Source organism: Argopecten irradians, chromosome 6, assembly GCF_041381155.1.
Source record: "Argopecten irradians isolate NY chromosome 6, Ai_NY, whole genome shotgun sequence".
NCBI lineage: Eukaryota > Metazoa > Mollusca > Bivalvia > Pectinida > Pectinidae > Argopecten > Argopecten irradians.
Genome location: NC_091139.1, coordinates 24,841,557 through 24,985,735, shown reverse-complemented (window position 1 = coordinate 24,985,735; position 144,179 = coordinate 24,841,557). Strand labels below are relative to the sequence as shown.

Here is a 144,179-nt window from a genome sequence, read left to right as displayed (position 1 = left end):
CTGCTGTCACACACAGAGCCTTCAGTTTGCCATGGCATAGTCCAGGGGTGGATATAACGACAGTAACCACTGGAGTATCAAGGATTTGGTGTCATCTACTCAGCAACAAGTATGGCAGTTACAGTATTGGAAATATAACAGAACGATTACTATATTAATGCTAAGCTAATGGGAAAAAAAGATAAAACACATGGAGCTATAGATTTGCTAGATATACATTGTTGTTTTAAAATCAATCCTCTCTGTAAAAGAAAACATCTTGTATAATGTATAGACGTGTATTTAGTGAACATGAATAAATTCCAAACATTTTGCTTAAGATTTTGTCTTTTATTTACTGATAGTTTTCATAGAATGTGAATAAAAAGAACCACAATCTAAAAAATTGTCAGATGTCAGATCAATCAAATTTTCTAATGAAGAGAGGTGTCGGCTTGACAGCGAAATTAGTGGTATGTAAAATCGGTTGGTCACAAGATCACAATTTGATACAAGGAAATGGACACAGAACTAAAACAACGAATAATTTAAGTCCACTCAAGTTGTTTTATAAATCATAAATCATTGCAGTCATATATTTATTTTTGTTATCAACGATTGCCAAGGAAAAGTTAAAATTCGTCATTGTATTGGTTTAGTTAAAACAAGAGACCCATGGGCCTTAACGGTCATCTGACTATTGGCACAATATAACACCTCAAAGAATATAGTAGTGGCAATACAAAAGAACTTTTTCATTATAATTAGAAGTTCAGGTTCTGATATATTTTATGAATTAGACCATGAATGACGGTCCCTCCACCGTGCTACAAATTAAATATCAAGTCCATAGGCCTCTTGGTTATTTACAGGAAGTCGTTTAAAGATTTTAGCCTATTTGACCCTTGTGACCTTGAATGAAGGTCAATGTAATTCATTTGAACAAACTTGGTAGCCATCCAAGCATGTCACAGGCCCAATATCCGGTCTCTAGGCCTCTTAGCTATTCATAAGAAGTCGTTTAAAGATTTTAGCCTGTTTGACTCCGCGACTTGAATAAATGTCATGGTCATTCATTTGAACAAATTTGGTAGCCTTTCATCCAAGCATGTTACAGGCCTAATATCATGTCTGTAGGCCTCTCAGTTATTCATAAAAGTCGTTTAAAGTATTTGGCCCTGTGACCTTAAATGAAGGTCAAGGTCATTCACTTGAACAAACTTTTTAGTCATTCATCCCAGTATGTCACAGGCCCAATATCAGTACCCTGGGCCTTCTGATTCTTGAGAAGAAGTCGTTTAAAGATTTTAGCCTATTTGACCTCTGTGACCTTGAATGAATTTCAAGGTCATTCATTTGAACAAATTTGGTAGCCATTCATCCCAACATGTTACATATGCAATATCAGTACCCTGGTCTTCTGGTTCTTGAGGAGAAGTCGTTTAAGCCTATTTGACCCCTGTGACCTTGAATGAAAATTAAGGTCATTCATTTGAACAAACATGATAGCCCTTTATCCCAGCATGCCACAGGCCCAATATCAGGTCTCTAGGCCTCTTAGTTATTCACAAGAAGTATTTTAAAGGATTTAAGCCTATTTGACCCATGTGACCTTGAATGAGATCAAGGTCATTCAATTGAACAAACTTGGTAGGACTTCATTCCAGCATGCTACAGGCCAAAAATCAGTATCCTGGTTCTTGTGAAGAGTCGTTTTTAATATTTTAGCCTTTCTGACCCCTGTTACATTGAATGAAGGTCAAGGTCATTCATTTGAACAAACTTGGTAGCCCTTCATCATGGCATGCTACAGGCCAAATATCAGTACCCTGGGCCTTTCGGTTATTGAGAAGAAGTCGTCTAAATGAAAAGTTTACGCACGACGACGAACGATGCATGATGACAATAGATCATCCTGACCGATCAAAATTGTCTGCATATGATCCAACACTCTAAATGAAATATAAGTTCATCCGCGTGTTTCGTATTGTTATTGTCAATTTGGTTATTCATCGCATCCATCTGTTGAGGCATTAAAATTGTATACATTTTCAGTGTCTGATAATCCAGATAGCCTAATGACAGTCGCTTGTCAAAAATGCATAACAATTTATTATTAGGTATCATTGTATTAAAACCCAGCTAGTAAAGTTTCCTTTGTTGTATATGACCATTATATTACAGAACGGACACCTAGGAGTCCATTATGTAACTCTCTGTCCATTATTATAGGGCCACTGTCCATTATTCCCCACAATAATGGACAGTCTATTTTGAACAAAGGGAAAAAACCGCTGCTGTAAGGAAACCAAACATGTTTATTTGACTATCCAAAATTTTACATTTATGTTCACTCCTCCATCGAAATTATTGCTTCCCCTTCCTAGCTGTTACTGTTCTGAAAAAAAAAAAAAAAAAAACATAATTAGTCTTGCATTATTATTTGTTACACATTTTTAAAACTTTTTGTTTTATTGTAATTGACGAGGAATAGGAATTCTAGATTCTTGACTGATTGTGCGAATAAATAGGTCACTTCAAACAGGCATCACAGCTGCGTACATCCCTACATGTAAATGATGGCCGGGTAAGGAAAATATCACTATCCGAGATGTTCAAAAACACTGTTGTACCTCCAAAGGTGTAAAACTAAATGATTGTGCATGCATCTCAACATTGTTAGTCCATTATTTGTCACAGGTGAGCGAACACCTGTGCAATTCCTGAAATGGGATGTCCCATTTCTCAAACAGGGTAAGCAAGGTAGTGAGTAGTGGTATGATGGGTTTTAAGTAGGATAAATTCCTCAAACTGTCCATTATTAGAGAGAATGGATTGTACCTCGCCCTGCGGGCTCGGTACTATTTATTATTAAGTATCATTGTAATAATATACAAAGTTCAGAGTCTTAATCAAATTACAGTGTACACAATTACATATTTACATGCCCCCTTTTAGCTTGCCTCTCGAAGAGAGGGGGGCTTATGGAATCACGTTGGTGTTGGAAATCCAAGGTTAAGCTTTGTTGCAAGCGTTGTAAAACTGTAGTCTGTCACAAGTGACATCGGTTTCTGCAATAATTTTGCTATGGATGTGGAGAATCATTTAAAGGAGCCAAATGCTGGATCTTGAGAATAGCAAGGTTAAGGTTTTGGCGAAGTCTTTGAATACTATTATCCGTCACAATTGACATTGATATCTGCGATCATTTGAGATTATAATGGTTGCTATGGGTGTGGACAATCATTTAAATGAGCCATATGCAGGATTTTGAAAACTTCAAGAATCTCAATGAGCCATACAGCCAGTTTAAGGTTTTGATCTTTCACAACTGACGTTGAATTATGCAATTGAAGTATAATTGTAATTAAGGACAGTCATTTAAAAGGGGAAAATGCTGAATTTTGAGAATTTCAAGAAGCCCAATGGACTGAAAAGTTATGCTATGTAGCGACATTGCTATATTTATAATACGGGTAAATTACAAAGAAGCTATAGTATATGCAATTCAACAAAATTCCAGAGGCGAACTTTGCTAACCCCCACCCAGCTTCGCTTGCCAAGGGTATTCAGTTTCAGGAATAGTGTCGCACGGAATATCCCTGGCTGGCAAAATTGACCCACCCAATCGGGGATTCAAAATAGTACATATGAAAATACAATTTTACTTCTTTGAAACAAAGTATTGTATAGCTTTCGTATTGCATTGGTAGCATCCTTTTGCGTATAGACAAATGGTGGGACTGAACCCAGTAGATTTGGCTAATTCCATATCTTCTTATATGAAACTAAGAATCGCACATATAGCATTCGTGTTTCATAAGCAGCATCCTTGTAGGTTGAGGCGCGAGGCCAAAAGGGGTCACTGCCCGTCTTTCCCGAATTGTTTCTTGTATAACGTATTTGAAAAGTCTTATAATAATCGGACAAAAGTTCCTATTTATTTCTCGATTTTAAATAGAAAGAAAAAATACTGTACGCCAGGTTCAGAAATAGATGACGTATTCTAAATAATGACAGCCTCGATAGTCCAGGGGTTCCGATCACTTATGATCTCTACACCCCTGGCTTATCTCATAGTAAAATTGGATGCAGGTCAGCGGAATACAGCTGAACCAATCACAGGCCATCCTCGATACTCCAGTGGTTCCGATCACTTACGATTTATACACCCCTGTATGGAAACGTATTTGGCCCTGCATTTGTTGTGATAAAACATAGTCTAAACGACTTAAAAAACACGACACGGCGAGCCACTTGGCACTTTCGCGATATAGATTGTGCGACATATCCCTTGTGATTGACGTCATGTCGACATTTACTTTGTCGACTTGTACAAATACAAATCGATAGGCGACTTAGGAAAGTCGTTTGTATCAAAGATTTTAGACCATGTCGACTTAATTATTTCGACTTGTCATTCAAATAAAAAGAAGTCGATTTCACGAATATCGACTTGGTGCTCAGTGAAGGAAGCTGCTGGAATAATAACAGGGTAATCATTATTTTTCGAAACAGGTCTAGTAAATCTTTCGGAAAAGGCGAAAAAGTAGAAAATGAAGTCTAGTGTACAAAATGAAAACAAATACTGGTATATCCCCTGAGCTATCTCGTAGTAAAACTGTAGGCAACAGAACAGAACAGAACAGGTAATTTAGCCCTTTGATACACATCAAAAGAGCCGTATAACGGTACACTGTGGTTGACTGTGTGGCTTAGAAGTTGGGCGTCGCTCTCTATGTAGTCTTCAAAGGAAATGTTTGCCTTTTATGATTGGTTTAGATTTTTTTCCTCTGAGTTGCCTTCAGTTTACTATGAGATAGTCTAGGGGCTGTAGAGATCGTAGGTTATCAGAACCCCTGTAGTATCGACACTGGTAAACCCAAAACTCGTAATCGCGAGGATGAAATAATGACTAAATATTTCTCTCAATATATTACCGGTAATATCAATGTAGTCATCCTCATTGGGATGCTTACCACATTTTCCCTTGTGTAAAGTACGTTGGCCAGAGTCAGTTTTATTTTGAAATTTACAAGTAAAATAAAACGGAGACTTTTGGTTGACTTAGGGTGTGTCCGGGGATACGTTCGTGTAGCACTGATCTGTTTTCTAAATTGGCAAATACCGAAAACAATCATTTGTCGTGAAGATTCCACAGGCTTGAAATAAACACGAAAAATTATCTTCTGCTTGAAAAAATAATCACAAAACGCTCACTAAAGTATTTCCGATTCAATTTAAAATGGACAAATTGCATATTAACTGCAAAGAGTTTTAAAGGTTTGCACGGAAAGTCGACCGTTACAACCAGCTGCTTGGCTGTGTAGATGCTAATGCCGAGATTTATTGAATAATTCTACTCCGGGGTTGTCAATAATTATGTGGCGTTTGGAAGTTTTGGGCAATTTCTTTTGTAATTGAACAGCTGTCGAATAGCCTTACTTTTCCGAAATGAATTGGGGGTTAAGAAGCTGTCAGAAGTAGTGATTTAATAACTCTTAAGATAAGCAGCACTTGTGACTAGTAACGGCAGCGGTCGTCTGCTGAGAACGTTTGTCACTGAAAGGCGCGAATTGTTTACCAGTATGATTGCGTCTAGCAGAACTAAGGGAACTTCATCGGTTATTTGAAAAAAATGTGATCTATAAATCAATTTTTTCCTTGAAAATTGATTCTCTTAGTTTTGTAGTGTTGGACATATTTTATTCTATTAAACCATGCTTTATACTTGCGTTAACTTATTCAATAAAGAAGGACAGAAAATTGGTTAATATTCCGGCAACAATGAGCAGGGCTACCTAAATACAAAATAGCCAGTCAGAGGAGCCATACACACTTTCTGATAAACAAATTGTTTATATATCGCAATCTGAATAGGGATGGATGTTCAATATAGAATATATCCTGCCTCGGCTTGGATATGTGAAATTTCGCTCAAAACTGCCTTACTAAAAGTATCGCTTTCCCCACGTACATATATATACAAATAGTACAAATTATGTGTCAAAATAATGTGTACACATGCCCATTGCACATAACTATGGACTTCAGAAAATAGTTTTAAATCTTGCATTTAAAACAGGAAGAACTTATGGAATCATCCCCTTAATTGTTATCAGTTGTTGCAATAATGTACTGAAAGAATAGGAGGCTGACCATCAAAATATAAAAAATAAACAATCGGCGATATAGCGAGTATACATCAATGAAAGAAAGCTTTCCTCAAAGTAACCGATTTTTTTTAGTTAGAACTAACTTCGGTCCAAAGCCCGAATGAAGAGGGATAGATGTGATAAATGAAGAGTTTCTTTAATATCCTTCTTTGGTTTGCGAATATTTGGATTTGTATTTTCGAAATTCGCGTACGCATCGGTGTCGCGTTCGAAACCCGAAATACACATATAACGTGCAACGCGCACAAGGAACTACTTGCATATGGACCGGCGAGCTTGTTTTCGTATTTCTAAAAGTTCCCATATTCCTCGATTGACATTTCATTTGCTTATCCACGCGAAGGGGACTTTTCAAGCTTTCTTTATCATACATAGTTTTCCTATGTTCTAACAAAAACATTCTCGGCTTTAGGGGATGCATAAAAAGATTTGATGTCAGTGCAAAGTGAGAGTACTTCAAATGCATATTAAATCATTTTTAGGATTAACACAAATCATACCTATTACTGAAAAATACTAATAATAGTTATTTTACATATATAATTAGAAGATATTACCTATAGCGATGAATAACATGCATATCAAATTTGTTGTCAGCTGTTCGCGGTGTCCCTACAGCTGTTCACAACAAAGATGAATGTCCTACATTTTTCTTTTGCATCGAACAAACTACCGACCTGTCTTGAAACTATTCTTCATAAGATATGGATAACGAAACATTACGTAACATGTAACAAATGCTTTGAATTAAACTTTATTTAGTTTACATCGATTGCGAAACAACTTCAAACAAGTCATACAGTCTCGACGGCTCGGATGTAAGCGCATGAAGTGTGTGGCCGGAGAAAACTCAAGTGATCTAGCAGGTAACCTCTCACCTTTTCACGTCCGCACCGATCAAACCCCGACCGGCTAGTTGAAAGGCGAGCGGCTTAAAGATGCTCCACCGCCGACAGAGCATAAATGATATTCATTATTTGAACAATAATTGGTGTTTAATCATGTATATATATGTCAAATAAACACACAAAATTATACAAAAAAATATATTTTGCCTTTGGTGCATGGGCAATCAGTACTTCATTCCATATAGAATATAATGTCACAGAATTTTTTCGGGATGCAATTAATTATTTTTTGTAATTTTAACTTGAAATAAAATTAGAAGCTCAAATTTTTCAATGGTGGTAATGGTTTAAAGTTAGTAACTTTTGTAACTGAAGAAAAATACTAAATCGTCTGCTACTGTTTTTGATAGTGAAAAAATACCATTTGTCAGCGGTGGAGCATCTTTAACCACTATACCACCCGATCACATTTTTTGTGGGGTATTCTGACCTGACCTTTCCCATGCTAAATCATCAATCCTGGTTCAGCTTAGTTCCTTTGCAAATTTTACAGAGAGGTTTTGGCATAAAAGCCAAAACATCAAAAGAATTATTTCGTAAAAATCACATGAGAATGACATTTAGATTATTGGAAACTACCAAAAGTTGTGATATCAGCAGAATTATCACTATATGTATGTAATTCTAAGTTTTTTCTTTGACCAAATTCTACAGTTTCATGTCTTTGAACCAAACAATGAAAATGGCAATGATTTTTATTTTCGTAAATATGCATAATGTACAAATAAAAGTATATAAAATATAAACAGGACATATACATGTAAACAACATTAACAATGAAATAGTGCAGTGCATACATCGCAAGATGCTGTTCCGCGGGGGCGTGTCACAAAAATAGCTGGCCATACCCACATTGCCTGACGCCTGGCGGTCGGTGACAATTGATACTGAACGCGATCGGTGAGACACGAGCTCTACTGTCTCATTCTAATGGAATAGATTCGAACCAGTCACTATCTAAGTAGGAAGTAAGTATATCATTATATCATATTATTGTATGATAGCATTTTCTCTTGTTACAGTATAAAGTATCTAAACGGTGACTTATAATGTTATGAAGTATTTTCTCCAGGAACATTTATAAGCGATTGCCTGTAAGCGCAATAACACATCTGCAAAATCTATTGACGTATTTCATTTTTCTCTACCGTAAAAAGACATTTCCATTACCTTGATATGAAACAAAATCAGTAAAGTTTTGGCTTTTGATTTTGTTAAAATGGTGTATATCAAACTTGACAACATGATGCCATTGATGATTTCACCGAAATGTTAATAATCATGGATGAATATTATTTTTCATTTCGTAAACACTGTTACAAAAATACACTAGACAATATTAGCAAATTGTTGTTTTTACTTCTTCGCTTATAACAGAGTTCTTAGTCTTTTCCCTGTGTCCAGCATTTGGGATACATTGAAATGCATTTGTTCATGCAGTGCTTATTGAGTACACCAAAAGGTCATTTTATAATTTTTAGAAATTTTTTTTTCTTATACCGTTGGTTTTCTATTCTCGTCTAAATGGTGCATCTGTTCACTTGTGAAGTTTTTTGTTTCTGATATTTTCGGATAGTATTATTTATTTCTTGCACTTACTTATAGAATCGCTTGATAATGTGTTGTAATGACATCATCCAGTGGAAGAATGCAGGATAAAACATTTACTTCATTACTTATATTGACTACAAATGGTTCTTTTTTTTACTTCTATAATTGGAATTTATTAGGTTGCGATAACATTTATATAAGTGCAAATCGTTATATATACTGTATATCATTTACAGAAATCAGCCACCATGCCTATTTCTGTGTCCGCCATCTTTCGATGGGCGCGATCTTTCTTTCCGCAATTCAACGCTACAAAAGAAGAAAAGCTTCACTTCGTGAAGTACTCGACGTCGGAAAATGACATGGAATTATGTGAACTCACAAATGGAAAGTTCCCTCACTCGGAGTCAGATGACATTGGTAACAATTCAAAGGATCAGATAAATGAATGGCAGGCAGCTTGGAACATCACAAATGCTATACAGGTAAAGGTAACAAAAATGTAGAGACGATAGAAACATTCTTAGAACGTAAAAGCTACGGATGTATAAATGTAAGAACGGATACGAATTGAGGAATTTCGGAACACCAAAAATATGACAGAGCCACTCCATTGTTCGCACGATCTTTTATGATTAACAAATATGATTAAATAATAGGACAATATGCAAATCGCCGAGACTGGTGTAGTGAATAGGCTTAATAGAGTTACTAGTCTCTAGCACCATATTTAGACAACTTGAGAGATGCATGCCTATTTCAAAGTCTAACTGGTAGATTTCGGTAGACTTGGACAATTTGAGAGATAGATATCTTAGTCTCTTTGTAATATTCCACAATCCAGTGCAAATATGTTTGAAAATTATAACTCTATATCAGCTTACAAGTTTGCTATCGCTGTTATATGGAATTTTTGTGTGTGTCAAAATGTGATGTTAGTGTCAAACGTACTCGCGATTTACAAATGTTTACTCAAGAAATATACTTATGTTGCACTTTTGTAAAAAGTTGTATATATGTGATCGCCTTTATTTCATAACATTAAAATCAATAAGAAAATGTATAATGCCAAATTTTCCAGAACAATTATTCATTATTTCTGATAAGGCAATGAGAACAACAGTTAAATATATTTCGTTCGGCATACTTGTAAGGAAGATCAATATTTTCTAAATGTCGTTAGTGATACAGTTAAAACATTACCACCGATTGACGATCAGATAATATCAACTGATATTGAATTCAGGAAGTCAAATTATCAATAAATGTCCTAATGATCAAAATTTGAATAAAAAATAATTCGAACGAAAAGTAAAGTAGAACAACCAATGAAGTTATATTAGTACCTACAGAAAAAAGAAGCTAATTAAAAAAAATCATTTCAAAAAGCAAATGGATTTGGCATCAGACGAAGCCAATTTTAGTCATCTACAAAAGGTCGTTTATATGGAATTATGTTTGGGAAATAATAGCAAATAATCAGCTTATTTTTTAAGTGAAGTTAAATAGAGGGTTTCTCGGTTTAATTAACTGCAAACATGTCTAATTATCGAGGAGTTGTCTTGTAGTACTCTGTGACAGGGGATTGGATGTAAATATAATTACTGTTGATGCCATCTTCAACGAGTTTCCATCGATCCTGTTCAGAAGGCGCCGCATTGATTGTATCTTTCAAAGCATTTAAACTGCAATACGAAAATGATTGATAGCTAAGCAGGGATTCTTTATATGATATCCTAAATTACTTGTTTGTTGGCCATTACAGTACTACGAACACAGCTCCTCGTCGACATTGTCAGATGCATTGTAGTTCAAAAGATGCAGAAGTGAGCAGTACTTTTGATTAACACTGCGGTCGGTTTAATCCTCTGGGCTAATCGTAACCCGATTCTCAGACGATGGATTCAGTTTATCTGTAGAGTTCAGATTACGTATTTAAACGTAAGATACGACTATCCATCTAAGTATCAGTTCAGAATACCTATCTACACGAATTTTCTCCTAAAAAGGAAATCGAAATGGCGTCGGCGTTTTTTTTTTTTTTTAAATTTCAAATAGGACCAAGCAAAATATGAAATTGTTAAAAAATATCAATGTTTTTATTTATGAAAAACTCAAAATTAATTTTCAATTCAATTTCATGCCTTTTCATTATGTATAGGATTTATATCAAAATACAAATAAATTTGCTAGTTATAATAGAATTCTTTCGGATCTCCTTGGTCATTGCGTTATTTGAACTCCAAAATAAAAAAAATTGATGATTATTAGATAGGGAAAAAGTGGTAAAACGAACTATTGACAGAAAGGATGTTTTGACACTGTTTTAGTCGTAATAAATTAATTGTTTAACCTCTCGAATTCCTCTTTTGACTATATGTAACTATAATTTGGCTTATTTTAGCGGAAAATGAATTTTACATTTCTATGCAAAAAGCATAAATATCTTGTAAATGAATTTTCATAACATAACATCACTTGAAAATTGATTATTCATAGAATTTGTTGGTAAACACTGCATTTTACATCGTCGAATTTAAGAGAAAAAATCAATGTTTTTGATTTTATATCATTACAGGGGATGGTGATTGTCAGTCTTCCGTACGTGGTGCTGAAGAGTGGTTACTGGGCCGTGGTGGCAAATGTACTTGTTGCTGGTATTTGTTGTCACACGGGGAAAATCCTGGTCGACTGTCTGTACGAGGAAAACGAGTTCGGGGTCAAGGTCAGAGTGCGGAAGAGCTACGTTGAGGTTGCCGACTTAGCTTTTGGGTCTGTTATTGGAGGAAGGATTGTAAACTTTGCTCAGATCATTGAACTCTTGATGACTTGTATCCTATACATGGTCCTCAGCGGGGATCTGATCGTCGGCAGCTTCCCCAACATCCCTGTCGACCTTTCTTCGTGGATCATGATAAGCACAGCGTTTCTGATTCCTTGTGCGTTCTTGCAATCCCTACGAAGTGTGTCGTGGTCAAGCTTCTGGTGCACAGTTGCACATCTTATCATAAACGCCATTGTTCTTATTTTTTGTGTCACCAAGGCGGCAAAGTGGAAAGTTCAAGAAGTTAAAGTTCACCTTGATATATGGTCGTTCCCAATAGGTCTTGGAATCATCGTGTTTAGTTACACATCTCAGATATTCGTACCAACACTGGAAGGAAACATGACTGACAAGACCAAATTCTCGTGCATGATGAACTGGACCCATTTATCTGCTGCAGCGTTTAAGTCTCTGTTTGGGTACATCGGTTTTCTTACATGGGGAAGCGCCACGCAAGAAGTGATCACAAACAACATATCGTCAGAAATATTCAAAATAATCATAAACATGTTTCTAGTCATCAAAGCGTTGTTTTCTTACCCTCTTCCTTATTATGCTGCGGTGGAACTCATTGATACCGCCCTGTTTAGTACTGCAACTAAGGCAACATTCCCGTCGTGTGTTGATGACAAAAAGGCCCTGAAGGTGTGGGCTGTCGCACTTCGTCTGGGTCTTGTGCTAGCTACAATGTTGATGGCCATATTTGTGCCGTTCTTTGCCCTTCTGATGGGACTTATTGGAAGCTTCACAGGAACAATGCTTTCCTTGGTCTGGCCATCCTACTTTCACTTGTACATAAAATGGAGGACACTACGTTGGTATTCCAAAGCTTTTGATATCGCAGTGATGATTCTAGGATTTGTATGCTGTTTTGTAGGGATGTACTACAGCGGGCTGGCATTATTCCAAGCCATAAAGGGACTTCCGGCCACCCATGGCCATGAGTCACACGTGCCATTCCATAAAGGCGTATAACTTTCTATATACACGTTTATAACATTCCTTATCTGAAATCATTTCTCATTATTGTTGCCAATGAATTGATGATTCACTGCTGTATTGAAAGATACTTTTTAATTTTGTACAGAAAATTACATTTCCTAAGGAAAGGGGAAAACGATGGACAAATCTGTCATTACACAAATAAACACGTTTTGAATAAAATGAGTAGGTAGCATTTACAATGTTTTAGACTTTAATATCACGTTCCAATTTCCATAGGAAAGGTTAATTTCGTGTAATGATCTATTCCTCAATATTCGTTTCAATATTGTTTTCGTTTTTGAAATCTTATAAAATTTTAATGTACCGAAACAACTTTAATCTATATATCATATATTAATGCTTTTATGTCACGTCAACAATTCTATTATTACCAAACGTAAATTGTCTTACATCGCTGATGTCTTACATTTATTACATTTTAAAGGATTAATCGGTAAAAGAACTATCATTCTCTCATACTTGACAGGGTTGCTAGGGAAAAGATAACTTTCCCTATCCCGGTAAAAGACAGCTCACATGCACTAGACAATGACGTGAGGTCATCAAAACATGCGGCGTCTATTGTCGATGACGTCATTAATTTTGACGCACTGCGACGCTCCTATAATGGTAGCGCTTTCGCAATGTTTTTATAAAACTGCATTTTCATAATGTTTCGTTGCAGGTTCTAAGGTTTTTCTGGTTTTTTTTTTATCTTTCCATGGACAAGTATTTTACATGACTTGTATTTCCTGGATTCGTAGCCTATTTTCTCTCATAAGTAATATGTTATTGTTAACTTTACATGTCTTTAAAATACAACTGCATGTTTTTAACAAAATTACTACGTCATACTGACACAATTATTGCACAGTGCGCATGGAATTAAAAGGTTTATTTCTAAAGCGAACCCCGGTCAATCTGCAAGTATGGGTTATTTGGAATTTATTTTACAAAATCACAGTAAATGCTTGTATTTGCTTCTCAATGACTATACCCCGGTACAGATTAAAATACAGGAAATTATAGAAAGTATCAATTGATTTACAAATGTTATGTAACTTACGAGTAACCCGATATGTTTTCTCTCTTTTTTGTGTGTAATTCGTTTTTCGACATGGCACTGGCGATAAATTTGAATGTAACTGGAAATTCATTATCCTGTTATCCTCTGTCAGAAATAAACAGGGGAAGTGCCTGTGTTTTCTACAGAGTTCGAGTCTGAATCATTACTGCTATCTATGCAAGGTAGTTTGTCTGATTTGCACTTTCCGGATGTATCGGATGTATGTTGATTCGAAGAAACATCTAATACACTGTCTAGATCTCTTGATTCCTTAGGTGTAGTGAACTTCTCAGAATCAGATTCACTAGATGAGCTTTCCGACGATTCAGAACTTGATGAGCTGCTACTATCGCGAGTAGATAGTGTGGGGCTTTCGGTGATTACACGCTTACATCGCAACCTGATCTTCTCGACAGGTCTGCGCTTGGTTGGTGATCCGTTCGACTCGTCTTTACCTCCTTTGTCTTCCGATGCGTTCGCATCTTTATTATCCTGTTTACAAGGTATAGTTGACATATCGATATAATCTTGTGTAAAACTTGATGCTGAAGGCTGGTCATGTGATTCGGATATACTGGGATTATTCTTATGTTTAACACTTGAAGTTGTGACTTGGGCATGTTTTTCGGGAATCGTTGCCGTTTCAACAGGGTATCTAAGTTTGTCGGGCACTGTAGACGTTTTGTCGTTTTTCTCTTTCTCGGGTAATGGACACATTTCAATACAGACTTTAACAGGAATTATTGGTTCTATCGCCTCATCCGGTTTTCCAGATAATAAAGACATCTCCACGTAGTCCTCTTCAGAAGATTTATCTGTCTTGACATTCGTGTCTATCATTGGACGCCTCTTCTCTTGTTCCGTTGGTGTATCTTGGTTATTGTCCTCAGAAGGTTCTTTCTGATCTCTGTCACCTTCTCCAACATTGTTACTACTGCTCTTGAAAGATTCAGATGAATCACTTTCATGATCAAATGTTGCATCGTATGCCAATGTGGCATCAAGAGCGGCTAAAGCTTCAACGGATGCCGAAAAAAAGTCGTGTAAAGCAAAGTCGTCATTAGTGCACATGGCTAGCTTATAGCTTGACCTTTTAAATGGGGATTTCTTGCTCTCTGATGATCCAAAACTGTCGTCTGCTGGATCAGTACCAGAACCCTGGTGAACATGGTCAGTCATTACAGTATCAGGCGTGTTCTCTTGTGATTTCAATAAAACTGATGAGGAACTTGAATTTTCATTTTCTTCCAAACAATTCTCCATGGTTATCAAGTGGGATTGAGGTTTCGAATAAAAACAAAAAAAAAAAAAAAAATCAAGTGGGATTGAGGTTTCGAATGAAATGGTAGTCCTGTATTGTCTAATTCAGATTCATTTGTACGCGGTATAACTTCTAATGAAACAGACTTCTTGCTATCAACGTTTGAAGGTTTGGGATAGATTGTCGCCATCGAAATATCTGCTTCACTATAACAAAGATTGTGTCGTGAACTCCTACCGAAGTTTGAAGGTGTCCCTTTCAGCCAGTTCTGGAAGTCGTTCACGTCGAAGTCGTCCTCACTTTTCGCTTGCTCGTGGGAATAATTACTTACATGCCCATCTTCTTGTGTAAGTTTTAATTGATTGTCGTATGCTATCATTTTGTCAGAGATCGAATTACTATCACAGTCGATGTTCTTTATATTGTTTGGATTCATGTGTATAACAAAAGACTCATTTCTCTCTGCCAGTATGACTTGGTTGTTTGAAGTTTCTAGGTATGAATTCTGGGATACGTTTGTGTTCTTCATGTTGTCACTTCCGTTTGAGGTACTTGTGACGTGACTTACTCCACCTTGCTTTGATTTGCTGGTGTCTGTAAGAGTATAATCATGAAAACAATAAATTTTCAAGACAACTGTCTTGAAAAGATAGTTGGTAAAATGTCATCTACTTCGGTCGCTGTGTACATGCTCATTCAATTGTATTGATATTCTTTTATTCTCTCCATTGATAGAAGTGGAAGTTTATTTGTGTATAGAAGATATTGAAAATGTGGCTATTGATGTCACTTTACATAGCAAGAAAATAGGCCTATTGGTAAAAATGTGTTAAACAAAATCCTACCGAACACTTCATATATTACAGAAATGTGGACATATACTCTAGTTGATTTTAAGAGCAGAAACTACTATTGATTAACTTATATATACTACTACGTTATCAAGCAAAGAGCTGATGCGTAAGCAAGAAAGACAGATTTAAAGATATTTTCGCTATACTTTAAGTATTTAAAGTTAAAGTTATGGTAGGTGAGGGTGATTTTCGATGAAAAAATATTTTTGCCCTTTGTCAAAAATGGCATCTTTATACTCACGATTGTTTTTGTTGCAGAAAGATTCCTCCGTCTCCCTTTCCGGCTGTAAATATTGCCATATTTTAAATTTCGTTTTTGTTTATCTTAATTTTATTATCCATCATAGACTGGCAGTAATATGTGGTAACTTATCTTAAAGCACGCACATGTATAAATCGAATAATAACGTTAAATGGAAGTAAAGTAACAGCTAACGAATATCATTAGCATCATTTTAAATATCCTTTTAGATTTGTATAATTTCTATTAAATCATATGGATGTCTTACTAAATAAACAACTGTTTTCAATAAATCCAATTATTTAAATATTACAAAGACAGAAATATTCATATATACAGACGGTACTCGTAGAATCTAAATGCGATTGCTTTACAAGTGTATAGCGCTAAATACTTCAGCAAAATGATAGTATATCTGAAAACTTTTCAAAAACATTCATTGGTAATATTTTCTTGGGTATATATCAAAATGGATACGTGCATTGTATTCTTAAGATATCAAGCCGCTCTATCTTGCTGCAATATCCAGTTATTTGGAAAACAAGTAAAAAACCCAATATCTGAACTTTATTTATTAATTTGGATAAACTCGTGTTATGATTATATTTTGCAAATGTATAGATTATATTTTGCAAATGTATAGATTTAGTCATATTTTGATATTGATTTAAATTTCTTGAATTTCGTAAAGAATAAGTTGTTTGTTATATTGCACCAGTGTTGTCCAATCTCCGAAATAATGGATTTTACAGTAAAACCTGTCTATTAAGACCACCTTAGAGGCAGAAGAAAATTGTCTTTATAACCAGGTGGTCTTTATTTACAGGTTGACTTTTCTTGAAATGGGTAATTTGATATCCTAGAAAAGAGGTCTCATTAAGCAGATGGTGGTTTTTGTACAGAGGTGGTCACTAAGGTAGGTTTTTACTGTATGTGAGAATAAAAAAATATTCATTTTTATTGCACTTTGTTTGTCTATGCCATTCTTCCATTTTCTTTTTCTTAGTCATATTGTATACAAAACATTAATTATTTTCTGTTTTCCGTCTTGTTGATAAACTGTAAACCACGTTTTCGCCGGATTCAAATTGTCGTACCATTTCGGAAGATGACTCGAAAGCGAATGGAAATGTTACGCGAATAATTACATAAAACGTATTATGCATTTGCATATTACAGATTTATCTGCCCTTGTGGGTAAGTATTGATTGTGACGTCTTGTGTTTGCGAGCGTAACGTCATACTTTTCGGAGAAAATGACGTGAATTACGTCCACGAAATGATGACGTAGCAATGGATACCTACCGGCAAGGGAGCTAACTCTAATAACTGTAATATGTAATATAAGACGGAATATATACATGAATGTTCGATTGTCAGTATTCCCTTGATCTGGAAAGTTGAATATTGAATATTGAGAATATGTTGAAAATAGCGAAAACGATATTTATTATATATGCGACAATAACGCGGTTAACAGTGATTACAACGTGTTGAAGTCAATTGAACAATTTTATAACTGATAACTATTGAATAGAGTGATAGTTTTGATACTATAAATATAAGAAAATAAAACAAACATAAAATTCAACGCCATGCAAACATATTGATACCTGGCATTCACAAATAACATGTACTTTTTATTCATAAAATTCTTAAACAAAAACAGTAATGATAACGCGATTAAATGAAAACTAGACATGCAGCTGAAGAAGACGCAGTGGAAATAGACGTGGATGCAGACATGCAAAACAAGTGATTGACAGTTCGTGTAGTGTAGAAAATCTTTCTCATGCCGATATCGGTCATCTCCACTGTCCATCATAGTCCTTTATTATTTGGCAGGTACGTGATACACGAATTTCTGAGGAAAAAGAGGCGTCTTATACTGTCACTGGCCCACCATAGAATATAATGGAACGGAGAAATTTCTACAAATCAAGAGATGGCTGTGCGTGAAAAAATTTCATGCATGTGATTTAAGAGTGCTATAAGGTGCATCGCCCTTAATCGTTAAATACTTGTTTCCGTCTGTTAAAATACATTTTTAATTTCAAATGCAAAAAATATATCTAATGATGAATTCTGTATCATGTGCGTTGAAATCAGTATAATCTTTGATTTTATATATTGTTTACCATCATATATATCTTCAATTTACTTTCTTCATATATGCTTTTACTTCGTTTATCCACCATATAAAATATAAAATCTACTTAAAAAGACAGCGGATAAAGATGTGAATTATTTCAAATTCAGATTAAAATATTAAACTTACAGAGACGTTTAATACAAAAGCTGTTTGTTGTTCCATTGTACAGATTTACGGATGGTTTTTGTTGGATCATGCCCATAGAATGAATTTTCCAACTCACGCCGACTGGGCAGGCTGTGAGAGGAAGTACTGTAATGCCCATGCGTAGTGCTTGTTATGCTGTTACCATAGTTATCATGCCCGTCATTATCTATCACTTGATCTCTATACATGCGGTGAGCAGCAGAAGCAGCCAGTTGGCTGTCGTGGTCATACGGTTTACGAACCTGTCTTCGCTTTCGAACAAAGAAGATGATAATTCCTATTAAGATAAAAAGGACGACAGCTCCCATCACTCCTGCAGCAATATAGGGGGCGCTGTCAGGACTTCCGGCGGACGCTATCGCCTGCTGCCCAGTACTCCCTTTCAGAAACAAAATCCATAATATCATTGTAAATAAACGGAAAATGATACTATGTAATTCATTGAACGAAGCTTCTGTGGGGTTATGTCCCATTTCTTAATTATTTTTTTTCAAAAAGCTGAAATTTTCGATACAGTGAATTTCAGTGACTTTTTAATATTATGTAAAAGCTGAATTCTAAAACAATGCTATTTAAATCATGCTGCAGAATATTGGTAACAATAACTCACCTTTAGACGTTTGAGCGGCAATTTCAGAGGAGCAACTTAGAAGGTCTGGGTACAGATCCGATGTTGCGCATATTTTGAAAGAATAACGAGTCCCAGCCTTTAGGTGTGAGACCAAAAACTTTGGTGTGGTGTCATTTAAAGAGTTTTCGTACTGACCACCGCTCTCTGACTGTTGAAGGACAAACAGCTGACCGGACCCACCATCAAATCCAGGACTACATTGAACCCGGATCTCAGCGTCATTCATTGAACTCCATGAACAGTTTATTGGTACTTCCGGTGGACCTACAGAAAATATGTTCATTAATTGATAAAAAGGAAAGAATAATAATTAAATAACAAACACAATGAGAACTTTTTAAGCATTTTTCTGCACGTACATTATTACAATTATAAAGACCACGTATACCTCACCAATCTTCTATGAAAAGAAAGATAAGTAATCGATAAAGCCTATTGAAAGTTTCGTACTGAAATATGATGATATATCAATGATAAGAAAAGATATTACTTTAGTATATCAAGGATTGCTCCAACAGCATGGTTAACATAAAAACGAAATCCAATCCCTATATTTACACTCACACGACTTTTTATTTATATTTTATGCAATAAAATCGTCATTTGAAAGTGACGTAATTATTCAATAAAAGTCGGTCAAAAGTGGGAGGAGCTTACTCAATTGAACAGCGAATGATGACGCTTCACGTAAGGTAGAATTATTAATCCGCGACGACAAAAAAAATCAATATTTTAGTGTAAAATAAACATGACAAACAAAGCAAATTTCAGAGATAATTTTATTTAATCAGATCAGAACTTTAAATATATATTCAATTTTGCTAAAAGTTAATATATAGCGTAATAACATAAAGAATTTGTACACGGCCACATGTGTGAACTCGGTGACCGTTATTGTGCAGCGAGGCGAAGCTGACGCACGCTTACACACTTTAGTTTGCCGAAGTTGTGGAACACCGATTTTCAAGTAGCTCAATGTGTTTGAATTGTCGTCTGACTTGACGGTATTACATCCTTGGGAGCCATGTGATTATATAATCTACGCTTAGATCCATATTGCCATCGATAGATAAAACAAATTCACTTGTGTTCGATGGATACAATGTATTTGTGGTGACGCGGAACTGTCAACACGTGGATTATTAGCGGTGCATGTTTTATAATACACATGATTAAATACTCAAAGAACAAAGACAAGAGGATATGTTTATAACTGACCTCTATCACAGGGTCTCACACCCGTCTACCCCAAAGACTCGATCGAAGGACGAACATAGGCACAGAGGTAATGTTTACATTTGACACCCATCATTTTTAACAAAAATGAAAGCACGTCGCCCCGGTCGGGATATTTTTCCGTTTCTTTATACAATTGTTAATTTAAAAATTGTTTGAATCATATATTAATATAGTGACCAAGCCTAGCAAGTGTAAATATAGATGTATTGACAATAAAGTAGAAGGAGAGTCAAAAGACCTACCTGGCCTCACTATGCGGTAAATACATGGGGACCGCGACACACCGATAGCGTTCGTCCCAACACATTCAACGTCTGTGTACTGCCATTCATTCCTGGTAATTTAAACAACACTTTGTAATATATATTAATTCTTTTTTATTTCGACATAGCTTATTATACCTTGGTGGTGCACATACACGAAACGCTCATAATTTTTAGTTCAGTATGAAAGTAATTCTATCTCCTTATTTAATTCGCACTAAAACGTTTATCATAAGTTCTGTATATAAACCCTTTACTATATATAGGATCTTACATGAGTGTTCCTTTCATAATAAATCTTATGGAACGAGTGAAAGAAGTTTTTATTTTTGCGAGCCTTGGCGAGCAAAAATCAAAACTTCGAGACGAATCTCATTTGAAACATTCCAAATTTTAAAGACATCAGCTTCATTCCTGCATTTGGCTGGACATACGTCTTTTGTTTACTTGTATCTGATATATTGCCATAGAGATAACTTGTTAATGCTAGAATAGTCTATTTAAAATGCTACAGAAATTGTGATTGGTTACAACTGGCTTAAACATACGGCCATTGGTGTAAGTTGAATGCATTTGTGTGGTGGAAAAGCTTACTTTACAGAGATCACTGCAGTCGAAGATGTCTCCCTGGGCCTTCCGTACACTGTCCGAGTTGACCCAGTGGGATTTATCGTGATGCCTGTCCCCTTGTAACGCCATTTAATGGTGGAATTCCCAGGGTTCCCATCAACTGTACATGTGACCGTCACAGATCCACCTAGTTTTACAGCATGTTTAACGATGTCACTTTGTGTGCAAAATGGACGATCTGAAAATGACGAAAAGTCATGAAAAACCTATATATATTTTTTCCAGATACTAAAAACTATCTAGATATAAAATGAAACCATTGAACATGGAGAAAACATAACAAACACATCGGTTACGGCGTACTTCTTTAATGCTCAGATTTGATCATTTGCGAAATCTTTGTCTTAGCTGATTTGAAATAGATACGGGGATAAATTGAGACCACCCTCTTTTGACATTTTTGCAGCAACTTTAAGTTAGTTTACTTACATGATACATCGATGTATACTTTCTGTCCACTTCCCACACCGATAGTGTTAAGTGCCTGACACACGTAGTCCCCAGCATCCTCTCTGTAGGAGAGAGTAGGATCAAGAATAGTAGAAAGATGAAAAAAATCTATACATGAAGATTGTCTAACAAACAGGGAATTTGACAAAAAATTTAAAGGAGTTTTGACATCAAAATTACCAGGCAAAAAGATGGTCTTTTGGCATTAGATTGACGTTGATATTCAGGAACTACATACCAAGAGGTAATAACTTATTCACCTTTTTACCGACGAAATGTGAAGATCTGCTATTCTACTGGTTGTATAATTGAATCTACTTCCGGTTCCGGTCGATATTATGTTATTGTTATGGCGCCAGAATATATTTTGTGGGATTGGCATTGGTCTTGCGTCGACCAGACAGGTGAGGACAATATCCGAGTCTTCTGTTACCTCCCGCGTTCCGTTCTCTGATGTGATTTCGGGAGGATCTACAAAAATTTGAAAAATATTAATAACATCTCTACTTTGCGTAATAAATGAAATAACCTCGAAAGAAAGCTAGTAATAGTGTGTAACAATTTAGCTCTCAAAATATAGTCGATCCTTTCGTTGAATACCAAACAATGGATTAAGAAAAAACCGGACTTTACATCTTTATACAGGCTGAGGTAAAATGGTATTGAAGCTGAAGTTATTTATGGCCCAATAAAAGTAGTATTGTTAAGCAGGTGGTCTTTATATAAATATGGTCGCTAATTCATGATTTTGATAGGATGAAAAGTATCCATAATCATTTTCTTATCATCACCGAACACGATTTCTTCCGAACTATTAACATTATGATATAGCAATATCGCTACAATAGTTTTACTCACAAAAACCTCAGTACCCTTTCCATACTTACATGTAACCAACAGTGTGAGCGATCTGTTCACTTCGCCGATGCCATTGTTTTGGATCACGGAGTTGGAGGCCGCGCACCTCATTCTATGTCCACTCATGCTCTTATCAAAAGTTACAGTAACTAGCCCAGTGACGAAGAATGTCCCGTCAGACCGTGGGAGGACTTCATGAACAGTGTTACTGAGCTTGGCACCATCTACATACCAGTTTATGGTAGCTGCGGGTCTGCTTCCTGCCGAAGTACATGTTATCGTCTTAGTTTCCCCGTTGTTGAATAAGCCAGTGAAATAGCTGATGCTTGGAACTAAAGGAGCAACTGAAAAGCCAAAGGCGACAACTTCATGGTTATCAAACAGCTCGAAGAACAAAATGCAAGCAATTCCATACAGGATGGGAAGGACAAGAGAAAAAGGTTTTGATTTGTAACGCTTTTCAAGTAAGAATCGGAGATTAAAAAAATATTTTTTTTAATAACATGGAACGAAAAAAGGAAATCTTCGAATAGATCTACGTTTAATTCTTCTGAACCACCCATCATCAAGATGTTCTAAAATTTGCTTAGATCTATCACAATCTTTATAAAAAATTCTTAAGATGTACAAAATACACCACTGTCATATATAATTTATATTTAGTCGATGTATTGTCTTCAAAGCAGCTGACAACACTACTTACGATTGACATCAAGTTGTGTCTGGAAGCTTTCGTTGTAGAATGGGATAGGGCCAGTGTTGACTAGACATACTAACGAGCCACGATACATCAGTCTAGTTACTGTAAAGGTAAGACTACTTCTCTTGTACCAGGTGCCGTTCGGGTACTGCTTTGTGTCCTCCGTACCAAGTAACCTTGTTCTGTTCACTTCAGGCCCTGCACAAGCAATATTTCTACGTTTAATAAAGTTGTGACAAACATTTCAACTCGGTCCATCTAGAGGGCCAATTCAAGGTAACACGTCCTATAGCACAAGCAACGTTTGCATATTTTATAACGTTATTACAAACCCAAGAGATATAGGCAATCTAAAGGACCAATTTTTATCAGCACGTTCAATTATTTATGTGAATGCCGCGGTGTGTCAAGCTAGCACATCGACACACCTTTAAACTTTGTCGTTTATTTCATTTTTTTAAACTTTTTTATCAGATAAGTGACACGTATCAAGTTAATTGATGATTAGTTTGTTACAATATGTTATATTCAAGCTCACCTAAGAGGTACCATTCTATGCTCGGGGAGGGTTTCCCGCCGTCCGCTACACACGTGACTGTCTCTTGAGTCCCCTCGTCGATCTGACCAGTCAATGAGGACACTCCAATATCGTTAGGACGTACTGCAACCAGACAAAAAATGTTTTTGATGCATGAATGGGCGTATAATTCTCATACTTCAATTGCATCAAAAGTGATAATGCAAAACCGTAGTCTCAAAAATGTAGAAAAATATGATGAAATAATTAGAATGAAATCGGAAACTATACATGTTGAAAATTATCTATATGGAGGTAAAACCAAAATCACTTTTCTACAGATATACATAGTTTTTGAACTATGGTACATATATGTGTTACATTGGATATATTTTCTGATAATGATAGTACAGTGTAAATGTAATTTTCTTATTAAAAGAGGTGTGAAGGAACCAGTCATGTGATGCTGTACTTTACAACGGGTGGACTAATCCCCGTGTGCCTGAGGGGTGCCATGACAGGAGCGATTTGGTTATATTGCTATAAACGACTATGAAAGTTATACATTTTTATTGCTATTTTTTGTATGTTTGTTTGTTTGATTATTTTAACGTCCTTTTAACAGCCATGGTCATGTAAGGATGGCCTCCCGTGTATGCAGTGCGTATATCGTGTGTGTGAAGTGCGAGGTGCGTGTTTTGGGAGACTGCGCTATGTTCGTGTATTTATATTTATATTTTGTATGTATTCTTATACGGAAGGGAACTTAAAATTTCCCATGTGGTTATTGGAATACATGACACTGTTGGGCCTAATTATAAGTCAGATAAATGTTATCGGAAACTATACGGAAAAGGTCTCTAAAATGTTCAATAAGTGATAAGGAAGTCGTATGAATTCAACAAATGTGTGTTATATCTGGGCGCAACTTGTAAGAATTCCTACATAAACCGCCGTTTTACCATTATATCACAATACGTATGTATACTAAATATTTGATGGAAAAACATTACCCAGAATGGTGACGTCAAATCTGTCCACCGTTAGTAAATCTATGACGTCATAGCACCGATATTGGCCATCTTCCATAAGACCCATTGATTTAAGTTCCAACGACGTGGTGTTGTCGGCTCGTAAAAGCACAGACACTTTGGAGGAGTTTTGAAACCCCGATTGTAATTTTTCATTGATGGCTATCACAATCTTAGTCGGGCTTGTTTTCTCCCAGATCATAAATGAGTCGGGTGACGGGGAGACGGTACAATCCAGTGTGACAGAACTTCCTAGTACGGCGGGTATCATCCGAGGGGCTGTCGTCTGCGAGGATATCAGCAGCGGAACCCAACACAGAAGGATAAACGTGCAGCGGATGAACATGGTGCTGCGAAAAAAGAAGTTTTATCATTTTAAACATGTTCAGTAGTGTGCATTACAACAGTTCAATAAACGTCATATTTTCGAATACTGCTTTTGCAAACGATATAATTCGCGTGACTAGTAATAGCGTATATAAAATGGTCAAATACTAGTATTTGTTTGGCGTGATTGACCAAGTTTTCAAGAAATCCATCCTGATTGTGTTTAATAGAACAAATGATAAACCATCAAGTAAAAATGTTTACAGAAGTAACATATTATTCTAATCAATTTAGAATTTAATGTTACTTAGTCATCTAAAGATGCTCCATCGCCGACGAATGCTATATTTTCCGTATTAAAACTGGAGCAGACTTAAATTACAATAGTAACTTACTTTACACGATAACCATCATTAAAAAATTTGAGCTTCTTATTTTAATTCAAAACATAAATATCAAAACTAATAAGTTGCGTCCCGAAAAACTTCCATGGCACTATGCTCTATATGGAATCAAATACTAATTGCGCATGCACCAACAGCAAAATCAATCATTTTATATGCATTTTTGTGTTAGTTAGACATGTGGCTCATCTTTAAACGTATAAGGCTGGTACATTATAAAATAAATGCAGAAATCTGTAGAATTATATATAATTGTTCGTAGTTTTCTTATTTCTTAAAAAAAATGCTCAACCGAACCGCTGACAAATCGTAATTTTCTCTATCAAAAACAGGATCAGATGGTTTAGTATTTTTTCAGTTGCAAAAATTACTTACTTACACCATTACCACAATTGAAAAGTTTGAGCTTCTAATTGTACTCCAAGATAAAAATATTAAAAATAATTAATCGCACCCCGAAAAAATTCCACGGCGCTATGTCCTATATGGAATGCAGTACTGATTGCACATGCACCGAAAGCAAAATATTTTTTTGTGTTAATTAGACATATATATATACAATGTACACGATTTAACACCACTTATTGTTTAAATGATGGGTATCTTTTATGCTCCGTCGGCGATGTAGCATCTTTAAACTGCAGTGTGGTTTTATATCTTGTCTGATTAAAATAACAAAACATTGAAGTGCAGCTCTGAATGCATAATGTTTATGTGATACTAAAGTCTTTGCTGGAAGTTTATTTCAACTCAGTTGTACTAAGTATATGATTTTTTTTCTTGTTTGGTTGTTTTCAATTACCTTTTCCTCCCAAAATTTATCCTAACGATTGTGTTTGTTTAAAAAGCTTCAGATTTGGTGACCGAAATATATTCTCTGGTAAAGAATCCCAGGTGCCAGAAATTCCTTTAGGGGTAAATGAATATTTTCTCACGTTCAATACCCCTAATTATAAAATATTTATTTATTTTAGTCATTGTTGATTTGATAGGTAAGCAATAATATAGAAAAATAAAATATTAAATGTAGTTAAACTTTCAAACAGATTAGATATAAACGAAACACAGACAGTCTTAAATATAAAGCAATAATTGTCGATGTGTGAAGACAATTACCAATGACATAACTTACCTTTAATGAATAAATGAATTTGATGCTTCTTCGAAAGGTCTAAAACTCCATATGATAAATCCCTATATATTTCGGTACTTATCTAAAACAAGAATTACATTGTATTCTTCCCACACAACAGTAACTATTCCATAATTCGAAAAATATGTTTAAATGATTCACCACATAGAGCGACTACAGTGACTACAAAGTGTGAAACGGACATACCAAATACAGAAACACAAATAATAATGATAGCACTCACAAGGCACCAACAGGGAATTAAATGTATGGAATTTGAATCGCAAAAAAGCAATTCATGTGTAACAAGTACGTGCTGTGGTTAGAATCTTCATTTAACAATGCTCTCGTTATTGTTTTACATATACATTCTTTTTTTTTCAAAGTACTTTTTGTATTTTCAATAACATAAGACTTCATAGTAATACCGTTTCACTTAATTATACCTTAATGGGACCCCTTTTGTTTACCATATACAGAATTGTATGACTATACCTGCTATATATCGAGGTGGATGTGGTATTGAGGGAGATAAAGGAGTTATCGGATAATTAGCAGGAGACAAGCTTATTTCCAGTCATTCGCCCGCGCTCTATTTGTCCGATGGGCCCATCATGTTTGCTGACCATCCTTTACGGATTAGGTCATCGCCCTGATTACAGGTATGATATATAATATATTGTGTATATATTGAATACATATTTATTTAGATATTTACATATTTATTACAATAATTTATTTGTCTGGGTCAAGTAGAAAATCGCGCTTTTCCAAATACATTTATATGTTTGTTTTTAGGGTCGACGTTTCCCGTTTTCATTTTATTCATCAAGTATTTATAAGTGTGAATGATAAATATAGAATGGGGTAGTTTTAAAAAATATACATTGTATTGTGTGCATCTTGGTGTTGGCATTTTTATCTATTAACAGAAGAGAGCTGAAGATGGTGGTGTGCAAGAAATTCTTGACCGAAGCCTGTAAAACTGGAAATTATAAAGGCACCGGTTAGACATCTGTATAGTGACAAAAGCTAACTTAACCAGGGCGATGACCTTATGACCAACTATTTCCTCCATTTATGATATCTATCATACCTTAGGCTAGGTAAGTATGTGCTGTAAATGGAATGTTTTAAAGTCATTTTTAACTACAATTGTTCTTTTTATAAGGAAATGAACCAGCCTGTGTGGTGCAAATTCCTTACTATTCAAACATTATGCCATGCATAATTTGAAAATGTCAAAAATAAGAACATCTTGAAGGCACTATCTCCTTACTATTTCATTTTCTCAATATTTCTAATGGTCCAATTTCTTTTCGGGTGGTTAAGATTCGTTTGGAAAGCACTTTGCTTAAAACTGTTTTTTCTTTCGATACTTATCATTGTATTTGAACGTTTTACATCCTTTTTACTAATGCCATTGAAATATCTTTTCCTTAGATAATTTCTAGAACGAAGTTACCCCCTGATCAAAATTAGTTTTCTCGACGTCTTATGTTATTATTATCTTTATTTCACGATCTTACCCTTGCTGCATTTGGAGTTATGAAAAAACATAAAATTCTTCATTTTTATTCGCCCACCACCGTCACCGTATTCTACACTTGTACAATGAAGTGTATTATCATTTTTTTCTATTTTTCCCCGCAGTAATATCTCCTGTACTTTATTCGACATGTAGTGATAGAATAAACCTAATTCACCTAGGCATTCTTCGTCGTTCCTCTTCCCTTATCAAATTAGGTTTCCGTGCTTATTATGATCATTATTCTAACTCATTTCCATCTAATAACATCAACTATAGAATTGTCATATGGATATACATGTGCCATGCATTGTTGCATGCGCGCACATATCTTCATTAAATAAGTAATACAAATTCTTAATAAATAATATGTTATAATAAAAAAACCAGTAAAAATGTCTTGTCATTCATCTTTATTCGTCATTTTCCAAAGATAATTTACAAGGAAATTTGTAAATGTGTTCTGGCATCTAGCATCAAGCTTTACCAGTAAAACTGAGCCGCTCTGACATAGTTAACTACACACAGAGACAAGCCAGGCTATATCTGTGACCTACATTTATAAATTCCAAACTGTTCCAAGTCACAAATAAGTCTAGCTTTGTCCTTGACCTACAAACAGGCGAATTAGGTCCTCAGGTAACCCACTTTTTATTTACACTTACAGATAAGTCGTAAAGGGTAGCTACACCTGGCAGTTACACGAAGACGAACTATCATCAGTGATCTACACTATGTCAGGCATTTCACATCCTCGAGATGGTAGGTATAAAGAAAAATAAATATATGGACTTGCCAGAATTGGAATAGAATGGCAATATAAATGACTACATAACCCTTAATGTCATTGTTAGGCTTTCTACGAGTATTCACATGAAAGTTTACATATTGTGAAAAGATCACTACTCTAAATAGTGTATATTCACCGTTTACATCAGAGACTGGGTACTGGTAGCTTAGAATCGTCAAACCCCTGTGGTTTATATGAAGAAGGGTCTATAGATTTTGTCTATAATCACGTGTAGTAGTCGTATATGCTCAGTTCTTACTGACCCATTAATACTCAAAGAAATATTTCAGTGAAATGGCAAATGAGGATGGGCATATAGATGATAAATTACAGATGTATAGATTTCAAAAGGTGATTTCACAATCTGATTCCATAGGGAATGTAAAAACAATATACTGGTATAATAGAAGTGAAAAAATGGTTTACTTAAATGTTCTGCATATTGAAAATGTTCTACAAGTGTAGCAGATGCTAAAGAATCCTTGTATCCCATCTAACTCTATAACTTAAATGAACTTCAGTTTCAATTGATATTTAATTGATTTAATTATTCACAAGTTAGTAGGCTACATACATCAAAACGGATGAATATTGTCGACGATTGGATATTCATTCAATATTAAGTAACATCAACACATTCAAGCATAGTAGTAATTAATTTACATATATAATATTTACAACAATGTGATTCAGTTAAAAATAAATTAATATAAATCAAGACTATTCATAAATTTTTTTCAATAAATTACATTTATGACAATCACATTAAAATCTGCTTCGTCCTTATTTAACGGTGCGTTAATCTTTAAACGTCTCGTTAACAAGTCCGCAGAAACAAGAATACTGGGACGGAATATTGAATAGACATCACATTTGGCATTTTGAGCTGCAATTTTGAAATCTGCCAAAGAAAACATTTCAAATTGTCATTTCATTTTCACCTTCAAACATGCCTCAACATGATGATAGTAAACATCAAATGAATTTTGCACTTTTCAAAACCGTCTGCAGCTAGACAAATCAAATTCTTATCACATATACTAAGGTGGATTTTCATAACTTATCACAAACTTGGTTTCAATTCATCAATTAACAATATAAGCAAATAAATCAGCGAACAGTTTTGCAATATATCAATCACATACAGTTCTCCAACAAATATCACATCTTCAGAAGATAGTTTGTTAGCAGTTTTGCAGCAACGGATAAGGATTTTACTTAAATATCTGTTCAGCGAAATCTGAAATGTCTTATTAAGTCATATTACATTTGAGCGTTTTTTTGGCGACAGTTTCTGTTATTTCTCTGGTAAGATATGAATAGAAACACATGCAGTAAAAACATGGTTTGGAAACTTACAACTTAGAGAGTCACAAAGTGTCATATCTAAATATATAAACATTGTAATGGACGGCAGTTCATACGGTATATCTTAATTTTATAATTAGCTGTTATTAACTAAATGAAAACAATATATGAGGTAAATTGAAGTCGACGGATTTTAAGAGCAGGTCTTATTAATTGAAACCCGTAAAATAAAATTCTGTGATGAAAATGAAATATAATGAACTCAAAATTGAAATTAAAATCAAAAGTTTTCTACAATGCTTCAACCTTCAAATGTAAAATAAAGAAATCAAAGATACATTGTATATGAATAAAGAAAATACTAAGAAACAAAAACAAACTTTATAAAGGATAGATGTAGCCGATCGCTACTGGAATGTTAAATCACATGGAATGGAAAATGTCAATAAATGAAAAGCATCATTCAAAACCAGAATATAGGATTTTCTGCACACATTATACTTAAGAGTATATAAACATTTTACACATTAATTCTGCTGATGAGATACATAAAGTGATATATATTGGACGGCAAAAATGGTAATATTTTTATGCAAAGCTAACTACGCCATGAGTTGTCAAAATAAAACATTTTAAAAGTAGTTGTATTCTAAAATAAAATCATATTTTCACAACAAAAAGGTGATTTCCAACATGTGCATTTTGTTTGATTCTTGTGTGGTGTACGTTGGTAGTTATGTAGCACATACTATTGAAGAACACACTATCAGTCCAACCAGGACTTAAAAACGACTTGTTATTAATCTCACACCCAACTGTAGGCATTTTAATGAACACATTTTCAGCAAAAACCTATCTTAAACTTTTCTGTAACTAATCCTTTTTATCAGTTTCAATTTCACTGAAAAGTATATCCTTTTCTCACAAATTGGGAAAAAATCAGGATCATCAGAGAAAAGAAGAAAATGGTTCAGCTTTTGAAAATATAAAAATAACCCCAGCACTTTTGTAGTTTTCAGACTTTCATTTCTATCATTCATACATTTTGTCTTCACTCAGAGAAACTTGCAACACTAAAAATCACATAATTTCTTAGACACAATTTCTTTCAATCTTACTTGTACTTACACACGATTTCTTTCAATCTTACTTGTACACGTTTTTTCCTATCAATCCAAACAAGGTTGATTTTGTAAATCAATGATATAGTTTAAATATGTAAGTTTGAAACAACTTCCTTTATCTAAAAATTGACCAGGGTCTACAGTTTTAGTACACTATCTCTACATGATGGGTCCCCATGCAAATACATTGAAATGGTTTTTATTCAATAACATCAATGTTTAATATGTTTGTCTGTTGTGAAAATGTCGGGACAGTGTACTTCGAAAGATGCACAAGAATAATAGTTTGTGTATTGTCTAAAAATAGGGAGATTATTTAGGACAATAAGAAAACATTCGTTTGTGAGGTGACAAGAATTTCCTACAAAGAATCTCGAAGACCATTATATACAACATATTTGTTATAACAAAAAGTCAGTATAAGGAACAAAAATTTGAAACGGAATCTTGGCAACATGATTCTTGAACCAGCATCAGATGTATGTTTATGATGACAAGTAGGTCATTCTATTGTCTTGTGTAAAAAGAACAACCTCTACTTTCCCCTAATGAAATCGCTGAAAGCTTAAATCAACAATATGTGTTTCTCAAATCAAATTTTCTCATATATAAGCATTTTTTTTCAATTGTTGACAATGTCTGTTCAGATTAATTTTGTGCAAAAATCAAGATATTTTATTGCTTTTCTTGTATAAAAACATCGTTATAAATGTATACTTATGCTCCAAATCGCAGATATCTGCAAGTTTGGCACTTCCATTTTTTCAATACTTTAAACCACTTGCAGATAACACAGTTTCACTTCCAACACTGCAACGTTTTAGTTGCTTAATTGTTGTCCATTTCTTTACTTTAGCATGTTTTGAGATATTTACATTTAATTAATGAACAAAAAAATCCCATCTAAAAGTATGAGGACAAAAGCGGGTGTTGGGGTAACTGTCAATTTCAGACGTAAGTGATTTATGGCCTGTCAACCATGTCATCTGTGATCTTTCATGACCTTTTACCCTGGATGGACGCTAGTGCTGAGGAGGATATGGTGCCGACGTTCTGATTGTAACTACCGAAGTAGGCCTTGTGCGCTCCTGCTGACGGATTGTTGATTGCATTGCTGTACTGTTTCTTGCCATACAGAGGTTTTCTCTGTTGCTGATTGGTGGCTGATGAGGGTCGCTGTCCTGGAACCTAAAACACACAACAAGTTCTTTTCCAATGAAGTAACACAAATTATTTAACCTAAACAAACATATGACCAGATAAACACAAAACATCATAGCTTATATGAACTAGGGATCCATACTTTTAAGAGTGATCTTAATTTGAATGAAGCAAAGGACAGAATAGAGATAACAGTAAATCATATAATATTCTTATGTATCTCTTAAGAATAACAAAAATGATTTTTTTTTCAATTTATAAACTTTTGTATTTAACAGATTCAAAGCTGGAATGATCAATGATTCAAAACTACAATGCTAGACTAAGCACAAGGAATATGACCTAAACAAACTTTGTTTCTGATGAAAGAAACATCTGTTCTGTGTCGAGAGTTATACTAATAATTGGAAACTAAAAAAACTGCCAGAAAATACACAATACCCCATGCCATATTGAGAAAACCTTGCACGTTAAATGATATGTATTACTTTTGAAAATATAATTAACTATGACTTATAGTTATATTATTGCATTGACTTTTCATTATTATCTTATTCTTTAGAAACACTTTCAGTCAGTCTTGATCTGGTGTAAAATGATAATGTTATAAAATTTTGCATATTGTTTCCTTTTGGTATCTGGTGGACATATGATTGTTTGATATTGTCTACTCTATATTCTTATGATTGTCGCTGACAGGAAAAATATATTTATTTTATGCACTCGCTATTCTTCTGAGGTAATGTAATGCTTATGATTAATCCTTAATGCTTTTCTGATTTCATTTCCAAACAAGAGGCCCAGAGGGCCTGTATCGCTCACCTGTTTTTTTTTTTTTGAGTAATTCTGTAATTTAGTAATTAGTGATTCAAAAATCATAAAGACTCTTACAATAAGATAAAATAGCAAAATTGACTCCATGATTTGTTTAATTTTGAATCCCAACCATATAATGATGCTATAGATACCATACGAATATGCTATCCAATACATAGTTTCAGAGAGGAAGTAATTTATATGAAAATAGTAGCCTTATTAACCTTTTTGGCCCCGCGCCTAAGGCCCCGGGGGTCAGCCCCATCATTTGTACAATTTTGAATCCCCACCCTATAAGGATGCTACCATTGCATTATGAGTGCTATCCCATGCTTAGTTTCAGAGAAGAAGTTGTTTATATGGAAATAGCCAAATTGACCCCTTTTGACCCCGCCCCTCAGGCCCCTGGGGGGTCAGCCCCATCATTTGTAAAATTTTGAATCCCCACCCTACACGGATGCTACCATTGCATTATGAGTGCTACCCATGCTTAGTTTCAGAGAAGAAGTCGTTAATATGGAAATAGCCAAATTGACCCCTTTTGGCCCCGCCCCTCAGGACCCCGGGGGGTCAGCCGTATCATTTGTACAATTTCGAACCTCCACCCTATAATGATGCTACCATTGCAGTATGAGTGCTATCCCATGCTTAGCTTCAGAGAAGTCGTTTATAAGGAAATAGCCAAATTGACCCCTTTTGGCCCCACCCCTCAGGACCCCGGGGAGTCAGCCTCATCATTTGTTCAATTTTGAACCCCCACCCTATAAGGATGCTACCACTGTAGTATAGATGCTATCCCATTCTTAGTTTCAGAGAAGAAGTCGTTTATATGGAAATAGCCAAATTAGCCCCTTTTGGCCCTGACCCTCAGGCCCTTGGGAGGTCAGCCCCATTATTTGTACAATTTTCAGTCAGTAACCCATAAGGATGCTACCAGTCAAATTTTGATCAGCGGTTATGGAGTCGAAGTTGATTGTTGACGGACGGACAGACGGACGGACGGACGGGAGGACGCCGTACGACGGACAACAGACGCCGGACGCCACGGTATGGCATAAGCTTACCTTGGTCCTTCGGACCAGGTGAGGTAAAAATGAAATTCTCAGCATTCAAACATATTCAATATATAGCATTATAAAAGTATAGAGGACATCGCATGTTAACATCGCATAAGCCCATAATCATAAACAATGATGACTACCAGGTTAATGACAGAACTTGATTAAAACGTATTGTATGTAAACATAAATAATGAAGGAATGATTTCAAATCACTTCTACTTCAAATCTATCCACACAAATACTTCTACAAGCATGATGAAGTCTTCAAGCAATAGTAAATATGATTTGTGCCACTGTTTATATAATAATATAGACATTTCAGAAAGAATTCAAATAATATCATAAATATAAGGTCTGTAGAAATTATTCAACTTCAAAAAACATTTTATCCATTTTCATCATATATGTAGATTTGACCATCTTCCAGTGTTTAATCTATCTTCCTTTCACTAAATTTTAAAGGCAAGTAGCAGGAGTGTCCAAATTTTCGTTGTTAATTCTGATCTTGAAAGAAAATAATGTTACCATAGAGTCATTTAATTTGCCGTATAAAAAATTGCGATTTGAAATAGAAATGAAAACAATTAAATGTTAGCACTTTTGAAATTATGCAATTTGGTTTTAAGGCTACCGGTATATATAATTCCTCCATTTGCAAATTTTTCACAGATCAAATTTCCACGACCAACAATATCCCTGGATATCGCAAATATATCACCCTCGCGAGAATAACTACTGTACGGTATTTTTTTATCTCACAGTACAGCTGTGATAGTTTTGCTAACCAGATTGATTTACGATTATTGTCTGAAAATAATTTCATTGACTGAACGAGAGTAGTGTTTGACTTTGAAAACGCTTGTATATATATATAGATTCTTGTTAGTTACAGAAAATGTTAAGACAGCACAGAATTGGAGCCAATACTAAGTACATCAGATTTAGAATTGGCAGAGAATCACTACAGCATGTTCTAACCACAACAAAGAGGTGAGTGTAAGTAGCCAATCCAGACCGTAGTTACAGTCTGTTTACAAAACACACATTAAACTAGTAATTATAAGTTAATGGATGTGTTAGGAAAAACGGGGAGATCAGCAAAAATACAAGAAATACAGGGCAATGGACCCAACTAGCTCCTCTTCAAAAAATGAAAATTTATATCAAAGTTTAATTAACCATATTGGTTATAGTTGATGGGACCTATGTATTCGAGTTATTTTGACACCGGCATGGATAAAACGATGGTAATATCAGCTAAAGAAGTTCACAATTTTGAAAAAATACCTTTCTTCTGAACATGCTATAGTGATATCGGTTTGAAAAGCCATATAAATGAAAGTAAATTCTCTCAAGATAGATATGGAAGATGGTGTGCCATTGTTATGAACATGGTACAATTCTTCTTGAATTTTTTTTTTTACTTCAAATATTTTAATTTTTTTTTTCAAAAACATATTCTTCCAATTAACAAAACTCTTAAACCCTTTTTCTTTTTTCAAAAGTACAAAAAAATATATACTCAAAAAACAAAATTTAAGTCATATTGCAACTTATAAGTATTGCTTTAATATTATTATGCTCAGTATGACATTAACATTATAAATGATGTTAAGATGTGATGCTATTAAAAATGATAAAAAAAGATTCTGGTGTGCTTGCTGATGGATTAGGAGCCAGTACGTCTAAATAAACCCCTCACTTACAGAATAGTCATCAAAGGGTTCGTGGTAGTCATGGTAATGGGACTTTATCGGAGGAAGAGGGTCCATTGCACAAGAAAGCAATCGGCCAATCCCCGACTAGGACAAGTGAAAACATTACACAAACAAAGTAAGGCAAAATCAAGGTCAATACAGTCTCCACTCTCAGATTACAATCTCAGCATTTGAAATACAGTGGAATACGAATGAAAATATACACAATCGTGTGGAAAAAATAACAAAAAAAAAATCTCCTTTCAGAAATTTCCCTCTCTAACAAAAGAAAATATTTCTAGAAACAGTTAAAGATATTTGAAAAATAAATGCAGTGTTACAGGAAGGTTAACATTTCTGTAACAGTTTTGCAAAATTGTATTTATAAAAATACTTTTACACAAAGACATAAAGGGAAATAACTCTATTAAAATAGAATAACGATAAAAGTACTCAAAAACGAGGACTTTTTTCATGAATCACTGTTTATATAAAAATGTTGTTTTAGTGATTCTTCCAAACATTCGATATAAAAAGACAGACAAAATTCCATTTCTCATTTTGGGGAATTTTTTAGGATAGATTTACCTCTATGAAATGTAGATTCCGCCGTATTTCAAATGAGGAAACAATTGGATAATTTGATTTAACAAAACATCTGGCTAAATATATTTGATATATATTGTGAATCAAATGTATGGATAAAAAAATTAATAATATCTATTAGAAATTGTTATATTCGACATATCTTGTTAAAATCAAACTAATTAAACTAAGCAAAACAAAGCAAAATCCAAACTGTATGAGTGGTGTTTTTAATATGCTAAGAAAAAATAAATAACATCAATAGATATATATGTTTTTAATAGAATGCAAATGAAAGATTACAGAAAATGAAGCTAAACAAAACATTATTGTTCTGTGAGTGCACTCCCTACAGATTCGATAGTATTCACTTTATAATTACACTATACTAAATTACCAAGGGTAAATTCTTAATCATTTTGAATTGTAAGTCATGTTACTATCAGTAGAAATGGATTAAGGAAATATTCATACAGATTATTCCATATCTTTGTGCCAAGGTTTGAGGCTATGTGCATGTATAAAACTTACCATTCGTGAGCTGGTGACACTCAGACCTGACGATTTTTCATCTCGTGTAATAGTTGGGTTCTTAGCTCCGTATGCACCTGATATTGGACGACTTCCCATCCGTGACGCAGCGGGCGCTGAAGCCTGTCGGTTCTTGGATAAGGCTGGATAGGGATCCTGTGTCATCTGTATATATACATATTGATTTATACTGAATAACATATACTTCTTTCATGAGACAATATAACCAATCTGAGGTTAATTAAGAGTCACATGTATTTCTCAAAAGATTATTTTTACCAATACCAGTAAAAATGAATCTCGAGGCAAAAAATTTCTGAATGGAAATTTAAATAAAGGGATTAACTTCTACTGAAATTGAATTCAGGCATTTCAAATAGTTCCATAACGTCCATTAAGAACAAAATTAAATCTAGTATGAAGAATGAAGAATGAAGATTAGTTGTAGCAATTGCATTATTGGTATGATGAATCTAATATAACGATACAAAATGAATATATAACTGTATAATTTTGTTTTGTAAATGCAATTATCTAAATAGGAAACAACTTTATTCATACCAGTCCGATATCTACCTATTATCTAATTACATCTGGCTAGCACACAAGCACAATTTTATGCCACAAAACGCAAGAACCATTTGATTAGTGGAATTTATAAGTTTTAGTATAGCTAAAATTACCCAGTTTGTTTTATGACAGATTCTAGCTAGAAAAACAATTTAGCATTTTATTATATAAATGGACTATTTGACATACTGATTATTCCCTTAATGGTCAATCTGAAATGTACTTCGTATGCAGATTTAAACGTTTGTGAGCATTCAGAAAATCCAAAAGGCCATGACTGGAAAATGAATAAATGTAAAAAAAAAATTGACAGATTTTGGTACATGAACAAAGTTCCGAAATGCCAACACATACATACATATGTACTTGCTCATTAACGATCATTTCTTTGTACCACAAGGGAATGAATACTATAATGGTTCTATACATCTACACAGGTAAAGGGCTAAATACATTATATATATTGGGAAACAGGCTGTTTCTATAGTGGATGGCTTGACAGTTGCAGTTGTATGGTTCACACATGGTCTTACTGGTACAGGATATGAAGACACGCTTGACTTAACTGTGAAAATATTCCCCAATCGATCACAGGAAGGTTCAATGCCACTTACCACACTTAACTCATTCACCCCTGAAATTTCATAATGGATTATTCTAGTCCTTAATTTAGGAGAGTCTAAATGTGTCTTCAGGGGTGAATACCAAGATACCCAAGGAAATATATGGCTGCATGCAGTTTTAAGAGAAATGGTACAGTATCACTGAACACATCCTTAGTGACAGTGAGAGAATTCACAGCAAAGTAAGCATACATAACAATTTTAGTAGCAAATTTATTAAAGGTAATTTTAGACTTACCCATGATTAATTTGTAATATACTGTATATAAACACAATTTTCAAGCCTCTGAATGACAGAAAATATACCAGTAAGTTCATTTAGTATTAGGACATACACAGCATCACTGTCAAGTCTCTCACTCACCTTGGGCATATTACGGCCATACAGAAATTGATTCATCTGAACTTTGGGGTTTTGAGATCTTAGGAAGACTTCAAACATCTCCATCTAAACAGATTCAATTTCAATACCTGATGAGCTTCTATGTTACTGAGGCATCTGGGTAAAACTTTCCAATCACCAATAAAACTCATTAAATTTTGGAAGGAAGCCATGGAAACAAGAAGCTGATTTAATATAATTTAGATCAAGGCAACAGTTATTTCAAAACACCCAACAATTTTTCAGGATACTTTGTAAGAAGTTCCAAAAATGCTAAGGCATGTAAATTGTCAATTTCAGGATACCATAAAAACCATGGTGAAGTAGGATAAACCGTTGAATAGTCCCACCATTTGGTGATTATAAGATGTGACATTTTTAATTAGATTTTTGTGACAGCACAAATACCAGAAGGTGGTATCAACATTAAATCATAGTTTACCTATATCGGTTTGGTATCTAGAAACCCCAATACTCAATAACTACTGTAGTATCAATGCTTCTGTTATGTCATTTCAAAATAGATAGGTAATGTAATCTCTATCACAACTTGAAGGGGGTGGGGCGGGAGGGGAATAATGTCAATTGTGTTTTGGTAAATATGTATCCTGTTGCTTAGTAATTAAGCTTAAATGTGATTAAAGCATGTTCAATATTCAGACTGTGATAACAAAAGCATCAATGTTAACCTAAGCAAAACCAACCCTTCATTTGATATTAATGCCAAATTAAATGCTTGTGCCAGTTATGTATTTAGTGTAAGCCTAGAAAGCCTCTGTATTATTCTTGATCCTGGATGTGAACAAGACAAAATGGCAAATTACAGTTTCCCCAGGTAGAAATGTATAATATAGAACAATGAAAAAGTTTTCTATAATGTAAGTTAAAGGTCAAAATAAAAATCACAGTGACCTATTTTTGGTATAAAAAGCATTACACCACCAACATTAACTTGTGACCAAAGTATGGAGGTTCAATGATAAGCAATAAGGGAAATCCTGTTAATCCTAGATCCTAAACTTTTTTTATGATGTATGACACATGTCTTGATATAGGTCAGAGACCTATTACGCTTTCAGGTAAAAAATAATTTACCAAGGTGAACTTGTGATCCAATATAAATTTCCCAAAGGTGGGTATTGTAGGAGAACAAGGTAATGTGCAGAAAGGGTAAACAGAACCATTATTGACGAACAGTCAATTACTGGGAGAATATCAAAATTTGATAATTAATATCAGGAAGTAACTTTTCATATTAATATTTTTACTTTTGAAGATGCTCCACCGCCGACAGAGCATAAATGAAATTCATCATTTGAGCAATAATGTGTTGTTTAATCATGAAATATATCTGTCTAATTAACACAAAAATAATATAAAAAATTTGTTTTGATTTTGGTGCATGCGCAATCAGTACTTTATTATAGGATATAGTGCCACGGATTTTTTTCGGGATGCAATTAATTATTTTTTTTATATTTTTAACTTCAGATAAAATTAGAAGTTCAAACATTTCAATGGTGGTAATGGTGTAAAGTTAATAACTTTTTTAACTGAAGAAAAATACTAAATCGTTTTTCTCTTTTTGATAGTGAAAAAATACGATTTGTCAGTGATGGAGCATCTTTAAGTAAAATTAGAAGCCCAAACTTTTCAATGGTGGAAATGGTGTAAAGAAAGTAACTTTTGTAACTCGTTGCTCCAGTTTTTGATAGTGAAAAAATACCATTTGTCAGTGGTGGAGCATCTTTAAATTTTATTGATAATTTTTTATTATATATTTCACATTACCAAGGAGATTAAATAAAGTCTTTAAATTGATGCCAGTACAATTGTAAGCTTGTGCCAAGTACTCGATTACTGTTCATGAATTAATAATCTATTTTGAAAAAGCATCATAGGTGCTTTCATAATTATTTGACCAACAAGTTGAAAGAAATATTCGAGGAACACTAAAGCAGAGTGTGAGAAAACTTGTGCAAATTACAGGAATTCGTTAAATTTCTTAGGCATTGCTTATACCAAAACAACATTGCAAGGTGCTGCTTAAATGTCTTTTCTTCTTCTTATTTATGGTTCACAAACTCATATAAATAAATGAAATTATATCATAGAATACTAGTGTAGACATATATGTCTATGAGGATCCAGTGTTATATGGGAAAACAACTGTTGATAAATTATGTCATATTAACATTTAAACTACATAAATCTATTTCCTAAGATATTTTCTTATTAAAAACTGATATGAACTCCAATTTCCAAATTCCAGGATGGCTTCCTACCAGCTATGTTCTTATTCCCATCATTCCAAAATCAAATATGCAAAACTACACATCAAGGGCAACCTACATAAGAACTTCTAGGAAGCCAGGGGACTCGTTCAGAGGTTTGTGGCTATACAAAAAACTAGGACAAAAGTTTGCTATTTATATACAGAAGTCGAAAGGCCTCAAAAATTCAGGAAAGAATATTAAAGCCCACATTTTATGGCCTCTGAATTTGGAGAAGTGATAAAATATTCAATACATGAACTGTTCAAATTTGTGGTGACATGCAGAGGGGTGATAAGAGTGGTTATGAAGAACTTGACTTAGAAATTGATGCGTGTGAGAACAGCGGATACTTTAAACAGTGAATTATAAAAATAGACTTACACCAGCGTTGGTTGCAGCTCTCTCCATGTTCTCATTATTTGGTCGTCGTGCATTTCTGGATTTCGTCTGTGGAGGTCCTTGGTCGCCATGTGTTGTTCTTCCAAATGCTACAGTGTATAATGGAATACAAATACAATATGGTGTATGTAATAGGAAACAGAATACAAATACAATATGGTGTATGTAATAGGAAATACAGAATACAAATATAGAACCTATATATAGCAACAATACTTTATGCGTACTTAAATTTTACAATCTACCTTGCTCAGCTTTCCAGCTTCCTTAAAGATCTCAATACGATAGAGCTAGTAGAAACTAGCATTATGAAGATTGCCTGCAAAGCTCTGGCATTTATATATAATTCAATTTTGCTTCTTACGAGCATTTTCATTGGCTTACTTTAACTTATCAGCCCATAAAGGAAAAAATTGTGCCGCCGTTTGTAACGTTGCTTCTGATTGGCTAATATGACGGCATAATGATTTCATAGACAAGAGAGTCCCAAAATGAATTTTGAATATTGAAGAGATCATCTTTAGTAAATTGAATTATAAGGATTAACTTGAATATATTTTTTTTATGTTATGGAGATATAATAAAAAAATATGAGTGTACTCTCATCATAAACCGCTTCACGGTTTTATTAAGAGTACACTCAGATTTTTGTGTTATATCTCCATAACATGAAAAATATATTCAAGTTAATCCTTAAAATAGACAATAGATTCCATAGAAAGACATGTACAGTTTAATTCTTAATTAACCTGACTTTAGATTTATCTTAGGATAACCTGGCATTAAATGATATCTATAATTTAATATGGCATTATAACAAGAAAAGAAAATCTTCAAACAATTACACAGGTAAGAGATGATACGACCTTGTAGTCATAAAATTTCATAAGATAAGTGTACACCTGTTCTCACCTGAAAATGATGAATGGTGTTGAGGGGCTGATTGGGGAGGGCCGTCCCCTGCATGTTTGTTGTTGTAGACTTTCGGGGAAGCCCCTTTAGGGGAGTTATCTTTGTGGTAGGGTTCGCTGGGAGGGTGGGGACTTTCAGTGCGCACACGAGATGGATGAGGAGCACTCCTCATCTCCTGACGACGTCGGCGACGCTCCTGTTTCTTTTGCATAATCATCTGTAATAAGACATGACATAAGTATTAGACAAATACTGACTTCTGTAGTTAATTCTATAGTCAAAACGGTTGTACCATCATGATCATTTCATGCAAGATTAAATTTCATTGAAGTAATCATATAAATTTTTAACCATCTTTATGAATTGATAAAAATCCTTCAATGCCTTCCATGTGTACAATATATATCCCTCTTTTATTCAGGTTGAAAAGTTCAAATGCAAAATCAAAAGAGACATTTTGTATTTCAGAAAGTGTACAAACAATCAATGAATGATTTATTCTTATCCATACACCCCTCAAGACACATTTAGCTTCTTCTAAGTCAAAGGCTGGAATAGTCCACTTTGGAGTGTCAGGGGTGAAGGAGTTAACCTTAAATAAGTGTTTAGAAGAACTGTTTATTTCAAGCCTTCATCAGTCTTACATGGTATGTCTGTTCCCAAATTAATATTATGCTTTGTGTAAAATATGCTTTATTATTTGTAATTTTCATCTGAGTGATGAGAACTTACCTCATATAATTTGTTTCTATATTCGTCAACTGTTAACTGTACATCGTCACTAAGTGGGGGAACCACGTCATAGTCTATACTTTTCTCTTCCGACGGATTATGAAATCTGTAAGACAAATTCCAACTTTGTATATTCAGCCTAACAATCATACCAGATAAAAGAGCTAGCACAAATTGATAAATGGTTTAGAAATATTTTAGAGTTCTAGGAAAAATAACATACTGGTACTATTTTCACAACGTTTGGAAAACTTCCAGGCTTTAAATCAAGTAGCAGTGATGTTTAGTCACAAATATTTGAAACCTGAATTTGTTTTTATCAAAGGTCTTATGTTGTAATTGATGACACTGCTCTGTTTTAGCCAGCTTTTGCTATGTTTGTAGTTTGATGCACTGGTAAATTCCTCGAAGAAGGAATCAATTAAAGTAATTAACAAAATTCAATATATTATGTGTGTATGTTTACATTTCCTTGTCACTTCTACTATTTAAACTAACTGACACTCAAAACGTGACCATTATGACGTCACTAAAGTTGACGTGGTGACATCAACTGATCACCATCAAAATGGCTGTTCTATCTTGTGAATTAAATCGTCGATGACAAACAGTTTTCCTAGTCTAGCTTAAACAATGTTAATGCAGAGACCCTAAAATGAGCTGATAATGTAAATATAAACATTAAACTATTTTCCTATGGCATCTATAGTCTATATAGATGCCAGAGCTTTGCAGACTATCATCTCATACTGCGCTAGCGCGCATTATGAAGATTGTCTGCAAAGGTCTGGCATTTATATAGACCATAGATGCCATAGGAAGATAGTTTATTGCTTAATTATAAACACTGATGGTCATATTGAAAAACTTAAACCCCAATACTACCTCCTACCAAAAAGGATTGTGTACTAGGTCTCTTATTCTTACCTAGATACATAAGGATGACGTAGTCCTTCATCAGCAGTAATACGTTTGTCTGGGTTAAAGTGTAAAAGTCGTCGTAATAAGTCTATAGCCTCTTTTGGAGCGTCAGGTAACATGTCCTCAAAAGTCCTCTTAGGCCTGCAAACCAAAACAAAATTCAGATTTATGTATGAACGCCAATAAGTATTCACAAATATTAAAGGCATTTCAGCAGCTTCTTCTCATATTATCATTATTGTTACCAGACACTCTATATAAATGTAAATAAAGTATGAAAATCGTTACAAACGCACAAATCGTCTGAAAATATTGATTGTTCAATACTTTGACTATTGACTGAGGAGGAATGTTCACGTACACTTAATTGCTGAAGTCATAAACACTGATTGGCCGGACTTGAATTTTTTTTCTTGTATAGTTTCCTAACAAAATTTATGATGGGTTTATTCAGGTAACAAAACATTTGTCTGCGGAGGAAAGAGTTTTGACTGATATAGCATGAAACAGCTGTGTATGAATGTATATTATACTTACTTTACTGCTGCCTTCCCTAACACTGAAGAACCGTAAGCTGAGCGTATACTCTCTATGTCTGCAAGAAAAAAATAAATTCCAATCACACACAATTGTAAATTATGTCTCATTTCTATATTTTCACAACTGTGTTTTTAACTGCCAAGATTGTATACTACCCTGTCTCGAAAATTTTATAAAAGTTACAGTTCTAATGACATGATTCTTGTAAAGCCCCCTTTTTTAGTGGTGCCAGCATAATGGATATCAACTAAAGCCCGGGAACAAAGCCAGGACCTCTCTTTAAATCATTTACTACACCTTTAGTCGCTAGATATATTACTGTCGTGTCAGTCAAACCGTTGACGATGACAGTGATGTACTCGCCACGCAACTTGCGCAATACCTATTGCATATTGGGTTACAATCTAATGCTAGAGGCGAGTTGATTGGTTGGTGGGCGTGGCTTATATAGTGTGATATGTGTGACCCATTAGAACTGCAGGATGTGTCCATACTTTCTATTATCCACAGTTCAAAGAAGTGCAAATGTTGTGGAATGAAGGTCATAGCTCATGCAATAAATGCGATAACGCGGTTTTCATGAGCTGCTGTCCGTGTTTCAGCCGGGAGAGACTGGATAAATTTTCGTGTTATCAATAGCATATAGTCTACTTCATGGTAGGGAATGTACATCGAGAGTAACATAATGGCTGCTGTGAGGCCCGTCTCACGATAAGTTTACCTCTGTATCTTCATCAATCAACTTCTTTATTATCAATGCCGTCTAAAGTACTTTTAATTCACTTCAGATTTATCTGCTGTTAATGGATTTCTTACAGAATGTGCTGTTTTTTCAAACATTCGAGGACAAACATTGTACGCTCATAGATCTAACGTTGTTATCGTTAGGACCTTTACGTGGAAATGCAGCAAATTGCCTCTAAATTCTCAAATAGCCGATGGAACCGTTTGCGCCGTACGAACATTCTTCTCCAATAAAGGGGTCATTATTTTATTTCTGTTTATTCTATAAACTGTAAGACTTTGTTGTTATTTAACTTAGGTTCCGATGAACAGGTGACGGTCAAATGTTCTTTACAATCTTGTGACAACCTCTTCTCGTAACATCAGATTTTTTTTTACTAATCTCATGAAAAGATGATCTTTTATAATAAGGAGTTTTATTATCTTTCAGGAGAGGCGGTTCAATTGCAATTTCAGGGGGTACTTTTCCATACCATCTGTATACTATCTAATGTAATTAAGCCCAAATCAGGCGGTACCACAGCCAGGTTCAACCGGCAAAAAGTACCGGGTACCGCCTGATATTGAAACCCCTGTAATAATGATGATCAAGTATCTCACAATGAAGTTTACTGTCTGTCAGTACTCCGTTAGCATAAGATCTTCCACACATGTTTTTTATCAGACGCAGCCATATTGCCTTTCAAACTCTAGAACATTGTCAGACAAACTCTGCCCACTCGTTCTATCGCTTGAAGTCGGGTAGGCTATGTAAACTCCGCCCCTCCAGACGATTGACAGAACCACTTGACCAGTTGATAATACTGTCGCTCAACATACTGAGGTATTACATCATTTATTTTGTCAACGGTTAGACCGATACAACAGTAAAAAGTATTATTGCTACTAAATACTGCTTATATTAAAATGTCTAATTAAGTCTATCAGCTGCCTGTATCTTACCTTCCCTAGTTGGTGCAGGGATGCCAGACATAATTTTCTCTATCTGATTGAGGGTTGATGAGCCTGGAAACAGAGGCTTGCCTCCTAGTAGTTCTCCCAGAATACAGCCTAAACTCCACATGTCCACCCCTTTAGTGTACCTGTTAAAGTAAAGATACAATGTTTGAAAATTTGTGACAAGTATTCTAAAAAAATATATCCCATTGTTGCAGATTTCACAAAATAAAACTTTAGTCATAGATATGTCAATAAATCATTTTCAGTAATTTTTAATCTTGAAACATTTGAAAAATTACCACAAACATTCAATAAGATGTACACAGGAGTACATAAAACTGTGACTGTACCTGTGTGACGCCAGTAGGATCTCAGGAGCCCTGTACCAGCGAGTTGCCACATATTCTGTAAGGTTTGGGTCTCCAGTCTCTGCATCTATCCCTATTTGTGTGAGTGAACGAGCCAATCCAAAATCACATACCTTCACCACACAATCACTGTCTAGCAGTACATTTGACGGCTGAAATCAAACACAAAAATTATGCACATTTCAGTTTTACAAAATTTGAGTTACAGACAAACTAATCCAGAGTTACAAAATTTATCACAACAGAACACTGACACGTCAGAAAGGGCCCGCTATGTGTCTGACGTGCTTAAGTGAAAAAGTAGTATTTTGACAACGAATTCTTCCGTGTTAGCTATATGTAATAAAAATAATGTCAACATTAATTGGGAAACGATGATGGTACATTATAATTCTTTGAAAAGTCTTCCAAGTATTTAACTTGAATCTGATTCCAAGCTAACATTACATTAAGAGCATACAATTAACTCAAATACCCTTTAAACAGGTAAACCTCATAGTTTGCTGAAGAAACACATAACAATGTGAAAGGAAGGGAATAAAGGTCTTGCTCAAATATTTTAATCATGTAAAAGGTTTTTTTTCATAAGAGTTGTATCTGCAAATAAACTCTGTGGAATGGTATATCAATCATATCATGTAGCCATTTTGATTCAAATCATATTGACTTTAATTAATATATTAAGCAATGAATAATTTTATTTATTATGTCATAACAAATTGTTAATAAGTCCAAAAATGGAAAATGTCAACCTTTGATGCAGTGACCCCATGATCTTACCTTTGGTCAGTCAAACCTTTGGTGAGTTGACTTCTTGTTTAATTCTGAACAACTCTGCTTCATTATAAATGTTGTAGCAAAATGTTCATGAGAAAATAATTTTTTTTTTAAATTTGACCTTGACCTTTGACTTAGTAACCTTGGCCCATGACCTTACCTTTGGACAGTCAACTCCTTGTTTAATTCTGAACAACTTTGCATCATAATGTTATAACAAAATGTTTATCAGTTAAGAGCAACAACATTGTGATTTTTTTAAATGTTAAAATCCAAGATGGCCGATTTTTTAATTTAATTTCAGCCTGAAAAATTACCAAGCAGATCTAGGATGGATGGGAAATCATCATGTAAAATATGGGGAAAATACTCCACTCCCTTCCATCATTAATGTGCAAAAGAAAAAAAAACGGACAGACGGACGGACGGACGGACGGACGGACAGACAGACAGACAGACAGACGGACGGACGGACAACCTGATTACTATAGGGCACCCGCATCTCGATGCGGGGCCCTAATTATCATCAGCATGTCATAATTCAGCTTATTAATATTTCAATAATTAATATGACAAATTTTATTTTGAAAAACAATGAAATTACAGTGTAAATTTTTCCTCCAATTTGCTCATTTGAAGACAGACAAAGACATTAATTTTCAAATAAATATACATATAAATATAAATAGACCAAAAAGTAAAAGATGTGTTGTGAAAAGTAATTTTAAGATATATCACCTGTACTGATAAAGATGTCAATGTGCTTACCTTATTATCTCTATGAATGACATTTCCAGAATGGAGATATTTTGTTGCCTTTAATAACTGGTACATAATGTAACGTTTATGTACATCACGCAAAATACTGCCTCGCTTGATCACATTATGGAGGTCAGTTTCTGTAAGAAAAGAATTGAAAATTAAAAAAAAAAAAAAAAAAATCATAAACTAATTTGCAGTTTATTCCGAGTGATTTATTATCATGTTCAATCCTTGCAGTTTATTCCGAGTGATTTATTATCGTGTTCAATCCTTAAAAAATTAAAACTTGTGCAAGAAATATGTTCCAGTCATTATGTAACCAGAGTGTAGCCAAAACACATGCAATTTTAACTTTTAAGTTTGTTATGAAACAGGACTTTAAAGCAGGGGAAACAACATCTGCTAGCTAGGGTTCAACATGGTCATAACTCAACCAAATTAAGAAAAGGCAAATTGCTAATTCTCTTGTAATGTAGTAAACACATTGCCTGGATACAATATGAATTATATTAATCAAAATATGAACTGAACAAAAACTTACCCATGAACTCAAATACTAGGTAAATATCTTTGTCATTCTCAGCTTTGATAACATTATGCAGCTTGATGATATTTGGGTGATCACCAAATTCCTGCAGGAACATAATCTCACGAAACGTTCGCTGTGAACAGAAAATCATTGATATTGCTATGAATGTAAAAAAAAACAAAAGTTTTCATTTTTCCAACTCAACAATTAAAAAGAAAATGGAAAAGGGTACTATTTGAATACCATAGAGGTCATTTAATTTTAAAATAAAAAGTCATATCTCGGTAAAACCAACCTATAAAATAAACAGTTTTAAGAGTTTTAGAACTTTCAAATTAAATAACTACCTGAGCATCTGTCTGGTTTCTGAAGGCATCAAATATTTTCTTAACAGCAACTACTTCACCTGTCCGCCTATCAACAGCCTTCCATACGATTCCATAGGCACCTGTCCGCCTATCAACAGCCTTCCATACGATTCCATAGGCCTGAAAATAAAACAGATCATCAAGTTAGTTACTATATGTTTGGTTTGGTTATATCAAAAAGTCTCAAGAAAATATTGACTTAAAACAACCACATTCATCCATCAATACTATGCAGAACCATGTATTCACAAAGCTTGGTTAAAATCCTAGTATAGTGCTGCATATTTGATTTTCTACTCCACTTGACAAATGCAGTATCCGAGTACAACTCCATAGTATATGGGACCCACATCCACAAATATATAAATATTTCTATATTTACAATAGTTTGAGAAAGTCCAGTGTCATTCAGCCCATTTTATGTCATGTGATTATGCATCAAAACTAATCAGAGACCTTGGATGCATAACAAGAATCCTGGAAAATAATAAACTACCATCATTACAGGACTACAGGAAAGAAGAAACTGCAATTCATCTTCAACATGGTTGAGAGTGTGGAACCACCACTGGCACTCAACTCTTACGATTACCTCATCCCAGCAAGACCAAATGGCCATAAAATATATCACAGTTTTAAAATTGAAGATCACATCAACAGCAACTACTTCAGATGCTTAGCACCATTCTAGCGCAGAATTGAACTTTACAAAAACTCATTTTCTCCCAAAGACTTTGATGGAATGGAACCAATTGGACAATAGCATATTGTTCGGCATTGCTACACTGAGTAGCTGTCAAGCTGCGGGACTAAATTCTTCCCACTGAATTTCGAGGCTCTACTACTGTAATATTACAGAAATATTATCATTAGGATTACAAATTGGCAAAATGCCATAACGTACATTATAGGAACACTTGTACGTGTTTTACTTTTTTGAATTCGTCAAATTAATTCAAAAACAAAGCTTGCATAAATTGGTTCCCATGTCATTCTTTAACGTGTCATAAATCAACAAAAAGGATAAACAAAGCATTCAATGTAAATTATTGGCATTCCCTTGCATGTTCCACTTGCTTGTCAATATTATTCGCCCACGTTAAAATTCTGGCTTCAATCTTGCAAATATTTCACTATTCCAAGATATGACAGGTAACGCTAAGTTAACAATATGAAAAAAATGAAATAGACGGAATAAGATAATCTTTATTGCAATGAACGATTACAGTGCGTAATTAGAATACAGAAATTGTATGGTTACTCTATTTTAGGAATGCAAGCTTCGACACATCGATTTTCAGCTGTTTTGTTGGAATGACAGTACGCCGAAACAAAGGTTTTACTTACAAAGGTGCATTAATATTATATCAGTATGTGGACAACTTACCCCTTTCCCCAATCTCTTTTTGATTTCATATTTTTTACTAATATGGGGCTCTATTTCCGAATTCATGTTCCTACAACATCGGGATTTACGGTTCCGTAAATCAAGCGACCACCATTGAAAAACAACCACTTCACTGCTGAAAATTCCTCCGCTAGATTAACATGTAGTTTTCTAAAAATCATTTAAACGATCGAAACAGATATTTTTACTTATTTAATATGAACTTTATGATATCGTAAACAGGAAAATACAACTTTGAAATTTATATAAAGCTGAAATATTTACAAAGGTGAATGTTAATGTTTTCGGCGGATTGATATCACAGGAAAAAAGGTTGAGCTCAAAATCGTAAACGTCATCAACATTGCGAAGTTTTGTGGTGTTGCTATGACTTCATACTCTCAAACATCGTTTACGTTGATCGCATTTTGGTTGAAGAGTATGTAACTTCTTCCGGTAAAGTTGGCGGGAATACACTTCACGCACCTGCTAATGACTAAATAGAAAAATGACGCGTAAGAGCAATTTGTAATTCGAAGCTTTCGCATTAAGACGAATTTATTTCTTACTAACGTTGTATGCGACCGTTAGACAGCCCATAATTTGCAGTAGTTAGGTTTAAAATATCTTTCCAAAGTATATTGACCTCATGCAGATACTGTAGAATAGAGATTTTTGGTTTTTATGAAATCGGTATAAGAGATTAACATATTAGGCCTATATAAATATCTTGTATGATGGTCATGCATGTGACTGATCGTCGACATAAATGCAGATGACTTGGAGAATAAAAATAATGATTAGCAATATATCTATAGAGATCCTTGAATTTTTTCTTCAAAGCACGTGCATGTTTGCACAATAATACTACAATATTATAATAATTATAATTGATTTGTTTTACATCTATTGTAGATGCCCACTATTACATAAAGGAAGAAATAAGAAACAATAAAAACAGACATCGCTTCAGACAGCTAGCAAGGGAAGTTTGTGGAGAAGTATTTGATGTGCCGGAGGATAATCGTGTTTTATTTGCATACAAGAAACTTTATGGCACCGAAACATTAATTGGGGAATTAAGTTTTCAACTTGCCAATAAACAAATAGCATCACCAGATGGATCCTTTAGTTGTGAATATTTTCATCACATAACATTTATGTTTGTGAAATATGACTTTCAGGGAATGGGAATTGGTCGTCGACTGATCTCCAAAGTGTTAAAGATCATGGCGGAAAAGTCTGTTCGTCCAGTACGAGTTCAGAGTGCAGAAAAAGCTGTAGGATTTTTTGAAAAGATGAACTTTTTGTGCCAATGTGAACCAATTGAAAGCCTCTGTGGTGTTCATTTATTTCGATTTATGTATAACATGGAAAGACAACCTGGGACGCTTTGATGTTGATTTTGTCTTGAAAAGTGTTAGTCGCATCACTTTATATATGAAATAATTTCTTCACTGATCATGAATACTACATGTTGCAAATTTAATCTTGATCATGAGCTTTGTATTATGAATACATACATATTAAGAATTTGCATTTTTACAAGAAATAAATTTGACAGAGGTGCAGTATTTGTATATAAACATTAAATATCTATTAAAAGCTAGTCTTTGACATGGTTCTACTGGGAGGGGGATGTGTGTGTACTGTGTAAGGGTGTGTGAAAGGGTATGTGTGTGAGGTGGGGTGTTGGTGATAGGGTGGACAAAAAGAATGGACCCTGTTAATGTCTTGTTAAAGGTTGGCCAGTATGTACCATTTTATTTTGTTTGATAATTAAGTGAATATGTATTTGCACTGTTCATCAACATAATTTTTTCTATTTCAAGGTTGTGATTCAGATTGCAATTGGGGCTAAATTTAGGCCATTTTGTCAAAGTCCTAACAAAAACATTAGGTTCAAATTATATTTTTTATGATTTGACTTATCATTTTAATTGCACCTTTTGTTATATTGGATGTAATAGAATAGTATTGTTAATTAATAATAATTATTATTTTTACGATGTCAGTGTAATATATATTTTCATTTTTGTTTACGTTTGTTGCACATGTATGAAATTTACAATTTTGTACATAATAGTGTCCAAAATGTATATTTATTAAAAGTTAAAAGTGAAATAGAATTAAACATATGTTTGATTTATTTATTTTTTATGTAAAGTTACTCTGACAATATAATATGCAAGGGAAATAACTCCTCCTTCCTTGATACCACAATAACGCTTTAGGATTCGACCAAAAGTTGCTGAAATTATTGTCTTAACATTACCACACCTTTATTATACTATTCATATTCAATGTAAAATTCTAACGTTGTGTATTGCAATCGGAAGTCCTTTAGAAAAATTGTTCAAGGGATGTATGCGTTGCCACAATCTAACGAACCTCTGAAAATTAGGATGAACGCGAAGATGTTCTTCAAATGCATAATTCGCCGTGAACTTGCCGTTATTGTTGTCATACCATTATAGTCTTTGATTACTATTGACGTTTCCTCTACTACTGATTGTACCGGTATGGCTTCTCAGATATGCAGATCCAAAAATAATTGGAACCTAATCATAGATACCTTACAATTACAAGCAATAGTGTCGTTATGCATGAAATAACTATGCGGACAATGCGTAATAATTGTACATGTAATGCGTGCCTATTTATTGTTTAAGACCATTGATTTTATTTTCTATAGTTAAAGATGCTACAGCGCTGAAGAATAGCATAAGTTTTTTTTCTCTTTCTTTCAAAAACAGCAGCAGACTCTTAAGTATTTTTCTGTAGTTACAAAAGTTACTTACTTCACACCACTATCAATATTGAAAAGTTTGAGCCTCCTACTTCAAGATAAAATTATTAAAACTCTTGTGTCACTATTCCCAATATGGGATGAAGTATTAATTGCGAATCCAGAAAGTTATTTTATATCATTTTTGTGTTAATTCGGCGGTGGAGCATCTTGAAGCTACATATATACATATTTGTACATTTAATTTGCCGAAATATTGCATACATTTTATTGTCCATTATTGGTGTAATAATATTTTATGATCATACAGTTAACTCTCTCTCTCTCTTATTTAATAAATAGCCTGGTATGTGTTAATAGATTAATAGTCGTATACGTAGACTAGCAGTGGTTATCATGTTACCCCAAAACCAAAAACCTGTATACATGTATTGGCAAGGACGTACACGTAGGCCTACTTGTAGATCTCCGACTAAACAGCGTTTAGGAAATCACTGTATGCGAAAAAGTTTCACTTTTATAAAGAATTACATTGTGTGTATTGTGGTGCATGTTGTGGCGTAATATAATTTTTTATAGAGCAAGGATTTATAAGTGAGCTCATATACGTCCTTTATTCCAAGAAAAGATGCCATAAGATACTATATTTAGATTATTAATAGTTTTTGGGTGGAATTGATTTTCTCATCCATATCCGATCACTATCTTAAAGCTTATTTATGAATGATTAAAGAACGAGAGATTACTGAAATTTTATAGATTGGTTTGTGAATCTGGCGATCTTTTTGTTCAGTACGGATGCTGCACAGCTATATGTTTCACGTGTGTTTACGCGTGTCACATACATTTGACTATATGATGGCAAGACGTGTCCTATTTAAACACTATCTGCCAGACTGATATCCGGTAAGGGGTTTTCCAGCTTTTCAGTATAAATTACTACATGTCTGACCGGTCAGGACCGGCGACTTCCAGTAGTGTTCCCCTTAGGCGCCTCACAATTTATTTATGTGCTAACCCGTACGAATGCTCGCGTTGAAGAAGAACCCTATCATCGAGGGTGTTAGGACGGAAATCTGCCGTCAAAAGCTGTGAGCTCCGCCATGAGGGCTCGGTGGACTTTCGTCGCATTATTAGGGACAGTATTTATGTTTACTTCTATCTACTTTGTCAACAAAGGCAATCTCAAGTTGCAGATGGGAGATGCTGCACTCCCGACCACTGAGGCATCGAAGGTAAGTCCTACCCCCGTCTTCTGTCTATCTTCGGTGTTTACGTTCTGTCTTCAGACGACACCCAGATTTATACTGCGACACGCTTGTATACATGTGGTATCTTAGACGCATACTTGCTGTACACCGACCAATTTATTGTGTGCCGTCGACAGACTTCACGGTTTTCATAGCTTTGTTATATTCTGAATGGTCAAGTATCATAATATTGTCTACTAAATGTACATGTACATGTAGGCCTGCACAAATAGACTTGGGTTCTGTTTATAATAGTATTTAAAACATATAGGCTAAATAAGGCTATATATAATCAAAATATACTTGTATTATATATAAAGTCAATATTGATACAGATGTACATTGTGTTAGAAAAATGTGGAAGTATAACAATAGCTAACAAATTAAGCCATATGACACATCAAAGGAATAAATGATAATATTTGGCCAGTTAATGATGACCTGATTTAGCAGATAGAAAAATTATGTATATTGACTAACTAAGAAATGTCTAGTAAATGAATCAAATGGTTCAATACATTGATATCTTATATTTTTCCAACTTTGTACCAAAATTTAAATGAGAATTTACACTTGCAGTTGCACCAAGGAACATCGCAGAATTTTGACAAAATTTAATTTGATTTAAAATTGAAAGTATTTATTTGTGAAAAGAGTGTAGTTATGATTTATTTTAGAAATTCCCATTACAGTTTGAATAACAACAATGTAAAATTTTGTAGAGCTAGCTAAAAACATCCTGATGTTTTCCTTGGTACAATATATCAAATTGATGTTTTTTTCTGTACTCTATAACTTTAGTGTAATTTTTACTAATTTGAAAACAATGTATTTTGAAACTACACATGCATGGACTTCAATGTCATTTAAATATTGGACAATTTTGGTATGTAGTATATACATTTTTTACATGCATTCATTGTCCAAAATATGGCTTTAGATTTTGTTATGTAACATGCATGAATTAACTACTGCATTTGTATCATGCATATAAATTGAAATTATCTTAAAATATATGGCCATATATTAACCTCTATGTATAACATTGTGGAGGCATTAGTATTTCTTTGTGGCTGCGATGGCCAAGTGGTCGGAAGATGTCCAGACATATAACCAAAAACTCTTAGTCACTGGATTATGGGTTCAAATCCCATGTGGGGCAGTTGCTAGGTACACATACTGACCACTGGTAAGTGGTTTTTCTCCTGTACTCCGGCTATCCTCCACCAACAAACCTGGTACATCCTTAAAAGATCCTGGCAATTTATAGGGTATGTTAAAATAATAAAACCAAAACCAACCAAATATTATTTCATTTTAACACGGATGTTCGGATGATATCTATGGAGTTGTCTGCTCTTGAAGAATATATCGGAACTTAGAACTCATTTTTTTCACAAGCACATGACACATGGAATTTTTGCTCTCAAGTGCAGAGTGAAGATTTAATTTAGTGAGTGTATTCTGAAGCTTTATGCGACAAACTTTATAAAAAGCCATATGTAAGGCAGATATTAAAACTTAACCAGGGAGAGTATCGTCTGAATACCCTTGGCTAACCAAGTTGGCTATACACATGTACATAAAACTTTTATTAAAAGTCATCTACTCTTGTTCAACTGTTGGTGTATATTTTTCCTTAAAACCAGGAATGCATCCTTAAATTGTTTTTATTTTCCTTTTCATAACAGTTGCATGTATGCTATGATATCTGGTACTGGTTTTTTTTATCTTTTCACAACAATTACGGTATATATATATCTACTATCTGGTACTATGTTTTTTCCCTTTTCACAACAGTTACGGTATATACTATCTGGTACTCTTTTTCATCAATTGGACTGAAGCATTGGATCCCCTTTTTACAATATAAATGAACCTATTCAACCCAACAAGTGCATGCCCAGAGAACACAGTAAATAAATGAAAAAATCAGGAATTCAAAATAGAACTAAATTTGGACTATGCCCACAAAATTCATGCACAAATAAGTACTGATAAGCCCTTCATCATTGTTAAAGTAGGAAACCAGATTGGGTTTGAAAACGGTAAATATACGGCAACTTTTTGGTTAATGATGAGTAATCAATGACAGTATTATCTAGTAGCTTGATATTTTTGTTGATGACACCAACAGTTAACATTGTCTATTTGTCACATGAATACAAGTCAGTGTAAGAATATTCTGACAAAGGTTCTTTGTACTTCACCATACAGCCAGATAGATATATGTTAATCATCTATAGTGGCTTAAGGAGAATGGCCTGTGGTGTTGGGACATTTTTTACCTGTGTTGGTGACATGAATGATCTATCATAATGGGAATCTGTCATGATGATGTTGACATCATACCTGAGATACTTTTGAATTTTTCTGATGCTTAATTAAGGTTATACTCCCTATAAATCATAATCTACAGTACATTTTATATTCTTGAGGTGGAAAAAGCTTTTACTCTTTTACCTAAATTATGTACTTCAAAAGGAATGGATCAACTTGTTGTAATATAATTTTTACCAAGCTTTTGCCAGCGACTAGCTGTATAGGTTGTATATTCAACAACCATGTTGATGTGATAAATGGTATGCCGGACATTAGGCTGACATATGTGTCCAAAAAATGTGACTATATTGACCTTGAACCTAAAGAAAGGAGGTACTTGTGAAAAATATGCATACACACATATATATAGTCTTATTACCATATTATATATAGTTATATTATCAAGTCAATAATGTATATATAGTTGGTCAACCAATTGTAATTCAAATACCTCAAATTAACCTGTTTTCAATATATTTCAGCAGAACATGCAAAGATAACACAGTCACATTAGCACAGGGATCTGGCACAAATTTTCAACCAACAGTATTATGTATTGAAGTATTAGTATTATAATCAACACTTTGTTTCCTGTTGGTTGAAAATTTGTGCGAGGTCCCTGTGATTAAGAGGGCATTAAGTTTGGGAAGGGCATATATTTTGATTAGAAATTTAAAGTGCATTCCTTGCATCAATGAAAGAGCTAGAGGATGTTGATTGGTTTCGTCTGTCCATCCATTTATCTGTCAATGCTTTGTTTCCATGTAATGACTGTAACAAATTGTACAAGAATTAATTACTTCTAAGTTTTAACTTGGTAACAATCCCCCTTTGTCGAAAGAGTTCTGGGCTGGCCCCTTGATGTTTTATCCCCCTTTGTCGAAAGAGTTCTGGGCTGGCCCCTTGATGTTTTATCCCCCTTTGTCGAAAGAGTTCTGGGCTGGCCTCTTGATGTATTGAAAATATCTGCTATTTCAATTTCCTTGCAATAACAGCAACGCTTAAACTTTCTGTGGATTTTATCAGACTGAGTTATACCCCCTTTTTACACATATTGTTTATATATAAATTTTTATTCACCTACATTCTTTAAAGGACACACGTAGTATTCCATATGATAAAAATGCATCTCTTGGTATTATTTTTTTCCTTCTGGGTACACAAGTACTTAGTCCATTTGGCTCCTTGCAGGTAGCTGGGATTGATTTGAAAACTTGTACCTGTTTCAAATGATTCAATGCTGTTAAATACATTAAGCTCACACTTTTTAATCAAAGTTTTTAACTTTTGTTCATTGCTCCAGGGAGTCCATGGCCACTTATCGTTAGAACAGAAATAATGATAAACACTTGTAAATGTATTGAGTTACTTAATGTTTTGAATGGTAGCTAGCTCTAGGGGGTTTGTACCTTTGTTTAACAGATGTATATAGAAGTTGATTGTTACATAATAATGGTGTCTATCTAATATTACAGTTGTGGCCCAGAGCAGTAGTTACATGATGTCTAGTTACAGATGTATTAATCATGTATGCTAAAAATAGATGATCTGATGTCGTTGTGGTCATTTTGTATAATAAATTAATAATGAGTCATTATATCACATGAAATACTATATCATTGTAAGGTCTCATTCTAAATCCAAAATTTATTGTATTGAATTTTAAAAGTTGTTGCAAGAATCATGTATTGAAATGTTGATTATCCTACAGTAACTTGTCCTTAAATTTCGTGTTTTATCATTTAGTTGGCTTAACCCTGTTTTAATTTATTGCAAAAAGATAATATTTTGCTACGTAGCATGTTGGGATAAAGCGCTACCATTAGTTTGTTCATAAGATTTACCTTGCCAGGTACTGACCGCTGGTCGGTGGTTTTTCCCTGGGAACTCCGGCTTTCCTCCACCAACAAACCTGGCACGTCCTTACATGACCCTGGCTGTTAATAGGACGTAAAACTAAAACAAACAAACCTTGACCATCATTGAATTAATGAAGGTCAGAAGGTTCTATGAAAAATTAAAATCTATAAACGACTTCTTTTCAATATCAAAGAAGATTATAGAAACCTGATAATGGATATGAAGCATGGTGGGATGAAGCTTTAAGGGTTACAAAAATAAAACAGTTAAATGGATAAGTTAAATATTTCAGAAACTTGCAACTTTTACTGTTTACTTGTATTATTTATAAATGTACATTCATAATAGTTTTATCCAAAATTTGACCCTCTACTGTATACTTCAATTGACAGTGTTATATATACCAATAGTCACATGATTATTTATAAAGCCCATTTGGTCTCCTGGTCTTTCCTGTTACTAAACACATTAAAGTGAATAGTCGGGCAAAGAAAACCAGTCTAAATGCGTTCATTGGCCTTCCAAAAGTTCTCACATATAAAAACGACGGCCAAGTTCTGCTTACGTTTCCCAGTTCTGACCATTAAAGTAAAGGAAAGTTGAAAGCATTGAAAGCGAGGCTGCGTGTAAATGTAACCACGGACATAGTCAGCCGGGAGGACGTTTTAGGATTCCTATAATTTAAATTAATTTCTTCGTACGCAGACAGATTTTGGTGAGAGATTTTATTTTTCTATTTCATAAGAAATTATACTGGATACATTCACACCATTTTTACCGACTTTAGCCATCCTTGCCTGACTGTTCACTTTAACTCAAGGAATCATTTTTTGAAAAGGTGTAGGAATTCTTTGATCCACAACAGGTAGATGTCACTCACTGTATGATAACGGGATCCGGCCCCGGTTGTTAGGTATTTATACTATTTATTTCCGGAAAAATCGTACCCAAACAAATGAGAGGGGTACGTGCTAAATCGCTTCAAAAACACGATATTATTTCATTTGTTTATCGAAACCTATCAGAAATTAGAACAGTGAAAGCTTAAAATTTTAATATGTCCTACAATTGTATGTGAAAATGATAATAAAGTCTCCTTTATCGGCAAGAGCCGATACATAATTACCATCATAGAAAACAATTACATTTGTATACATGTAAGTTTATAACCCTGGTGTTTATTGGTAGCTGTTATATATAGCTTCGTCATATAAAAGTATATAACTTGGAAAGCCGAAAAAAACTAGTACACCCTATAAAAAGTATGCAACAATTAATCACAAAGCATTTTAAATACATGTCAAGACACTTTTAAACTTCCATACTCATGCGTATTTTTTACTCATGTTGTTCTTTTTTTGTTATCATGTTATTTTATTCACCCCCAGGAGAGGAGACAGGTTACCTTGTGTTCTATTTACAGATAAACATTTTATCAAGCATTTTATAAAAAAATTAATATCGATGTCCTTCTATTTTTTATACCAATTTATTAACATTATTATCTCAGCTCCTATGATTTTATCTACAGGGCGAAACAAACGATGCTTATTCAAGTGTTCATTTTTATTAAACAGCATATATCCAATTCTCCATAATTTACTGACTGTGGTGTCATATCGCATTTCGGTTGTTCAACTGCACTAAATCTAATGAAACATCATTCCGATTGGAAAGACGTATCATCAGGAATCCCTCAAGGATTCGCGCTGGGCCCACTACTGTCCGTGAATATTTGTGAATGATCCTCCGGAAATAGTTATCTTAGATGTATATTCATCTGCTGATAATGTTAAAATATTCAAAATTATAAACAACAAAAGGCCAGCGTTCGAAATTAACGCCTGTCCGTCTGCCCGTGACCGGCAATTTTATAGTCGGGCAGACAATTTTAACTGTGTAGCTGGTCCTTTGACCGGCAACTTTTGGTCCAGATAAAAGATATATATACAAACAAAAATGGCTGTAGAATTGTAGAAAGGTCGAAGATCAAAACTTTATTTTAGAAAATTTTCCGCTGTGCGGTGAGTTTACTAAAACATTAAAGATGTTCTTTAATAATGAAAATTCAATACACACGAACTAGACTAAAAATGTCCATCAAGGGATTATACTATTTCAAGAAATGCTTCTTAAAAGATTGATTTGTTTATATGTCTTAGCAAGAAAATCAATTCATTATTATTTTGAGTTACACAACAATTAATGTGCCGATGGTGTGAATCCAGTATTTCAGATCGAGCTGGGTTGCATAATGGTATGACGCCACTCACAATTATCATTTCTAAATGCAGGTAACTTTAAATCGAAAAAATTACCGTATTAAGAACGCTTTAAAATCATTAGAATACTTGGTAAAACGCATCTCAGCCATTCCAAATTGTTATATTTGTTCTCAGGGGAGACCCTTGGACCCCCCAAACAACAAAATCTTGCGACTTCTGCGCGCGCATATTCATCAAAATACATCGTAAAACTCAGCTCAGGCATTTTAAATCGTATTTTTTTTCCAGTGGAGACCCCCAGACTTTCCAATCACCAAAATCTCGTGACTTCGACGCTCGCAAATTCAACAAATTGTAAAACTCATCTCAGCCATTCTTTTTCCGGGGGACCTTTGCCCCCCCAATTACGTTTCATCTTCCTACGCCACTGACTTTAAATTTGTTGAGAGCCTACGATACTAATCCAGATATGTAGATATATTTTGTTAGTAAAACTATTACTTTGCTAGTAATTATATTAACTACAAGGATGAATTGTAACTTTGTAAGGACCAGTAACTTACAGTCAGGACCGGTAACTTTTAGGGTCAGCAGGTCCGTAGGACCAGCAGGAAAAATTCCTTAAGGGAGAACACTGCAAAAGGCCCAAGAGGCCTTGACAGTCACCCGAGTGCTGCTACTGAAAAGCATTGCAAACTTGGTTCAAATCTGTAAAAAGTATTTATGAATTAGAATAAACTTTAAAGTTAAACCTTTTAGAATCTTGTTTTTTGTTTTGTTTTTTCGTTTTTCATTTTGATAGTTATATAATTAGTGTATTATGTTACCAAACCTTATGCTTAAAATTCCAATTTGCTTTGCCAACGTTAAACAACAAAACCAAACTAGAAGTCAGTCAGCTGTGTCAGTGATTTTATAAATTTCACTTTTTAATCTATGGAGACTATTTGGTTCCATCAAACATTTTGACCCATTTTGGCCTCGCCCCCTTTGGTTCCTGGGGGTCAGACAGGACAAATATGGATATGGTGTTAAAATGCTATTTCAGGCTAATAACTCAAACCCAGTTTGACTGATCATTTCCTATTAAAACTAAGCTAATAATCTTCATAACTGTGTTTTTCCTCTATAAACTATAGTAAAGACTCCCTCCCCAGGGGAAAATCTGAGATCCCAGAGCCATTTTTTTCGTGCGTCCATTTTTGCTCGTTCGTTACTTTGATTGTTCCTCTGTTAGTTCCTTCAGTCAATCAGATTTTATAATCGCCTGCGAAACCCGTTTTCTGTGTATATATATCAGACAAGTGCCCTAGTTGTGCCTATTGCTATTGCGAACGTTCCATTTTTGGTATTTTTTCTGTTACCATGGAAACTTAGTCAAAATTACCAAATTACTGTTTATTTTTGGGGATTATGCCACGCTTTGCGGGTCCCTGTTTGGGAATAAAATTTAACCAGGTTGTTATACCAAACCGTATACTAATGACTACCAAACTGGAATGTTGTGCGTACCAAACACGTACACTTTAGTCAAAACCTGCACACTAAATATCAATTATGGAACAAAGGACGTATTTACGATAAATTTGAAGTGCGCCAGTGGTAGATAGTTTTTGTTCTATCCTTATTCTTCATTCAACATCTTATCTTAATGAAATGCATCCAATATCTTGAGATATTTTCATATTTTCACGCATTTTTAATAACTTTGTGCGGAAACACGATCCAGGTACATGTTTGAATAGAAAAAAGGAGACTTTATTCTCATTTCCACATACACTTGTGGGACATATTAAAATTTAAAGCTCCCACTGTTCTAATTTTTGATGGGTTTCGATAAACAAATGAAATAATATTGAGTTATTGAAGCGATTTAGCACGTACCCCTCTCATTTTTTGGGCTGGATCCCGTTACCATACAGTGTCACGGTGACCCACAGAAACCTACTTGTTCTTGCAATCCTGGTTATATCAATACAAAATGCATTGGCAGATAGGGTGGGTGAGTGTCAGTAAATAATCATAAAAAACTTTTGTACCATATTTGATAGGAATAATCGCCCAGGGAGCTTAGAAATTGAAAAAAATAAGGTGCACTTAATAAATTGAATGTAATAGAATGAAAATATTAGCAGAAGTCTGCTTTTAATTCCTGGTGCGTGAAATTTAGGCCTCGTGAGCAAAAAGCTTAAAAAAGGGAATGCTAGAGGCGCTAATGAGGATAGGGCGCTTATTGGGTTGAATATGGTACATCAGGAATTCAGAAAGTTTAATATGGGGATAAATGCAAGCATTACTTTGGTAGTAACTGGTATAACCTGGTCTGCTTTACGGGTAGATGTAGTAATTACATGGTAACAACATGTTATTGTTTAGAGAGATGGAGGGTTGGATTTGAGGTTTACTATGGTAACTATAGGTTGTTGTTTAGAGAGATGGAGGGGTGGGTTTGAGGTTTACTATGGTAACTACATGTTGTTGTTTAGAGAGATGGAGGGGTGGGTTTGAGGTTTACTATGGTAACTACAGGTTGTTGTTTAGAGAGATGGAGGGGTGTGTTTGAGGTTTACTATGGTAACTACAGGTTGTTGTTTAGAGAGATGGAGGGGTGTGTTTGAGGTTAACTATGGTAACTACATGTTGTTGTTTAGAGAGATGGAGGGGTGTGTTTCAGGATACAACTTACTGTATTTATATGCTGAAATATTTTTCAGGTTCATATTATTTTTTTGATCTCAATAGACTAAGGGTGGTTATAAGAATAACTTTGGTATCTGTCTTGATATACCTTTCCTCATTTTATGTATAAATAAAGTGGTCTTGAATACTTTTAGGCCAGAGTTTGAAATCCCCTTGTATTGCTCACACTAATATGAATTCTTGTCTGAGGGATAGTTGCAAGTGTGTTGTCATATTAGCCGTCTTTTATTATTTTTCCTATATCTGTATTTAATGCTTGTTTCCATAAAATGCAAAGAAATATTGACTTATATCAGCCCTAGGGCTATCTGAAGAATGTGTGAAGATAATAATGGTTTTATCGAGTTATTATGTATAATTATTGCCATTTAACAGCTTTGGTATTCACCAGGATGCTAATTCTAGTGGGAGGAAAATATACGGGATATGATCATTGATACATAAAATAAACAAACAAAACTAAGCAGTGAGTCATGCCTTCTCCCTAAAGTTGAGACACAATTCTTATTCGTGTGTATAGCTCTTAACAGGGTTATAACAACATGCTAGCACTGCAAAACATCAGGACAAAAAAGCGATAAGCCAAACAGGTTATATTTCAACAGGGAATATGTAGCACATGTTGTGGTGTAAATGAACTTTTAGACAGGGTGTCATTACTGGGAATTATGAAGTCTCCTTCGGCCCAGAGTAACACTGTGTCTTGTGGTTATATTTAATTACTGAGTCTTGCTCTGTAGGTGTGTAGGGCATCGAATGTCAAATAAGCTGGGTGCAGACATATTTGTTCTGGTTTATGTATAGACAGCAACATGTATATATAAAATTGAAGCATGTTAGCAGTACAAATATTACAAATATATGTATACATGACATTTGTTTGTTTTTAGCCCACCATCTGATGATGGTGGGCTATTCAAATCGTCTTTTGTCCGTGGTCCGTCCGTCCGTCCTTCCGTCCGTCCGTTAACAATTCTTGTTACCGCTATTTCTCAGAAAGTGCTAAAGGGATCTTTTTCAAGTTTCATATGTAGGTTCCCTTAGGACCCTAGTTGTGCATATTGCATTTTGGGACCGATCGGTGAACAAGATGGCCGACAGGCGGCCATCTTGGATTTTGATAGTTAAAGATTGTTACCGCTATTTCTCAAAAAATGCTGAAGGGATCTTTTTCAAATTTCATATACAGGTTCCCCTAGGACCCTAGTTGTGCATATTGCATTTTGGGACCGATCGGTGAACAAAATGGCCGACAGGCAGCCATCTTGGATTTTGATAGTTAAAGTTTGTTACCGCTATTTCTCAAAAAGTACTGAAGGGATCTTTCTCAATTTTCATATACAGGTTCCCCTAGGATCCTAGTTGTGCATATTGTATTTTGGGACCAATCGGTAAACAAGATGGCTGACTGACGGCCATCTTGGATTTTGATAGTTAAAGTTTGTTATCGCTATTTCTCAGAAAGTACTGAAGGGATCTTTCTCAAATTCCATGCATAGGTTCCCCTTGTACCCTAGTTGTGCATAGTACCTTTTAGGACTGACGCATAATGCCTTTCGGGACTGATCGGTAAACAAGATAGGCAACCGGCCGCCATCTTAGATTTCATTGTTGAAGTTTGTTACCACTATTTCTTAGAAAGTACTATAGCGATCTGTCTCAAATTTTATATGTAGTGTGTTTGAAAAAGTTTGAAAAGCAGGGAAAAGATCCCTCTTTCCATTGTCAGACATTGATCATTTTTTGGTGGGCGCCGGGATCCCTCTGGGATCTCTTGTTTGTTATCCCCCTTGATTGCAATTGGTCTCCCTTGTCATTCATAATCGCTCTCAATTTTCAAATATATGTATATACATCTGTTAACAAAAGGGCCACTACCTTTCCAAAACGGGTTTAAATTTTTAGCCCACCATCATCAGATGGTGGGCTATTCAAATCGCCTTTCGTCCGTGGTCCGTGGTCCGTGGTCCGTCCGTCCTTCCGTCCGTCCGTCCGTTAACAATTCTTGTTACCGCTATTTCTCAGAAAGTACTGAAGGGATTTTTCTCAAATTTCACATGTAGGTTCTCCTAGGGCCCTAGTTGTGCATATTGCATTTTGGGACCAATCGGTCAACAAGATAGCCAACTGGCGGCCATCTTGGATTTTGATAGTTAAAGTTTGTTACCGCTATTTCTCAGAAAGTACTGAAGGGATCTTTCTCAAATTTCATATGTAGGTTCCCCTAGGGCCCTAGTTGTGCATATTGCATTTTGGGACCAATCGGTCAACAAGATAGCCGACCGGCGGCCATCTTGGATTTTGATAGTTAAAGTTTGTTACCGCTATTTCCCAGAAAGTACTGAAGGAATCTTTCTCAAATTTCATATGTAGGTTCCCCTAGGACCCTAGTTGTGCATATTGCATTTTGGGACAGATCGGTCAACAATTGATAGTTAAAGTTTGTTACCGCTATTTCTCAGAAAGTACTGAAGGGATCATTCTCAAATTTCATGTGCAGGTTCCTGAAGGGGTCTAGTGCATTTTCGGACTTATCGGTCAGCAAGATGATCGACAGGTAGCCATCTTGGATTTTGATAATTGAAGTTTGTTACTGCTACATCTGTCAGAAAGTACTGAAAGGATCTTTTCAAGTTTCATATATAGTATGTAGTAAAAGTTTGAAAAGCAGGGAAAAGATCCCTCTTTCTGTTGTCAGACATAGATCATTCTTTGGTGGGCGCCAAGATCCCTCTGGGATGTCTTGTTTATATAGAAATGTAAAATGAAATTGATAATTTTATAGAGTCACATAAGTTATTAGCTTATACTGTATATGATAGACTTACCATCACCTTTTTAACCATTTGATATCTATAAATTAGATGCTGATTTTTATAACATTGGTCATTTTATGTTTCCGGCCGTCATGATAATTACTGCACGTCGGTTGAATATCACTGTGCCAGATGGCAAAACAGCGAAATGAATTTTCCCTGTTAACATATATATTACACAGGAAATCTTGCATTTGTTTTGTGTCATATAATCTTTATCTTAGGCCATCAATATTCATTTTCTTGTGTCATTGTTGTTTTCAAGAAACTTTAAATTTTTGTTTCGGAAAGGTGCCTTTATTTTTACATTTTAAACTAAAATACCGAGTGTCATTTTAGATTTTAGAAAATCATATATAATGATCATGATGGTAAAAACTGAGTTAATCAGAAGGTATCTTTGATGATTTAAAACTTATCTCCCTTTCTTTTAGTTATTATATAGCTATGAATTTTGATAGTTCAAACAACATTCCTTCGGTTGGATATTGCAGCCATTTTGGTTTGTTCTTTATGGACTAAGGTTTGGATATGTAACATCATATTAATCTGGGTTTGGTTTTAACATCCAGGGTCATTTAAGGATGTGCCAAGTTTTAAGGTTTTGAGGAATAATGCCAGCTCGAGTTCACAGGAAAAAATCTTTCACCTATCATTAGAATGTTTGGACACTTTAACTACTGCTGTACATTAAGCTTTTATTGCAATATGCAAATATCTTGTTAGCTCACTTGTCAAAGAGGAGCAAGAAAAAGAGGAAGGTTGGGGGTGGGGCAGAGAGGGAGGCTCATGCAATCACGTCATCATCCACTAAGGTTTGGTGCAAGTGTTGAAATCCCATTATCATTTACATTGTACTGCATTATTATAAGATTGTGATATTAAGTATTGTGTTGGATGTGAACAATAGGATTTGGTTCCTGAATTTCAAGTCGCAGGACCAAAGTGTTCTTGAGCTCTTGTTGGCAAAGTCTGCCATTAGAGGCAAGCATTAGTTTATGCTGTTCTCAAACAATTCTTGCTATTAAAGTACATGCATATGGCAGCTAATTAGGCCTACATTTGTGTTATATCAGGAAGTCTTAGATAAAACTACAGTAACAAAGTCTTAGATAAAACTACAGTAACACTGCCCTGTTACACTGCCTATATCTTGTTTAAGGTTCATACTAATAGCAGCATGGCTAGTACCTATATACATGAACATGTATAGAACTAAATAAGCCTTCGGTGATCGCAACCAATTATAGGGACTGACCGAAGGGATCCTTCAAACAATACGCCTAGATATTGTCCCTTTAGTTTATGTGTACATATTCTATATGTGTTCATTGTTTATGTTTTTGTGTACGTCCTTGACCGTCCTTAACATGTAATTTTATTCCTTCTTGTGTCTTGACAAAGGGGCAGATCGCCTCGAAAATTTGACAATCTTTTGTCCACACTTTTAGAATTACTTCTTTGCCGTATATTTACTACTTTAAGTAATTTGTATCCTACAGACATATGTCTATAAGGATCCAGTGTTATATGGAAAACAACTACATATGTTGATATTACTTCATTGATCCATATACTGGTACATGGTCATACAAAACTAGTGAATTAGGCACTGTTGAAACTAATCTAAAATAAAATTAGCCTATATCACTTGATGGAGTTAATTAAGTGAATAAATACCAAGGTTTAGTATTAAATATTATCATATAATGGAAGTTATTATTCTAGAACTCCTTTAAAAGTCCTAATTATGTGAATAATAAATATGATATGGTAATTATTGACAAATGTCAGTGGTTGTCAGAAAAGGGATATAGATATATACCGTATTCAACCCAATAAGTGCCCTCAACTTTTTAAGTGCCGCTCCCTCTTTGGGGGCTGCGGTGGCCGAGTGGTTAAGATGTCTCGACATATTACCACAAGCCCTTCACTTCTGGCTTTTGATTTTGAATCCCAAGTGGGGCATGCGCAATTGCCAGGTACAGACTGCTGGCTTGTAGTTTTAAATGCAGACGTCACTGAAAATAGTTAAAAACTCTACTGGTCTCCTTACTGATATCTTTTTCAAATTGATTTATGGCTAAATTCATGGAACAATTTTATGAAATGCTAGTCTAAATTTGGTTTTAGTAAGCACACTCTTATTTGCTTGACTTTCTTAAGCTTATATTGGTTCGAAAACGGTAGTTAATTATAAGTATGCCATTGATGAAATACTGGAACATAAATTTTGTACATGTTGTCCAGATATAACGAATATCGTAATCATATATTATGTTTAATCTGGGTATATATCACATCGACACAAGGATATATGTTTACTCTAGCTGTATTTGTTGTGATTTTACTAAAAAAGTAAAAACAAATTATAATAAACTAAACTAATAAAATCAAAAGCTATCATCTCATGATTATTATGGGTTGTCGGTGTAAAAAAATCCAAATGTACCTTACTAAAATAACTCACAATTAATCATTTTCTAGTTTCTAGTGAAATGTATCATATAAAAACTGATTTTAACTTCAAATAATTTTTCTGAAAGCTGAAATTTTGCTTGCCAACTGGAATTTCTAAAAATAAAATTAAACAATTTTATGTTTGTTGGAAGTCTTGTTATATGATCCTATGTAAAAATTACCTTATAACTTGTAAAAGTTTTCACAAAGGCATGTCATCTGAATGCAATTACATCTATATAGTGTTTGACATCAAAAGCAAAGTATGATTTTGAAGGAAGTTTCATAGGGTAGGTCAGTGTGTAAAATTTGAACCAACAGCAGAGTTTATATAACTCGGGTTTTCTTAGTGGTTAATTCATCTCCTCTGAGGCATTAAGTCCCTCTCTTTTGAAAAGGATTTCATTTCTGTTTAGAATACTGACCTATAGAAATCTATAGGACCAGCTATTCAAACATTTGATGTGCCTTACAACTGCAAGGTACATCATTTAAAGTAATTCTACTGAAGTGTACCGATAATAAATTGAAAAGGAGGGGGCCTCAGGTGTAATGGGAATTAAACTTTCTTAACAGGAAACCTTGATGCCAGATAATATTTCTTACTAGATTGTATTTCTTATCAGAATGTGGGAGTATTAATGCATAGAGTTACATATATTGGACAAAATACATTAAAATCAAATTGCAGTTAGGACTATTTGGAAATGAAATGACAAATTTTACAAATAGCAAATTTAAACGGATGTAGCAGACAAATTTTCAGTCAATTGTTTGACATGCTTGTTAAACAAAGGTTCAAATTAGGTAAATTGTACAGCTTGAAGTCACTTTGTCTTTATGTTATGGATTTACAGAAGCATTCTGGACATATACAGCAACAATGATAGAACGTACAATATATAAATTAACTCTAATTATGATTTATTATTGATATCAACTCATGATCATGACCGTACATATTGACTTGATGGCTGTCAGTGAGGGTCTTCTGAGCATAAAAAAAAATTCACAGGATACTCCTGTCCAGAGCAGCGGGTGAATGTCTCATGTATTAGACCAGTATGCAGATTAATAATTAATTAAAGCAACAGAAGGTCTTCATTATTATAATATTGTGTGTTGACATCATTTTCCACGATTGCAAATTCTTGTTCGACTAGAAAATCATACAATAATAAAAATACCCAATGGATGCATCTGATCAGCTGATGAATTTTATGTACAACGGTTGCTATGGGATTATGTACCGTATTGGACCCAATGAGCGCTCATGTCCCTATAAGCACCCCTCCCACTTTTGAGGCCTCAATTTAAATTGCTCAGGCATATAATAAAGACCAAAATTTTAAAGGTTTGCAATAATTTTGTCTTATTGAGCACCTTTTCATTTTTTAAATGGGGTGTAATCTGTAGCCTGATTATAGGACATATGGACATATACAATATGTATACATATTTTATCAAAGCGTAACATTGATAAATCAATCACAGGTGTTTGTTTTTATAAATACGGACACATGCATATGTAATGCTGACACATAGTAACACATATCTATGTCCGTATTTATGTAGAGTCAAAAGTCTGTGGATCAATACATACTAGGGGAAAAAATCGGAGTATCTGGAGAAGTGTAAATGACCATGGAGGTTTCAACCTTTTATGACAGGCTATACCAATGAAAAAGAATGTGAATAGGTTTGATGCTGTGTGCCACCCGATCATCCGATAAGTTGCTCAAATCCATTTGACAGATCAATGAGAACACTATGAATAAAGAACGCGGGGCTTTTGTTATTTTTCAAACCTGGAGTAAAAGGGGAAACTCTAGATATCACTTATTTTCTACGATTAAAGGTTTTATACAGGTATTGATGTCTATTTCAGCCAAAAGAACTCACTAGAGCAGAGCGACTACAGGATTTATACCCTGATCCTAACAACGACACATTATTTCTGCCCACCAAAGATATTATGGACCGGATGGTGCGGCAGGATCTCATGACCTTGTATCACAGGTTGGTGACCTTGAACCTAGACTGACTTCTTCAGGCCTGAAATACATGTTAATTATTTGGTATTTAGCTGGTAATTTAATGGGTAAAATTAAATGATAATTAATTAATTAATCCTCCAATAGGAATAAATATCATTTAACAAGCAGTAGGGGGCAGCAGTGGCCGAATGGTTAAGATAAGAAGGTTCTGACATATTTTGATAAGCCCTACACCTCAGAGTCACAAGTTCAAATTCTATTTGGGGCAATTGCCAGGTACTGACCGATGGTTGGTGGGTTTTTAGCCCACCATCATCAGATGGTGGGCTATTCAAATCGCTTTTTGTCCGTGGTCCGTCGTCCGTCCTTCCGTCCGTCCTTCCTTCCGTCCGTCCGCCCGTCCGTCCGTCCGTCCGTCCTTCCGTCCGTCCGTCCGTCCGTCCCGTTAACAATTCTTGTTATCGCTATTTCTCAGAAAGTACTGAAGGGATCTGTCTCGTATTTCATATGTAGGTTCCCCTAGGGCCCTAGTTGTGCATATTGCATTTTGGGACCAATCGGTTAACAAGATGGCCGCCAGGCAGCCATCTTGGATTTTGATACTTAAAGTTTGTTATCGCTATTTCTCAGAAAGTACTGAAGAGATCTTTCTCAAATTTCATATGTAGGGTCCCCTAGGGCCCTAGTTGTGCATATTGCATTTTGGGACCAATCGGTCAACAAGATGGCCGCCAGGCAGCCATCTTGGATTTTGATAGTTAAAGTTTGTTATCGCTATTTCTCAGAAAGTACTGAAGGGATCTGTCTCAAATTTTATATATAGGTTCCCCTAGGGTCCTAGTTGTGCATGTTGCGTTTTGGGACCGATCGGTCAACAGGATGGCCGCCAGGCAGCCATCTTGGATTTTGATAGTTAAAGATTGTTATCGCTATATCTCACAAAGTACTGAAGGGATCTTTCTCAAATTTCATATGTAGGTGCCCCTAGGGCTCTAGTTGTACATAATGCGTTTTTGGATCGATCGGTCAACAAAATGGCCGCCAGGCTGCCATCTTGGATTTTGATAGTTAAGATTGTTATCGCTATTTCTCAGAAAGTACTGAATGAATCTGTCTCAAATTTCATATATAGGTTCCCCTAGGGCCCTAGTTGTGCATATTTCGATTTGGGACCGATCAATCATCAAGATGGCCGCCAAGGAGCCATCTTGGATTTTGATAGTTGAAGTTTGTTACTGCTGTTTCTCAGGAAGTACTGAAGCGATCTGTCTCAAATTTTATATATAGTATGTTTGCAAAAGTTTGAAAAGCAGAGAAAAGATCCCTCTTTCCATTGTCAGACATAGATCATTCTTTGGTGGGCGCCAAGATCCCTCTGGGATCTCTTGTTTCAAGGTACTATGGTTTTCCTCCACCATCAAACCTGACATTTTCTTACATGATCCTGGCTGTTAATGGGACATAGAACCATAACAGACCAAACCAAATTATTCAATAATGATTGCCATCCTGGAAGACCAGACCAAACGAAAACCAGGTCATAGTAATAATAAGTCAGAATATGGAATCTTCAACATTACTTTTGAATTGTCCTTTTGAACTGATATAATCTTCTTATGTTTTATGAAATAAAAAAAAAAAAATTGTATTATATTAACTGAATCAAATTTTTGTTACATGGTTTCAGATATATCAACAGTCTTCAGCATTTTTGTCGCCGTGTCCTCCATCTTGGCAAGCTTGATGATGGTGGTTGGGATATTTGTGATGATAAAGAGTTTAGGCCTTCTGACAACTGTCTTGTCTATTCCTATGGGTGAGTGTTGTAATGTAAATATTGACTTCAATTTATGGACTTTGAGTAAACTTTGATGATAAAATTGACCTTTGCTTTAACTATAATGTGAGTTGACTTAGATCCCCCTTCCTTTTGTATCAACTATGTCTTGATCAACAGGATTTTACCCTCCCCCTTCCTTTCTGTCAACTTTGTTGTGATCAACAGGATTTTACCCTCCCCCTTCCTTTTGTATCAACTATGTCTTGATGAACAGGATTTTGCCCTCCCCCTTCCTTTCTGTCAACTTTGTTGTGATCAACAGGATTTTACCCTCCCACTTCCTTTTGTATCAACTATGTCGTGATCAACAGGATTTTACCCTCCCTCTTCCTTTCTGTCAACTATGTTGTGATCAACAGGATTTTACCCTCCCCCTTCCTTTTGTATCAACTATGTCGTTATCAACAGAATTTTTACCCTCCCCCTTCCTTTCTATCAACTATGTCCTGATCAACAGGATTTTACCCTCCCCCTTCCTTTCTATCAACTATGTCCTGATCAACAGGATTTTACCCTCCCCCTTCCTTTCTATCAACTATGTCCTGATCAACAGGATTTTACCCTCCCCCTTCCTTTCTATCAACTATGTCCTGATCAACAGGATTTACCCTCCTTCTTGTCGACTACTATATAAAGTCAACAAATTTGAGTGTTGTTTATTTTAAATAAATCCCCTATTACGCTCAAAATGTCAATATTGATAAATATTAGTACATTTGTATTTTCATTTCAAGATAAAAGATAAAAAAGAATACAATATTATCATAAACAATATGGTGTTATGTTTGACGCCTTTTGCTCCTGTATTATATGTACTTCAGAAATAATTGATGCAGGTTTAAAGATAATAAATAAAAGAATTTCTAAATAAATCCAAATGATTGCAGTAATCTTTGGCTTGATTAGATTAATCACATAACTTCACATATCATGCTATTTGACATTTTCTTGAAAACCTTTGAGGGCGAGACTTAAATTACTACTTGCAGAACAGAACTTATTAGCCATAATTATTGGCTCAACTTCTTTGAATTTAACGATTTATATTCTAAGAGTTCTTGTTACAATTTCAATAATCTTTTGTGACACAGCTTGTAATTTATAGTTATATATGCAAGCTAAAAGATTGGTTTTTGTCTGCAATATATATATAAACCCACAAAATCAATAGTACCAGTGCAGTAGGGGAGTATTTCTACCTGTTAATTTTCACTGAAAGATCAGTAAATGGAAATAACATGGCTGTAAGCAGATCATGTTTCACTGCGAATGTAAATCACATGGACGACTAGGTTCTGAGATATGATTAGTTTACTCTGTCACCTGCACATTATGTAACGTATATGGGAAAGACAACCGGAACTCTTTTTTGACGATATGTAAAGGGCGCAATCATTGTATGACGTTAAATGTTCTAACATTACATCTTAGGAATTCCCAATTTGATAGTGTCGCCTACAAAGATTTTTTACAAAAAACTAACATACAGGAAAAGTTGTGGGTTGAATTCAATACAGATCATGAAGATAATCATCTCTTTTCAAAAATATTTCTGTTTCATTTTTAGCTCACCTGGCCCGAAGGGCCGGTGAGCTTATGTCATGGTCATGACCAAATTTGGCCACAAACATCCTTGGGGGAAGGGGAACAGAATGGCAAGAGGGGTGTGGCCCAATAGGGGAATTTGATGTAAATATTCAAATTCCTTCAGAAAAGAAACAATGAACCTGTATTCAGAACATTACTTGGCATTACAAACCAGGTGAGCGATACAGGCCCTCTGGGCCTCTTGTTATATTTTGGTCTCTGATATCAATAAAAATTAGTACATGTATATAGGGGTATTAAGGAATGCTGATCAATATGATAAAAATTTTAAAAGATTGTCGCTGGGCCAACTTCCTGTTTTCAATTTTTTGTCAGCAATTCATTGAAAATTGGTAAATGGGGGTTTTAACTTAAAAATTTAAGGGATGCCATACAGTCATGATAACTGCCAAATCAATTCTTCTGAAAATAGCCTTGTATTACGGTATTTTTGCGCGTATAGTGCGCACTTTTTTTCATAAATTATCAAGTGAAAAGTTGGGGTGTGCACTATACGCAGATACAAGGCATGGCCAGGTCCTTGGTCATGATCACCGAATTATGTAGTTATGTACATTTTAGGGGAACCTGAATTCCTATATAAAAGTTAAAGTACATCAAAATTCTCCCAAAATAATCATATACACTGTGCAACTGCATTCTTGATTTGTTGCAATTGAGGATGCATTTGGGGAATTATGATACTATGTAATGGTGTCCATTACAATGAGTACTTGTTATCATTATTTTTATTCTTATTTCTTCCACTTTCTTCCGCCTTGCGGGTTTCCGCAGCTTTTCTCAGAAACTACTGGGCCGATTATCTTGAAACTTCACATACATCCTCATTAGGGTGTGGGATTTTGCATAAAGGTGTTTTTTTCCCAATCGGAGGCCCAAAATGGCTGCCAGAGCCCATTTCCGGTTTTTAGAATTTGGAGTTGGATTTCGATGAAAATTAGTATATATAGTGGTTATTTTGGACACCGAATAACATGGCAGCATTTTCAAAAAGCTCAGTTGACATGGTAACGAAATAAAGGCTTCTGATAAGTCAGACATTTAGATATTGTCAGAATCAGCTTAAAATTGGTACACAAGGATTGTGAGGTATGCTTATCGACATGGCAACAAGTTTGAAAAGCTGTGTTGTCATGGTTACCTATTGGAGGCCTCTGATTGGTTGAAATTTACATTTTGTCTGATTAAGCTGAAAATTAGTACACAGGGGATAAAGGGTATGCAGAATAACTTAACAGCGTTTTCGAAAAGTTCAATTGCCATGGTAATGAAATAAAGGCCTCTGATTGGTCGAAATTTAGATGTTGTCAGAATAAGCTGAAAATTTGTACATGGGGGTTTTGAGGTATGCATCAACATGGAATCAGTTTTGAAAAGCTGCGCTGACATGGTAACTCATGGAGGCATTTGATTGCAAAGTTGCTGCTTGTCATTTGATGCAAGTTTTCATTGCCATAAAATCTTATTTGTTCATATATCACACAACCTGATCTTTGTGATCATTTCCTACTACACATTTCGTTTGGGGGACATCTGTAATGGTCCTCCATTACAATCATTACTGTTTATATTCTTATGAAAGAAACTGATTTTGTTCTAGTATCACAGGCGTATCATATTGTTCCAAATATGGTTACAGTTCAAGTAATGTCCTACAAAATGGCAGTATATCTTTCATGAGAGAATTCTGTTATCTGATGTCATGAGTAACTTAATCTATTGTCAGTCGAAATAGTATTGTTCATTATCAAAGGCAACGATACATGGGATTTTAAGGCTTTCTGGGCTCGTGTTTATTACTTTTGTTTCATTGGTTGCTAATTCGCGATGCGTGTCAATTTATTGTCTCACCTTCAAAAATAGTTTAAGATGGCACAACTAAAAACGTATTAGATGTCCAGCATCGCTGTCATCAACATTCCATAAAAATCTGTTTGTCTACTATTTAATATGTGAATATCTGTTGGTTAGTGTACCTGAGCCTCGTATTGGCTTGCTGATTTGGAACACTATTACATATGGCAATGGAGTTTTTTGTTTCATTTGAGTTGAGTCATTTCAGGGAGAAACAGGCTGGTCTGAGCCCTTGTACATTTATCTTTGAGTCAAAAAAAATTTTCCAATTTGTTTCTGTAGTTGATATTAAAGTAGCCACCAGCTACTACAAGCCTTAAAATCGTGTTGACTGTTAAATGAAAGAAAAAAAGCCTGACAATTTAAAAATTAAAAAAAAAAACCCACTTCATTACAGGATATGTGGCGGACAATAATTGTCATGCTTCATGTTTCTGAAGTGTGACCGATTTCCTTAGCCCTTCAGCTGTGATTCATTTAATAGTTGTCGGTAATTAATGATGTTTTTGTTGATGATGATTATTATGTACAACTCTTCAAAAATAATCATTGATGGTGATTTATGAATTTTGAAGTTGTCATACATGTATATTTTATTCCACTTTCTTTGTTTTTCATTGTAATGAATTTCTATAAATGGGGTTTAATAAAAAAAACCATCATGTATTCAGATGAAGTCTAATTCAAATTCTTTTTCACTTTTGGCTTTACAGCCAATCTGTTTTGTACAGATACATGTACATGTGATAAACAAATGGGTCGCAATAATTTTAAGTAAAGACGGTGACTTGACAGAAATACTTAAAGATGCTCCACCGCTGACAAATGATATTTTTTTCACTATCAAAAACACGAGCAGACGATTTAGTATTTTTCTTCAGTTACAAAAGTTACTTACTTTACACCATTACCACCATTGAAAAGTTTGAGCTTCTAATTTTACTTCAAGTTAAAGTTACAAAAAATAATTAATTGCATCCCGAAAAAAATCCGTGGCACTATATCCTATATGGAATTAAGTATTGATTGCGCATGCGCTAAGGACAAAATAAATGATTTTATATTATTTTTTGTGTTAATTAGACATATATATACACGATTAAACACCAATTATTGTTCAAGTGATTAATATCATTTATGCTCTGTCGGCGGTGGAGCATCTTTGAAATATATAACGTAGTTATATCACATAATCCACCTGATATCCAGTGATTTCGCCTGTGTAATATTTTTGCATTTGTCACTAGTGTAATATGACCTGGAGTGATTTTCATTGGCTATAAATTCATTGTGACGTCAGACAGAAGATCCTATATATATTGAAACCATACTTCAATGCTCCCTAAAGGACAAAAAATGAATATAACAAAGGTCTTCAGATTACTGTGATAAGCATTACATACAATATTTTATCAAGGGCTTGTTTCATAGAACACAAATTACCATGTATGTACCTGCTACAATCAGATTTGACTAGCTCCACACATATTTAGAAGAAAAAAAAATTATTTCAACAAATTTATTTACACAAGGTACACTATTCGACCTAAAAAGCACCCAGGGGGTAAAGAAATGAAAAATAAGGGGTGCTTATATATATTGGTCAAACACAGTAATTGGATAAGTTTAAACATCCTGCCAGTATGGTTTAAGGATCTGCTGTGATGAGGTTTCAGTCTATTTGTTGCCTATTATAAATATACAAAATAAGCTATGTTTGAAATTTTATGAAATGTTGACACTATCAAACTCTGATCTATATCTTTTTCTTTTAGAATCAACTTCGACTTCAGCTTTGATGATGCCATTGTGAAACAATACGGTTGTGAGGTGCACGCATACGATCCAAGGTGAGTGACATTCTGGTGGTGTAATATGGTCGAAAGAAAATGAAAATTAACTCATTCAACCCTGAAGACACATTTAGACTCTTCTTATTCAAAGCACGGAACAGTTCATTATGAAATTGCATAGCCAATAAAGCTATAGCTTACTAATTAAAGTGAATAGTCGGGCAATTTTTCTCGAAAGTTTATCAGGTTCTGCTTATGCTCAGTAAAGGAAAGTTGAAATCATTGAAAGCGCGGCTGTGTGGAAATGTAACCACGGACATAGTCAGCCGGGAGGACGTTTTAGGATAGATTAATTTCTCTTCGTACGCAGACATTTTAGATACCACGCAGACAATTTTTGATGAGAGATTTTATTTTTCTATTTCATAAGAAATTATACTGGATACATTCACACATTTTTTCTGACTTTAGCTATCCTTGCCCGACTGTTCACTTTAAGCTATAGCTTACTGAATTTTGAAAGTTTATCAGGATGCTCAGTATATATATATATACATATGTATATATATGTATTAAAAAAACCATTGATTTGACAATAAAAAAAAAAAAAAATGAGAGGAAAAACTGATCTTCAGTGTTTAAAGAAATTTTACCTTTGATTAAACAAAACCTATTTTCTTGTTGAAGGTAGGGAATGGGTAGGTGATGTGTATGCTTCAAAATTTTGATCAGTCTTTAAGAAATGCCTACATATGTACATTTATGTGTTATATTGCAGCATGAATATGATGGATCACGTACATGGAAATAAAGTGTTTTTCCATAACATTGGCCTGACCAGCGATAATAAAACCATGAATGTCAAAGGTATTCGGTGGAAAATGGGAACATTTGGTAATCATAGAACGACCAATGGTCACGTTAAGGTGAGTAATTGGCTGGTTGTTAAGTTTATAACACAGTAAAAACAGAAGTGACCAAATTGATACTTTGCAGCAAAACTACGTCCATATTTCATTTGAGATTAATGTATGAAGGGTTTTTATGGCTAATATCAGTGAGAGCGTGTAGATTCAATGTTTTGCAGAAGGATGGCACAGAAATACGGGGGTTTCAAGATCCAAAAACGACGTGTTTCAAGTACAAATTTCCGTCGATTAGTCCCGTCATCCAGTAATTATGATGTCATTATTTGACATGCATTTCGTGACACAATAATCATTGGGAGGTGGTACTAATCAACGGTATGTTGTACTTTACCCATGTCGTTTTATGATCTCAAAACCCTCTTATTACAAACTGTCATTGGCTGTACAAAGAATTATAAATTGTCTTTGGTATTTTAATGTTACATTTGTCATTTGTTTTTTATTTCCCATATTTAGATGACTAAATTTAATGTTGACGAAGGAGGTATAAATTTAAGCTAAAAAAATGTTGCTACTCTTTCAGAAATTTGAGGAGAAAATGTTGTGAATTATTAGAGATTAAAATTAATTTAAATAATCCAATTGATCTCATTTATTTTTCAGAGGCCAATTGATATCTTAAAAGTTGATATTGAGGATTGGGAATGGGTTGCATTACCTGAAATGTTGCAATCTGGGATGCTTCGAGATGTCCAGCAATTTGTAATCGAACTCCATCTCACTAGGGTCAAAGCCGAACCCAGCACTATACAGTACCTGAAGTGCTTGAAAATACTCAAAGACATTTATGATGAAGGATTTAGAATATTCTGGACTCACCGTAATCTTTGGTGTAAATTTTACTCGTCTTTTGGACGGGATGAAAGATGTGGTTGCCATGAAGTTTCTTTTGTGCGGGTGAATTAATTTTATGTTTATCACTACATGTGACATTAAGGGTGTGATGTGTAGGTTATTGATTAAATGAACATCACATCATACCTGTTATTCTCACTGAATTTTCATCTGTTGTGAATGTATATGAATTCATTTTTAATGCCAGAAATAATACGAAGAGAAATTTTATATTATAAAGCAGATTTTGTTTCGTAAACTTTTTGGAAGATAAATTTGTGAAACTTTTAAAAAATTTTAAACTTTTATTAGGGGCGAAGAAAGCCATCTTCTGTGAACTATATACATTTGTATATACTGTTATAAATTTAATTTGATAGTTAATTGGAAATTTCTGACCTTAAAAATAACTAACTATCGTACATGGTATTGAATTTTGTCTTATAAAATGTCTACGAAACATTTGAAAACATTAATGTAGATTTTGTCGGGAGAGAAAGCTTGTGACCAGTCATTTTGGTGTGATGAGAATAAGTTTGTGTAAAGGTTAATGCTATTTTTTACGGTATAGAATATTGGAGTCATATTACTATTGTGACTGATATTTTTATATGTATAATTCATGAAAGTTTTTATCACTATTTGACCTATGATGCTTTTAAGTGTCATGAATTTCATAATCAAAACTGTAGATGTTGTAAATACATATATTTGATTTTCTATAGAATTTTTCAAATACATGTATGTATTATTATCAAGAACAATTTTTCTTGCGATTTTGGTTTAAGATAGAATACTCAAACTCATAAGCTAAACACAAAACAGATGTCTACCAACACTGCATTAATACTAAGTAGAGATTTTACTGTATTGTCCTAATATCATTGAAATATATATATATATCTTTCTACATGAAATACATGATAGTCAGTATTAAGTTGAATGTGTCATGAAGACCACCTAGCTATTAAGAGACCAACTTTATGACGAGACCACTTTTAATCTTATCATTTACAGCCAACCCTGCATGTGGATAAAAGCTACCAAAAAGACAAAAATAACTTTGTTTTAAATTGTTTACATATGCTGTTAATGATGTAGACCGTACATATAAATGCGCTTATTGCCAAATATGTGCTTATTGTCAGATATGGGCGTATTGTTGGACATTGGCTTATTGCCAGACAGGGGCTTATTGTTGGACATGGGCTTGTTGTTTGACATGGGCTTATTGCCAGACAGGGCTTATTGTTGGACATGGGCTTGTTGTCAGATATGGGCGTATTGTTTGACATGGGCTTATGGCCAGGCAGAGGCTTATTGTTGGACATGGGCTTGTTGTCAGATATGGGCGTATTGTTTGACATGGGCTTATTGCCAGACAGGGGCTTATTGTTGGACATGGGCGTATTGTTTGACATGGGCTTATTGCCAGACAGGGGCTTATTGTTGGACATGGGCTTGTTGTCAGATATGGGCGTATTGTTTGACATGGGCTTATTGCCAGGCAGGGGCTTATTGTTGGACATGGGCTTATTGTCAGATATGGGCGTATTGTTTGACATGGGCTTATTGCCAGGCAGAGGCTTATTGTCAGATATCAATGGTTATACCTTTGTATTATATTTACCAAATTTAAAGATGGGATATTCTGACATTTGTTGTTTTTATCACATAGAGATGTTCTTCAAGTATAGTTTTTATCTTATTTTCCTTACATCATAATGAGATTCAGACTTGTCTTCCCAAAATTAAAATACAAGTTGAGGAAAATTGGTTTAGATAAAACAAATGGATAAACTTAAGTTTATAAATATATGTTATATGGATAGTATTTTTTGTTATAAAGATGGATATTTTACAGTTCATTTGATCAGATTTCTTTTTAACTGTGATTTTAAGCCAATCTTAAGTTATTGTTGTTGTCAGCTCATTTAGATGACATTGTTATAATATGGTTAGCGATGTAGATTTTCGTCAACAAATTACGGTATTATTCAATTACATGTACATTTCATTTGGCCAATGATACAAAATTTATCTGTATATAGTTGAAGAATTCAGAGTGAAAGTAATTGTTAATGGTTGATTTCCGATGACAGATAAGTATAGGCTGTACTGTTATTTAAACACGGAAAGAAACATTCTGACAGAGGTCAGATTCTGCTGATTGTTGGAATTAGCCAACCAGCAGCCTCTTATCTGAGACTGGCATAAGTACACTCTTGAGTTTGTTTTAATTGGGAGTTGTATGTAATGGTGCACATGTGTGATACATATATAAGGTATATACATGTATATAGATCTAGTGATTATGATATTAAATTCTCTGCTGAAGAGAAATTTTGAGAAAATTCGTATATAAATTCCTCTTTCTCCCTCTGTGTTACATTTTGTGTTTTCTTACTAAAGTAATCCCAATAGATATGAAAATAATCTCATGTTTCTTATTGTGCAGAATCAGCTTATGTTTTATGTCACATATAACGATATAGTAGGTCATAATGGGCTTCCTGTCACCCCATATCCTGCTAAATAGTGATATATTTAGTTCATTCTTCATATTATATTCATCATAATAGATTGCTTTGTCGTTATTTCAGGGATAAACATTTCTAGTCAATTTGCCACAAATATCCAACTAGTCCGCTAAACCTGTCTGATGCTTTAGGCAAATTAAAAATAAAAAAAAAAAAAAAAAAAGGCTGAATATATTGGCAGGTTTAGCAGACTAATATCTAACATGCCTTTAGATGTGCATAATGGAGCTTATGGTATTTGTGTTTATGAAGTATATATCTCTTAATGATGTATAGAAAATTTCAAAGCACCATTCAGGGATATATAAATAGAGAATACATGTTCAGAATCTTACAATACAAGGTTTATTTTGGTGCGAGAATCAGGAAAGCAGAGATGACGAGACTGTGCAGAGTCATTTCGGCTTTCTGTGTCAAGCATGTGTTTGAAATCTTTAAATACTAGCAAAAGATTTCATTTTTGTTGGGTTTCATTCAATTCATTCATTTCAGCAGAGATTTAAAAAAAAAAAGGTTATCTAAGTCTCTGAATTCATGGATGTATATGATCCAATCCAAAATGATTAAGTACATTGTACATATATATGTATAAGGATGTTCAGAATCCTTGATTTCATTTCCTGTAGGTTTCTGTTTTTGGAGAAATCCATGAAAATTTAAAATCCTATTGAAATTTAATATCCGTTAAGCTAGAAATAAGAATTGAGTAAAGATGTCCATTCTGTGATGTAAAACATTAAGTGTTGGAATATTTAGCATGAATCTCAATTTAGTGTGAATTTGTTTAGGGTGTATTATGTAGATGGCATAATATTGTATAAAATGGGTAAACATTGTGACATATGTCTTAATGTAAAAGAGATGAGATTATGTTGAATTTTTATATGTTAAGTACTTGTTTATTTGTATTTTGTCATATTTTGTGTGTCATATGTTACAGAATAACCCAAATATGTAAATACCACATTTTTGTCAAATATGCCTCGCCTCTCCTTGATCCTGTTCCATAGTTTGTTTGCATATAAATACATGGTAATGCCAATTAACTCACCTGACAATATTAATTGCAGATTTGATAAATAAAATACAATTCCAGCCTTAAAGGGCTACTACCTTTCTGAAACGGCTTTTAAGTTTTAAAATGGGAATGAAAAACGAGATCGATAATTTTGTAGAGTCACAAAAGTTATTAACTTACCGATAATACTACACGTATCATCAATACTACTACTACGTATCATCACTTTCTGAACAATTTTATTAAGATAAATAAAATATGTTAATTTTCATAACGCGGGTCGTTTTATGTTTCCCGCTGTCGTCCTAAATACCGCGCGGTAGTTGACTATCTCTGCGCCAGACAGCAAAACGGCGAAATGACTCTCCACTGTTATCATATATTACGCAGGAAATCTTGTATATGTTTGGTGTTGTAACCTCATCTTAGGCCATCGGTATATATTTTCTGATGTTATTAATGTTTTTTAAGAAACCTTTATGTTTTGCTCCGGAAAGGTAGTGGGCCTTTAATGGAAAAACAATGTTTAGAATAATTTTATTCTCTTGACAAATTCATTACACTCATTTTGAAAAATAGCACCTACATGTACTTGTTTCAATTCTGTAACATGGAGGTGTCAAGTTGTATCATATCAAAAAGTTCATGTTATGAATGTATTACGACTGATATTTTAATGACAAAAGATGGTATTATTTTTCATATCAAATGGAAACAAACAGAAACAAGGAAAGTTTTACATGATTTTGATATATTATAACTTTTATTTTTTATGTTACCAAAGAGATTAGTTTTTAAAGCTTTATTCAGGAAGTAGAAAGTGAGAAAGGAAGAGAGTACAATTTCCCGGCACTGATACTTCCCAAGGCCTCCTGTCAAAGGGAAACAACTCTTGAAATATGCCTTTTAAAATTCCTATGCAGCAGTATAAAGTTTGGTGTGTATGTTATATCTTAAAAACTCCATTGTGAAGTATTAAAAAAGTATCATTGTTTTTAAACAAATGTTTTGTATCTCTCTAAATAGAACAATGACGAAAATTCTGAAAATCCTGAGATATGTTTTTGTTTAAATTTATATCATGGATAATATATTATTGTAAATTTATTTTAGATTTATAATAGAATAACTGAATGGATAATCTTTTTTAACTGCTGATTACAAGAAGTTCAAAATCAGTTTAGTATGTCATGATTTTGGTACAGGTATACCAGGGAAACATTTTGGTAACTTAGAAAAAGTGTGCACCTCACAAGGTATTAATGCAACCCCACTGATTTTCTTAGCTACGTATAAGTGTATGTATGCTTGAGCATTTGACTCAATTGGTATCTTGGTGTTTTAGTAAAATATCCTTTTACACATTGATATCTGGGAAGGTTTAGTAAAATGTCCTTTTACACCTTAAATTGTAGCATTCTAGTCATTATACTTTATATATCAATTGCCCAAGTGTTTTGAGAAAAAAAATGACCTTTGACCTTCACCGTCAAAATATCTATGATCTTTACCCTTATATGAATGTTCATAATATATATATGGTAGGTCTGACATTAGTTAGTAATACTTTTCTATTTTAAATGTTTTAAACAAATAGATTAAAGTTGCTAAGGTTACCTTTATAATGCAATACATTGCTGTAATTAGAAGTATAAAAGTACATGTATAAATATCATAGTTCTTAATTTCTTCCAGATTATTGTGATTTCTAGATGCTTTTTCCTTTTCAACAAAATTTTCTTCCATAATATGCCAAAATCTGTAAACAATATACTATTTGCTTAAAAGTACTTGCATGATTTTGAATATTTTTCATACATGTCATATCATGTATTGTGTTGCCATGTTTTACAAGTTAGTACACAAACATGTTGTTGTCAATTTTGTTCAGTTTCAATTTTAGAAGCATACTGCTTTGAGTGAAGTCTATTCTAGAATTTAAGAACTATTCGCCAAAACTTGCTTGGAAGGCCATACTTACATTGTTTTGGTGTCTAGTAGCATTACGTATATGCTTTGTAGCTACATTTGTATCTATCACACACATTGTTTTCAAACTTAATTTATTAATTAATGCCAGTACCTGTATATCTTATTAGTACCCTTAAATTCCACCGGAAAATCTCCACCTCCCGAAAAGAACTTTTTTGTCAAGCATTGTTGTATTTTGACACCAGCATAATGACAATCAACAGACAACTTATATCGCATTATATTTGTTTATAATTTCATTTAGCATGTTGGTAATATTGGAGGTGTTTTTATGTTTGTATTTATATGTTTTATTACATTAAAACCTGAGCAAAATCATTGGCAACGGACAGTTGTGTATTTTAATACACAATCAAGCTCTTATGGTTTAAATTTGATTCGAATAAAAAAAATGAAATGAGGTAGATCTCATTATCTGATTAAAAAACAAAATGAAAGATGCCAAAATACTTTTAAAACTTTAATCTATACATGTTTGCCAATTTTGAAAGTTAAATGTAAATGCCAAATTGCACAACCCATTGTTCCGAACTTAACCTGCATCAGTATCTAGCTTAAGCATACTGTCTCAAAAAACAGCATTTATATCCATGAGCAAGATATTAAGTGCTGAAAGATATTTTAGCTATAGTTGTAGTACAGCAATACTCATTTTGTAGATGTTGTAGATGCTAAATGTAATATAATTTTAGTCATTTTTGAGAAGTTATGGATTTTCTTTAAGTTACTTTAAGTATTTGTTTAGTTATACATGTACTTACATTGTATTATACAAGTTCAACAATAAAATGAACATTTGGAATAAGTTTACACTTTGTTGTTTATTTGAAGAAAGAATATAGAATGCAATGTCCAATTCTTTTTTCACCAAATCTGTTTTTTAACACAGCTGGACCAACATTTTGACAATGGACTGTAAATTTACCATGTATTTAAATCTTAGGCTATCTGATCAAGCTTCTGTTTTTCTTTGAACACACTACAAAACATTTTTATATTAGACACTTATGGCTCCGATTTCTTGAAACAAAAGTGCAGACTCTCTTTTTGTCTTTATGTAACTTATATGAAAACTTTAGTCAGTTTAGGACTTCAGTTTGTTTCGAGAAATCGGGCCCTGATCCGTCCTCGATACTCCAGGGGTTACTATTACTGTCTTTATATCAACCCCTGGACTATTTCATAATAAAACTAGAGGCATCAGAACAGAACAGGTAATTAGGGCCCCGCATCGAGATGCGGGTGCCCTATAGTAATCAGGTTGTTCGTCCGTCTGTCCGTCCGTCCGTCTGTCCGTTTTTTTTCTTTTGCACATTAATGATGGAAGGGAGTGGAGTATTTTCCCCATATTTTACATGATGATTCCCCATCCATCCTAGATCTGCTTGGTAATTTTTCAGGCTGAAATTAAATTAAAAAATCGGCCATCTTGGATTTTAACATTTAAAAAAAATCACAATGTTGTTGCTCTTAACTGATAAACATTTTGTTATAACATTATGATGCAAAGTTGTTCAGAATTAAACAAGGAGTTGACTGTCCAAAGGTAAGGTCATGGGCCAAGGTTACTAAGTCAAAGGTCAAGGTCAAATTTATTTGAGTTAATTGTATGCTCTTAATGTAATGTTAGCTTGGAATCAGGATTCAAGTTAAATACTTGGAAGACTTTTTCCAAAGAATTATAATAATGTACCATCATCGGTTTCCCAATTAATGTTGACATTAATTATTTATTAGCAACATATAGCTAACAGGGAAGAATTCGTTGTCAAAATACTACTTTTCCACTTAAGCACGTCAGACACATAGCGGGGCCCTTTCTGACGTGTCAGTGTTCTAGTTTTGTTCTTTGATGTACATCAAAAGAATTGTATAACAGTACATTATGGTTATTTGTACGTGTAGCTTTGAAGTAGGGATTTGCTTTCTCTATAGTCTTCAACGTATGTCTTTGCAGGCTTGTGATTGGTCAGATTTTTTCTTCTGAATTGCCTTCGGTTTTACTATGAGATAGTCAAGGAGTGGTAGTAACCCTTGGAGTATCGAGGATGGTTATGATCATAATAAAAAAGACTTCCTGTCAGGTTTCCATAAAGATGAAAGCTGGAGTTCCAATTAAAACAAAATACCAAATTAATTCTATTGTTGGCAACCGGTAACTTGCCTACAATATACCAGGTAAGCCTCGAATTTGTGATACAGAAAAGGAGTACCACAATGTTAAAATATACTGGTGATAAGGGTAATAACTGTATCCAAAGTCAGGTACGCTTGTATGTAGCAATCAAAGTTGAAGAAAATCGTGAGTGGTTTTCCAATGAAACGGAAGACGCTGTCAAAAATTGCTGGGAATATTGTGAATAGATTTAGTATTAAAGGTAATGAAAATCATTTTACATCTAACTTTTAAGCTATCTGAAGATGAAACATATACATCCAACATATATGAATTTCCCATCTTAACAAGAAATATAGAATAAAAATAACTCCGACAACTTTGATGAGAAGACGAACATGTATTTAAATGACAAAGAGATATAAATAAACAAAACTTTTCAATAATGTCAGTGAACTCTGACCCCTCTGTACAGCTGGTTCCTTTGGAAGTGTACAAGCTCCAAACTTTGTCTGATTGCTGTCTGATGTTGAATCTGTAACAATAATAATTTGACATTTCAATGATTTCACAAAAAGTATATGTTATCTCCCCTTATGTAAATTCTCTAGCCCAAAAACCTTATTAAAATATAGATCCTTACTCTAACTTCAGGGCTCATATTCTGGTGACCATCCAAATTAATCAATCAAATTTGATGCTTAATTTCAGGTGACAAACTAGTTTACAGTGCTGTCACAATTATTTTTGTGTATGTAGCCATTTTGCCCATAGTGTGGAACATAGCTACATGCATGCTGTGACAAAATGTCATTTTTAAATGGTGCAGCCAGATGGTGAACTGAAGTACAGGAAGCTGCAATGACTTAGCTCAAGACGGTTCGTCTTTCATATATAAACCAGAGAAGAAATTCCAAAATGCAAGTGAAAACCCTTATATTGCTAATGGAATATGTTTCTTGAAATATCTGATTTCTGACAACTGCTTGAAGTTATCTCCCTTGAAATGTAATATTTTATTGTTTTAATAAGATAGCTTGTACCCATTAACTCATTCACCCCTGAAATTTTATAATGGACTGGTCTAGTCTTTGATTTAGGCGAGTCTAACTATGTCTTCAGGGGTGAATGAGTTTAGCAAGAATTTAATTCCTTTTAAAGAATATTGTATAATTTTTAATCTGTAATCCATTATGGAGGAAGGTAAATCTACAATTTTTTAGGCAACAAAAATTCTAGTTGTAAAAGTTGACTTACATTATCAAACCAGCGAGATAGGTTCATAAAGGATTCCTTCTCATAAAAAGACAGACTTCCCTGAAAAATTAAAAATAAATTAAATCAGAAAAGAGTATAGTATAAGGGTGTAACCATTGATTTATCAGAGTACTAAAAATGAGTAAATGTTAGAAAAAAATCATACTGGTTATGATTAAGGCAATATGTTGCGTTCAAATATATTAGTTATAGTGAACAGTGAAAATATTGTATGACACTTTATACCACTATATGCCCAGCAATGAGCTGCCCGATTGAAAAAAAAGACCAACTGCATGTATTGTTTGTCCATCCTCTATCTTTTAAAAAATTTCCTGTCTGTCCTATTATGTAGCTCTGACATTAGAGGATTAATATAAATTATCTTTACCATGACTCTGACAAGACCATTATAAAGTAGGATGTCAGCCAAGGTGAGAGAATTCCCCATTACGTATACTTTGTCTGTCAAGTACTGGTTCAGCTCCTGTAAAAGACAATGTAAACACTTAAGGTAACAATTTACAGATGATATTGATATCCTTCATCATACTGTAATAAAAGCTTATATTTACATTTTGCCACAGCGACTCCCATTACTCTAATGATAATCGTGATCTGCATTATGAGCCAATCAATGCAGCCTAGACTTGGTGTAGTAATACATTTTATTGTATCTACATAAATGGATGTGAGTCTTGTTTACTGACACCATGTTTGTCCGCGTGGGGAAATTGACATTGTAGTTGAATGAACCAGTTTGGTTATGAAACTTACAATTTTTTTTTTAAATGTCTCAATAATTAAAATTAAACTGAAAAGCTATCAAAAAACATTGGAATTTTGTTATCTTTTCATTTTTGATAGTGACTATTTTTTTATCCTATTGAACTTCGCTGTTGAGGTTAAATGGCTGAAGCGGGAAATTCAAATGTTAACTTGTGTTTAAACACTATTATACCTAAAATTGATTAATTTCATGTGAGATAATCATTCATACAATCTAATAATAGTTATCTGCTCTTGAATGTAAGTCTCCCATTATTATATATTTTCTGTTACATCAATATGTCATGAATTTTCGAGAAAATTAAAACAAATTTCCTCGCACAAATTGATAAATATTGTGTACCAAATGCTTCTGTCTCCCAAGGGCAGATAACTGAGGATAATGTAACATACCCGTAGATTGTTTGTGACATCTTTATCCAGTGTTGACCGGTCAATACGTGTCACTCGGTACTCCAGCCACTGGTCAATAGCTGCCTTCTCCTCTGGTGTGGCTCCTAAATAACAAAAGGTATGAAGTTAATTTAACAAAAGCCTTCTATGTGTACAATCATTAAAAAAAATTATTCACAATGAGAAAAATAAAAACACATTTTTCACATCTGAGTCATAACACAATCAACAAAAGTCTTATTTTTGATACATGTATACCATTTTATATTGGAAACATCGATAAAACAAAAACCATATACATACAATACTATATGTACAATCATACAAGTTGACATGCATGTACATTGTGTTGTATTATGAAATACTGTTTTTTTTTGAAGAATTATTGAATTTTCAACTGGAACTTATGATATAAGGGAAATAACTCTAGCTGAAATGTGTTAATTACCATTCAAAAACGGCAGATGCGCCTTGAAATTTTTTCATTCCGGATAACAAAATACAATGAAATTGTCTCCTAACTGTAATCTCTCATACCATACACACATACACTTTAGTTACCTAAAAGGTTTGCTGCATTTTTACTGGATCTTGTTATATATTTCGCTACAGTTATCAGACCCTTTGGATTGGTGTTGTTTTGAACTTTCAAAACTGGTACCTGTAAAAATAGATAAAATAACTCCACTTTGAAGCATACATAAATTAACTTACATGGGTACGTATATAATTTTCATAAGCTGTCATGCTACTTTAATAATGACAGATCAGTATGGGATATGTAAAGTTACTAATATCAGCTGTCATGCTACTTTAATTATGACAGATCAGTATGGGATATGTAAAGTTACTAATGTACACGTATAAAACCCAAGTCTAAGTGCATTCTTAGCACCCATGGCCAATAGCTATACATACCAGAACATGACATGAATAAACAAAATGTAGATTTAAAAGGTGGGTTACTAAGTAACTCTATTGTACATGTATCAAAATATTCTCAGTATTTGATGTAAGCCATTATATTGTGAACACTGATGACAAAAGTATCATATTTTTATCAATTATAATTTTGATTAAAAACCACAAACAAATATAGCCTCAAGTGAAACTGTTGACATTTTTTTTATCTCATTGGTGTAAATAACTTAAATACAACACAGCTTATATTTACTGCCTCTCTATTGCTTAAGCTCAGTTAATGTATTTGTCTGTAACAGCCAGGGTTATTTACGAATGTTTATATATGGAAGAAAGATGAAGTACATGTACATGTACCCATAGAAAAATTTCCGACCAGCTGTCAGTACCTGGCAATTGGCCCAAATGGGATTCCAACTTGCTGCCTCAAGGAATACTAAAACTGTTAGAGGTAATGGTATAGCACAACAAGATATTTTCGAAGCATAACGTTGTGTCTAACAGCAAAATAATTAATGTCCGCGATAAAAAACGGCTGACCAGTTGACTCTCATGTTATTGGAGTACCTCAATAATATCTTGTGGTAATATATTAGGATACAAAACACTTGGCCAGTACAACCCTCAGCCGCTCAAAAGTTAACAAACAAATCAAAGTTAGAGGTTTGGAGAATAAATGGATTCCATTGAGGATTTCGGCTCAAAACCTTTATATAGATGATTAAAAACATAATATTTGTCATCTTATACAATCTAATTAAAATTAGACTTGTAATTCTGCTCCACTACGATACTCTACGTTACGCTCCAATACAAGATCTAACGATGTCCCATTCGAGATCACCTCAGCATGACCTCTGGCCTAGAATTGGAACATCTCGGGATGTACTATTATCCGTTTACACTTTTGAATGAATCAACCACTCCGAAGATTCCATAGGCGACACGCTGATTGGCTAACCATAGGGGTCATGCTTAGATGACCCCGAACGGGGCATCGTTAGATCTTGTATTGGAGCATAACATAGAGTATCGTAGTGGAGCGGAATTACAAGTCTAATTTTAATTAGATTGTCATCTTATAGAAACTATAACATGGTGGTGCAATATCGGACATCAATTAATGATTTGGGACAATTCAGTCTAAGAGAACATTAAAATTTGTACATATATCAGAAAAAAAATCCAGTTCTAATGGAAATTAGATCAGTCGGTTTTACTGTGATATAGTGAAATGCGTGTGAAATGTTCAAACACGCTCACTGTCCACCATGGTCAAACATCTTGTATGTCGAACCCTATCCCTTGCTCATAGAGTAATGCTACTTTTGTTTAGAACTGCTCAAATTGCTCTGACAGTAGTGTGTTAAACGTATTAGGTGAATTGTCTTGCCTAAAAAATCATTTTATCACCTCCACAGTGGTTATGTAGTTCATTCGTTTAATGTGCATGACTTTGGCTCAGATATGGGTACAGCGTACATATTGTACGTTTACCTGCTTAATCCTATTGATCAAGGATTTGTAATTACAACGGTATCAATTATAATACTTAACAATTTGTGTTATACATACGTTTCATAAGAAATATAGAACAATATGTTTAGGTCGTATTTTGCTTCTTGGCTATGTAAAAGAATTAGTCGGAGTGAATTGTCCCTTTAAGTTTACAGTATATAGCAATATGATATCATCAGAAAATTTGAACAAAGTTTGATAGAACAAATAGTATTTTACTGTTTAAGGGTCCAAGGTTTGAACCCTGGTCAGACCGTGTATTTTTTCCACTTCACTTTCTGAATATTGTACAATGTATCTGTATTGGTATGCAAGTCCACCCTAGAAACCGAATTGAGTCACATATGGTGTGACAGGTTGGTGGCCCTTATATGTCTGCTTGGTTTTATATTAGTTCCAGAGAGCAGCTCAAATCTAGTGTGGTCTAAAAGACTGGACATGTACTGCACAAGTATGCAAGTTCTTCTTCAAGGGAATTAAAACTAATCCAAAAGAATTTTGGGGGAGGGCGAGTTAAGTTTAGGAACTGTTCTGTTTATGTCCTAAAAGCACTGTGAGTTCCTGGTTGTTAATTTGTTGACAAGGTCATTAACAGGTTGGGAACACTCCTGTATATGCAGGATAGTCTTGCATTTGAATAACAGTCCTGTATTTGAAATTTGTATCAAAAAAGAGCAATTGAATTCTATTATCTAAGTGACAATTTAGGTGCTCTCCATAGATCTAGAATACAGTGTATAACCATCACGGAAATTTCATGCAAATGTCATGGTTGATTGAATTTTGCCTGTGTTCTATTTTTAGCCCATAGTAAGCAATAGATGTGATTTTGTATGTGACTTTTACAAACATTAAATAATGAAATTTGTTTCCATTTTGTGTAATAATGTGGAAAGTTGTATTAGTAATGTTACCATTTAAAATGGAATAGGAGAGGAGAAAATGTAGAGGCCAGACAGGGATTCGAACCCGGGACCCTCCGAACACTAGCTGAGTGCTCTACCGACTGAGCTACCTGGTCACCGATGTCCAATCCCGTTACAAAAAATTATGATGCCCTTTTATGATAAACATGTTAAAAACAACTTCATCCGTTTTCATTTCACATAATCCTGCATTTGCATAACAAAATGGTCCCTCATACACAGGACTGTTACTCAAATGCAGGACTATCCTGCATATACAGGAGTGTCTCCAACCTGATTAAGGGGGTATACTGGAATAGGGTTGTCCGTCTCACGGTCTGTCTGTAGACACAACTTTGTCCAATAAACTCCTAAATCCTCTGTATCTGTAACGCCGCTATATCCCAAATCTGGTAATCTTGCGGCGGGTGAGAGAGACCACAGGAGGTGGTTAGTATCGCGTTTCGAGTGCTGATCTGAATGCCTCGATACTGCTATAATGAACTACACTATTTTCCAGGTGGTTCCAATCTAGTATAGTTCAAGTGAAGAATGAGTTCTTGTACTGGTCAGTCTTTGGTGATTGAACTCTGAAGCCTCTGTCGTTGTTACATATAGATCTATGAACGATGTTGGTGGAATTAAAGTCACATAGGTTCTAAGCAGTAATTTGTCTTCCCTGTTTTTTTTGTATAGGGTAATCTGATGTAGTTATAGCTGGCACTAACCCCTTTACGACCCTGTATAGATATATGAGTCTGTTGTGTCGACGTCTGACCTCTGACCTGTTGTAGGTCCAGATTGTTCAGCATTGTTGTTACACAGCCTGTGTTATTGGATCTATAGTCTCCTGTGATGAATCTTGCTGCACGGTGCTGTATACGCTCTAGGGTATTGATGTCATTTTGGTAATATGGGTCCCATACTATTGCTCCATACTGTAGCTAATATTGGTCTTACTAATCCAACATATGCGCTACGCCTACTAGATTGTGGACAGCTGCGTAGGTTCCTTCTTAAGAAGCAAAGGGTGGAGTTTGCTCTTTTGGATATGTTGGTTATATGTTGGTGCCATTTCATGTCCTCGGAGATGGTAATACCTAAATATGGATTTGATCGCACCTGTTGGAGGATGGTATTGTACAAGTTGTAGAAGTCGGTGGTCTTTTGTCTAATGCTTAGGATGTAGCATTTCTTAGCGTTAAACTTCATACCCCATGTGTTAGCCCAGGTTTCCAGGTGTTTAAGGTCTTGTTGTAGGATCACATGGTTGTTGTTCGATCTTACTTCCTATAAAGGAGGCAGTCGTCTGTAAACAGGCTGGTTTGTGACTGGATACAAGCAGGGAAGTCATTGATATGACATAGAAACAATATTGGTCCTAGTCCACAGACACTGATTTGGATTGGACTCCTTCAAGGACTACTTGCATAGATCTTGCAGTTAGAAAGTGGGATAGCCATGAGTGGATTGGCCCATCTATTCCATAAGATGTCAGTTTGTGTAGCAGTTTCTTGTGTGGAACGGTGTCGAACGCTTTGGAAAAATTAAGGATGGCACAGTCTGTTTGCGTATTATTATCGTGCGAGTGCAGTAGGTCTTCCATGGTGATAATGAGTTGTGATTCACATGAATATCCGCTCCTAAAGCCGTGATTGAGGTTGGTAAGTATGTTATTGTTCTCTAGGTGGTATATGAGATGGCGGCAGATGATGTGTTCAAGAATTTTGCATGAGACGCAGGTAACGGATATGGGTCTGTAATTTTCAGCCAGGTGTTTATCTCCCTTCTTAGAACAAATATACGTACCCGGCCTACTATAACTTTCGGCCGGGTACGAATTGGTCCCTATGTGTCCTAGTGGAGCAGTGCCTCCGGAAATCACTCGGGCACAATTTTCTATACTTTTTTTATAGGTTTCCAATTATTTTGTGCGTATACAAGCATTTATATATTATTTTTGTCGAAAACAAACATAACTACCATTCTTAATATCTACCGTACCGCGTAAACGTCAAATTTATACTTTGTAGACTTGCTGTATAAATTCACTGCGGAAAGGTATTCATATGTGTATATGAAAAACAAAATGTCTCGCTGAGAATTTGATATTTTATATGGTTCAGTTTTATGGCCTAGTAGGTAACCGATATAAAAGAAGTACGATAAAATGCATGCAAACTTTTAAATAATGGTTTGCATAACCATTACTTTGCTCCATTAGCAGTAATAGGCACCAATTGTAGCTCTAAAGACGACAACATTTTCTGTCTAAAAGTCTTTTGAGCTACAATATTGCAGCTACTCCCTTCTTGAAGACGCTAGAGGGATTAGTCGTCGCGACATTTCTACTTTTTTTAAAATCTTTATTTTTATTTATTTATTTTTTTAGGGGGGATATACTTATGGATGGTGATTATCCCTCTTACATACTGTATGTAAGTGTTGGTATGAACTATAGTCATCTCACCTATCACCAGATCACATTGTTCAGCTGTTCAGTGGCCGGTCTGCTATATAACCGATTTTGTGAAAATAGAACAATACATTATATATTATTTTTTGTAACGGAATCATAACAGTGATAAAACATCCAATGTTTACCTTCTCCTTTCCGTCAAATGAAATTTTTCCACAAGAAACGCCTAAATATGTTGCCAATCGTGAAAGTTCGTCACATGTGTCGACCATCTTGGATTTTCATTCGGAAGTCAAGATCTTTTCTCTAATATCAGATCCATAATCCGCGAGATACTCGAAAATTAGAGGGTTTATTTTAAAAATTGTATTTAAAAATGTATTGATCTTTGTTTAAAATCTGATCGGTAAGAAAGTCATAAAATTATCATTAATTTTTCAAAAGTAACAATTATAAAAATAGAAAAATAAAAATACCATAACATAATTCAAGTATTGTAATTACAAATAATGAAGCCTCCCTTACAACCTCGCTACCTGAACTGCCTAATCAATACATAGGGATCGAGGTTTCCGACACGTATGTATTGCACACCTGTGATTGTTCGAGACACTTGTCAGTATGTAGCCGGTGTGAATAGAATGTCAATTCTTAGTTTTTCCAATGAGGTCGAATATTTCTTGTGAAATGCACTCAAAGGATATTGAAATACGACCCCTACGAGAAGATGAAATTGGATTTGCATACGAGTTAGAAAAAGAAGGTAATTATGATTATTTTAGCATATTTTTTTAATCGTTTATCAATGCAAATAGGCCTAATTGTAGTTTTACTTAAGCATTAAATGTAATTGAACTGTCGCAATAATAAAACATACTCAATACAATTGTGAAAACCATTCAGTTATTTGCCTTGATATTTCTAAATGCAAAATGAAGATAAAATTGGATTTAAAAAAAAAAAGTAAATGATAAAAATTATGAATTTAAAGCTTAGTCATGAATCATTCACCTAAACGTTATTGCAAAATGAAGATTGAAAACATAATGGTATTCATAAATGGAATGCCAAATGGTACAACGGTGCCGATGGTGCAATAATCAAATTGTATGCTTTTCGGTGTAATACTGTACATCGCTTCTATTACGCGAGCGCTTATATTCGCGTTAGCCAAGCTTTGTGCGTTTTCTATCATAGACACAGATAGTCAATTAACAATTAAGTACAGCATTGCTGATTATATGAAACCAATTTAAATTCTTGTATATATCTTATTCTTCACTTTAGGATACATAGACCTCCTTCCTTTCCTATATTCATACGAGCGTGTTTAAACATACTTACATGTCAGATGAAGCCTTGTTAACTATACATGTATCTTGATTAATGTATTAGACTTGCTTAATTAATAGATATTGCGCATTAAGGTAGTTCAGGGCATACCTTTAAAATCGATTCAATTTGCTTTAATGGCTTATCAAACCTTACTAATGAAGCATGCCAACTCTTTAAATTAATAACCGATAATAAGATAATGCGCTGAATGAAGTGTGATTATGACAGTACTGGAGACATAAAATAAACAAGCCTTAATTACAGATTATATAATAAGGTATCGTTTGCATAAGGAAGGGCACATATTACACGTGCTGCTGCATAAATAAAGCGAACATTTTCTTTCTTTTTTTTTTACACATGGCCGGGTATCCGATATATATATATTACATCATGTACAGATAAAGTCTACCAATTTTTACTTTGTGATTTAAATATTGTTTACAGGAAACACTGTAAGAGCTTTCATAAACATATGTTTACATTAAGGCATGATAAAATGTGGAGTAAGATAAGGCATTATCAGTTGTGTACACACGTCTTATAACGAAACATGAATTATGACGAGTATGATATATATTCAGTGTATGTATGAGCAAGCTCAGATACACTATAATCTGTAATGTATATTATCTAACATCTGGATCATCAGTTTAATATATAATATAACGTATTTCCAGTAATCTAATTAGTTACTTGGTCCCTACTACATGTTTACGAATTGCTTAGACATTTCATTTGACCATAGGTAAACACTATACTCTTATCAATAAAAAATGTGAAATTTTGAGAAAATATCTTATTTATTAATGCAATTTTAGTTTTACACTAAATTTCCTATCTCACACAGTCGTATAAATTAATTATGAATGAATTCACTCAACACCTTATTTTTCGATATCAAAGTAAATATTAACTTATCATTTCAAAACCAGCAAAAGACATTTACCAATTGATCTTTAGCTCTATATAAACACGACAGAGACGGCAAACACTTATAACAGAACAAAAACGAATATAGAAAAAGTTTATTTAATTTACTACTATATAGGAGAAACGTGTCAAGTTCCCACTCAAATTAGATTTCTAACATGTTGAACTGGAAAAATATATTTCATTGCGGAATTTTATTTGCACTGTTTCTCACCATAGGTCGACGTTTTATTGTTCTGTTTATTTTTCAACCCGCAGTGAATATGAATTTTCCATAGTGAATGGATGAATAGTTAATTGTTCTGACACAGAGAAAGCATGCAGTGTTCGTTATTATAAGGCTCGCCGAAAGGTCTCCTGGAAAACTTGATACAACGAAATACGAGTGCTATGAAAAGTAATTATTTTTTCTTTGTTGAACAACTTTCTTAATCAGAAATAGACGTTATTAACTTTACGTAATAATGCAGTTCATAACTATCTACTCTGCAGTACTCTCCTTTCATTATTGTTATAACTTCTGTGTGGCTACTCATATTGAAAGGGAAAAGCCGTCGTGGCGAAGACGGCCTTTTGTGTTCTTTGTAACCTGAGATAAAAGACGGGGTCCGTGTTTCAGATTGTAAAACATTACATAATTGATGACTGGATTATAGATTGACGTTTCAACATGTTTCTGGCAGAATGGCAACATTATAATTAAAACAGGTTTCTAGAACATGAAGCTCATGCTAATTGGAGTTTACCCCAATGAGTAAATTTATCAATCTGATAGCAAATGGGTCTGCCTGTAGGCATATCTCTTTCGCAAAGTTCATTGAAGCATTAATTTGAAATGTTATTTATAAAGATAATAACAATAAGTATAACTTTATAAAAACTTCAGACACTTTAAACATTATACATGCTAAGTAGAGACCTTTTGATGGTACTTGATGGTTTTATTTTTTTTTATAATTTACTTTTTAGGTCATCTGACCGAAGGTCAGGATGACCTATTGTCATCGTGTTTCGTCCGTCGTCGTGCGCCGTCCGCCGTGCGCCGTGCGTCGTGCGTAAGACTATTTATACAAAAGCCTACTCCTCCTTAACCCTTTAGCGGATTACATCCATATTTGGTGTGAAACATCATTGGGGAAGGACAATCATATTTTATATAAATGAGCCTGGTCCGACCCCTAGGGGCTGAGGGGTGGGGCCCCAAAAGGGCAAATTTTCTTAATTTTAGCTTTAAAATCCTACTCCTCCTTCATCCTTGGATGGATTTCATCCATATTTGGTGTGAAACATCATTGGGGAAGGACAATCATATTTTATATAAATGAGCCTGGTCCGACCCCTAGGGGCTGAGGGGTGGGGCCCCAAAAGGGCAAAATTTCTTAATTTTAGCTTTAAAATCCTACTCCTCCTTCATCCTTGAATGGATTTCATCTATATTTGGTGTGAAATATCATTGGGGAAGGACAATCATATTTTATATAAATGAGCCTGGTCCGACCCCTAGGGGCTGAGGGGTGGGGCCCCAAAAGGGCAAATTTTCTTAATTTAAGCTTTAAAATCCTACTCCTCCTTCATCCTTGGGCAGATCACATCCATATTTGGTGTGAAACATCATTGGGGAAGGACAATCATATTTTATATAAATGAGCCTGGTCTTACCCCTAGGGGCTGAGGGATGGGGCCCCAAAAGGGCAAATTTTCTTAATTTAAGCTTTAAAATCCTACTCCTCTTTCATCCTTGGATGGATTTCATCTATATTTGGTGTAAAATATCATTGGGGAAGGACAATCATATTTTATATAAATGAGCCTGGTCCGACCCCTAGGGGCTGAGGGGTGGGGCCCCAAATGGGGAAATTTTCTAAATTTAAGCTTTAAAATCCTACTCCTCCTTCATCCTTGGATGAATTTCATCCATATTTGGTGTGAAACATCATTGGGGAAGGACAATCATATTTTATATAAATGAGTCTGGTCCGACCCCTAGGGGCTGAGGGGTGGGGCCCCAAAAGGGCAAATTTTCTTAATTTAAGCTTTAAAATCCTACTCCTCCTTCATCCTTGGATGGATTTCATCCATATTTGGTGTGAAACATCATTGGGGAAGGACAATCATATTTTATATAAATGAGTCTGGTCCGACCCCTAGGGGCTGAGGGGTGGGGCCCCAAAAGGGCAAATTTTCTTAATTTTAGCTGGCCCACTTCCTGTTTTCAGGTTTCGGTCTCTGTTCTCAATGAAAATTGGTCTATAGGGGTTTAAATTGATGCCGAACAACATGCAAACATTTTCGTAAAGATTTTGGTATTCCAAGATGGCCGCTGGCCCACTTCCTGTTTTCAGGTTTCAGTCTCCGATCTCAAGGAAAATTGGTCTATAGGGGTTTTAATTGATTCAGAAGGGGGAACTTTAGGTGAGGACAATCATTTTATAAAGGACCGAGCTAAGACCCATGGGGATAGTACGGTGGATGTCCAAAATGGAAGCTTTGCTGAAATTTGGCTTTAAAATCTGACTCCTCCTTATATTAATCCTTGAATGGGTTACAACCATATATGGATGAAGGGCTACCAAGTTTGTTCAACAAATGACATTTACCTATTTCAGAAACTTACATATTCAACTAAGGAGTTCCTTGTATTGTTTATATTAATCGTTAACCAATACTTTATACTGTGACTTTCTTGTTTTGTGCAATGAGTCAGATGACCGTTAAGGCCCATGGGCCTTCTTGGTTTTATTTTTTTTTATAATTTACTTTTTATTCAGGTTTTCATCAATATATGTACAATATACAATGTATGAAAATGCTTGCACTCATCTTTCATTCATTTGCACCCACTTAAAGATATTGATTTTTTATATTCTTTCAAAAAGTATTTTACATGGTAATCAAATACATTACTAACACACATAAACACACATATATATCTACTATATATTCGTAACAGGTTGCATATTGCGTTTAGTTTATACTTGATGGTTTTCTTGTTATGATAATAGTCAAGCTCGCAATAAAAGGGCTCAATATTAGTTGTCAAATAGTACATGTAGTTGCAGTACTAAATAATTTTGAATGTAGCAACGGTCAGGATACTGCATTTTTTCCCTAGAATTCATATATATTAAATAAAAAACTAAAAATTAACAAGAAAAAAACCGAATGCTATTGAATCTCAACCTTCACAAACCGTACGTTATGCAGAATAGCCATCGAAAACAAGCGAAATATTTAAATTTGAGGTGAAAATCTGGTCACCTAAGTGTGAATAACTGTTACGACGATTTTACACGAAGGAAGCCAATATAATTGTTTAATGACAAGTTTTATAGTTTATATTGCTAGATTCTAAACCTATGGACACGTATGAAGTCGGTGGCAGTTTTTACCTGTTTTCACCTGTAGGGAATTTGTGATCAATAACGGACCATGGCAAGGAAACGTTTAATTAAGGTTACTATAGCACGAGCGGCCGCCCATCTAATTCACTGGCCAACACCGTCACGCTAAACCCGGTCCTTTGTGAATATCCAATATCTCAGAAATCGCACAAACTGTTAGTTTCTCATAAATAGCCATATCTTTGTTTGATTTGAATACAGTAATGGCCATGTCAGTTTATCAACATGGTCCACTGCACCGGTTGATAACCAATGGATTCTTGTCGGTTGAAACGATTCCATGTTATGGAGCATGATAGCAATAACATTGATGTACAGTTGTTAATAATTGAAGCTTTAAAAAGGTCCATCATATTGTTTTGCAAATTCATATATACCACACACAGTATTTCCTTTTAACACATTGAATCGATGACTCATTTTAGAAAGAATCAGAAATGTATCAACAAAGACAGTATTGGGTGATCAAAGATCACGTCATTGACATGGACCACGGAAGAGCGATAGGTTGATGTGTAACTTCAGAGCAAAAAAACCAGACCACGCCATAGTTTGATTTCTAGCATTGCGAATATTTGTAACTATTGATAAACAAAACACACAAACAAAATCATAGATCACACTATTGTTGTAAATGACAAGAAATGGTTTTCTAGTAGTTTTAGTCTTTTAAAGAGTATCGATATGGCAGAGCGACGAGAAATCAATTTCTAGTAGTCTTGGTCTTTTGAGCAAGTATTGTTAGGAGACATAGAAGCTTATATTACTAGTCTTCCTATTTAAACCAGGTGTTCTGCTTATCCCTATTCGGTGTAGGGTTATCCTTATAAGGCCACTAAACCCCTACCATTTGTACCGCCTGGTGAAAGTAGTCCACTTTAAATGGAATATTGACACAACCCGCCACTGTATCAACATGTACTGCATTAAGGTGATTTACACACTAATAACCCATATTTGTTATGCAACAGGTGAGAGCAGATCGAGAGCCAGTCCCCACTAAAACCTCAATAATTACAACAGGACTCCGCGACCAGTCTATATATTACTTTAAGTGGAGTAGCTCGTAAATCTGATCTAGCCCTAATGATTTTATCACTATCCCATGTACTACCGTATAGTTCCTAACAAGTGGCTTACATAACTTCTTCCTGTAGTTGATAGTATTAGAGCTACGAAATGTCAATTAATGTAAAATATCCTTTGACTGTGTCTATGAAAAACCACGAAGGAAACATGCATTTGGTCAATGAAAAATGTCCTTGAAAGATAAGTAATTGGGCCATGATATTAAGATGACATACCTATAAAGTGCAAGTGTCGTGAAAGTAGCCGAATTACAAAAGTTAACTTCCCTGTAGGTAGAGCATCATAATTAAGCAAATTCATTTCTTAGTCAATATCACCTTCAGAATACCTCCTTTAACACAGGCTCACTTTTAACATTAGTACGCTATTCACACACTGAAAAAACCCAAACCAAACAACAACAACAACAACAACCAACAACAACAACAACAACAAAAAAATAGGTTGACATTCTACTGTTAGCGCCCATGATGATTTGGTTGATTTTTACAAGATACATAAACAGTGCATCGATTTATCGAAAGTCACATATAGATGCACAATGCATTAAATTTGATTGCCTTTATATCTTCATATTACTATCTGAACAGATAAACTCATAACATATAAAAGAACATGTGTACAAAGCCATAGTCAGACTCAAACTGGAGTACTGCTCCTCCGTATGGGACACCCACCAGACAAATCAAATCATGCAAATCGAAAAAACACAACGCAGAGCAGCACGCTACACAACAAGCAGATACCACAACACAAGTTCAGTCAGTACAAGACATGATGGAAAATCTCAACTGGACCTCACTACAAACACGCAGAACAAGAACACGTTTAATTTTATTTTATAAAATCATACACCATCATGTGGCAATAAACTATAGTCAAATTCTTAATCTGACAGACTTCAGGACTAGACAATCACACCCATTCACATATAGACATATAGCTGCCACCAAAGACATATTCAAACACTCATTTTTTCCACACACAATTAAACAATGGAACATCCTACCGGTGGCTACAGTACAAAGCACTACACTAGAGGCCTTCAAGTCACATATCCAAAAAACAGAACTTGAAGACCTAAACCCCACTCCCTAAAATTTCTATCATATTTTTATCTTATAACTGTCACTAAAAGAAAATAAAAAATAAAAATAAAATAACATGCACCTTCACGATCACTGCAAATAACTTCACTCTTTTTTTCCCACAATCACGCCTCTGCCAATCCGCACAATACAATCATCGGCATCGATGGAATTGTGTTCTTTATAAGAAGAACACATATGTAAGTTGTACTAACTGGTTACTGAATGATGAGTACAATCGAACAATTGGAAAGGGACGTCCTGTTTGCATTGTCTTCGACATAGCCCTGAAAATAGACAGTAGGTCCAGTCTCCTACTACAACTTTTAAAGCGTATGAGGGATGCCATCACTACATGACATTGCTAGGGCTTTAGATGCAATGGAACTGAAGCCTTTATGTATATTATCTAAAGCGCCAATTCCCAATACATGCTATTTTAGTTGAAGCGATGCGTGTTAACGTACTGTTAAGGTTACAAAAGGTTCAGGTAACTTCACTATCAAAAGATAAAAATCTGATCTTATTTCGATAACATGCATTATAAATAAAGCATATATGGCAAATCCACCAGCACAGTGTGATGCCATGGGTGATAACTGGTCTTCAAGCATTTCTAGGATCAGCATCTGTTAACATAGTGAACGAAAATTAAGATAAAACAAAAGGAATGACAATCAAGAAATAAATACATTTTTCAAATTTCCACTGGAGGATTGGTGTTAAGGAACGTTTCCAGGAGCAAGTTTCAAGAACAATGAGCAAGGAAAAAGGAACTTTCCTTAACTTTTGTAATGATTTCCCATGTGAAATCGTAAGTCAAGGAATTCCGTAAACTTAAGGAATGTTCGTGAAACTGACCCCAGTCCTATCACAATAGAAGTTTTACACAAACTAGGGTTGCTCTCATACTGTGTAAAAGTGTATGAATATCATTGTTTTAATTGTAAGAACAGGAAATGAAAATTGTCTTTTTATGGAAAGTTACTGGTACAGGAAGCTTAATATAACGGACACACGTGTGGAAATAGAGTGTCATTTTGACACTATATTTTGAGATAAACATTTGCGTCCTTTGTAGCTGAAAGATAAATTGTACCAAAACTTGTTTAAAGTGAATTAATCATACACCAACAAAGAGAAAGCTTCAAAGATAGGAGATGTGAAGGATATGTGTTTTAGGATTATAATTCGTCAATGTATTCACACTAAATTCCTTGCTATCTATGTTAAAGAATGTTATCTTTACGTTTAATCCGCGACGTACAGTCATAACAAATACCAGTGTATCAGCGTAGTCCCTAACAGGGATCCATCGGCCTTAGATAGGGAGCCAGCTATTCCCACAACTAATTAGGTTTCTTTCAGAGATACCCAGATCCTCTTTGGCGCACGAATATTGCCTACAGTACCTAGGTCCTGAATAGACTTGTTGGTCTTGGGAGTGTAGGTTGTCTGTTAGCGGCTACATTTAGCCCCTGACAGGGACCCGGTTGTTGGTATCTGAAGAGAACACCAGCATTTCCTACACGTATCTTTGTCCCCAATATGGAATAACTGACCTTTGATAGAGTGCCAGGACTAGTCATCAACAATTAGGTCCATTACAGGGATCCTTAGACCTTTGGTAGAGTATTCTAGGATTGCTTACAATAACCTTACAGGGACTTGAAGGCTTTGAAGAAAGCATTAGGAATACTATAGTACCCACAAGTACATTGGTCTCATACAAAAACTATCAGACTTTGATAAAGTACTAGACGTGCCTCTCAGTATCTAGGTCACAAACAAGGGACGTTTAGGCAGTTGGGAGTGCATTCGAATGGTCTAACGTATACCTCAGTCCATTTTAAAGAACTACCAGTCTTTGATAGATTGATAGATTATGATGATTACCAAAGTGTGCCTATAGGCCCTTTATAGACCTCCCGACCTTTTATAGAGTACCATGGTTGGCCTTAGAGCAAAGGTCCCTTTTAGGGATCTGTCGATCAATTTACCAGCATTTCCATGTTTATTTTTCCTGTTTGTCCAGAGATCGTGTTAAAAGGACACATCGATTTACGAATTATCTCTAAATTTACAATGTTTTAAAGTCTGATTTGAACATGTTTGCACGAAGAGCTAAGCATACTCTTATCCAGATTTCAAATCAGCTACCTTACAAAAATCAATTTAAAAATACAGGTGCGAGAACTCACCTGGAAACTTCACAGGTATTTAGTTACCTTACTCATAACCGGTACCTCACATATTTCATTGTGCTCAGACATGCTTACTGTGTTATTATTGAAAATACCTCGTGTATAATCAGGTTGTAATGTGAAATGCAGTGCAATCATCATCTGTGAAACGAAATGGAGATATCATTTGATGTACCAAATGTTAGCACATCGGCTAACAAATAACCACAAGTATTATCATTGATGTAAAAAAAAGTTATGCCAGATAAGGTTATATTTTGCTTATGTATGCATAATTATTATCACTGTAAAGTATCTTATCTGCTCTATAACGTAGTATGTAGCATAAAGGATGTATCATAGAAAGGACTGCATTGCTTTTCAATTTGTCCACGATTAACATTTTAACGACAATAACATGTCGTGTACTATCGTCACATTTTCGACGACTAAAGTTCACTTTCTTATTCATGCTCTCTAGGGGCTGTTACCATTAATATTGGTGCCAAAGATTATTGGTAGATACTCACCTGTCTCAGCGGCTTCAAACTCGGCATAATGCATTATAGTGCCGGAGTGAAAATTTGTTTAATTGTATAGTTTTAAGTGTCTGGAAAGCACATTATACTGAGACATTTCTTTAAATACCTGACAGAACTGTAGAAGTTAAATTATTTCGAGACCATTCATCCGCCGAAAAGTTCTCATACCGGACCAGTTTTAATTACAAAGGTGCTGTAATGTTAAGTAGCCAGTGTTTGTTTTCGATATAGACATCAAGTGCGAACTATCTACTCGACAAAGGAGTCCAATTACATTTTGTGATTTTCACACATATCAATGTATGATCGTGTCTATAAGATAAATATCGCGTTCTTATTAGCTAATTGTAGGCGCTAAGTTAAAAGTAAACAACAAACAATGATTCACTCCCGGTAACCTAATAGTCGGTCAAGTTAGAAATCCGGAGAGACTGGCAATCGAAAGTTATCAAACGGTCTAGTACTGACCTAACAATAGAGCACGGAGAACCCGAACAACAAAATCATTCGGAACGCGAATAATGGATTCAATCGACCACATGGAATTCAAACACATTAGCAATTTGCATTTGAGCGACATTTTCCAGTCGATGTTATTAATGCATACAATCAGTACTTCAGCGGCAAAAATGTTATTAATGTTTCATTCCATATGGTAATATGATACGGCACACTCTTGTACATGCAGAAAAACGATTATAAGGGTATTATGCTTTTAACGGCGAATGTGTTGACTACAGGTAGAAAATGTTTGCATATGGTATTCATCGACTGTTTGACTAAAGATTTTCTGTTATTTATCCTGTTTGCCTTTTAGTTATTTACGACCTTTTTCAAAGCTGTACTGGATTTATTGTGTTTACAGAGCGTAAACATTGTATGTAACAGTAAAATAGAAAACATCAAACGGGAGTAGCATTTACTCTTGAAGTGGGTAGTATTACATAATGTATATTCTGATCTAAGGACAGGATTTGTAACGTTCATTGATTCCGTTTTGATGTTGCCAAGCTTTTACGGTTGTCAAAAAAGGTAAAAATCGGAATTCAAACGTATTTCATCCAACTGTACATGTAATTTTCATGATTCTTATGATGCAAATTCCAAAATGACAACAATAAAGGGTGTGGAAAGTTTGTTGAGATATCATTTCCTTTTGCGTGACGTATTTGACAGTATGCTTTTTTATATGAAGAACTTAAGAATTTATTAATTTATTTTTTGATATAGAAATGGTTTGAAAAACTATGTCTTATTTAGATAAAATAATGTCACACTATCCTATACAACGAAAGAAAAGAAAATACAAGAAAGGCATTGACAAAGAGTCTTATAAGTTAAATAATATTTTGTAGTCTTTATATAAAAAACGAACCCAAAAACAAAAACAAAACATCATTAAAATTGTACATAGTTGTATTTACACGAATCTTATTTCTGATAGGGATGCAACATACAAACTGTATCATTCGAGAACTCACGATTTTTAGAGAACACCATTTGATGTCATGACGTCATACATGTAATTGCTCCTTTGTTCTGTTATTAGGGTTTCCTGAAGATGAGGCGGCGACGTTTGACACGATGATGTACCGCCATAGCGAGGCTCCAGAACTTACAGTCGGGTACTTCGATAAAGGAGAACTTGTTGGGGTATGTCATGCGATGCAAGTTGCGATTCGATAATGCTATAACAGACATATGTCCTCTCCCATAAAATAGCCTTTGCTGTATTTTGTTTGATCTTTACCTTACAACTGCAAAACCTGTTGAAAATCGTCTTATTTGAGGACTACCAGAATTCAGGTAAATGTGAGTGAAAGTTGGACTTCCTAATAAGAAATCATCGATCAAGATTTTTAGTTCCTCTTAGAATAGTACTTTAGCTATTTGGTCCTTATTCAATGGGTCTATTGAATAAAATGTGAGAGCTGTGTAAATTACACTGAGAGAAACAAACAAGTTTCTATAACTATTAATATATAGTGTCTAGGGCACAAGACAAAACCAGTATATCTATATAATGTGTAATTACTTTGAAGCGCAATGATAATAACGAATCTTATTCCGGTATATAGAACATGACCATTTGGTATTTATCGATTTCTCTAGTTCTGTATTGTAACGATCAACTATGGACCGTGTGTACTTTGTAAATATTTCATACATCTGTTATACACATCATAAATTAAACATAGAACCCAGAATGGTGGCACATGTCACAGGAGGGTGGTTTTGAATTGATATCGTTCATCTGTATCGAAAATACCAATAAGCTGTGGATATGATTGCCATTAACGGTTTTAGAAGTAAATGATGCCAAACCAATTGTTAAAAGGCCTACAGTATGGTCTGTTTTTCGATTTACTATGCTCTGTTCTCTAATAAAGGTCTGTTTAAATAATAAACTTTAGTTTTTAATGAATTTCAGCAACAGAAATAATGAGTGTAAAAGGATGTGGAAACAAAAAAGAAGAATACATTAAAAGTTACATACTGATGGCTCATGAAGAACTTTGAATATGCTATTCATTCACAAAATTCACCAACATTGGGAGAAAGGGATATAAAACGATTATTGAAATGTCACATTAAATTACTGTCTGACTGAATGTATTCCCTATTGAAACATCTATTAGTGTTTTATATAAACGATCACCTTATTGATTTCACTATATGTGTATTGAAGTGTTTCATTTTCTAGGATAAACATATTTCATGTATACAATAATTAAAGAGGGATGTTTGTCAGAATTTAGATGTAACTATGAAATGAGGATAAATTACCATTGATTATATAGGAAATGTTTTGGATATGGGGGTTTGAATGTGAAATTGACAGGGCGATTCAGATTTTGAGATATATATTTTCAGTATACAGTTTGTTCCAAACTTAATGTTAAACATTGAGTCAATATAATAATAAAAAGGTAATTGGACAATGTACCTAATCAGTCTGACTGACGAATGATTACAATATGTACATACTCCTCAAGTTGAAGCGCGCGATGCTTTAGAATTGAATACTTATATCAAATGTTGTGAAATTGAATCACCCAGTGACATGTTTTAGTAGAATGATAGTACTTATTTATTTGAGGTATTACGCATTAATTTCGTAACCACGTAATTAAACGCATTTTTTAACATATATTCCAATATATTGCATCACTTAGGTATGTTGCGGGAACAAGAAATAGCGCATTTATTTTTATAGAAGACTCGAATTATAGCTGCCAGGCAGAATAGCCTTTAAAAAAACCAATAGTGTACGCATTTACTGTCCTCAAATATTTCATTTAAGTGTACGTATCGACCATATATTCTATGCTTTATATAACTTGTTCCGTAAAAACAAAGACACAAACCAGAGTAAACTGGATAAGGGACCTTACGCGATTGACAAGATTTGAGGATTGTTGTGGAAATACAAATGTATACATTGGAATTCTGGAGTGATTATTCTCTATCAAAATGACAGGCCATTGACTTATCTGTTCTAAATCTATATAGAACCGTTAGATAAAGATTAAATAAAGACAGGAGTCGGATCGCGTGACAAGGTGTCTCTTTATCTATTGCTACATATCTGTCTCTGTGTTGACACCGCGCGTGCTAACGATCACAGTGTTTGCTTCAATATAGAAGGAGTCACGGGGGTCGTGAAAATAAATTAAGCCTAATTACCAGATAACAATGAAATAACAATGAAAAGTATTCGGTTTGAGAAACAAAGACAAGACAGACAAATAGTGGTATTTTTAGTGGAAATTGCGTGTAATAAACAATTCGAAGGCTTTTGATCAACGGTGACAATTGTCAGTGAGGGCATTCAAAGTATAGAATACATGTTTGATCGGAGACTGGATAAAACGTATGCCAGAACCAACTTGTAGTTTGTAAAACGGAACACATACCAAACTGATAGAAACTCACCTAGGCGTCACCTCGCTATTAAACAATGCCCTGATTTAAGCATGGCAGCGGAGTAATGCCTTAGCTATGTGAAATGAAAATTAAATATCGAGTTTCTCACGAAACACATTGTGAAAACTACATATATGTAGCGTGATTATAAAGGAAAGGTTGTTTAAAAGGAATTTAAAGTAAGATTAATTATTTCTCATTAAGCATCTAGTTGGATAGAAATTGTATTATTTATATCTACTTTATTGATTTATGTCACATTTAGTTTACCAACGATTTCTTTCTGTTGTGCAGTTTATATCTGGGACCCGCTTCCATGAGCCGAACCTCACTCATGCGGCTATGAATATGCATATTCCCAATGGAGGTAAATACGAAAGAGAATGTATCATATAAGTAGGTCAGATAATAAAAATAACGCACATGCCAATATTTCACACAATAGAATTTGGTGCAAGGGATAAATATTGGTAGTAACGTGTGGATTAGGTAACTAGAAAATCTCTGCATTGAAAAAAATCATCTTATTTGAATGAATCATTCAGTATCATTACATAACTAATGATTTATCGCTTTTGTATAGTAATTTCATTCAGGCTACATATGACCTTGATATATTTTGAAATTATAAAATGACGAACTACAGATTAATTTCGTGAAAGTCTTATAAGATATTGTTGAAACAATCTTATCAACACTATATAGTTTTACTGGGGACGTGAAACAGTTTCGGGCGCAATCTGAAAAAGTGTATCAATTGATAATATATGTAAAGAACGTATCTGTGTTAAAAGTCGTCGACATTCCCGACTTTTGGCTGTAACATGAAACGAGAATGATACCCTATGATTTCATCATCTGTTTTTATGATATGTCGATAATCACATATTTGATAGTACTTCCAAACAGTATGACATTGGACCTAGTTACTACCAGCCCTCGGGGCGATGTAACAATATGTCGCCTTAATTACTGGTCATTTTGTATCGATTTACTCTTCACTTGTTATGAAGTCAGATGTCGTTCGTCATCCTGCAATGCGGTTAATTATCTTGAACCGCAGAGATCTCTGAAGATTTATAAAAAAAAACGTTTGATGTCTGCAAATGGAGAAAGCTAGAACATTTGATGCAGCCCAAACAAAGACTGCCAAACAAAGATCATGATACAAGTGAACAGTAATTACAGACAATTTTATCCCATCTAATCGCTATAATTCTTGTGAAAGCGATTTAAACAAAGCTGGACCGAATTAATTATTTACAATAGCTCGCGGTTACGTATTTGGTTGTCCGACTCCAATACTGTTGAGTTTGATACTGTGTAACCTTGCCAGATTTTTATTGACTGGCTAAAATGAAATAATAATGAAACAAAATGAAACTTATCTCTTCACCACTAATGTGTTGTAGAATGATTTGCTCTTTCAAACTACATGTGGTTTTAAGGGCATCCTCTTCATGATTTTTAAGCATAATATCAGTCTAATTCTATCTGGATGATTTTCTTTTCCGTCGTTTTAAATAGCTTAACTTTGGTATTACATGTTGTCAAAATGAATCGCCTACAATTCATTGTGTTGTATCATACTGTAGATTCGCTCTCTTCTCTGCCTCACGCATGCTTATTAGTATAGTAGATATATTAGAAACATGCACATGCATAATGTTAATACCTATATATATAATAATGTTTTAATTTTGTATCATATTTCTCTGTTTCTTCGACAGAAAGTGTATGTATCCATGGTGTGTGTGTGGCTGAGCTCCGGCGGCGACAGGTAGGTTCTCCCTTTCAACTGCAATATTTTGTTGGTTGTAATAAATAAAGCAAAAGTATTAAGGAAATGCTATAATATGTCGTATGTATGATGTGTATCAAATATTATTGAATAATTATCTTGAAGGTTTTTTGACGCAATTGACTTTCAGAAAATGACAGTCATTCCGAATGATATGGATATTGGTTTCTCTCTTTCGGCAGGGAATTGCATCTAGATTACTTGACTGGTACACTGACGCCATGAAGACAACCGAGAATGACGTTAAACGTATCCTACTGATCGCCCACTCCAAGCTGATCCCTCTCTACACTCGGGCAGGCTTTACCTTCAAGTGCAAGTCCAATATCGTCCATGGTAGGTCACCTGCTGGCATTGTTATAAACGTTAGATCATGTATATCACTATATCTTACCTATTTTCTGTATTTGATATCAAGCATCCCTAAAATACGTCTTTGGTTTGGACAAAACTATTCGTCGGTCAAGATATTATTGTGTGTATCATTTTCAATACTATGGTATACAATCTAACAATAATACCATGATGATGTTTTATACTGCCAAATCAAGATTATGGTATACTATAAAAGGAATAGATATTTATTTTGTTGAGCTTTTGATGCTATAATGACAATGGAGAACGTGTACATTATGTAACCTCGGCGAATCTATTCCTTTTATTTACAGTTTTTCACGTAAATAGATATTATTTAATCTCGCGACAGTTGCATATTTTTATTAAAATACTCATATTTTTTTCTCCCCCGTTATCGTCAACGAATTCGATTGAATAGGTGATTGGAATTGAGTCGATTATTTAATTACACGGGTCAAAAAGAAGAATTTTAACAGTTCAAATTGTTGCAATATGGCTTTCAGTGTTTTATAAATTTCAGCCATTACCCAATATTTTGAATTTTCGCGATCATAGCAATTTCTCCCGAAAATAATCGGCTTTGTGTGTGGTAACCGATAATATAAAATATCTTAATTGAATCTAATTGATTGAAATATTGCAATCTAACGGTGATATATTTTTATACAGTATTATGCTGTGCTCCTTCATAGGGTTAATGTGTAAATATGTTCTATTATAAGGTGAATGTGTGAATACGTCCTTTGAAATAATCACGTTCCTTTTTTTTCCAGGAAAGGAGGCTTGGTATGAGATGGAGATGTTAGTATGATAATAAAAGTAGACTACAGAAATTAAAACCCTATTATATGGACCAGTCTGACTTGGAATAACATTCCGATAACATTCGTTAAGATGCCTCTTTGGTCGTCTAAACTTAAGTGACATAATTATATAAGAACTGATTGGGATGAAATGTAGTTGTTCATCAAGCGTATATCATAATTAGAACTTAAAAAACCCCAACTAATACATGTAATTTTACGGATTAAAAAAATCTCCAAGGTCAGTTTATTTGATGTAATATTATCAGCGTGCATTATTTTTACATCTGTTGCCTATTAATTGGATAATCCTATCGTCAAGGAAATTAATTAATTTGTTTCGTAATTACGCTATTAAATATTCAATCCATTTGGAATTACATACGTTTACATCATGTATATTCTAGACATCAGAAAATTAGGACAGTTTTAAAAACATCACCAGATTGTGTGTATGATAAAACTATGTGAGTTTTGGTTTGTAAAATGACTGTATTGTACTTGAGAATGATGAAATGAAAAAGTGTAAAGAGTATTGATAGAATGCCTGTCTGTGATATAAGTGCTGAATTTTATAATCTTGATATGTCTGTTTATAAATTATTTAAATATCATTTACTAAGTGTGTGTTAGGTGTTGAAATAAGAGAGAAGTGGATGAGTTATTAGGATCGATTATAAAACTGTAGGTGAAAGAATGAGATTGATCTTCGTATGTATCTGAATGTTGCAACCATATTGATCGCACCAAAGAATAAATATGCTAAAACGTGTCTTTTTTGGGTATTCCTAAGTATTCATATTTTGATATATCCACAAAATATTATTGACGGCATCATAATTAATCGATCCATGTTGTGCAAAAGCGATTACTAAAATATGGACGCTAACATTATGTATGCATATCTACTGTAATGTTAATCAAATGAAGAACAATAGCTAAAATGTCATCAGAAGAATGTACATGAATGCGTTGAATACATTCTTGCATATCGCCTGTGATTCTACTTGAACGATTTCGTGTTGATACTTATCAATATTTCATTATCTTATTTGAATGTTTGGGGTATCTTTGAATGTAATGTATGTTTACTACATAGACTGCATGAATATAATCGTTTCGTTGCGGTTATTGGTACGATATTACGTGTTTTAAGTCACAAGTTAAGTTATATGAAAAATAAATGTACATGTATGGCTTCTTATTCAATTGAGAATGAATGTTTTCATGTTATCATAGATAAAATTGCAATATATATTATATATTATCATGCATTAATAAAATTTATCACCTTTGCTCATTTCGTAGTTTTTTTCTAAATGATTTAATGTATCAAGATGAAAAATAAGGCATGCAAACAAAATATATGTATTAAAAATTTCAATGCGACGATGAAAAAGATAGAAACAATAAATCGATTTTTACAGATGCACAGGATGAGAAGGTGTTGAAAATGAGCTCAAGTCCGTCTCAAGTCCGGCTCAAATCTTCAAACTAGGCTAGTCTGATCAAGTTTAATACGTTTTGTTAAAACTTCGTTTTTATTCATATACAAGTTCTTAAAGCTAACAGTTTTGGAAGGAAGATAAGTAAAGCCAAATATCAATAAAACCATTAACCACTTTAACAAAGCAAGAGTTTTAATACAATTTTCATTAATTTGACTTCGTAATTCTTACTTAATATGTGACACTTTCTAAAATTCCGGGATTTTGTTAAATAATGATTTTTTCCTACGGTGATAGGTTGGGGAGATACAATAACATAATATTCATTCAAGATTTGATATCAAATGTTAAAATATTTTAATGATAATTGTACCGTACCGGATTTGTTTAGAGAGGGCTAATAGGCTTTGCTTGGTGCCAGATCCATGTTCATCTTATTCGCAATATATTTTTTCAAATTAGAAATAACAATTCTGATGATTTTTCCACTTCCATATATTTCGTATATGTACAATGCTAAAACCTCCATCCGTTGCACAGAGCTACGTAGTTGCAGTTACGACCATACTCCACGTACGTCATCGATACTCCAGGTGGTACTTTCACTATACGAAGGTGACAAGGAGAGCGACGTTTAACTTCAATTCCTCTGGATATCGATAAGGCAGTCATTAAAGCATTAAGGATGACTGAAATTACACAACCAATTACACTATCTATAATATTACACGGTGGGCGAGTCGGCAAATGGAATCAACGTGTTTGCTAAGACTTGTTGGATTCAAAAGTGTTTTGAGAGTTATTTCCCTTGATACAATGTAACTTTATACATACAATAATCAAAGTTCTCCAATTTTGTCTTAGAAAAGAGAGATAACTTTAGAAATCTACTAGAAAGGCTAGTCTCCATTAACTACCAATAGATAAAAGCAAAAAATAAATAAAAAGAAAGAAAGAATTTTTTTATTAAATTGAGTATTTTTTAGTAAATTATAGAAACAGACCTATAATATGTCGTTGACGTTCATAAATGAAAACCGTTGGACTTCAATATAGAAGGCAAATGTGTTCACAAACACGTGCTCTAGAGGGATAATAAACTAAGTTCACCCACTGAAAACAGCAAGAAGTTCTTGCGGAACTACAGTATATTGTATTTCCTCGTGAATACAGTTTATATAAATAAGTTGCTACGGAATACCGTAATACGGTAGTACATGTGTAACTAATAGTATATGGTCGATATTAATATTACATTTTTGCCACAGATATTTGATACTATACAATGAAGCACATAAAGGTCACCATAACAAATATAATTTTTAAGGAAATACAAACTATATACTTTGTATATTATAAGCCAATTAATTTATTCAGCTTTTCATCGATTCGTCACCATAACACTACAGAGAATGCTTGTTAACCTTTATTCTAGGGATTATGACTTTTAGTTCAGATTTGTTTTTATGTCAAACCTGACCAGCTATTCAGTATACGGTATATGTGGTGGTTGGTCAGAAAACCCTACGGATTAAACGATTAGAAATCACATTTTCATTTTCTTATAAAAAGGACAATTTTTTATACTATTATATGCCAGATATACCAGATTTCGGTCTATTTGAAGCAAAGCTTCTTGACCAACTAAATCTATTGTCTGTACATAATCATAAGTATATTTGCGCCAAACTCAAAAACTTGAACTAATGAAATATTGTGCACATCAAGTTCTATACCTTATATACAATATATACACTATATGTACCTTGTTTTAGCCTGCTTATTACCTATTGTTTAAGTCCGAAAGTTTTAATTTACTGTTAGAATAAATGGTGCACACATGTGAAGAAGTCCTCTACACCGCCATTTAATATCTAATCTACCCAACTGTTGTGTACTAATTGCCCTCACACATCTTCCCTATCTGGGTGGATGGTTTCAAACACATGACACGATTTTCTTTATATCAAAATGTATGCACAACCTTTGCTTGTCATTTGCATTTTGCTTAACCAGGCGTTTTCCATTCAAGAATGAAGCGATAGCTGAAACTATTCAAATTGGCAGGGTTCAACGTGCAAGACAGTGGGGATTATTGATAAAAGAAAATACCACAAGAACACGGGACACTAAATATTCTGTCTAAATATGAGTGATGGTTAGGAATTACATTTAAACAGTAATCGGACAAGTTTGTTTTAACCTTGATAAAATATTATAAGGACACCGGCTACAGTAATTAGAGCAGGGACATCAGTATTAAGTATCTGTATATGTTTTACATATACAACCATAGATTTACTTAATTACATTAGGTATATATACCAGCCTATGAGATCTGATTAATCATTTATGTTCATATACCAATGGACAAACTAAATAATGAAGTTTAATCTACTATGTGGTAAAAAAGAAATTGTTTGCTATTTATGAAGATCTAAATATGATATTGTTACTATTAAATTAATTTGATGTTTATTCATATAGTTAATCTAAAGTTTTATGTGCTGTAATTTTCATACTAACGAATCAAGATAAGCTTTTAATGTGTTATTCATCACCAAAAGTTACCAACATTATGGGAATTACAGTACTTTCAATGCATTGGTTTTAATTTTAAAAGTACAAATAAGAGCAGAAATCGATTTTTGGCAGTACTGCCAAAAACCACTATATTTACATTTATAGGGAAGTGAAATGAGTACCACGAGGACAAGTTGTGATCTACAATTTAATTTCACATTTTTACAGTGGTATTAGTAATTGTAAAAATATTTCTGCATCATTTAGTGAAAACAATAATTTTACAGTTATTAACCTCCGTATTACAACTAACGTTGATAAGGTATCTGAAGCCATTTGATTGATTTTCACGGCCTAATTCTTCAACCAACCCTTATTGCTTTCAAAAGATAATGAAGAAAAAAGAACACGACAAAATTTCCCCCAGTTACGGCATATATAACTTTAAAATGTTTGCTGTGTTTATGTAATAACGCACTGGATCATGTGCAGAATTCCACGAAGTTCATAATAAAGAATGAAGCTTGCTATAAGCTATTGCTATATATGTACTATGGCAGTTTTGTCATGCCATCATAACAACTATGCACAATCCTCTTTCCATTGTCTACCGGAAGTTTCATATTAGAAATTCTAAAATTTAAATATCTAATTTTTGAGTTTTTATTTTTCAAACGTAACAGGGTTATTAAGTTTTGGTTTCTGTGATATCAAATAAAAGCGAAATATCCAGTTCTCTGGGAAATGAACATGCTTTTCTTGTATCAGAACAAATGGAATTCAAATCGATGAATTATGTAAATAATATTCTAAACAGTGTCGGATTTAGCTTTCTTTGTATGCATCAAAACAATGTACCTAGATTAATTTGTGTGTGTAAATTCATTAGTCGTGCTGCTCGAAACTGTTTTATAGGCCTCACCATTTGTTAAACACACTGGGTATCTAAGAGAACGAAAACCCATGTTATAGAATAAAAAAGTGTTTTTATCTCGGTTCAAGGTGTTCTTTAACAAAATGGTATCCGCTTTAAGTTTTTGTGAGAGATAACTGCAAAAGAGCTTTCATTACGCACTATAAAAATTGATCATTTTTACGTAATAAGAAGATTTTTTAAATTTGCTATATTACTGGTTTATATCAATCATCAGGAACTAGTCATATTTCAAAAAGTCATTGACATCTTGAGGAAAAAGAAAATGATATCACCATGTTAGCAGTACAAGAATAATGCAACAGGCAGGAAGATTGCTTACTTTACTACATTAGCTAATTTGTTCATTGTGTAATGAAGGGCAAATGAAGGGCGACATCTACTTAAATGTACCCTGTACACATTGTTTAAACATACTTAAGCAGTGTTAAATACAGATGTTGTAATTCATGCTTCGAAAAATGCGTCGATACTCGAAAGTCAAAAAAGTTCATAATCAAATGATGCATTCTACATTTGTTGCTTTTTGTAATTTTGTCCTCGGTTGCATTTTCCACATTAGGGTATACTGTATATTTCTTGACCGCCATCTTGACGTTACTGGTCCAGCGGTTAAAATGATAAAATGATCTTTGATATATTTATTAAAAAGTTAGATGTTATCCACGTATAATTTTTAACGGAAATTTCTAACAATAGACTGACACCCATAGATTCACAACAATTATTTTGTAAAAAAAAATGATTATTAATAATTTCAATTTCGTTCAAGCAAATCATTACGATTCCTCAAGTACGTGTATTTGTTTTACCAACCTTGTTTCATAGACCAATTAACAAGAACAACTAAAGACACCTGCCGGTGAATGCAGGTGAAGAATTTGAATTTAGATGAAGTTACTTGGACTACATAATTGATGCCGAAGTTTCTGATGATCAAAAGAAAGTTGGGGGACGCTCTTCCATTGGTTGATTAAGAAGGTTGGGCCTACCTGAAATGTCTATAAAACAAGATTCAATCGTTATCTTACAGTCTGCTATAACTTATGAGGGTCTCTTGAAAGGGATTTGGAAAATTTCATTAACGTGCGTCTATTTTATTGACTATCACATGGAACTTGTTTATTGATAATCATCAAATAATGACAAATAAGGCAGACGCTGACATTAAAACATCCTGTGAACCGTATGATGCTGAGTAGTGAAAGGGATAATAACGGACCACTAAAGTCAAGAATACTTATGGAGGTGATTCTAAGGTAATAATGGATACAAGACAAGACCTATTTCATCCGTCGAGGATATCCCAAGGCATATTCAAAACTAAAGGTTGTGGTTATTGCGGAAACGGTTGGGAGTTAGTTAAATCTTCCAAAAATGAAAGATGGGCGCTGTCAAAGAACTCGGTTTATTTTCTCTCAACAGTCCAATAGCCAGACAATTCCAAGTAGGAAAAAACTACAACAAGTTAGATATGAGTCGGAACTTTTCACCAAGATGCACCAACGAAGAGGAAATTGACGGAACTATATTCATGATTTTCATGAACATGAAGAGAAAGTCCCATCGCCATCTAGGCTGTCTAAACAGTGTCAATATTTTACAAAGTAAGTAATATTAGATCAGTAGAACTTAGGTTGATATATCAATATTATAAAATAATCAAGAGAAAAATCATCCGTTTTGTTCTTTTAAACAGTATTCTTTATACAAGGTTAATTACTAAACGGACTGATCAGTTATGCTTCGTCTCTACATTTTTTCAAGTTAATTACCACCCCAAACACTGACAAATTTCAAAATCAGTGATCTAAGTTAGATATCTTTATTACTGTGAAGGACATAGGTAGGTCAAATTAGAATTTATATTACTTAAAGGTTTCTTCTAAAATCCGAACAGAGTCAAGATTTCGTGAAGCCAGCATTAGCTGATAGCTCTTTACATATTGTGTACTCATGTTCAGGCTCATGTAAAATGGGTAACCTTATAACATAATGTAACATGAAGACGCTTTGATACAAGCGCCGAAGTATCGTGCCGAACTCACATTTAACGCTGGGTGGGGAACAAATGATAATTATGTTGAATATATTGTATACCGTAAGCTCTAAATGTCCCGGTACCACATGTGTTAATATTTACAATTGAGATAATGAAAAGATGCACGTAATATTATATTGTTGATTTTATATTACAAAAAATATTTATTCCCGCCAAAATTATATTTTCACTGTAAATGCTGTGTTTTGATTGGTCAATATTAAAAAAATGCCACATATATATTCATCGTAAAACCTTATATTTTACTCCGAAAGATGTAACAATATCTGCAAATGTATCAATAAGTTTTTTTCAACCAAACTTGGTGTAATACATCACGACACATGTGCCTGTAATTGGGACAGTTTTGCATTTAAGTGTGATTTCATTAACATATTGTGTTTTAAGTGGAACTCCCAGATTACATTATGTATTTCTATTTTCAATATATAGATAAGGCTTCTCTTCAGTTGATTGCTAAATCACAATCACCTTAATAATACAGACTAGGCATAATGAGATAGCATTACATTACCGAAGATTTGAAATTCTACTACATATTACACAGTTAGTCGGAACAATAACTAATAACAACAAGATAAAAGGTAAATCCTGAAATTGCACATACCAACAAAAAAAAAAAAAAAAAAAAAAAAAAAACGACACAGAACTAGCTACATAGAAACAAAGAACTGTAAGTAGAACGTGGATCTATTAAATGCTAAAGCAAAGCGCTAGGCATGCTACAAAAATCTACAACGAAACTAGACCTAGAACATGGAATAAAAAGAGCTAGATCTGAAGCATAGAATCGCAAACGAATTAGAACTTAGAGTTTGAAAACGAGACTACGACGAACTAAAGCATGAAACAAAAAAGGTATATTTAGAACATAGAACTTCATTAAACGTTGTTCTGAAAAAACGTCACATGTGCAGCAAACTCAATATAAGGTGAAGTGTTCATAGTATAAATAACAAAGAATATAATGGCTATAGAATATAATCACGTGAGATACACGACAGACACATCCGTGTCCAGCAGACATATGTAAATATATATATATATATATATATATACAAATAGAAAAAGATAAAATAATTAATGAATAAATAATAAATGAATATATACAAAGTATTGTTATCTTTAAATTTTCCCTAAAGACTTAAAGTTATCTCCCTTTAATCGATAACAAGTTAAGCGTCTTTGTGTTTGATAAAATGTAAACATTGATTATCAGTAGTTTTAAGGTTTGTTTAGGCACCAAGTAAAAGTGCAATGATTAAATTTTAATTGCAAGACTCTAAATCATATCAACATCGTTCACCATATGGACAGTACGAAGTAAAAAAGGATTTGCTTTTCTTATTCACATTATTTAGCAGTTCTTAATTAAGTTCTACTGATATCTATATATTTTTGAACACTTGCCGTTTTTTGCTCTGGAATCAAATACATGGGCGTCATACTCAAAAATCGTTACTAATCAAGCTTGGCCATCGTATGCATTTCTGTAGCTATGCATTTAATTGTTGTTATAGTGTTTTATTATTATTATTTGTAATGGTCTCTATCATAAATCGGTTAACAACCAGTAAAAGCTATTTCAGAAAATGTTTAAGAGTCTGACATCACAGTATCATCTTTAGATAAAAAAAAATTTGCTCTAAATATAAAAGGACAGAGTTGCTATGTAGTGATAATTGACATATAAATAGTCTTCCCATTATCACCACCTATATATCACGTATTGTCATTGGCCAGTCCTGAAAGGGTGAAGCTACTGTGTGTTACATCAGCATCTTGAAAGTCTACTAACGTTTTGTTGAAAACCATAATTATGCAATAAAACCAAAATACTAAAATTGCATTAAAGCTCATTTTTTCTCTCTCCTTTTCATGTTTAGGGATTTGAACTATGATGATCATATTTTTTCTATTTACCACTAATGTGTATAACAATTTTCAAATCATATTTGTCCATTCTTCTTCAGGAGCTTACGGAAGGTGGTACTGGTATAAAAACTCGTGGAAAAAGGACAGAAGTAAACAATAGAACGTGGCCAAACAAATACAGCGTACGAAAGGCATACATCGGTCGGACTGAACTTCTCCTTGTATCTTTGTCAAATGAATACATGTACTATACAATAAAGAAGATACCTTACAAAGTCAAATATGATATCTTAAGATGAAGGACCAATATCGTCATTTGACAATCTGGTCATTGTTTATCGTGATGATAAGACCGATAGATATGGATGGAAGAGAAAATGGAACGTTTCAATGCCACACGAACTCAACAGCTAAACTTGTTCTATAAAATTACCTGTATGTTATTTTGTGAATTTAAATTGATTTATATGATGGCACGTTCACTACATATTTTTGCTAACGAAAGTTTTAATATTCTAGTAATACGTCGAATTTGAAACCGTGTCTACAAAAGTAATACAATTGCATCGTGAAGTTAGCACCGTATTCGGGATTCGGGATTCGGGATTCCAATAACGAATCCGGTGCCAGCACCTTATTCGGGATTCAAAAATTAACTAATAAATAACAATTTCAAGACATAAAAAAACAGATCGAAACATAATTTCAAAACTTCAAAAAAACTTAATACTTTGATCAATTGTTTTGAGTTTGAATAACGAATCCGGTGCCAGCACCGTATTCGGGATTCGGGATTCGAGATTCCAATAACGAATCCGGTGCCAGCACCTTATTCGGGATTCAAAAATTAACTAATAAATAACAATTTCAAGACATAAAAAACAGATCGAAACATAATCTCACAACCTCAAAAAAACTTAATACGTTGATAAATTGTTTTGAGTTTGAATAACGAATCCGGTGCCAGCACCGTATTCGGGATCCGGGATTCGAGATTCCAATAACGAATCCGGTGCCAGCACCTTATTCGGGATTCAAAAATTAACTAATAAATAACAATTTCAAGACATAAAAAACAGATCGAAACATAATCTCACAACCTCAAAAAAACTTAATACTTTGATCAATTGTTTTGAGTTTGAATAACGAATCCGGTGCCAGCACCGTATTCGGGATTCGGGATTCGGGATTCCAATAACGAATCCGGTGCCAGCACCTTATTCGGGATTCAAAAATTAACTAATAAATAACAATTTCAAGACATAAAAAAACAGATCGAAACATAATTTCAAAACCTCAAAAAAACTTAATACTTTGATCAATTGTTTTGAGTTTGAATAACGAATCCGGTGCCAGCACCGTATTCGGGATTCGGGATTCGAGATTCCAATAACGAATCCGGTGCCAGCACCTTATTCGGGATTCAAAAATTAACTAATAAATAACAATTTCAAAACATAAAAAACAGATCGAAACATAATCTCACAACCTCAAAAAAACTTAATACTTTGATCAATGGTTTTGAGTTTGAATAACGAATCCGGTGCCAGCACCGTATTCGGGATTCGGGATTCCAATAACGAATCCGGTGCCAGCACCTTATTCGGGATTCAAAAATTAACTAATAAATAACAATTTCAAGACATAAAAAACAGATCGAAACATAATTTCACAACCTCAAAAAAACTTAATACTTTGATCAATTGTTTTGAGTTTGAATAACGAATCCGGTGCCAGCACCGTATTCGGGATTCGGGATTCGGGATTCCAATAACGAATCCGGTGCCAGCACCTTATTCGGGATTCAAAAATTTACTAATAAATAACAATTTCAAGACATAAAAAACAGATCGAAACATAATTTCACAACCTCAAAAAAACTTAATACTTTGATCAATGGTTTTGAGTTTGAATAACGAATCCGGTGCCAGCACCGTATTCGGGATTCGGGATTCGAGATTCCAATAACAAATCCGGTGCCAGCACCTTATTCGGGATTCAAAAATTAACTAATAAATAACAATTTCAAGACATAAAAAAACAGATCGAAACATAATTTCAAAACTTCAAAAAAACTTAATACTTTGATCAATTGTTTTGAGTTTGAATAACGAATCCGGTGCCAGCACCGTATTCGGGATTCGGGATTCGAGATTCCAATAACGAATCCGGTGCCAGCACCTTATTCGGGATTCAAAAATTAACTAATAAATAACAATTTCAAAACATAAAAAACAGATCGAAACATAATCTCACAACCTCAAAAAAACTTAATACTTTGATAAATTGTTTTGAGTTTGAATAACGAATCCGGTGCCAGCACCGTATTCGGGATTCGGGATTCGGGATTCGAGATTCCAATAACGAATCCGGTGCCAGCACCTTATTCGGGATTCAAAAATTAACTAATAAATAACAATTTCAAGACATAAAAAACAGATCGAAACATAATCTCACAACCTCAAAAAAACTTAATACTTTGATAAATTGTTTTGAGTTTGAATAACGAATCCGGTGCCAGCACCGTATTCGGGATTCGGGATTCGGGATTCCAATAACGAATCCGGTGCCAGCACCTTATTCGGGATTCAAATATGAACTAATAAATAACAATTTCAAGACATAAAAAACAGATCGAAACATAATTTCACAACCTCAAAAAAACTTAATACTTTGATCAATTGTTTTGAGTTTGAATAACGAATCCGGTGCCAGCACCGTATTCGGGATTCGGGATTCGGGATTCCAATAACGAATCCGGTGCCAGCACCGTATTCGGGATTCAAAAATTAACTAATAAATAATAATTTCAGGACATAATAAACAGATTGAAACATGATTTCACAACTACAAAAAAATTTAGAACCTCGATAAATTGTTTTGAGTTTGAATAACGAATCCGGTGCCAGCACCGTATTCTGGATTCGGGATTCGGGATTTCAATAACGAATCCGGTGCCAGCACCGTATTCGGGATTCGGGATTTCAATAAGGAATCCGGTGACACAAACTTATTCGTTATTTATTAAAACGTATACAGACATCATTTAAACATTTGAAAGCCGTAAAACATCTCCTTAGATCGTATTTCGTTATTCAGTTTGAATAGCAAGTCCGGTGCTAGCACCGTATTCGGGATTCGGGATTCGAATAACGAATCCGGTGCCAGCACCTTATTCGGGATTTAGTAAAACGTATATAGACATCGTTTGAATACTTGAAAGCCGTAAAACATCTCCTAACATCGTATTTCTATATTCAGTTTGAATAACGAATCCGGTGCCAGCACCGTATTCGGGATTCGGAATTCCAATAAGGAATCAGAAACTTATTCGGCATTTAGTGAAACGTATATAGGTATCATTGAAAGATTTTAAAGCCGTAAAACACCTCCTTAGATCAGCACCGTATTCGGGATTCGTGATTTGGGATTCGGGATTCCAATAACGAATCCGGTGTCAGCATCGTATTCGGGATTCGTGATTTGTAATTCGGGATTCGAATAACGAATCCGGTGCCAACACCGTATTTGGGATTCAGTGAAGCGTTTATAGACATTATTTGAATACCTGAAAGCCGTAAAACATCTCCTAACACCAATTTTATATATTCAGATTGAATAACGAATCCGGTGCCAGCACCGTATTCGGGGATTCGGGATTCGGGATTCCAATAACGAATCCGATGCCAGCACCGTATTCGGGATTCCAGTAAAGAATCCGGTTCCAGAAACTTATTTGTCATTTAGTAAAAGGTATATAGACATCATTTAAACACTTGAAAGCAGTAAAACTCCTCCTTAGATCGTATTTCGTTATTCAGTTTGAATAACGAATCCGGTGCCAGCACCGTATTCGGGATTCGGGATTCGGGATTCGAATAACGAATCCGGTGCCAGCACCTTATTCGGGATTTAAAAATGAACAATTAAAATAAATAACAATTTCGAGATATAAAAAACAGATCGAAACATGATTTCACAACTACAAAGTAACGAAATAACGAATCCGGTGCCAGCACCGTATTCGGGATTCCAATATACGAATCCGCTGTCAGCACCTTATTCGGAATTCAGTAACATGTATATAGACATCATTTATACACTTGGAAGCCGTAAAACACATCCGAACATAGTATTTCAGTATTCAGTTTTAATAACGAATCCAGTGCCAGCACCGTATTCGGGATTCGGGATTCGAATAATGAAACCGGTGCCAACGTCTAATTCGGCATTCAGTACAACCTATATAGACATCATTTCAAAATCTTGAAAATCGTTAAAACCATCTCCTGACATCGTATTTCGTTATTCAGTTTGAATAGCAAATCCGGTTCCAGCACCGTATTCGGGATTCGAATAACGAATCCGGTGCCAGCAACTTATTCGGGATTCAGTAAAATGTATATATATATCATTTAAACACTTGAAAGCTGTAAAACACCTCCTTACTACGTATTTCGTTATTCAGTTTGAATATCGAATCCGGTGCCAGCACCGCATTCGGGATTCGGGATTCGAATAACGAATCCGGCGCCAGCACCTTATTCGGGATTCAGTAAAACGTATATATAGACATCATTTGAATACAGTACTTTACTTGAAAGCCGTAAAACAACTCCCTATATCGTATTTCGTTATTCAGTTTGAATAACTAATCCGGTGCCAGCACCGTATTCGGGATTCAGTAAAACGTATATAGACATCATTTGAAAGTTGTAAAACAACTCCTTAGATCGTATTTAGTTATTCAGTTTGAATAACGAAACCGGTGCCAGCACCGTATTCGGGATTCGAATAACGAATCCGGTGCCAGCACTGTATTCGGTATTCAAAAATTAACAAATAAATAGTAATTTCGAGACATAAAATTCGGGATTCGAATAACGAATCCGGTGCCAGCACTGTTTTCGGGATTCAAAAATTAACAAATAAATAGTAATTTCGAGACATAAAAAACAGATCGAAACAGATTCGTGCGGTGTTCTTCGATATGGTCAAGCGCCAGACCGTTAGCATGTGCTTCCGCAGAGAAAATGGAGGCAACATCCGGGAGTCGAATAGAGGAACAATGAATAGATGTACAGCATGCTACTGCGACACTATCATCATCTTTTGAGCCGTCAGTGTAGATCTGAACATGATCAGGGAAAGCCCTAATGCACCCCCAAAAGGAGGATTTCCGTTCTTCGAGTTATGCACTGGACTTTTTCCTCTCATGTAGAGATAAATTGGTATCAGGTGTCTGAATGAGCCATGGTGGTACATCCGATACGGTGCACTCGTCAATGGTGTCGATATTTATATTTAATTCCTGCAAAAAGTTTGAAATTCTTATGCCAAATGTTGGTATGAGTATTTTTTGATGTGTGTGGGTTAAACAAGATTAAATACGGGGTTTTAGGATTATATTTGAGTTCAGCAGCATACTGTAAGGAAAATTTCTTTCGTCGATCGCCTAGAGATGGTTCATCAGCTTCCACATGGAGACTCTTCACAGGTGCTATTCGAAAAGCTCCAAGTGCGAGACGCAGTCCCTGATTCTGGATAGGGTAAAGCATCTGTAGATAGGAGCTGCGAGCCGATCCATAGACATTCTATCCGTAATTTTGATCTAATAAGTGTCCGGTAGATACGCAGAAACATTTCACGGTCTGCACCCCAATCAGAATGAGAAAGAACACGTAGACTGTTCAGCGACTTCGAACACTTATCCTTCAGATGTTTGATATGTGGAACAAATGACAGTTTCGCATCAAATGTAAGTCCAAGAAATTTAGTTTAATCAACTACTGGAATTTTAATTCCATTGAGTGTGAGGTCTGGATCATTGTGTGGTTTTCGTTTTTGACAGAAGTACATGCAGAAAGTTTTGTAATTTGCCTAAACATTGTTGTAATTGTCGTTCTATAGTGTGGATGTTTTTTATCTGTAACATATCCAGAAATAATCCACAAATAGAGACCTTTCTGTAGATTGGCAAAGACATTTGGTTATGCTGTTAATTTTAAATCCATAAAATTTGACAGACAGGATACAACCCTGAGGGACACCCATCTCCTGTGTTTCTGTTTCTGAATAGGTTGAACCCGTTCGGACTTTGAAATGCCTGTCAGATATGAAATGTGAAATAAACTTTGGCAAATTACCACGTATACCGATATCATGGAGATAATTCATAATTCCATATTGCCAGGTTGTGTCGTATGCCTTTCTAAGGTCAAATAATATGGCTACAAGATGTTCTTTCTTGGTAAAGGGAGAACCAGAGGAACATCATCAGACAGAGTTCCGGAAACCATGGTTGTTTCGGCCACAGTGGCGCTATCAGAAGGAGGGAGCAAATGTGCTCCCGAAACTTCAGTAGTACCCTGCTCACTAGGTTGAATGGAGGGAAAGCATAAGCATGCATCCCTCCACAGCCCAAACCATTTGGTCTGGTACCGGAGAAACAGAGGTTGGCTAGTGGTTGTTCAGGGAAGTAAGAGGCCTGTCCCATTCTGAAAAATGCCCTCGAAGATCGAGGGATTTAGCGGCCATTCTGTCAGAACCGTCTGGCGGCGCCTAGAGAGAGTATTCGGCAAAACATTCAACTGTAGAGATGCCCATAGCATCACAAACCACTTTGGAATACAAAATCTTCTGAAAAGCCTGCAGAGCCAACAGAACAGCTCTCATCTCGAGCACGTCCTTGTGATTGACAATGGCCATCGAGGTAAGCTCCTTAACCTATCATGCACGCATTCGTGAACAAGGTCATGGTGGGAGCTGGCTTGAATAACTGACAACTCCCCTCGGAAAACATTGTCCTTCATATTCATAGACCGAGCAATCACTTTCACCGACTGGTTGTTGAGCCTCTCATTTCCTGATAATAGTTACAGGTTCGTGAGGAGGAACATCTGGAAAAGTCTGATGTAATATCTCCCCAGAGCGACCACATCTGCCAGAGCTGAGTGTCTACCCAACCACAAATATACAGATCATGAGCAACACTGATGGAGTATATAATTATTTATAAATACAGGTATATTCATTTTTTACATTCAATCCATAAAGGAAAAGAAACGATTATTCGTTTGCACTTAACATTCATGATTTCGCCAGTCTGTAGGCCAAGCCCCACCATAATATATGATACAGCAAAGGAGAAAGTAGGAATAGATTAGTAAATATGCAGTTGAATTAAAATATATATTCATTTTACTAGTACTTAAAAGTTACTAAAGTCTTTAAGATCTACCTGTTGATTCAACGTATTTCTGGATAAATGCACACATTGCAGAATATAGATCATAACCAAGCTCCGGACTTTTTGTGGGCCAGAAATATTCTTGAATAGAAGCTGCTGTTTGTGCAGTCCTCCATAGGTACCTCCTCGACCGCGCTCTTTAGTCTCTAAAAGTGCATTTTCCGGATCCCCGGAGGTGGAAAGAAGATAGCCTTTGTCACAAAGAAGGATTCCGCAAGAGGGGAATACCTAACCCCTTATTAACTACTGACAAAGCCCAAGAGTCCTATGTTTGATTTACCTCCACTCCGGAAGGAAGGCAGACAGACGACCTCCTACAGGCAGATCGGGAGGAGGAAGATCGAAACCCTCCCAAGTTGGAGAATCCTTTCCTATCCCGAAGCCTAATCTTGCGAAAAAGGACCTGTATTTGAGACTGGAGGTGCGTAGTCCACCATAACAAACCCTTTGTCTAGAATGACCAAGGAGGGGGATTCTTCATATCTCCAAGAGGGCTCGGATTATTCCAATTGTTGACCTTGAAGTAAGGCTTCCACTTCGGCTACACAGCAGACTGGGAAGCTGAAATTTTAGCCTTCTTCTTGGGTCGCGCTGTTACCTGCGAGGAACTGGCCTTCACGGTCTGTAATCTCAAAGAAGGACAGAAGCGACTAATTCATCCTTCAAACCCTTCTGAATAGAAGAAAGATCTAGAGTCTCCCAAAAAGAGTGGACCAAGAGAAGATGAAGTCAACAAACAGGAACGGTAAGGTTCATCGATTGAGCGGTTTTTTTTAAAACAGAAAAAAAGCCTAGCCAACAAGATATTGGCGAGAAATGACACCTGAGGCGTGCTCGGGATAGCAACCGCTCTCGTAAGCGCTTGCAAGACAAGAAATATGTCATCCTGAACGGCAGTAAGTGCTAGGACGCGCATCCGATATAGTGTCTGTAAATGATGTCTGTAGACGTTTTACTAAATAACGAATAAGTTTCTGTCATCAAATTCCTTATTGGAATCCCGAATCCCGAATCCCGATCCGAATACGGTGCTGTCAAACTGAATAACGCAATACGATCTAAGGGGGTGTTTTACTGCTTTTAAGTGTTTAAACTATGTCTATATACGTTTTACTAAATGACAAATAAGTTTCTGGCCATCGGATTCCTTATTGGAATCCCGAATCCCGAATCCCGATTAGGGTGCTGGCACCGGATTTGCTTATCAAACTGAATAACGAAATACGATCCAATATATTCAATCTGAATATATAAATACGATGTTAGGATACGTTTTACGGCTTTCAAGTGTTTAGATGATGCCTATATACGTTTTACTAAATGACGAATAAGTTTCTGATTCCTTATTAGAATTCCGAATCCCGAATCCCGACTACGGTGCTGTCATAGGATTCGTTATTCAAACTGAATAACGAAATACGATATAAGGAGGTGATTTACTGCTTTCAATTGTTTAAATGATGTCTATATACGTTGTACTAAATGAGAAATAGGTTTCTGGCACCGGATTCTTTATTGGAATCCCGAATCCCGAATGCGGTGCTGGCATCGGATTCGTTATTGGAATCCCGAATCCTGAATCCCGAATACGGTGCTGGCATCGGATTCGTTATTCAATCTGAATATATAAATACGATGTTAGGAGATGTTTTACGTCTTTCATGTATTCAAATAATGTTTTATAATGTCAAACGCTTTACTGAATCCCGAATACGGTGCTGGCGTTATTCAAACTCAAAACAATTGATCAAAGTATTAAGTTTTTTTTGAGGTTGTGAGATTATGTTTCGATCTGTTTTTTATGTCTTGAAATTGTTATTTATTAGTTAATTTTTGAATCCCGAATAAGGTGCTGGCACCGGATTCGTTATTGGAATCTCGAATCCCGAATCCCGAATACGGTGCTGGCACCGGATTCGTTATTCAAACTCAAAACAATTGATCAAAGTATTAAGTTTTTTTGAGGTTGTGAAATTATGTTTCGATCTGTTTTTTATGTCTTGAAATTGTTATTTATTAGTTAATTTTTGAATCCCGAATAAGGTGCTGGCACCGGATTCGTTATTGGAATCCCGAATCCCGAATACGGTGCTGGCACCGGATTCGTTATTCAAACTCAAAACAATTTATCAAAGTATTAAGTTTTTTTGAGGTTGTGAAATTATGTTTCGATCTGTTTTTTATGTCTTGAAATTGTTATTTATTAGTTCATATTTGAATCCCGAATAAGGTGCTGGCACCGGATTCTTATTGGAATCCCGAATCCCGAATACGGTGCTGGCACCGGATTCGTTATTCAAACTCAAAACAATTTATCGAAGTATTAAATTTTTTTGAGGTTGTGAAATTATGTTTCGATCTGTTTTTTATGTCTTGAAATTGTTATTTATTAGTTAATTTTTGAATCCCGAATAAGGCGCTGGCACCGGATCGTTATTGGAATCTCGAATCCCGAATCCCGAATACGGTGCTGGCACCGGATTCGTTATTCAAACTCAAAACAATTGATCAAAGTATTAAGTTTTTTTGAGGTTGTGAAATTATGTTTCGATCTGTTTTTTATGTCTTGAAATTGTTATTTATTAGTTCATATTTGAATCCCGAATAAGGTGCTGGCACCGGATTCGTTATTGGAATCCCGAATCCCGAATACGGTGCTGGCACCGGATTCGTTATTCAAACTCAAAACAATTGATCAAAGTATTAAGTTTTTTTGAGGTTGTGAAATTATGTTTCGATGTGTTTTTTATGTCTTGAAATTGTTATTTATTAGTTAATTTTTGAATCCCGAATAAGGTGCTGGCACCGGATTCGTTATTGGAATCCCGAATCCCGAATACGATGCTGGCACCGGATTCGTTATTCAAACTCAAAACAATTGATCAAAGTATTAAGTTTTTTTTGAGGTTGTGAAATTATGTTTCGATGTGTTTTTTATGTCTTGAAATTGTTATTTATTAGTTAATTTTTGAATCCCGAATAAGGTGCTGGCACCGGATTCGTTATTGGAATCCCGAATCCCGAATCCCGAATACGGTGCTGGCACCGGATTCGTTATTCAAACTCAAAACAATTGATCAAAGTATTAAGTTTTTTTGAGGTTGTGAAATTATGTTTCGATGTGTTTTTATGTCTTGAAATTGTTATTTATTAGTTAATTTTTGAATCCCGAATAAGGCGCTGGCACCGGATTCGTTATTGGAATCTCGAATCCCGAATCCCGAATACGGTGCTGGCACCGGATTCGTTATTCAAACTCAAAACAATTGATCAAAGTATTAAGTTTTTTTGAGGTTGTGAAATTATGTTTCGATGTGTTTTTTATGTCTTGAAATTGTTATTTATTAGTTCATATTTGAAATCCCGAATAAGGTGCTGGCACCGGATTCGTTATTGGAATCCCGAATCCCGAATCCCGAATACGGTGCTGGCACCGGATTCGTTATTCAAACTCAAAACCATTGATCAAAGTATTAAGTTTTTTTTGAGGTTGTGAAATTATGTTTCGATCTGTTTTTTATGTCTTGAAATTGTTATTTATTAGTTAATTTTTGAATCCCGAATAAGGTGCTGGCACCGGATTCGTTATTCGAATCCCGAATCCCGAATCCCGAATACGGTGCTGGCACCGGATTCGTTATTCAAACTCAAAACAATTTATCAAAGTAATAAGTTTTTTTGAGGTTGTGAAATTATGTTTCGATGTGTTTTTTATGTCTTGAAATTGTTATTTATTAGTTAATTTTTGAATCCCGAATAAGGTGCTGGCACCGGATTCGTTATTGGAATCCCGAATCCCGAATCCCGAATACGGTGCTAACTTCACGTTGCCATACAATTGCATCCTTTTGACAAGAAGATGATCATTCATTATGTAGTGTGCTTGTGATTGCTTTCTATTTATGTACATGTATTTTTATAATCACAAAATGGACATGTTTGTGTAAAATATGACTACGTTTTATGTGGCTTTAAATTCATCATTAGGTCATGAGCTAATCTGAAAAAAAATCTTTGCGAAGATTTGTTTTTTCTCTCTCGAATTACGTCATATTTTTTCTGAATAGTATGCTATTACATACAACTGATGTTTCAATATCTTCGTCACCATTTTCTTATTGTTTACATATAATGCACTCTACTAATTTATCCTTGTTAAACAGTATCATACAAATATCATATAAATCGTTAAGATAAAAATAAAAATAAACAAACAATATATTTGCATTATTAAGCAAAAATGTATTTGATGTATAGTATATCAACTAATGATATGTTTATAGGTTCAGCCTGGCATATAAAATAAGGCTGATATTACTGGTTAATATTACAAAATTACTAATGTGAAGGTTTGGTATTTTCGTAAAATTTTCGGTTTGACAGAATCTCCTGTATATAAACAACGTACGTGGGACATATCTAATCATTTCTTAATATTTAGCGGATAAACTTTTCGCGGTCATAGCAATTTTCCTCGAAAACGAGAAAACATCATTCCAATTGTTTAAAACGAAACCATTACAGAAATCATTAATAAAAAATATCACATAAGATGATGATTGACAAGAAACAAAAACAAATATCTTATAAATAATATCTTTGACAGATCTTCATCATACGTTAAAAATAGCAGAAGTACCGTATGTGTCCCTTCTCAATGTCTGTATAAAACGTTTGAAAAATGCAACAAACAAAAATCTAGAAAAAAATAAAAAAAAATACAATCTTTGTCAGCTCGAATCTTATCGCTGAATATTGATCTTGACAATTTAATATATGGTGTCCAGTATCCACATCAGATCAAAACGATGCGGCGTTTGGTGTCCAAAGACACCACCAGTTCAAAGAACTTTGGAACCATTTCCGAATGTCTCTGAGCAAATTAAAAAAAATATATATATAATCCTCTCCAATACTGCAAATCACCAATAAATAGATGAAATTAAAATAAAAAATAAACAAAACAAACACACACGCAAACTCACAATTTAAAAAACTACATAAAAATAACCACCCAAACAATTGTGCATCAGTGGTTTTTTTAAAGGTCCGATTGCTCGAAAGTCAGTTTCAATAAGCATTCTGTTTGCTATCCCTCTTCTGGCATTGCCAAAACAATAGCAGTGTCTCCCCGATACAGATGACGTAGTATCTACTGCATAAACCTGTTACATAGGTATACAGGACTCGGGTGTTGGACGGAAGTGGTGGCCTGTGGTTGTTCGTAGTCCTCTGACTAATCTAGTAAATAAATAAATAAATAAATAAATAAATAATGAGTAAAAATAAAGTGATAGTGATAATTACATTAACCGAGGGAATGTAGCGGCCAGTATGTTTTGTATCAAACACGTGTTATGCTGTCCTTAAAACGGTAGTAACGGGGCATGTTTTCTGTCAGTTCAAAACTGATTCTATCAATCCTCACTGTAATCTTTATGGAGTAAAATGTGAAAAAAAGACTGAATTAAAAGTACAGTAATTGTTAAGGTCTTTGTTTGAATATGTTTCTTGTTTGCATTTTGTTCAGTATCACTCTTATATCTGTAGTTTAATAGAAAAACCATGTTCATGAATTAATAATTTTTACCAAGATTAAATAAAAGATATTTGGAATACGTCTTAACTGCTTTCTGCTCAGTGTTATTATTTAGAGAGACCATCTTGCCGTTCACTAAAGAAAAAGGAGAAGGAGGACGAGGAGGAGATAAAATTCGATACACAGATTTGGTATGTGAAGTATCTTTTATGCATGTACATTGTCGTCTGTGTATCCGTCTTTGCATATTTCAGAGTTAGCTCCCTTGCGGGAAGGTAACGATTGTTACGTCATTATTTTGTGAACGCAATTCACGTCGTTTCTCCGAAATGTATGACGTTACGCTCGCAAACACATGACGTCACAATTAATACCTACCCGCAAATGCAGATAACTCTGTAATATGCAAATTCGGAATAGCATTTGGAAAGAAACATATTTTGGTCTTGTCACATGCACCGTTTCTGATCCAGAATGGAGTGATACGTGTAATGAGGATTTGACGCCAAAAAGTTTCTTGTTGCTATAGACGATAGAAGAGGAAATATCTACATCCGATATGGAAATGATATTTGAAGACACGACTCAAGCAAAGACTTTAAGTTTTTACTTTTTGCGAGCCTTGGCGAGCAAATATTAAAATCTCGCGATGAGTTGCATGAATTGACATATTTACACATATCAGCAACAATCTACATTTCACGAATCTCACCTCAAAATGTATTGTGAATATCCAGCGGAGGCGCCATTTTGTTCAGCAGTCTTATCATGGTGTCACAATGAATTTCCAGTCAATGAGAATCTTTTTTTTTTCTTCTTATTTTTGTTTTTGACATCTTTGATTGATACCTGTTTTTCACAAATACAATTATCATTATTTCGAAAAGATAGCATTTGTCCTTCGGCCATATAGACATACTAACTGTCACTTTTCGCTGTCGAAATTAGAATATATTAAGAAAATGCCATAAAATATTATAAACCTCCACTCACTCGCATTACCAATAGTTGGAAACCGTACTGGTAAAAAATGCATGTAAATTAATTTGTCGCGTTTCATCAAATTAACTATAAAGTGGAGCTTTTTCAGATGATGTCTAACCCCAGTTATCCCCCCTAGTACAGTACATACACTGACTATCACTGGTGCTGTATTTGAGATACCAAGTCAATGTTAAAGATGAGAAAAATATGTGTGATTAATTTGTCGCTTTTGATAAATAGATATTTTATTCATCAGAATCCCCATCACTACACAATTTAACACATATTTTCATAGAATGATCGTGCTGTACACTAGCTCTTCTACAGTAGTAGAACTAGTAGTGTTTCTACAATAGTTTGTTTGATATAACACCCTATGAATAGCCAGGATGGCATTGAATACATATTTCACTGACATAAATCATATGATGAATTATGGTTAAATTATCTGTAGTGATGTTTTACACGTCTGTAAATATTCTCTTCTATGCTGTGAAGATTTTGAACAGAAAATCATCTACAGGCGCAATTTGCATGTCAAGGTAAAAATTCTAAATATATACAATTCTATAAAATCGTTTCCAGCCAAACAAACGGTGGCACTAATTGATATAGACACTGGTACAATAATTACAAGATGACAGATCTATGTTTCGAACCTTCTGTGACTTTTTCTGAAACGTATAATTTTCATGTATTTTGTCATAATTCAAGCAGCTCAATAAATTCAACAAAAAGACTTAGGTAGTCATGATCCATAGGAACTTTTGATCAGCCTAGTTTTGTTCAACTGCACCAAAGAAATACTTACATGCAAGCAAAACATCACGATACCAAAAGAGTCTTGCAAATTGATGAGTCAAATATTAATTAAATGCCAGCTCTGCAGGTAGGGCGTACCTGATGCCCATATTGCATGATCGTAAAAAGCGACTAAATTTATGATCTTATCTTTTCATTCTTCCTAAATTACTTTATTCTTCCTAACGCCTCCCTTGAAACCGCCTCACTTTTAGTCTTCGGTTGAGCGCCCACCCCTGTGAGGAAATCTTTGGGTCTATTCCCTGGCCGAGACACACCATAGTCTATAAAAGTGTTAGTTTCTGCTCCTGCTTAGAGCTCAGAGTAAAGGGAGCGGGACGACTGCTTCGACCGTTGTCAGTATAATGTGACCGGATCTAGAATCCGATATTTGTCATTATTTTCAACTTTACACACACGTTAAAATATATAAATGTGAACATCTCACAACTTATAAGTAAACTATCAAGCATACAGACGATAATATAAAACATATGGAAATGCGTTTTATCGAAGGAAAGGATCATCTTTTTACACCAGTAACTTGTTACCGAACTATGATAAAATTTACACGAAAAGAAGAATGGTTAGCTTAATAGGTCGGGTTTTTACTCTTACCCAAAAACTGAACACGAAATACATCGCTTAGTTACATATTTCTCATACATATAAATATATGGTATATTTTTCTCTCATACCTACACGTGTAAAACTGGCTGGTCTAGGGCAATACACTCATGTCGCCTGAAGCTGTATTACATGGTTACCCATGCAACAAAGCCTCGTGACGTCACAGCGTCAACAAAATTACTACTTTCTCGATACAATTTTAACTCTTTTTTAGAATCCATGCTGTATTTACTATAAAAGATACAAACAATTGAATGAGCATCGAAAATATTACAAAATTATGCATGTAGAAATGATTGGCAGTCACTGATTTTTTTTTTCGAATAATGTCAAAATGGCGGAGAGTCTTAGTAGTTAAATTGCAATTGAATTTCGAATTATGAGCAAAAAATACTCTTTCAAACGTGGATATGAAGGATAGGGATATTATACCCTCGGGATAACAAAATATTGTAAAACCCTCGGCAAGCCTCGGGTTTTACAACATTTTGTGAATCCGGGTAGAAAATCCCTATCCTTTATATCCACATATGAAAGAGTCTTATATACTTGTGACTTGCATGCCGAACTATAATAAAATTCACAAGGTGGACGGGTAATAAAATATAAAATACCCATTAGGGGGTATTTTAAAAATGCTAATTTTGAAATCAGATAACCCCGGTGCTTTAATGAATATGTAAATGAGTAAATCTGGCTTTTTCAATGACGATAAATCACAAAAAAAGTGTAAGTATTAGTTGTCTGACAGAATTGATAATAATGATATTAATTCAACCAGTATCCATGACAACACCTTATTTATATCCTAACGTTATAGATTGAATTAAGGATGACTATGATATAGGTCATTACCCATAAAGATAACCTTACAAATTATTTTAGCCATGAACTTCACAGGTGACTTCTCTGTACTTGGTAGTGCTGAAATATCAATAAGCATTAGGTAAAACTAACGTAAATAAAATACGCCTTGCTAACCATGTAGAGTTAGTATGTCTTAAATACATTTCGACGTTTAATGTATATTTATTGTATATTATGATGATTTTAGAATTGATTATTTTTTATAGAAAGACACAAAAAGTTATTAAAAGAAAAAAAATTAGATCAATTAAAACATAGGAGGACACAGACTGATAACTTGATGATTTATGATGTTCAGTTTGTGAGTCATCATTTTTTTTATTTCTTTTGAAAAAAAATAGTGTCTAGTAATAGAATAACAGTTCAGGTCAACTTGATTTAAATTCTTCGCGTTTGTTCTACTGTATGCAAAGTTTTTAAGTAATTTGTATTAGATGGAAATTTAAGATAAAATTATTCCACTTAACACGTTTTTTGAAGACCATAAAAGAGGACAGATGTTTTGAACACTTACATTTCTTTTTTATCATTACTCTACTAGAGTATGTAAGAAAACGTAAAACGTTCAGCTAAGGTTCATGTTAAAATATGTTTAATATAATACATAAGTAGGATAGATTTTGATATGAGAAAAACGTGTAATAGTTTTTCTGAAAAAGGAGGTTACTGATATAGATATACTCTGTACTATACAACGAAATATGCCTGGTAAATCGTTCCGTGATGGGGTTATCTTTAAAATGGGTTCGTGTATGGCAATTTTATCTGAAAAAGAAACATGAACAATAAACCTGATAATTATAATGGAAGTCATCACGGCAAGGAGACATCATGACAGATACAACATGTTTTATCGAGAGCAAACAGGCCAGATACCACATATTTTAACACAATCCATAAGGACAAAGAGGCAGCCTATCCAATGATATCGAATGAAAACAATCAAAAACCTTAAAGACCGACTTTTCGTATTTGAGATTATAATTCCGTAAAGTTTTCCTGAACACATAAATGTGCTTAAAGCTGACAAAGCAAATTTAAAAAAATGAAAAACTGCTCGTTTTATATCTCTGATTCACTCATTCGTTTCCAATCAGGCCGTCAGCTAAACTAGCTACTTCCTGAAACTCGATGTCCGGACAATAAAGTCGCATCTGCCAACAATTTGGAAAAGTGTTTGATAGCGATAGCTTTTTAACTTGTATAACGGCTTCAAAGGAAAAAAATAAGAAAAACGAAAAAATGTAGTTTTGATATATATGTATTTAGTTCCTTTTATAAAGTTTTTTAATACATACACTATAATACTATAACATAACTATAATATATAACTAATCCATAGTGCTAAAGTAAATCTGAGACATGCGTATATTAGAACTTTGCCAATCTACACATTGTTTCAAATCTAATTGTGACGAACAGAAAAGATTATCAAATGCCTACAGGTATATGGGACTAATCCAACTACATTGTCAGCTAGGGTTATTGTATTTTGTTTTGATATCACTCAATAAGCATCCACGTCAAACATCACATTTCCATTCGCTATCACAATTCCGGCTATGATGTTCAGGAACCGACACTACTGTCAAAACGATGTCTAATCAATGATGGCAACAAGATCTGAACACAAGAGTTCGTAACGGAAACGACCATTATATGTTAGGTAAGTTGACAATTGACTATTTAATCACAAATTATGCATCAGATATTCATTTCCACCAAGTCTCTATGTCAGTTCTATCAGTTCCTAGACGTTTTCGCCGATTTTTGTCACCGTTAAATAAAGTCTCTTCACATAATAATCTATTATTTATGCATAGACTTGAATGTATAACAACATATTATGTAAACAAAGCTACATTTAATATGTACAATGTATTATTTTGAGCGTAAAATGCACCGAATCGACACTTTTCTTAAACAGACAAGAAACTTCATCGTTTTGGGAAAGTGTCGAATCATAGCGGTTGGTGTGTAGTTATTGAATTGGAATATCGTAATAATTATATTATATCGTTTAATTTCTGTTTTTTAAAACATGATTGTCGTAATTTCCTAAAATGTTTTCAATTAGACATGACATCTTTTTGAACGGTGTCTTGAAAAGGAATCTTTAATCAAGATGATCCATCAACCCCGCCGGTTTCCTCGTATTCAATACAAGGAATTTGTTGATTACAATTGGTAATAGAAAACAAAATATACGACTTGAACATATATATATATATATATATTCATATAAATGACAATTTCTGTAAAAATATATAAACTTGTATAAAATATAACAAGATCTAGTTACTCTCTGATTCGATAAATAAATTCAAGGATATGCATTGTAGATTTATGATTGTACACATTAAATATCACATGTAATGTTCATAAATCATCAAAATCCAATACTTGATGCTAAATGCATGGTCAGTATATAGACTTTGGCAATGGAAAACCACAAATAATGCTATTTCCGTTCGTGGGCTTTTAAAAACGTCATGAAAACAGAACAAAAAAATCGCAACAACAAAAAAGATTGTCAGTGGGTTTGTGTCATGAACCAATGGGATTTGCGTTCAAACATTCTTGATAATGTTTTCTGTTGGTTGATTGTAAAGTTTCGCCACACGGCACAGATGGATGCATTTTGTGTTAGATAACATCATCATCTGCCATACAATAATATTCGAATTTTGTATGGTAAAATGCTTCTCAAGGTCACTTTTAAAGAAAATATTGCATTTCATCAAATGTCCAATTATTATGCTGTCATTGTGACTATGCCATTGATGTTTGGTCATACTGTTTGTTGTTAGGCTATCTGTACTCCCAACTCTCCGGCAAGATACTCATCGACTGGCAACATTGTCAATGGAATAGCACAGCAATGGCTGCCAATATGGCGATCAGGAATTTCCCGGCAGTCACGTATGACCCTGCACCTACGAGCTTGAGGTTATCGTAACTGAGGTAGACGACTCGTGTGTTCAGCGGTTGTGGTGGTCTGTAGTTGTTCACAGTCTTCTGTCCGGCTGTATTGAACACCTCGCGGAACTGGGCAAGCTACAACAAAAATCAAGTATATGTTTATTGAATATTTACTTATTTTACGCGATGGTATTTTAAATCATCTGTGGCTTAATTTTTCGTTTTCTTTTTACTCTCAGAGGTGGAGAATATTGACTGCTCGAAGACATAAAGGTTATACCTGTTCGCTGGAAAGTTTGATGGTCTCCTCAAAGACTGTCCATGTAACACTCTCATAACAAGCCGGGGTTGTCAGGCTCCCCTTATAACGGTAGTAACGGGACATGTTTTCTGTCATCATGTAGCGAATGTTGAAGGAGTCGATATTCGCTGTTGTCTCTGTGAAAGAAAACCAATATTATGTCTGAAAGTGCACTTTGTATCCTAGATATGGTATATCTTCCTCCGCCTTCAAATATAGCTGTATTAAAATGGAGCTAAATATAATGTATTCGAAGTTTTCAGCAAGGATAATTGAATGATTTTTGATAACTTTACAGACGTTGTATGTACCATTTATGTCATTCAATATTTACATTTAAACATTGAAATTCTAAAATTGCAAATGATCTATTGACGCCTATCAATGGCATCCTAAGGATATTTTGACGACATCAACAATGCCATGAAAACGTCAAATTATTACTGTTAAAATGGCTATTCCGTCTATCCATGAGAATAAAAACATCGAAATTGAATTGTTTTCTTTGTATTATAATCACTATTTATTAACAACGATCCGGGAAAGAGTTAGCAATTTAAATATGAGAATGATGTATAATGATGATGATTCGCATTATCAGGTATATAGACAATAAATGGCATATCACGATAGTTTAATGCTTATAGTTTAATGCTTATATAAAAATCCATATTGTCTGTGTAATAGAATACCAAACAGAAATTTTAAAGGAACAGTGCAAAATATACTTACTTGGGAATCTGATTTTGTGTAGATTCTCAATCACAGGGTTATAGTTACAATTATGCACGTGTCCAACCTGGAATAGAAGGACATAAGATATGTAATGAAAAGGACACTGTAACTATTTACATGGTATGTTCAGAAGCACATCCTTTTAGGATTATAAAGGCTTATAACTACATGCATATAATGCACACGTATACTAACACAATGATCTGCGCCGTATATCATGAAATGATTTATTAGGTTTTAGCATCATATTTTGCCTGTTTTAGTTTAGCCTTTAAACAAAATTCCATCAAATATTTCAATTAAATGGTGTAAGAATTATATTATTTATCAGATTCATTTTTCGGAGATTGTAAATTTCAATCCGACCAACATTTCTTTATGTGACTGAATAAAGTTGGCGATTTACAGTTTCAAGTTCATAGCAATTTTGCGATATTGTGTGAGTATATATAGCTGTTTACGACGATGTACATACTACGGACACATCATTATATATACCTCGAAGAAGAATCCGAAAACAGCAAGACCATCGGGCTTGTCTGCAGCATTGCCTAAGCTTCCATACTTAATATTGTAATGGACAAAATGCACCTGTGAAAGAAAACATTAATAAAAGGAAGTTATATTTTTGAAATTGATTGTATACTGTAAATATAAGTCGCTTGATATAACAAACAATACTCATATCAATCGATGTCTTATTAAACCATTTAATTTGTCATTGGTTTTTTTATTAGGGCCTGTTAGACGTAAGATTTTTAATGAGATTTGATCAAATACTTCAGTCGAATTTAATACGGACCTCCATTGGGTAGCTTTTGCCGTTGTAGAAATGCTCCGATCCCATAGCATTGTTGGATCCCCAGTGGAAGTGGAATTGGGCCAACCTGAAGGTTCCCGGCAGTCCTCCATTCCTCGCAGTAACGGCTATGTTGCCTCCAAAATTGACTTGCACTGTTAATGTGAGAAAATCGCGCGAAATGAAAATAAAATATTGATCTTGTAATTTGAAAAAAAGAATGAAAAACGAGGTATTTATTATCTAAATATATTTTTCAGTTATCCATGTACCATTTGCTAAAATCACGTTAGCTAGGCTTTTCAAATGTTCTGTTTGTATTTTCAGTTGTTTGTGCGGATGATAGGACTCTAGGACTTATGGACATCTAAGGTTAATTAAGAATGATCATCTTGTATGCTGTATGTGCGTTTTGTTTGTTTTTATCTTGTGCATTGTCCTCTTGTAATATGTGATTGTTATCATGTGAAACGTTAGAAGAATAAATCATGGATTTACATAATTAGTCGCCTTATACAGTAATGTAGTGCGGAAGCAAATGAAGCTCCAATTGCAAGATAGTTGTGCAGTTTCAGACAAGCTAAGGTTACATGATGTAAAGAATGTCAAATACCTTTAAAATAGTCAGTCTTATATTGTACGTGTAAGAATAATATTATGTTTAACGCCACACGGATAATGGTCAGAATATACACTGTAACCTCAGACAGTTCCACGTACCTCCGTATCCAGTATTGTAGAGCGTGGCATCATGTATAGACCCATTGTCATAGTTTGTCATCTCAAACGTTCCAAGGCTTCTGTCATAAGCCATCAGGTCCGTAGGTGGCAGGTCGATAGGACTCTGGCTATCTCCACCACACAGAGGGTAGGTATTGGCCCAGTATGCAGCTCCTGCAAAAAAGTTTATAAATTGAATACTGTAAAGTTCTTTAATTTGACGGTGGAGAAATTTCGCGATTTTCTTCTTGTCACAAGTTCGTAGAAAATACCTTGACCGCGAAAGAAGGCCAAATTTCATTCCCGTGAATAGAAATTAAATATGTAAAGATGTCACTGTGTAATAATGTGTTAAGGCGTATGTCATTTCTTTGAATGAATTTAGGATGCTTTGAAAATTTTGGGGTTTCGAAGATAATCAATCTACATTGATTATATTAAATAAATCGTTGAGCATTGATATTACACCGTACTTATACTACCGATTCTAAATGGGAGAAAATAAGACAGGACAATGTGGAAATTACCTTTATCTCCAGTATAACCCCATGTGGCTGGAACAAAAATAGATGTGAGATCAAAAAAATGATGAAACAAGAAGCGTATAGGTATCGATTGTTACGTCGTGCACATGACGTCACAATCAATACCTACCCGCAAGTGCAGATAACTCTGTAATATGAAAATTCAGAATACGATCTTTTTAATTCTCTCACGCTTTCCTGTGTTGATGCTTTTATTTTATCATTAATGTAAGAAGTCATTAAATATTTGACCAGAAATATGCTTAAACAGTTGTAAGCAATGTCTAAAATACCAAAGTATACTAAACAACACTAAAATAAACTTTAAATAACAAAAAAAATTACTATAAAAACTATAAGTACCGATATACAGCTATAAAGTGCAATTAATGACTATAAATAAAACTATGAAGACAGCAATGAATAAGTTTAAATAATGATAATCAAATAACATTAAGCATAAAAAACAACTGTAGATGATTTAGAATATATTTACATGGTGGTCCCGGGTAGCTAACGTATACGTTTCGGTCATTAAGTGGCTGGG

General features: G+C 34.5%; 8 protein-coding genes across 12 annotated transcripts in view; 4 read left to right on the top strand and 4 right to left on the bottom strand.

Annotated features, from left to right (window-relative positions):
• Positions 1-10,656: 10,656 nt before the first annotated feature.
• Positions 10,657-13,298, top strand: LOC138325416 (vesicular inhibitory amino acid transporter-like). Its single transcript, XM_069271077.1, has one exon. It carries the CDS (start codon positions 11,196-11,198, stop codon positions 12,411-12,413), a length of 1,218 nt encoding a protein of 405 aa, XP_069127178.1. The 5' UTR covers positions 10,657-11,195; the 3' UTR covers positions 12,414-13,298.
• Positions 13,299-13,382: 84 nt separating this feature from the next.
• Positions 13,383-26,996, bottom strand: LOC138326410 (uncharacterized). Its single transcript, XM_069272519.1, has 13 exons — positions 26,326-26,996; positions 24,445-24,812; positions 23,453-23,575; positions 22,918-23,112; positions 22,244-22,558; positions 21,617-21,827; positions 21,336-21,418; positions 20,871-21,084; positions 20,256-20,347; positions 18,754-19,038; positions 18,133-18,522; positions 14,837-15,343; positions 13,383-14,789 (listed from the first exon to the last, which is right to left on the bottom strand). The coding sequence occupies exons 2-13, from the start codon at positions 24,806-24,808 to the stop codon at positions 13,597-13,599; spliced, it is 3,972 nt and encodes a 1,323-aa protein (XP_069128620.1). The 5' UTR covers positions 24,809-24,812; positions 26,326-26,996; the 3' UTR covers positions 13,383-13,596.
• A 1,257-nt stretch (positions 26,997-28,253) lies between these two features.
• Positions 28,254-50,363, bottom strand: LOC138325412 (extracellular signal-regulated kinase 2-like). 4 transcript variants are annotated; one of them, XM_069271070.1, is made up of 15 exons: positions 50,156-50,363; positions 48,748-48,846; positions 48,413-48,533; positions 47,878-48,008; positions 46,315-46,484; positions 45,968-46,107; positions 44,279-44,336; positions 43,748-43,882; positions 42,821-42,926; positions 42,089-42,305; positions 41,159-41,265; positions 38,484-38,567; positions 36,927-37,091; positions 35,820-35,915; positions 28,254-32,263 (listed from the first exon to the last, which is right to left on the bottom strand). In XM_069271070.1, the coding sequence occupies exons 1-15, from the start codon at positions 50,219-50,221 to the stop codon at positions 32,072-32,074; spliced, it is 1,887 nt and encodes a 628-aa protein (XP_069127171.1). In that variant the 5' UTR covers positions 50,222-50,363; the 3' UTR covers positions 28,254-32,071. The 4 variants fall into 4 exon arrangements, with proteins under 4 accessions (XP_069127171.1, XP_069127172.1, XP_069127173.1 ...); XM_069271071.1 differs by lacking the exon at positions 38,484-38,567 and having other exon boundaries at positions 50,156-50,350; XM_069271072.1 differs by lacking the exon at positions 35,820-35,915 and having other exon boundaries at positions 50,156-50,346.
• Positions 50,364-50,527: 164 nt separating this feature from the next.
• Positions 50,528-52,289, top strand: LOC138325415 (uncharacterized). The gene is made up of 2 exons (XM_069271076.1): positions 50,528-50,670; positions 51,071-52,289. Exons 1-2 carry the CDS (start codon positions 50,664-50,666, stop codon positions 51,550-51,552), a joined length of 489 nt encoding a protein of 162 aa, XP_069127177.1. The 5' UTR covers positions 50,528-50,663; the 3' UTR covers positions 51,553-52,289.
• Positions 52,290-53,789: 1,500 nt separating this feature from the next.
• On the top strand, positions 53,790-83,055 carry LOC138325414 (probable methyltransferase-like protein 24). Of its 2 annotated transcripts, XR_011208778.1 has the most exons (7): positions 53,790-54,139; positions 70,426-70,556; positions 72,222-72,350; positions 77,612-77,686; positions 78,408-78,555; positions 79,162-80,582; positions 80,708-83,055. XR_011208778.1 is itself a non-coding variant. In XM_069271074.1 (6 exons), the coding sequence occupies exons 1-6, from the start codon at positions 54,008-54,010 to the stop codon at positions 79,462-79,464; spliced, it is 918 nt and encodes a 305-aa protein (XP_069127175.1). In that variant the 5' UTR covers positions 53,790-54,007; the 3' UTR covers positions 79,465-80,620. The 2 variants fall into 2 exon arrangements, 1 of the variants encoding a protein (XP_069127175.1); XM_069271074.1 differs by lacking the exon at positions 80,708-83,055 and having other exon boundaries at positions 79,162-80,620.
• A 4,383-nt stretch (positions 83,056-87,438) lies between these two features.
• LOC138325411 (eukaryotic translation elongation factor 1 epsilon-1-like) lies at positions 87,439-95,593 on the bottom strand. Its single transcript, XM_069271069.1, has 6 exons — positions 95,446-95,593; positions 90,059-90,158; positions 89,498-89,601; positions 88,707-88,802; positions 88,316-88,375; positions 87,439-87,593 (listed from the first exon to the last, which is right to left on the bottom strand). Exons 1-6 carry the CDS (start codon positions 95,530-95,532, stop codon positions 87,507-87,509), a joined length of 534 nt encoding a protein of 177 aa, XP_069127170.1. The 5' UTR covers positions 95,533-95,593; the 3' UTR covers positions 87,439-87,506.
• Positions 95,594-95,840: 247 nt separating this feature from the next.
• Positions 95,841-114,014, top strand: LOC138325410 (uncharacterized). The gene is made up of 6 exons (XM_069271068.1): positions 95,841-96,023; positions 107,381-107,484; positions 110,053-110,125; positions 111,489-111,538; positions 111,742-111,895; positions 112,690-114,014. The coding sequence occupies exons 1-6, from the start codon at positions 95,924-95,926 to the stop codon at positions 112,725-112,727; spliced, it is 519 nt and encodes a 172-aa protein (XP_069127169.1). The 5' UTR covers positions 95,841-95,923; the 3' UTR covers positions 112,728-114,014.
• Positions 114,015-138,874: 24,860 nt separating this feature from the next.
• The window catches only part of LOC138325409 (uncharacterized), an 18,132-nt gene continuing 12,827 nt past the window's right edge, over positions 138,875-144,179 (bottom strand). The window contains exons 8-15 of the mRNA XM_069271067.1: positions 144,129-144,179; positions 143,636-143,662; positions 143,109-143,282; positions 142,392-142,543; positions 142,088-142,180; positions 141,587-141,653; positions 140,834-140,991; positions 138,875-140,688 (exon numbers count right to left, since the gene is read on the bottom strand). The exon at positions 144,129-144,179 is cut by the window's right edge and continues 64 nt beyond it. Coding sequence (XP_069127168.1) covers positions 140,494-140,688; positions 140,834-140,991; positions 141,587-141,653; positions 142,088-142,180; positions 142,392-142,543; positions 143,109-143,282; positions 143,636-143,662; positions 144,129-144,179 — 917 coding nt within the window. The 3' untranslated portion in view covers positions 138,875-140,493. The remainder of the gene's footprint in view (positions 140,689-140,833; positions 140,992-141,586; positions 141,654-142,087; positions 142,181-142,391; positions 142,544-143,108; positions 143,283-143,635; positions 143,663-144,128) is intronic.

What these genes read in the sequence shown, in the direction of transcription:
- LOC138325416 (XM_069271077.1), top strand. Translation starts at nt 11,196, where the DNA reads ATGGTGATTGTCAGTCTTCCGTACGTGGTGCTGAAGAGTGGTTACTGG.
- LOC138326410 (XM_069272519.1), bottom strand. Translation starts at nt 24,808, where the DNA reads ATGTTCATCCGCTGCACGTTTATCCTTCTGTGTTGGGTTCCGCTGCTG. An exon ending in CACATTTCGTCGGTAAAAAG is followed by an intron (nt 21,419 to 21,616) that starts GTGAATAAGTTA and finishes TCTCTCCTACAG; the next exon opens with AGAGGATGCTGGGGACTACG. An exon ending in TTACCGCATAGTGAGGCCAG is followed by an intron (nt 19,039 to 20,255) that starts GTAGGTCTTTTG and finishes TATTTTCTGTAG; the next exon opens with GTCCACCGGAAGTACCAATA.
- LOC138325412 (XM_069271070.1), bottom strand. Translation starts at nt 50,221, where the DNA reads ATGAATTCGGAAATAGAGCCCCATATTAGTAAAAAATATGAAATCAAA. An exon ending in TCATTCATAGAGATAATAAG is followed by an intron (nt 46,485 to 47,877) that starts GTAAGCACATTG and finishes GTTTGATTTCAG; the next exon opens with CCGTCAAATGTACTGCTAGA. An exon ending in ATGGCCGTAATATGCCCAAG is followed by an intron (nt 37,092 to 38,483) that starts GTGAGTGAGAGA and finishes GTATATATACAG; the next exon opens with ATGACACAGGATCCCTATCC.
- LOC138325414 (XM_069271074.1), top strand. Translation starts at nt 54,008, where the DNA reads ATGAGGGCTCGGTGGACTTTCGTCGCATTATTAGGGACAGTATTTATG. An exon ending in CTCATGACCTTGTATCACAG is followed by an intron (nt 70,557 to 72,221) that starts GTTGGTGACCTT and finishes ACATGGTTTCAG; the next exon opens with ATATATCAACAGTCTTCAGC. An exon ending in GTGCACGCATACGATCCAAG is followed by an intron (nt 77,687 to 78,407) that starts GTGAGTGACATT and finishes GTTATATTGCAG; the next exon opens with CATGAATATGATGGATCACG.
- LOC138325411 (XM_069271069.1), bottom strand. Translation starts at nt 95,532, where the DNA reads ATGGTCGACACATGTGACGAACTTTCACGATTGGCAACATATTTAGGC. An exon ending in AAATGCAGCAAACCTTTTAG is followed by an intron (nt 89,602 to 90,058) that starts GTAACTAAAGTG and finishes TTTGTTATTTAG; the next exon opens with GAGCCACACCAGAGGAGAAG. An exon ending in ATGGTCTTGTCAGAGTCATG is followed by an intron (nt 88,376 to 88,706) that starts GTAAAGATAATT and finishes TTAATTTTTCAG; the next exon opens with GGAAGTCTGTCTTTTTATGA.
- LOC138325410 (XM_069271068.1), top strand. Translation starts at nt 95,924, where the DNA reads ATGAGGTCGAATATTTCTTGTGAAATGCACTCAAAGGATATTGAAATA. An exon ending in CTGAGCTCCGGCGGCGACAG is followed by an intron (nt 111,539 to 111,741) that starts GTAGGTTCTCCC and finishes CTCTTTCGGCAG; the next exon opens with GGAATTGCATCTAGATTACT. An exon ending in CAAGTCCAATATCGTCCATG is followed by an intron (nt 111,896 to 112,689) that starts GTAGGTCACCTG and finishes TTTTTTTTCCAG; the next exon opens with GAAAGGAGGCTTGGTATGAG.